General features: G+C 23.7%; 11 protein-coding genes across 13 annotated transcripts in view; 5 read left to right on the forward strand and 6 right to left on the reverse strand.

Annotated features, from left to right (window-relative positions):
• Positions 1 to 2,167, reverse strand: part of LOC128960136 (sodium-dependent glucose transporter 1B-like) — a 2,356-nt gene extending 189 nt beyond the window's left edge. The window contains exons 1-5 of the mRNA XM_054306208.1: positions 2,047 to 2,167; positions 1,501 to 1,941; positions 994 to 1,419; positions 608 to 885; positions 30 to 46 (exon numbers count right to left, since the gene is read on the reverse strand). Coding sequence (XP_054162183.1) covers positions 30 to 46; positions 608 to 885; positions 994 to 1,419; positions 1,501 to 1,941; positions 2,047 to 2,167 — 1,283 coding nt within the window. The remainder of the gene's footprint in view (positions 1 to 29; positions 47 to 607; positions 886 to 993; positions 1,420 to 1,500; positions 1,942 to 2,046) is intronic.
• Positions 2,168 to 4,414: 2,247 nt separating this feature from the next.
• On the reverse strand, positions 4,415 to 8,306 carry LOC128959540 (uncharacterized). Its single transcript, XM_054305516.1, has 4 exons — positions 8,255 to 8,306; positions 8,030 to 8,153; positions 6,056 to 6,511; positions 4,415 to 5,388 (listed from the first exon to the last, which is right to left on the reverse strand). The coding sequence occupies exons 2-4, from the start codon at positions 8,148 to 8,150 to the stop codon at positions 4,433 to 4,435; spliced, it is 1,533 nt and encodes a 510-aa protein (XP_054161491.1). The 5' UTR covers positions 8,151 to 8,153; positions 8,255 to 8,306; the 3' UTR covers positions 4,415 to 4,432.
• Positions 8,307 to 12,174: 3,868 nt separating this feature from the next.
• On the forward strand, positions 12,175 to 19,898 carry LOC128959538 (uncharacterized). The gene is made up of 16 exons (XM_054305514.1): positions 12,175 to 12,434; positions 12,509 to 12,711; positions 12,872 to 13,118; positions 13,190 to 13,774; positions 14,023 to 14,585; positions 14,649 to 14,800; positions 14,863 to 15,392; positions 15,460 to 15,974; positions 16,036 to 16,157; positions 16,237 to 16,931; positions 16,996 to 17,201; positions 17,304 to 17,609; positions 17,668 to 17,801; positions 17,869 to 18,209; positions 18,271 to 18,537; positions 18,785 to 19,898. Exons 1-16 carry the CDS (start codon positions 12,311 to 12,313, stop codon positions 19,843 to 19,845), a joined length of 6,051 nt encoding a protein of 2,016 aa, XP_054161489.1. The 5' UTR covers positions 12,175 to 12,310; the 3' UTR covers positions 19,846 to 19,898.
• A 2,866-nt stretch (positions 19,899 to 22,764) lies between these two features.
• LOC128960137 (uncharacterized) lies at positions 22,765 to 26,735 on the forward strand. The gene is made up of 8 exons (XM_054306209.1): positions 22,765 to 23,024; positions 23,086 to 23,651; positions 23,712 to 23,842; positions 23,903 to 24,438; positions 24,500 to 25,014; positions 25,087 to 25,208; positions 25,298 to 25,353; positions 26,635 to 26,735. The coding sequence occupies exons 1-8, from the start codon at positions 22,907 to 22,909 to the stop codon at positions 26,733 to 26,735; spliced, it is 2,145 nt and encodes a 714-aa protein (XP_054162184.1). The 5' UTR covers positions 22,765 to 22,906.
• Positions 26,736 to 36,592: 9,857 nt separating this feature from the next.
• Positions 36,593 to 39,371, forward strand: LOC128960138 (fibrillin-2-like). Its single transcript, XM_054306210.1, has 7 exons — positions 36,593 to 36,628; positions 36,685 to 36,744; positions 36,803 to 36,945; positions 37,042 to 37,391; positions 37,458 to 37,730; positions 38,096 to 39,012; positions 39,342 to 39,371. Exons 1-7 carry the CDS (start codon positions 36,593 to 36,595, stop codon positions 39,369 to 39,371), a joined length of 1,809 nt encoding a protein of 602 aa, XP_054162185.1.
• Positions 39,372 to 43,615: 4,244 nt separating this feature from the next.
• Positions 43,616 to 52,350, forward strand: LOC128959454 (uncharacterized). Of its 2 annotated transcripts, none has more exons than XM_054305409.1 (20): positions 43,616 to 43,980; positions 44,052 to 44,254; positions 44,389 to 44,635; positions 44,724 to 45,302; positions 45,360 to 45,919; positions 45,977 to 46,122; positions 46,186 to 46,718; positions 46,783 to 47,297; positions 47,368 to 47,489; positions 47,567 to 48,252; positions 48,322 to 48,530; positions 48,651 to 48,953; positions 49,032 to 49,165; positions 49,228 to 49,571; positions 49,635 to 49,907; positions 50,191 to 51,242; positions 51,316 to 51,496; positions 51,565 to 51,741; positions 51,847 to 52,045; positions 52,122 to 52,350. In XM_054305409.1, exons 1-20 carry the CDS (start codon positions 43,878 to 43,880, stop codon positions 52,192 to 52,194), a joined length of 6,639 nt encoding a protein of 2,212 aa, XP_054161384.1. In that variant the 5' UTR covers positions 43,616 to 43,877; the 3' UTR covers positions 52,195 to 52,350. The 2 variants fall into 2 exon arrangements, with proteins under 2 accessions (XP_054161384.1, XP_054161385.1); XM_054305410.1 differs by having other exon boundaries at positions 43,617 to 43,980; positions 52,151 to 52,350.
• Positions 52,351 to 72,680: 20,330 nt separating this feature from the next.
• LOC128960139 (corticotropin-releasing factor receptor 1-like) lies at positions 72,681 to 75,591 on the reverse strand. Its single transcript, XM_054306211.1, has 5 exons — positions 75,277 to 75,591; positions 73,597 to 74,183; positions 73,250 to 73,535; positions 72,902 to 73,162; positions 72,681 to 72,810 (listed from the first exon to the last, which is right to left on the reverse strand). Exons 1-5 carry the CDS (start codon positions 75,589 to 75,591, stop codon positions 72,718 to 72,720), a joined length of 1,542 nt encoding a protein of 513 aa, XP_054162186.1. The 3' UTR covers positions 72,681 to 72,717.
• Positions 75,592 to 84,217: 8,626 nt separating this feature from the next.
• On the reverse strand, positions 84,218 to 91,340 carry LOC128960140 (ATP-binding cassette sub-family C member 4-like). Its single transcript, XM_054306212.1, has 20 exons — positions 91,267 to 91,340; positions 91,079 to 91,192; positions 90,877 to 90,982; positions 90,157 to 90,375; positions 90,002 to 90,091; positions 89,732 to 89,898; positions 89,536 to 89,661; positions 89,203 to 89,452; positions 88,914 to 89,105; positions 88,735 to 88,824; positions 88,387 to 88,673; positions 88,236 to 88,322; positions 87,547 to 88,110; positions 87,256 to 87,464; positions 87,053 to 87,132; positions 86,815 to 86,968; positions 86,490 to 86,720; positions 86,357 to 86,395; positions 84,524 to 85,311; positions 84,218 to 84,427 (listed from the first exon to the last, which is right to left on the reverse strand). Exons 1-20 carry the CDS (start codon positions 91,338 to 91,340, stop codon positions 84,257 to 84,259), a joined length of 4,038 nt encoding a protein of 1,345 aa, XP_054162187.1. The 3' UTR covers positions 84,218 to 84,256.
• On the forward strand, positions 89,398 to 95,594 carry LOC128960633 (kynurenine aminotransferase-like). 2 transcript variants are annotated; one of them, XM_054306761.1, is made up of 8 exons: positions 89,398 to 89,464; positions 89,543 to 89,640; positions 89,749 to 89,820; positions 93,403 to 93,436; positions 93,494 to 93,647; positions 93,724 to 94,086; positions 94,684 to 94,804; positions 94,886 to 95,593. In XM_054306761.1, exons 5-8 carry the CDS (start codon positions 93,510 to 93,512, stop codon positions 95,530 to 95,532), a joined length of 1,269 nt encoding a protein of 422 aa, XP_054162736.1. In that variant the 5' UTR covers positions 89,398 to 89,464; positions 89,543 to 89,640; positions 89,749 to 89,820; positions 93,403 to 93,436; positions 93,494 to 93,509; the 3' UTR covers positions 95,533 to 95,593. The 2 variants fall into 2 exon arrangements, with proteins under 2 accessions (XP_054162736.1, XP_054162735.1); XM_054306760.1 differs by lacking the exons at positions 89,398 to 89,464; positions 89,543 to 89,640; positions 89,749 to 89,820 and having other exon boundaries at positions 93,332 to 93,436; positions 94,886 to 95,594.
• Positions 95,595 to 101,624: 6,030 nt separating this feature from the next.
• Positions 101,625 to 102,630, reverse strand: LOC128959529 (uncharacterized). Its single transcript, XM_054305504.1, has 2 exons — positions 102,288 to 102,630; positions 101,625 to 102,173 (listed from the first exon to the last, which is right to left on the reverse strand). Exons 1-2 carry the CDS (start codon positions 102,538 to 102,540, stop codon positions 101,683 to 101,685), a joined length of 744 nt encoding a protein of 247 aa, XP_054161479.1. The 5' UTR covers positions 102,541 to 102,630; the 3' UTR covers positions 101,625 to 101,682.
• An 8,095-nt stretch (positions 102,631 to 110,725) lies between these two features.
• On the reverse strand, positions 110,726 to 111,472 carry LOC128960141 (uncharacterized). The gene is made up of 2 exons (XM_054306213.1): positions 111,180 to 111,472; positions 110,726 to 111,097 (listed from the first exon to the last, which is right to left on the reverse strand). Exons 1-2 carry the CDS (start codon positions 111,423 to 111,425, stop codon positions 110,726 to 110,728), a joined length of 618 nt encoding a protein of 205 aa, XP_054162188.1. The 5' UTR covers positions 111,426 to 111,472.
• Between the last annotated feature and the right edge of the window lie 13,744 nt (positions 111,473 to 125,216).

The following is a 125,216-nucleotide window of genomic DNA, read 5'->3' on the forward strand; positions in this document are numbered from 1 at the left end:
TTTGTAATAATTTATAAAAATTAATATACTCAGTATCGTGTAATATCTGGCCATAAATATCCAGTTGTTTAGTAATGTTTAGTTCATATGTTATAATAGACATAGCATTTAAAATAAGTAAAACTAAAATTATAAAAATGTTTTTATACATAGTTTAGCTAATTTCTAGTTTATAAATATATAATTTTAATAAAATGCAAATTATATCATTTAGTAAATTAGTTGAAACATAAAACGTGTCACTTAAAAAACTTAAGTTTTTAACTTTTATTAATTATTTAAAAATACAATTATTTTTTTTAAAAATGTTTTACTCTAACGATGAGTTGCAATAATTATGATACTATTTATTTAATACAATTTCATATTACGGTATAATTATTGATATAAAAACATTGCTTATAACAAAATATTGTTTAAAATATTAATTGATTAAAAAAATATATTAAAATTAATTACTAAAAACATTTAAATTAAAAATTATATTAATTAATTGGTTTATGAAGTAATGTTAATAACCTAAAAAAACTAAATATTAATTAATAGTTAATTTTTCAGTAGAGTTTTGTTTCAATTTTTCAGTTCTCCATATAATTAGCAACAATACGGCAAATAAGGCAATACTAACTCCCAGTGCTATCGATTCAATTAGTATGAATATATCGGAAAACTGTTTGATGAACAGTCCGATTATATAGGGCGGTGCTATATTGAATGATGACATAAACACAATCAGTACTGTTCCCACCATATTTGTCATACGTATGTGTTGGCCAACAAATGCAAACACCGATTGTATTATAGCCGATATGCCGATACCGATAACAACATTGGCCACCCATAGCATAGTCATGTTTGTGCGACCAAATGCAAGACACACTATTCCTGATTGTTTAAAATATAAATATTATATTAAGTAATTTTAGATAAATGTGCTAGAAATGTAGGTCAATAGTTTATAACTAGAAAAATAGATAGATAAGGGAGAGTTACCTATGCAACAGATGACAAAATGCGAGGACAGCATAATTTTTGTGGACACTTTGATAGCGATGAATACACTGAGTCCACGAAACACAGTGTACGGTGTGGTAAACGCTGTGATAACTTCAGTAGCTTTTGAGGCCGATATGTCCAGTGGACTGTACTGGAAATATGTCGATGCAAACGTGTAATAGGAGGCCTCAAACAGATTAAAACTGCCGACCAAACTGGCCAACAATATTAGAGCTGGCCATCGATAACGAGGATAAATGTCAAACAGTTTGTCTAGACTTTCACTGTCATCTCTTTCTTTACTAGCAATAGATTTGTTAGACTTCGTGTCGTTGTTGTTGTCAACACTTTTATTGTCCACTTTATCATCGATGACGGGTTGATATCGCTTTACGAGAAACATAATGAACAGTAATACAGGAACTGTATGTAAGTTTTAATTATAAGACTCCAGTATTATAAACAAATATATAAATTAGTAATAAAATGTTCAAATATACTTACATATCATTTCAATGATACCGAGTATAAGGAACGGCACTTTTAGAAGTTCCCGTCGATGTTCCTCATAGTCTAGATTATAACCATAGGTTACGGGATCAACTGTAGACACTATTGGCACAATAGTTGTTGCGTTGTTACTATTGGGACCAGAATACGGGTCCCTAAGATATGGTTTCAACAGTAGAGGCGATATTACAGTTCCCAAACCAAACGTAAAGCCCGGTATCTGAAGTATGGCCGCACTCTTATTGCCCCACATTTCAATGATCCACACATTGACCACACAGTTGATGATACCGGTGCCCATTCCCAAAAATATAGCACATGTATAGAGGACATAAAGGTTGGGCGAGTGTGGTATAAATGCCGTTCCTAATGCCATTGCCACCAAAAATATGGCCAAAACTAGCTGACGGTTTAGGTATTTAATCAGAAAGCCGACTGTTATATAATAGGAAAGGTATACAAAAAATTATAATTATATTTACTGTTAGGTTTATTATACATATATAGATTACAAATTATATAGAAGTTTACAGCTCTTACATAACGATCCCAATAGAAAGCCTACGGATGTGAATGTAGTATACAATGTCATGTATTGGGTGGACGTCTGCAATATGTCGACCATTTCGGTCAACACCGAACCGATAGCTGTAAAACACATGGCCTGCAAATCAAAATTTTTTTAAATAGTAATTAATAGTAATTAATTTTTTTAAAAATTATATAAAATTATTAATTACAAATGACATATGATTGATGCACAATAAACCTGTGTACACATATTTATCCCAATTCATTAACATTGTAGATCACAAATTAATATAAATATTTGTATAATTATTATATAAGAAATTTATATTTAAGTTTTTTAAAATGTGTGTTTATTTTGAAATTAGTTTTTTTATATTTATTTACAATTGATATAATTATAACATTATAATTGATTAATAACAGTAATATGTAAAATTATTTTTACGTTGAGTTAAACAGTGTGAAAATACTTTAATAATTTGTAGTAATTATTGGTATACTTAATAAAAATAATTTATTAGCAATTATCAATGAATAAATTATAAATATAATTTACAATTAAATTACAATATATATAATAGTATTTTTAAGTTTTATTATAAACTTTGAAAAATAAATAAATTACTAAAATTAAATAATTATATTTGTATGTTACATAAATTTTAAGTAAGCTATTGATATATAATTTTTTTAAGTTCAACTTAAAAAACGTCATAGATACAATTGTCAATTTGGTAAATAGTAATATTAATCATAGTTAAATATTTTACAATACTAAAAGTAGTAATTAATTTTTTAAGTGTTTATCTATTAATTACATATATTTTAGCTACTATTGAAAAAAAGATAATATTAAATAACTGATTAAATAAGATTGAGGTAATCAATAAATAACAAATTATATAATCTAAGTAAACTATTATAGCTATAATTTATATTTAATTAGTTATTAACCTAAATTTAATTTAATTTATCTATAATATAAATCCAAATTAATTATAGTTGTAGAATGTCAATAATATTTGAATTGATAAATTGTAATTCATTAATAAATATAACTAAAATTATTATTTTAAATAATTACTATTTATTAAACTAATCATACTAAATGTTTATTATTATTATTATTATTATTATTATTATTATTATTATTATTATTATTATTATTATTATTATTATTATTATTATTATTATTATTATTATTATTATTATTATTTAGAAACAATTATTATTTATTACATATTATATTGTTTTTTATATAAGTTATGAGTATATTATGTTTATTAAATATAATAATTAATTGCTATCTTATTAATTTTAAATATATTTATATTTATATAATTTTATGAATTTAACAATCTATTTATACTGTTATTTAATTGATTACCTCAATTTTTTAGTTATTTAATATTATCTTTTTTCAATAGTAGCTAAAATATATGTATATACTGTATTATACTAGAAACTTTTATAAAAAATTAAATTGTTTAATATATGATATCTTATGTAGAGTATACATTGTATATTAGTCAACAAATATATATTACTCTATCAAGGTTAATTATTTAATTACAAATAAAATTTTCTATTTATTAATGCTTTTTAATGTTTTACATTAATTTTCACTATATATAATTTAAAAATACTATATATATATATATAATTATTTCAATGAACTATGATATTTAAATACAGTACTTAATTCAAGAAAACATGTACTTTAGCTTAAATATCATTAGTTAATGTACAGTACATTATAATCCCAATTATCATTAATAATCTTAATAATAATTATTATAAATAAAATTTCAATATAGCTAATTAAAAATTTTATTTATTTAATTTATAGTAATAAATTTATAATATAAATAATTATTTATAATTAAATTACATAAAACACGTATACGGTATATAGTTTTATGAATTTAAAAATCTATTTAATTAATGTTAGTTCGAAACGTTATGAAAATAATTGAAAAACATGATATTATTATTATAAAATTTAATTAAAATATATTTTATTTAATATTTATTCGCATATCACAGTATATATTTAAAATAAATATTTTTTTATGATTTACTGATTGATATAAATGTATGAGATTTTAATCCAACAAAATGACTTGTGATATATGAATGTTATTAAATTTTTTAAAAAATAGTATAAATTGTATTAATAAAAATTTTCTAAAACCTAATTATTTCTGTTATGAATATAAATGTTTAATAATAAATTTATAAATTAATAAAAACAAACATACTTAAACAACATAATTGATTACCTAATTAAAAATACTATTAAATATACTAAAAAATACCATAAAAATTAAAAAAATAATAAATTAATAAATTAAAAATAGAGAATTTGCCTAAAATCAACTCAATAGCACCGGTATTATAAAGTTGTCAAAAAATTTGTGGTCATTTGTCGCTTCCGTTTCTCTGTTTTAAAAACTATCAATAATATGATCACAAATACGCCACTACTTAACGCTATATTACTAAACATAATGTATGTAAAAATTTGTGGATATTTCTCGATGAACAGTCCCATAAGGAACGGTATAAACATATTTAATGTTTCGGCCGAAAACAATAGGACAGTACCGATACGATTCTTTACGTCCATATATTGAGCTAAATAACAATAGATACTGCATATGATAGGCGATAGACCGTAACTCATGATCATTGCACCCGTCCATAGCATCGTTAGACAAGACTGGCCAAAATGGACAACACCGAGACCCAATACGGTTATGGTTAAGTGTACTACAATGATTTGTTGGGGCCGTAACTTCATCGACACAAATATGTTGATACCGCGACCCACTGTAAAGGTTAGGGCCATCGATGACATCAATGTGGCCGATGTCTGAGCGCTTAATTTGAGTGGTATGTACTGGAAATATGTGGCCGAAAACTGCATGTATATAATCTCAGAGGACAACTGAAAGGCTAACAGTGCCGATACAAAGCCTATCAATAGTACTCGTTGTCTGTTTTGTGTATAATATGTGGTGATTGTTGTTTGTGGAGAAGTAGTTGACTTATACGGTGTACTGCCGTTATCTATACATGCGGTCATCGGTTTGATCTCCAAGTGATCGACAGTATTGTTGATCACCAGTTCCTCGTCGACCGGTTCTCGTTGTTCGTGATCGATGGCCGCTTCGCTCATCATAAGCACCGGTGTATACGGTGAGGCCGGTGTATTACACGGGTGGGTCTCCTTTTCAAACAACTTGCGTACGACTATCTCGTTACTGGCATTTGACTGATTTTCACTGATCATATGATTTCGGTTCTCGTATTTGCGGCAAATGTACATAAGTAACATCAGTATAGCACCTGTAGGTTACATATAAATTAAAATATTGATTAAGTAAATGCTTATAAGTGAATAAATTAATATTTTTGTGTAGATATAAAAATTTTGTTATTCTAAATAATTAATTATTATAAAAATTTGTAATGATAGATATTTTTCATGTATTTGTATTTTCATATGCAATTGTTATATTTGATTGTATGATATAATGAAATTCTAAATACTAAAAATTGAATATTTTTAAAAACTTTTGTACAGTATATTTAATATATAACAAAAAAAAATAACTGAAAAATTCTACTATCATTATAATAGTCACATTGATCTGGGAAATAATTTGGCATTTTGAAAAATATTTTTTTTTATCTAATTATTTGGAAACCATATGAAATTGTTTACTTTAATCAATTCATAGTTATTTATAGCTTTAATAATAATACTGACTCTGAAACTGTATAAACATAGAGAGTACTGGTCTAAACTGCTTTAATTTGCAAAACTAGTAATCACTAAATCGCTATAATGTTTATGCAATGTGTGAATAGATTTTTTTGAAATAATAAAAAAATATTATCATTATTTTCATTAAAATTTTTATAATATACATGTTATTTAGGTATAATTCGATAAACACGTGACAAAAATCACGTATTCTGTCTGCACTACTACTACTACTACTATACGTACCAACTATTTGCAGAATACCAATGATTAGGAAAGGTATCATCAACTTAGACTGTCTGTCGTCGCTGTCATTGCTATTGACATTGATTTCAGGGACACCGGCTAACTGAGCACCGGTAGTAGCAGTAGTTGTACTAGCTGTCGTGGCATTAGTATCCAGGTACCGGTGCGGTTCACCAGTAACAAATTGTTTATCAATTAAAGGTCCAATTATGGTACCGATGCCGTACAGAAACGAGCACAGGTGCATTACAGGTGCGTTGCGTTTTTGCCAAATCTCGATAAGCCATACAGTTTTTGCATTACTCCAGGCACCGGCGCTCGTGCCCACCAAAAATGCGCAAACATAGAGCACCCAAACGTTGCCGCTGTTTGGTATTGAGATACAGGCGCCTGACATACACGATACCAGTGCAATGATAACCAGTTGTCGATTGATGTACTTATAAAGTATGCCGACTATAATATAAAGTGTGTTGTGAAATAATACAAAAATTAGTGATCAATTTTTTTTTGATTTCTATTTTATTGATAATTGTTGTCAATTAAGATTGAAATTTGATAAATAACTTAATAAATATATATTAATTCTTTTTTTGTTTATTTTTTCAATAAACAAATTGCTTAAATTAGATAAATTATAGTTACTATACTATATATATCGCGGTATAATTGTGCTACAATTGGTAATTTTATCATGATTAAAAATTTTTAATAGTTACCAGGCACAAGTAGTATAACTGACCTAATTTAATATTGACAATTGATAAAAACAAAAAATTTTTACACACGAATTGTTATATCATTTGGAAACTTTTATTCAGTGAATTTAATAAGTAATCTCTAAATTAAGTATTTTAAGTATATATAAAGTACTGTAACTGTATATATATAATTATATATATATATTTAATAGATTTTTAATCAGAAATTGAAGAAAAAATGTTGTTTACTCTATTCCCTCAAACAACTGATATGAGCTGTCAATATATATGTAATTTTAGATAATAAAGTCACAGAATGGGTCTAATTTATAAAATATCTTTTTTATATAAATTACAAAAAATATAATGCATTACATGCTTTTTGATACTTCCGATTAATGTACTAATGATTTATGACTATTTGACAAATATTTTTTAAAAATTAAATAAAACAGTTTTCTATTTCAAATTATTTCAAATAATATGAACTTTATCTTTAGATTCTAAAGTATTTTGTAGATATTATATCTGGTTTTTAAATATAATTTTTCTAAAAAAACTGCACGCTTTAAAAATTTGCTATTAATAATTATAATAAATTTATATTTTAACATTTACTCTTATAGAATATAATAGTTTTTTATCATTGATATAATATTTATTATACTGTATATAAAAGTGCATTTATTACAATCACTGGAAATTATTAAAATAATATAACAAACAGTTGTTGTTATGCATATAAAGTGTGTGTGTGTGTATGTGTGTGTGTGTGTATGTATGTATGTATGTATGTGTGTGTGTGTATGTATGTGTGTGTATGATAGAGAGAGAAAGAAAGAAAGAGAGAGAGAGAGAGAGAGAGAGAGAGAGAGAGAGAGAATTAAACAATTTATTGTTTTGCACTAAAGTATTTGTATAGTTTTGAAAACAAAGTCTAAAAGCCTTTTTTATAGGGACAGCATATTTTATTTTTTTACTAGAGTGCACTGGCCTATCACTCACGTACTACCCTTTTATACAGTATTTGTTTAATTAAATCAACATTGCTAATTTTAATATTTTTATTTTCTAAAAAAATTATTTATTATATAATTAACTAAAAAAATGTTTTACTAATTTACTAATATTTTAAAAATCTTGTATAAATATAAAATATATATATAAAAAATTATCATTTAAAAAATTCAAATTTTTCTATAGCATTTATGTGAATGTTTTCATTAATATAATGAGTTTTTTGTATTATAAATAAAATGTTTATAACACTTACACAATGAGCCGATTAGATATCCAACGCTTAAGAAAAATGAAAACAACGATATCTTTTCCATAGATGTGTTTAATATGTATTTTAAGTCTACAAATGAGGGTCCAAATGATGATAAACCCATACCCTATAAAATAAAAATAAAAAGTATTTATTAAATAAATTTTTAAAAAATATAACCAAAAACTTATTGAACATTGAATAAACAAAAAATAATAAATAACATACAAATGTAATATTAATAAAGCATATGATGACTGTATAGATATATTTATCCCATCCATCCATTGTCTGTTTGGATACAGTATTAGCTTTGAAACAAAATTTAAATATCGATAACATTTGACTGTTTGTCAATTTGTGTTCAAAAATAAAAACTTTTTTAATTAAAATTATTTTATTATAAAAAGCTTTTAATTAATACATAACTATTTTACTAATATTTTAGTACAGTATATTAGTTTATGTAAAACGTTATGTTTTTCACGTAACTTTATTATTATTATTATTATTATTATTAATATTAGTGAAATCCAAAACTTACAAAAATGTTATTTAATGTACAGTAATTATAATAATAATTTACTGTAATATATACTGCAGAGTGTATATATTTTTACTAATATATCAAATTATTATTATTACAAATTATACAATAAACTTATACTAAGTTTAAAAATATATATAAATCTTTACTAAATTTATACTATTTTTCAACAACAAAAATCTTTAAATATTTAATTAATGCAAAAAATTAAACTTAAATATTAGCACAATGTTTGGCGTCAATTGAGAACATAAATTAATATATATTAACAAACATCCGATATGTTCACAACTTTTTTTTAAATAATAATTTAATTTTTATTTTTGATGAAAAAAGTTTGTGTGAGAGACAGTTATATATGAAAAAGTTAAAGCAATTTGTCTCCTCTTATAATATGTTACGTCACATACGCGCTATTATGATGTGTGAAAATCATACTTATTTGTTGTGTGACTAATCACGTGATTGGATTTTTTAAAAAGTAAAATAATTAAACATAATAAAAATATTTTAGAATTTTTTTTTGTTAATATTAAACAATATAATTAAAAGTTTTATATTTAACTAGTATTATGACTATTTATCTATAACAAAAATTTTTATTAAATTATTTAAATAAACTTTTTTTTAAAGTGTTAAATAATTTTTTATAATTTTTTTATATATAATGTATGTGTTCAACATACTAATTTATATAAACTGTATATTTATTATATTTACAGTAGATATAACATATATATTATATAATATTATTAAATAAAATTTAAAAGTTATATTTTTTGTTTTTTCAATTTAATATAAATTTATTTAACGTTTTTTAAAAAAATAATATTTATTAAGTATAGTGATTCATTCTGTATGTTGTCGTTATGTTTTTAACACTGTATATGTATTAACTAAATGTAAAGTTATAATCATTTAATTCAAAGTACAGTTTAGAGCTCATAACCGGAGACTATTTTAGAAACCAAACCGTTGTGACGTCATATTTAAAAAATTTGTTCATCTTTTTAATATACATATATAGTACACTATTAATACAACAAAATACTGATAATTTATCATTGATAAAATAATAATTAATTTAACTAATAGATAATAACAATAATAATAATTTATAATTATAATAATTATTACATATAAATTAATATCTATTCTTTAATAAAATATCATAAATAACAATCGTTAATATTATTTAGAAAAAATTGTTATATAGTTGGAAATGATTTTTTCAATAATCATATTAATTGGATAATAAAAAACTAAAGTACGTATTCTAGACATAAAATATAATTCTTAAATTAATCATTAATTGCTTAATTAGAATATCTATTATAAAGTAATATTAATACCAAAACATTTAAAACCCGAAACCGTTTTGATTCCGATTTCTAGTTCAATGTACTTAAACATAGTTGTTGTTGTTTTTAGGTACACAAAGTTTATTGTGAACCATAAATTATAAAATAACATCTATGATAATAATTATAAAGTAATTATTAATAATATACAGTATTTTGTTAATATAGATATTAAAAATATTAATTTCATTTGTTATCAAAATAAATTGATTTACAGAAATACATTATATGGATATTACTTTTAAATTATAAATATTATGTAATTGCAATAATTATGATTAACAATTTTTTTATTTTAGATAATATTTGTTAACAATTTTTATGTGGCATCAATTAAAATATTTATACTATAGTTTATCTATTTTAATTTCATAAAATAAATAGTATTATTTTTCATAATTATAAATTTCTAAATATGTTAGTAATAGTTGTTACAGTTTACAAGTACTGTAAAGTGCAACTACAGTATATATTTATAGTATACAATTATGTACTAGATAATTTCAAAATTAAAAATAATAAATAGTATTTTTTAAAAATATCAATATAAATTATCGATATAATATTAGATATATAAAGTTTTCAAAGTAATTTTATTAATATAAAGTAATAATAATTCTTTGCATTTTAATTATAAAAATGATATTTAGAAATATTAATATTAATTTTACCCAAAAAATACTTTTAAGTACAATATTATTATTACACATAAAAGTGTTAATATAAGATATAAAATTGCAATTTATTAAATGAAATATTATTTTGACTGCTATTAGAATTGATAAATATTGCTACACTTTAGTACACTAAAGTACATTTGTATTTAAAAATAAACAATTTAAATTTATAAAACTTTTAATTATTTAAAGATTTTGTTATATACTTTGTAAAATATTTATTTTTTATTATTTGAATTTAATATAAAATAACAAACAATATTTTTAAAAGATAAAAGTTATGAATATATTTATAAATAAAACATATATTTACAATACTACATGTTATTTCAGTTGAAAGTATAAATCCTATATATAATTATTTATTTATTTAATAACTATATTTAAATACATATAATATTTAATCATAATGAATTATATTTTAATCAAGTACATATGTTCATTAACTTCATTGATATTATATTTTAAATAATATTTCAAGCTTTTAAAATAACTAAATCTGATATTTTTTAAAATTATTATCATTAAAATGTTTTCAATTATGATAAATGTTTTTACATGCATTCGATTTAATAAATTATTGCATTTGTATATTTAAAAAAGTAAAAAATATTCAATAATTATTTTTTTGATATTTATTCATTAAAAATTAATCGATGATAATAATATTTAGAATTAATATAAATTAAAGTAATTTATTATTTTAATGATTACGTGATATTACTCATGCAATGTATATTATATTACCTGTTAATTATTAATATTTTTAAATATAAAAACTCATTATTTATAATAATAATAATATTTATAAAATTATAAATATTTTTATTTTTTAGTAGAACTGTTTAATCTATGTTAACTTTTAAGTATATTTTTATATTTTGTATGTTTAATATTATTAATATAATAAATAAAGTTTACAATTTAATTGTATAATTAATTTTAATATTTTTAATTAAAGAACTTAATAAGATTTTTTTAAGTAATATTAAAATCTAATTTATAGAAATAAATATAATTTTTATTTACAGTATATCAACAAAACAGTAATAATTAATTGTGTATCAAAATAACTTAATAAACATTTAATTATAAAATGTATTTTAAACAACTTTATTTCTCAATAATTTTTTCAAGATAAATGCAATACTTATCAATTTGTATAATGTTTAATAAAATATTAATTTTTTCTAAAGTGTTTTTATTTTTTTACATAAAATAATTATATAATATATTAAATTGATACAAACATAGATAATTTAAAATACTGTTTTAACTTATATTATAAAGTAATTGTTTAATGATATATTTAGTTGAACATTGATACTAATATAATCAATATGTTAAATATTACTTTATAATATAGTTATGATTAATCAATTCAAATATCGTTTATTTGTAGTCCAATAAGCAATTAATGAGATAATAGTTTAATAAAATAATCAATTAATAGAGTAATAACAGACTTTAATAGATCCATATATTATATTGTAATATCTTATTGTTATGTTTACTATTTATTTACTATATAAAAGTAAGCAGATTTATATTACTTTTAATTAGTTGTCTAGTTATATATAATTTACAGTAAATTAAATAGTTGTTACAAATAGACATAATATAAATAATTTTTTTTATAAATTTATTTTAAACAAACTAATTATTAGTTTATTTGAGATATTGTTTTCATTTTTAAAAAATGAAAATGACATTGCTTTTTAAAACTAATTTTATTAATAATTTATGTTTATTATTATTACTAATAATAAATATTACAAAGTTTGCATACAGTAATAATAATAAATATAATAATGATGACCAAGGTAATTATGAAAAATATAACTTTATGACTATTGTTATTATTTATAATATTTACACTGAACTAAATATAATGCAGAAAAAATAAAAGTGAAAAATTGGATTGTTGTGGATAAAGGATGGCCACTACAAGACAATTATGATAGATATATACGTCAAAGGAGTTGGCCATTCTACTTTATTGAACATGAAATCAAAAGTGGTACACAATGGAAAATAGGACAACAAATTATCGATGAATTCAAAAATAAAAATAATACAGTTTTTAGATTAAGTTTCAAGGTAATTTTTGTTTGTTTTATAATTTATAAAAAATTAATATGATTTTGATATATTTAGTATATATTTATAAATTTTATTAAAAGTTTTCAATATATAACTTAATAATATTAATTAGCATTTACTTAAATATTTAAACAATTTATATATTTTTAAAAAAAAGTATTGGGAGTACGGCATCGACTGGTGGCCACAAACAGTGGTCAATGCCGACGGTTACGGCACTAGCGATGAGATAACTAACTTATTTTTCATGTATCTAAAAAATTATCGCAAAAAAGATGATACAAGTGGTCTACAATACTGGATGCCAATCGAATACAGTATATCCTATCAACAGTTATCAAAATTTTCCATTGCATTCGAAACTTTGAAAAATAACAATATTGTTGCATTTAAAGATATTAAATGTAAGCTAGACAATTTTATTATTATTATTATTAATATAGAGTTTTTATTAAATTAATTAATAATTATTTAGTGGAATATTTGGATGAATCGGATAATTTTGAAGAAGATATTTATGATTCAAATTATGTCTATCAAGATCTAAAAATTGATAATAAAGATTATGATACAGTCTATGCAATGGATTCAACACATAAAGACACATACAATATGAATACCGATTATGTCTATCAAATTGAATACAATTATTTGGGTGAACCACGCGATATGGAAATCATATTTGAATATAGATTATCCAATGACCTAGATCGAATTAGAAATAGATTCTATTCATTTAGATTACAAAATATTGCTTTTAAAGATATAAATTTAAATCTTAATGAATTTTTGGCAATGACCGGGGCTAATTTCTATATATATGCAAAAATTCGATATTTTAAAGATCGCCGATCGCCACCTAAATCATCAATTGTGACAATTACTAAGTCAACTGAAACAACAAAAAAGACAACTAAATATCCTAAATATTTATTGCCAATGAAAGATGGGATCAATTGGAATAAATTGATTGATGGAGAACGTAATGTTTGGAAAGAAATACCACAAATCAAAGATAAACAGTATTTTACATTTGAATCCAATAATATTAAATTTAATGGTAAATATACACTATATATTAATTATTTGTTTAATATTATATAAAAAATAGTATTTTATTTTTTTTAAAATTTATGATTAATAATGTTAAGCAAAAACTTTATTAGTAATAGACACTATTATTATTAATAGTATATAATATCACTAATGTAGTATATCAACTAAGATAAATTATTTAATTAATATGTATTAAAAATAAATTTTAGTACAATATGTGATGAATATTTTTTTAATTATATTAATTAACAGCTGAAACAAACAACGAACAAATAGCAACTGCATCGTTGGTCAGTCAATGGATAGTATGGGACAAAAATTTGTTAACTGTGCATGGTCAATTTCAAATAACAGTAGATAATGCCGACGACTTTCACGGTTTCCGAGTTCGGCCCCAACTATGCGATTGGCTGTTCAGGTGTGGCGACGCTGTCATACAAAGCACTGTTGTTTCTGAGGACAACAAAACCCGAACATTTAAGTTCACATTTGCATTGATTAGCGATTCATCAAATTATGTAAAATTACATTTTCGTGTCGACTATTTTAGACCGTCATATATGGCTGAATACGGCAGTAATTCAACATATTTGACACAATTCTCATTAAAATTACTACATTTTGGTGACCCATGTTTTCCTGAACTACAGTCTAGTAAATGTGTCGGTCATTATGAGGAATGCCAATCAATTGACTATTCATCTAATAATTATCCAAATGATCCCCAATGTCAATGCAAAATTGATTATATCCAGGATAAATATTGTGACAAAATTAATTATTGTGAACACCAATATCAAGATGAAATAATAAAGGTTTGTAAAAACATATAATTTAATTTCTTAACTTTATATAAATAATTAATATAATTATTATAGCCATCAATAAGTGGACGAAAATATTGTAATACAAAGTTTATGCTAAAAAAATATAATTGTAAACCAATTAATAATGATTTTGAATGTTTATGCGGTACTACTAATAATTTACCAGATCCTACTGATCAACTAATTAATTGGAATGCAAAAGAGTAAATTAAATAAATTAAATTTTGCTTAATATTGTATGTAATTAACTATAATTTTTTAATAGACATAAATGCGAACCAATTGAAATTACTGGAAATTGGGAAAAAACTACTGATCCGAAAATATTTATTGCACCCGAAAAACAAACAAATAAACTTAAAGTTAATTTTATACCAGTTTTATCTGATTTAGACGTTTGTCTTGAAATTACTACAACAATACCAAACAAAATTGGAATAAACTTAGATATTCAATATGAAGAAAACAATTCTATATTACCAAGTTTATTTTTATCAAAAACAACAAGTCCACAAAACTTTCAATTATGTTTAAAAGATTACATACCTAATTTACCCGATAAATTTAGCGTACATTTTTTGGCACCAAATAATTTAGATAAAAATGATTTAAAAATAGAAATTAAAGCTTTTTTGCAAATTAAAAAAACGGCAACACCATTTATAACAAATTGGAACGCTATGACAATACCAGAAACAAAAGATCAAATTTGGACACAATTTCCTAACAATAAATTTGGCAAATTCGAGACAGATCCTATTACTCCAAAATTTAAAATGAATTATAATTTTATGGGTAATTCATATTTTATATTCATATTAATATATTTATTTCTAATATTTTTTTAATCAATTTAATGTAGTCAATGAGAAACTAATAAAAACTTCGCATTATTTAATTACTCCGTGGATTAGTTATAACGCGAATTTTAAAACTACACCAAATTATACATTTACTATTGAGTTTGAAGATAATAATGATAAAATTGGTCAAGATATTAATGTTTACTTATTATATCAAAATGGTAACAAAATTACAAGTGAAGTTTTATGGCGAGATAGTAGACATGGAACTGATATAATATGCAAATATATACCGGAATTTAGTTTGAATAATATTCAAGGAAATGACTTTAAAATTATCATTGAATTTCAATTTAACGATAAATATGATTTTTATAAAAAACATCAATATCCAATAACTGTTAGTGATATAAATATTGGTGATAGTTGTTTTGACAATGTTGGGCGACCTGTTTGCAATAATGATAAATGTTTACGTGTAAAACCTAATCAATTTCAATGTGTTTGCCCACAAGGCTTGAAAGGAATACTTTGTGATGAAATTGATAAATGTACATTGAAAAGTAAAATTGATGTAAGTTTTAATAAATATTGATAAAAGATAATTGTATATATTTAACATTTAATTTTTTTAGGGTTTTACAAATCAAGAGTATTGTAAATTTTTTGCCAATGCTGATTGTCAACATTTGTCAGCTGATAAATTTATGTGTAATTGTCAACAACCATATTATCAATGGAATCAAGATCAATTAATGTTAGTATTATTTTATTACATAAAGATTATTATTAAATTAAACAAAACAACTAATTTTATTTATATGAAAAATATTTAGATGTGAACAAAAAACTTTTGTAAAAACAAAATCAAAAACTTGTGATAAAGGAAAGTGTGTTATATTTGACAGCATTAATACAGTTATGAGATCTACTAATGAATTGATGCCAACTTTAAATAGAGATAATTATTTAAAATTATTGCCATTTTATCTGGGCTTTCAAAATGAAGGCACAATTGAGATACCGGTTCCAAAACAAAAATCTTCTGACCCTAAGCTCAATGTCGATACGTGTTTGAAACTGCAATACAAGTTATCAACAACTAAATCAAAACTAATGGTTGCTTATAATGACAATAAACCCATAGAATTGAATACAATTGAATATAAACCCGACGGAGAGCTAATTAATTGGCAAAATGAAATAGTGTGCGCCAATCAAATTAGTAAAAATGTGGATGAAAAGTCACCCATACAAACATTTATATTAAATCCATCAATTTATTCAAAAGATAGTGATATGGTTGCCGTCAAAATTGAACAAAAATTTGTTGATCGATCAGATGGTGTTCCGTATGAAAAATTAAGTCCAATACCATTTTTAACTGCATTTAGCGATAATGATAAAGATATAAATTTCACTGCAAGACATCAATGGGTTACACAATTTCCCTATAAAATACCAAATGATATTAATAAACCATACTGGTCGTTTACAAATAAATACAAAGTGTCAGTTATAACTTTTTCTCGTAAGTATAAATTATTATATTATAATATTTATTAATTTAATTTATATAATTAAATATATTTTAGCTCAAGTTCAAACAATTGATTCAAATTATGTGTCGACATTATATAGCAATTGGATTGATCCTGGTCAACAACCAAAGCAATTTATAATGAATTTTGTAATTAATAATGATTATAAAGACTTTGTAATAGAATTTTTATTATTTGATAAACATATGAATGAAATAACACACAATACAGTAATCGGTGATCCAATGATTTCATCAAAAGTAAGTCTGAAGTAATACTGAAGTATTATTAGTTCCACAGATATAAATAATTTTATTTTCATTTTAAAACTATTGTATATAAAAAATTTATTGATTGTTTAGGTAGATATTACTTATAAAAAAGGATCTAAAGTTTCCATTGATTTTGGAAAACAATTAAATATATTTAAAATAGGATTGAGAGCTACATATAGATTGCCAAAAGTATTGACACAATTAATACAAATTGAATCATTGACTGCTGGCGATCCCTGTTATGATAGAGATAATAGACATTTTTGTCACGGAAACGGTGTATGCATTAGTCGATATCCTTATACACCCAAAACAACAACATGTAATTGTTATAATGGATTTACACAGCTATCACATTGTAAAATACAAGATTTTTGTCTGTCCACTGTTGAGGTGATTATTTAATTAACAAAAATTTTATTACAAAAAAATAATAGATTTTTATTAACAGTTACCAAATGGTAATACAGGTTATGACTATTGTAGAATAAATTATCTTGGTCAATGTATATCTAATACGTATAATTCATATAAATGTGATTGTAATAACACAAACATACAATACTATGATAATCGTATCTTAACGTAAGCTTGAGTTAAATAAGACATTATAAAAGCATTAATTAGTTATTTAAAATTTATTAATATATAGGTGTGTGTCTCTACCAAAATGTTTGATTACCAGTTGTAGTGATCCATTAACACAACAGTGTGTAGAAACTAGAGACGGACCCAAATGTAAGTGTATATTCAATGAAAGGGTACAATATTATGATGAAAATGATGGAATTGGAGAACTAAAATGTGTGGCATTTGATTATTGTAATTCTAAACATCAGCTATTATTGCCCACAATATATCGTAATCCCGATCCGTGTGGGACAGCAAAAGATAACACTAAATGTCTATCATTTAATATGTTATATAAAAATAACAAATGGATTACTGATTACACCTGTGTCTGTAAACCGGGATACGAAACAATTAATGATGGTAAGTTAATTAAATTTTGATTATGTGCTTGTTTATTTTATTAACATTATATACTTTTTAGGAAATAAAGTTAAGTGTATATCACATTTGTGTGATTTGAGTGCAGCCAACAATTGTGCCCAAAAGTGTAGCAATGATGATAACAATTTCGATGGATATACATGTGATTGTGACTCAAAGTATACTAAAATTGATGATTACAATTGTCAAATGAAAAGTGGTTTATCGTGTGATTGTAGTCCACCCGCTTGGTGTGGATCTGATGGTAAGTGTCAGTGCAAACATGGATTCAAAGTTGACGATTCTGGTAAAAAATGTATACAATCGTGTATGTATTATAAATATATTTTTTAATTTATGTAATTATTATATATTGCCTTTACTAAATATAAAAATATTTTTTAGTATAAACAATTAACATAATTTTACAATTAAAGTATTTATTTAAATATTATAACAATATTTTTTAAAAATTTTATATACTGTATATATAAACTAGAAACTATTTTTTAGTTTAATATTTTATTTGATTGTTTAATAATTAATTAGGTTATATTTATATTTTATTTATATAGCAATACTAGTTGATAAATCTGTTTGTATAAATGGAAAAACTAAATTAAGAAACAATGAATTAGTATGCGATTGTCCACATAATTATACTTTATTAGGAAACGGTATGTGTAAACCCATTGATGTTTGTGCCGATGGACAGATAGGGCAACAAATTTGTGTCACCAAAAATGCTTCCTGTATTTTGAATGCCAAACAACCGGATCAATATGAATGCCATTGTTTATCCGGAAAATACAGAAATATCAAAGAAAATCAATACGAAAGCAACCGAACCGTATGTATTGACAATTGTCGGTACGAAAGACGTAACGATATCTGCGATTCAATTGATGCGGTTTGCGATCCGACAGTCCAACCGAAATCTGGCGAACAAATGACCGATTTTTGTCTCTGCAAACCGGGATACAAGTGGACAACTAATAGTAATTTTATGAGATGTGAAACGGTTGATAAAATTATCAAATTTACTGTTAATATAAAAAGTTTGAATACATTTTTGAGTCAATCGTATGTATCACCGATTGATGTACATTCAGATGCATATTCCGATGCTTACGATTATATCGATGTATTGAAAACAGAAATCATTAGAAATACATTAATTGAAAGATCAAAATCAGGCTTTTATTACAAAGAGTTAGTTAAATCAGATATATTGGCGTTCATGCGATTGGCCATCAATTCGACATCATTTAGACCCGACAACTACCGTGAAAATCCTGTTAATGTGGCCATCGATTCCTGTAATTACAACCAAACTACTGAATACTATAAATGTGTATTTGTATTATCACTGGACAAGTCTGTTGTGGACAACAAACCATTACAACTGATTGAAGAAATAAAAAAGTTGTGTTACACCGATGTAAACAATAAACTATGTTTTTTCCCGATTCGTATGCAACCATTGCCACCGCCATCACCACGGCCTATGCGGTCAATATCTGTACCAATTGTAGACAAATGGGTTAACTATGATATCGATGACGACATACAAAATTATTTTACTAAACAAGACATGACTTATATTATTGAATTGGACAGTATGTCTATTCTCTAAGATATTTCTATCTAACTATTATTATTCCTGAAATATAAATTAAATTAAATTAAATTTAATAATAATAATTATTAACAATTACAAAATTTTATTAATGATTATATCACATAATTAATAGATGTTTTTTAAAAATTAACTTTAAAAATGCAATAAACTAAAATCTTTTAAATCAGTAATGTAATTTTTTTTAAATAATAATTTTAATTAAGCAGTATGTCGATTCTCCAAGATATTACTATCTAACTGTAATATTGAAATAAAAACTATATAATATTTGATATTAAAAATTATTTGTTATAACAAATTACTTTAAAAATTTTATTTATGATTATATCAAATAATTAATATATATTGTTTTCAAAAATTACTTTTAAAATATAAGAATGAAAAATCATTTAACTTCATTAAAAAAATTTATCTATTAAATACAAAATATTTGTTGTTATAAATCGTCATTAATTAACTTATTATTGTACATACTATAATTAAAAAATGTTAAAAACATTATTTATAATATCATAATTTAATTCAAGCAATTTTATAACTATTTTAACTACTAATTTCATTGATTAATATTTTATTTAAGCATTTTACAACATTAAATAAGTTTACATTTTTAAAATTACAAACTAAATTTTATTGTTATAATACTCTAAATTATATGATTTAAACTTTCAAATATTACTATTCCATTACTTTAATTTTGATTAAATATTACAATCAATTTTTAATTTTTTAAAAATTTTTCAATTAAATTTTTAATGTATAGTATTTGATAATCTATTCTATTAATACTATATAATTTGTAAATGTTTGTGTATATTTCCTCAATTACTTTTAGTGTGTCGCGAGATTATTAATAATTACTAATTTATTAAATAATATATATATTATTAAAACAGTAATCTAACTAGTATTAATAAAATTAGGTAGTTAGCTTTAAGTTAAATTATTGAATGTTTTAAAAAACACTAATTTTAAATATATTTAATTATTCATTATATTTATAAATAAGCATTTTAAAATTATTAAATTGCAATGAAATTTTTATATGATTAGTTTGACAATTTTAATTAAATGAAATAAAATAATCTATTGATATAATGTGAAATAGTATTTTTTAATTAATTAATCATAATAAAAATGAAATTATTTATTTAGAATAACATTATACTGTAGATAAATGTAAAATATGCAATAATTATCAATTTATCAAGGAACTAATTAACTTTATGTTTACTTAATATTTAACTGTAGTATACATAATTTTTTCGTAATTAAATTAAAGATATATTTATTTATATAATATTGAAAGTAAAATATATCGGAATTTTTTCTGATATTTCAAAATTATATTATAATATAAAATATTAAAATTACCTATCTAAGATATTTTAATTAAAAGTGAAATAATGTTGAATGTAATGTGAAATATCTGATTGAACATTGCTCTTATACAATACTAGTAAATTTACTAAAAAACTTTAAAATTATAATTGCAATTATGATTAAATATGCAATTGTAGTCCAATAAGTATTTAATGAGTCAAATATGTTAATCAATTGCTAAATTACTGATAAATATTTGTTTGCTAATAAATAATAAGTTAATGCATATTATTTTATATCCTATTTTATGTTTACTATATATATATGGTGTCTAACTGTAAGAATATTTATAGTTTATTGTAATCTTCTTATAGTAAACACAATTGAATAGAAATTGAATTATTGTAACTTTTTTTCAATTAGTTTTTTGTTTAGTATTCTGAAATATTAAAATAACAATGAGTTCACAAAATTATTTTATAAATATAATATATTTATTAGTAATAATAAATTTCGGAGTATTGGTTAACAGTAATAATTGTAATGAAATTGGTAAATATCATTTATAATTTATGATATAGTATTTTTATATTTTTAAAACTAATAAATTTAATTTATTAACATTTAAATATATTATTTAAAAAAATAAAAATGAAATATTGTATTAAAGTTGATAAAGGATGGCCACGACAAGACAATTATGATAAATATATACGTCATAGGAGTTGGCCATTCTACTACACTAAACAAAATTTACCAAGTCAATTTCAATGGAATATAGGAAATAATATTATCGATGAATTCAAAAATAAAACTGATACAGTGTTCAGATTAAGTTTCAAGGTAATATTAAATTATTTAAGTTAAATGTTACTATATTACATTTATACAAATATTAACAAAGTACATATCATATAACATTTTATACAAATTTTATAAGTATTGGGAGTACAGTTCCGGCGACTTTTGGCCGCAGCCTAAAGTCATAGCCGATTGGTATGGAAATAGCGATGAGTTAACAAATTTACATATTATGTATCAAACAGAATATCGCAAACCCAATGATAATGGACTACAATACTGGATGCCAGTCGAGTATATTATATCATACAAACAACTGACAAACTTTTCAATTGCTTACAAAACAGTTTATAACAACAATCTGATGGCATTTAAAGATATCAATAGTAAATTATAAAAAATTATATATAATAAATATATTTAATAGTTATTATTAATTATAATTTTTTATTTTGTTTATTTAGTTGAATATTTAGATGAATCCGATAAATTTGAAAGCGATATTGAAGATTCAAATTATGGATATCAATATTTGAAATTTGATAATAATTATGACTTTGATACAGTAGTTATAACAAATGGGACAACAAAATTGCCATACAAAATGAATTACGATTATGTATATCAAATTAGATACTATAATACAGGCAATGAACGTGATATGGAAATTATATTTGAATATAGATTAGCTAATGATTCTGAAAATATTAGAAATAAATTTTATTCGTTTAGATTAGAAAATAAAATTACTGATAAAATTAATATAAACTTGAATGAATTTCTGGCATTTACCGGAACAAATTTCTATATTTATGCCAAAATTAAATATTTCAAAGATAGCCGATCACCACCTGATCCATCAATTGTGAACATATCTAAACCAATTTACAAACAAACAAATTTAAAAAATTATCCAAATTATTTATTACCGATGAAATATGGTATTAATTGGAACAATTGGAAAGAAGGTGATCGAAAAATTTGGAAAGAAATACCACAAGAAAAATATTTTGTAATTGATTACGAAAATAATATTGTAAAATTTCAAGGTTTGTTTTATGATTATTAAAAATTTAAAAAAAAACTACTAATAAATATTTCTATAAATAGGGTTAATTAATAATGAACAAATAACAACGTCATCATTGGTTAGTCAATGGATAAACTGGAATAAAACACTGTTATCAGTGCCACTAAAGTATGAGATAAGTGTTGATAATAGTGAAGATTTCGACGGTTTTCGTGTTCGGCCGCAACTATGCGATTGGCTGTTCCGGTGTCGCGACGGAACAATAGTCAGTACTGATAATGACGACAAAAAGAGAATCTTTTCGGTAACATTTGCACCGATAGACGACATAACAAGATATGTAAAACTGCACTTTCAAGTCGACTATTTTAGGCCGTCTTATGCCGTCAGAACTGAAACTCATATTGAAAATTCAACAAAAAATTATATATCAAAATTCAATCTAAAACTAATACATTTTGGTGATCCATGTTTTGGTGAACTGCAAAACATCAAATGTAAAGGTAATTATGATAAATGCATAACAAGTGAATATCCAGATAATAATAGACCAAACGATCCGCAATGTGAGTGCAAACCGGAATATATTCAGGATATTATGTGTAATAAAATTAATTATTGTTATCATATATATGATAAAATAAAGGTTAGTTTTTAATGTTTAAAATAATTTTAAAAATAATCTATTCCAATAAATTATACCTAGACTATAAATATGAGTGGACGTAAATATTGTCAAAAACAATTAAATATAAAAGGTTGTCATTCAGTTATTGATGATTTTAAATGTTATTGCGGTACTAATGATGTCGACAAAATCAATTGGAATTCAGAAAAGTAATGTTTTAATTAAAAAATATATATTTTACAAATTTACTATTGTTTTATACATCTCAGGCATATATGTGAACAAATATCATTTACTGGTAATTGGGATAAAACTACTGATCCAAACAAATATATTGCACCCGCAAATCAAACAAATAAACTTACATTTAATTTGACACCAGTTTTGTGGGAAACATCAGATATTTGCATTTACATTACATATACGATACCAATTAAATTTGGATTAAAATTAGATATTCTATACGAGGAAAACAATTTATTAATACCAAGTTTATTTTTACCAAAAACAATAAGTTCACAAAAGTTTCAATTGTGTTTAAACGATTACATACCTAATTTACCCGAAAAATTTAGCTTAAGTTTTGTTGCACCAAATAATTTAGATAAAAATGATTTAACACTTGATATTAGTGCTAATTTGCAAAATAAAAGTTTGATTTCTAATACATTTATAACAAATTGGAACGCAATGTTAAAATCGGAAAAAGACTCACAAATGTGGACACAATTACCAAAATCTGATTTCGGATTATTTGATAATATGGATGAATTAGTTAGAACTAAAATGACATATCATTTTACTGGTAATTAATTATTTAATTAAATGTATGTCAGTTTAAATTATTTTAATAATTTTAATTACAGTGTCTAAAGATCAACAAAAAACTTCACATCAACTAATATCTCCGTGGATTATATATGACGACAATTTTAAGCTTAAACCTACATATAGTTTTACAATAGAATTTGATGATAATAATGATAAAATAGGACAATCTATTAATGTTTATTTGTTATATCAAAGTGGAAACAAAACAATATTAGATCATCAGTGGACTGATTCGGGTAAAGGTAGAGATACACAAAAACTATATAAACCTGAGTTTACTTTAAATAATATTAAAGGAAGTGCTTTCAAATTGATAATTCAATTTGAATTTAATGATAATTTTGATTTTACAAAAAAATCTAGTTATCCGATAACAATCAGTGATATAAATATTGGTGACTATTGTTATAAAGATGATAAAACTACGAATTGCATCGGTGGCCAATGTATTCGTGATAAACCAAATTCATTTATATGTCAATGTTTATCGAAAATTAAAGGAAAGTTTTGCGATGAAATTGATGAATGTCTAGCAAAAAGTAAAATTGATGTAAGATTTTATTTAGATTTAAAATTGTAATTATTTTTAAATGACATTTTTTACAATAATCATTTTTTCTAGGGTCTAACAAATAATGATTATTGTAATTTATTTGCAAATGCCAAATGTCAGCATTTGTCAATTAAATCATTTGAGTGTTTATGTCCGCAACCATACTATCAATGGAATCAAAATCAATTAATGTTTGTTTTGTTTAATTTTGATAAATATTAATCTTAAATTAAATTTATAGAAAATTAATTATATTTTTTATATACAAAACAATTATTAGATGCGAACAAAAAACATTTGCAAAAAGAAAATCTAAAACATGTGATACCGGAGATTGTCTTATCTTTGATAATATTATTAGAGATACTATATTTACTAATGGATCGATTTTTTATTAATTAATTATTATTATGAAAACTTTGTTATTCAATTTTAATTATTTGTTTTTTGAAAAATAAACCTAAATATTATACAATAATTAATTTTTTTAAAAATAGCCATTAAATTAATTTTTATATATATAAAATCAAGCAAAAATTATAATAGTTTTTATAATTATAATAATAATCAAGTATAATTTAACTTTTAAATTTAATAAAAAATATATTAATCAGATGACTATTTGTTTTAAAATATTTTATAATAATATACAATGATTGCAAATTGTGTTCATATATTGTATTTTAATATCAGTAATTGATGTTTACAATATTAAATTGTCTAAATTACAACTTATATACTAATAAATTGTTATTTAAAATAAATATAAATATTTTAATATAATATAATTTCAAAATTATAAAGAAATAAATATTAAATAATTTAATACATTTTTTCTTGTTGTTATCATTTTTATAAATGATATCATTAACAGTAATATAATCAAAGATTGTGTAATTACTAAATACATATATTATAAATATTATAATATCATAAAAATAATATAAACATTAGAAAAATTAGTTAAATTTTTAAATATATAAAATAATATATAAATGAATATAGATGATTAATAGATTTATTATCTGAATCAAAGATAAAGTTTCAAACATTTAAAAACACTAGAAGTAAAACAAATGAAATTTATATCTAATAATTATTATTGTTAATATAAATAGTTGAAATTGTTTTCAATTAAAAATTAAATTAATATATTTAAATATCATTTATTAAAACTAATATCTTTGTAGTTTTAATATAAATGAAAAATTATTTTGTAATGACATTATTGAAATAAATAAATAAAGTACTTAACTTTCGAGATACTGTATTAACAAACATAACATTATTATATATATTGTAGTTTAAAATATTTTTATCTAAATTAGATAATATTAAAAACAGAAATAATTGTTTCATTAATCTTGTGTTGCAATAAGCATTCAATGAGCAAATTATATTTATCAATAAGTACAGTAGTAATAATATGATTTATTAAGTTAAATAATAAATATTGCTATTGATATTTTAGATCTTATTGTTATGTTTACTATATATTTGGTGTCTAAAAGAAAAAAAATTTATATTATACTATACAAATTAAATTATTAAGTTTTATGTTGTCTTCACAATTCATAATAATAAACTTTTTTATTTAAAACTTACAATTGAAGACAGTTTTCGGTGACAATCTGTCACACTTTGCGGAACACTCGAGTGTTTTCGGTCTCAATCTGAGACCATTATCAACGCCGAGTCAGACATCACTACTGTATTGACAGTAACAGTGATATCTATTTTTTGGTCACTTGAGTATCTCATGGGTGAGAGAGAGGCCTCATATAGTTATCATATATCTTATATTATTATATAATTTGTGTAAAACAATATTCAAAATAAAAAATATAGCAATAATTAAAATAAACAATTTAAAAAAAAAAATATTTATTACAATTTGAAACTAGATTTTGATTTAGTAAAAATAAATATATAAAAATTTTTAATTATATAAAATAAACATAATTTAGCTGCCATAGAATGTAGTGTAGTTATGTAGTTATGATAATGATAATGTAGTTATGATTATTTAAAAAGTAGAATAGTTATTATTCGTATGAATATTAATAAAATAGAAAAGAAAATTAATTATATTTATTATGATTTAAAATCGTTTTTACCTCAAAATCTAATAGAAATTCTTAATAAAAGAATTCTAAATAATTGTAATATTAAAAAATATATATTTAGAAAATACAAAAAAAATAAATTTGATAAATTAATAAATAATAATAGTTATATAGTGGATTCAAATAAATCCACATTAAAAAATAGTTGGGTAGTTAATCTATCATCCAGATCATTTAATGATTATGAAATGTCAATATTGCAATTAGATTCAAAATTTCAAATAACGCCTAAAAAAATACAAACTGAAACTTTTATTGCTTATATTGAAAATAAATTAAGTGATATTATTAGTGATAATTTAGAATTAAGTAATATAAGACATAAAATTGTAAATTTTGTAAAAAATCATAAATTACCTAGCTCAAATTTATGTCCCAAACAATATCAAGCATTAAAAACTTAAAAAATGATACAAATATTATAATTACTAATTCTGATAAAGGAAACAAAAATAATTACATAAATAAAGTTGAATCTATTTTGAATGATAAACATATTTATAAATTAATAAATAAAGACAATACTATATGTATTGCTAATAAATTAATAAATATTTTGAAATATTTTCACAAAAATAATTATATAAGTTATTCTCAATATTTGAAATTATATCCTGATATCTATAATATACCTGAAATTTATGCGCTAATAAAAATTCATAAAATTAATAATCCTTGTAGATTGATATGTCCTTATTATACTTATCCATTATCTAAAATATCAAAATTTTTAAGTAATTTTTTAACACCTATATTAAGCAATAGTATATATTCTATAAAAAATTCTAAAGAGTTTTGTGATGCTTTACACAAAACTAAAATAAGTGATAATGATATAATGATTTCTCTAGATGTAATTAATTTATTTACTAATATACCATTAGATTTAACAATTGATATTATAAAAGTCAAATTAGAAAATTACAATAATCTAAATAATTTAACAAATATTCCAATTAAAAATATTATAGATATTATAAAATTTTGTATGAATAATAATTCATTTAAATTTAATAATAAATTTTATCTTCAAATATCTGGAGCACCGATGGGCTGTAATCTCAGTCCTATATTAGCTGAAGTTTTAATTAGAGACATTTTTGAAAATATTGTTAATAACTATAATATTAAACCTGTCTTTTTAAAATTTTATGTAGATGACTCGTTTATTATTTTAAATAAATATTTATTTGATGAATTTATAATAAATATTAATAATTATTGTCAAAAATATAATACTATAAAATTTACAATTGAAAAAGAAAATGATCAAGGAATTATATCTTTTTTAGATGTTTTAATTAAAAGAGAAAATAACAAATTTTTAACTAGTGTATTTAGAAAACCGACCCAATCTCATAGATATCTAAATTTTATCTCACATCACTCATTAGAAAATAAAAAAGCCGTAATACATACTCAAATTAGTAGAGCATTTTCAATATGTAGCAATAATTGTTTATTAGAAAATGAATTAAAATTTATAACTGATATTTTAAAAGAAAATAATTATCCAATTCAATTAATTAAATCTATTATTAATTATTATAGTGATATATACAATAACCAAATAAACAAAAATAATAATGAAATTGATTTATCTAAAACAATTGTTATTCCTTATTATAAAGGATTAAGTCAGCAAGTAAAACAATTGCTTAAATTACATAATATTAATGTTGTGTATAAATCTAATAAAAATATTAAAAATATGCTTTATAAAAATAAACATAATTTAGCTGCCATAGAACCAGCTCAATGTGAGCTGATTCTATGGCTATAAAATATTAATTTAATTTTAATTATTTAAATAATGATAAATATTCACTAGGTAAATTTGTTGAAGCATTCAATCTATCATTCATTAGTGGTATTTTATTTATTTTATGATGTTCAATATTGCATTTTTCTAAAAATAACCTGGCTTTATAGTTATTTTCATTATAAATTATAGTGGGATGATTAAAATCTACATTATGATTAAAATTAATTGCATGATCAGCAACATTTGATTTAGCATTATAATTATTTAAAGCATATTTATGTTGTTTTATTCTATCAATTAATTTTTGTTTTGTTGTACCAACATAAATAAAATTACAATCACTACAATGTAAATTATAAACAACATTATGATTGTTGAAAAAATTTTTTGGTTCACGAAATTTAAGCATATTTTTAATATTTTTATTAGATTTATACACAACATTAATATTATGTAATTTAAGCAATTGTTTTACTTGCTGACTTAATCCTTTATAATAAGGAATAACAATTGTTTTAGATAAATCAATTTCATTATTATTTTTGTTTATTTGGTTATTGTATATATCACTATAATAATTAATAATAGATTTAATTAATTGAATTGGATAATTATTTTCTTTTAAAATATCAGTTATAAATTTTAATTCATTTTCTAATAAACAATTATTGCTACATATTGAAAATGCTCTACTAATTTGAGTATGTATTACGGCTTTTTTATTTTCTAATGAGTGATGTGAGATAAAATTTAGATATCTATGAGATTGGGTCGGTTTTCTAAATACACTAGTTAAAAATTTGTTATTTTCTCTTTTAATTAAAACATCTAAAAAAGATATAATTCCTTGATCATTTTCTTTTTCAATTGTAAATTTTATAGTATTATATTTTTGACAATAATTATTAATATTTATTATAAATTCATCAAATAAATATTTATTTAAAATAATAAACGAGTCATCTACATAAAATTTTAAAAAGACAGGTTTAATATTATAGTTATTAACAATATTTTCAAAAATGTCTCTAATTAAAACTTCAGCTAATATAGGACTGAGATTACAGCCCATCGGTGCTCCAGATATTTGAAGATAAAATTTATTATTAAATTTAAATGAATTATTATTCATACAAAATTTTATAATATCTATAATATTTTTAATTGGAATATTTGTTAAATTATTTAGATTATTGTAATTTTCTAATTTGACTTTTATAATATCAATTGTTAAATCTAATGGTATATTAGTAAATAAATTAATTACATCTAGAGAAATCATTATATCATTATCACTTATTTTAGTTTTGTGTAAAGCATCACAAAACTCTTTAGAATTTTTTATAGAATATATACTATTGCTTAATATAGGTGTTAAAAAATTACTTAAAAATTTTGATATTTTAGATAATGGATAAGTATAATAAGGACATATCAATCTACAAGGATTATTAATTTTATGAATTTTTATTAGCGCATAAATTTCAGGTATATTATAGATATCAGGATATAATTTCAAATATTGAGAATAACTTATATAATTATTTTTGTGAAAATATTTCAAAATATTTATTAATTTATTAGCAATACATATAGTATTGTCTTTATTTATTAATTTATAAATATGTTTATCATTCAAAATAGATTCAACTTTATTTATGTAATTATTTTTGTTTCCTTTATCAGAATTAGTAATTATAATATTTGTATCATTTTTTAAGTTTTTAATGCTTGATATTGTTTGGGACATAAATTTGAGCTAGGTAATTTATGATTTTTTACAAAATTTACAATTTTATGTCTTATATTACTTAATTCTAAATTATCACTAATAATATCACTTAATTTATTTTCAATATAAGCAATAAAAGTTTCAGTTTGTATTTTTTTAGGCGTTATTTGAAATTTTGAATCTAATTGCAATATTGACATTTCATAATCATTAAATGATCTGGATGATAGATTAACTACCCAACTATTTTTTAATGTGGATTTATTTGAATCCACTATATAACTATTATTATTTATTAATTTATCAAATTTATTTTTTTGTATTTTCTAAATATATATTTTTTAATATTACAATTATTTAGAATTCTTTTATTAAGAATTTCTATTAGATTTTGAGGTAAAAACGATTTTAAATCATAATAAATATAATTAATTTTCTTTTCTATTTTATTAATATTCATACGAATAATAACTATTCTACTTTTTAAATAATCATAACTACATTATCATTATCATAACTACATAACTACACTACATTCTATGGCAGCTAAATTATGTTTATTTTATATAATTAAAAATTTTTATATATTTATTTTTACTAAATCAAAATCTAGTTTCAAATTGTAATAAATATTTTTTTTTTTAAATTGTTTATTTTAATTATTGCTATATTTTTTATTTTGAATATTGTTTTACACAAATTATATAATAATATAAGATATATGATAACTATATGAGGCCTCTCTCTCACCCATGAGATACTCAAGTGACCAAAAAATAGATATCACTGTTACTGTCAATACAGTAGTGATGTCTGACTCGGCGTTGATAATGGTCTCAGATTGAGACCGAAAACACTCGAGTGTTCCGCAAAGTGTGACAGATTGTCACCGAAAACTGTCTTCAATTGTAAGTTTTAAATAAAAAAGTTTAATACTATACAAAGTTTATAGTTAGTACAATTAAATAAAAATTTAGTTATTGATAAAATATTTATTGATTTTTGTATTTGTATAAATTAATTTATACAATTAATTTTGTAAAAGATACTGTTTTCACTTAAAAAAATGAAAATAATATTAAATTTACAAAATTATTTTTTTAATATATTAGTTTTAATAATAATATTAAGTATCTGTAAATGGGCACACAGTAATAATGATGAAGATAACGGTAAATAATTTTAAATATACCTTAAATTTATGAATATAAAAATAATTTATTTTCATTAATAAATACTTTTTATTGTAGAAAAAATAAAAATAAAAAATTGGATTGTTGTTAACAAAGGATGGCCACTTCAAGATAACTATGATCGATATATACGTCAAAAGAGTTGGCCATTTTACTTTACTAAACAAAATATACCAAATGATTTTCAATGGAATATTTCAAATAATATTATCGATGAATTTAAAAATAAAACTGATACAGTGTTCAGATTAAGTTTCAAGGTAATATTAAATTATTTAAGTTAAACGTTAATACTGTATATTAATTTTATACAAAAATTAACAAAATACATATCACATAACATTTTATACATATATTTATAAGTGTTGGGAGTACAGTTCCGGCGATTTTTGGCCGCAGCCTAAAGTCATAGCTGATTGGTACGGAAATAGCGATGAGTTAACAAATTTACATATCATGTATCAAACAGAATATCGCAAACCTAATGATAATGGACTACAATACTGGATGCCAGTCGAGTATATTATATCATACAAACAACTGACAAACTTTTCAATTGTTTTCAGAACTGTTTTTAACTACAATCTGATGGCATTTAAAGATATCAATAGTAAATTATAAAAAATTATATATAATAAATATATTTAATAGTTATTATTAATTATAATTTTTTATTTTGTTTATTTAGTTGAATATTTAGATGAATCCGATAAATTTGAAAGCGATATTGAAGATTCAAATTATGGATATCAATATTTGAAATTTGATAATAATTATGACTTTGATACAGTAGTTATAACAAATGGAACAACAAAATTGCCATACAAAATGAATTACGATTATGTATATCAAATTAAATACGATTATACAGGCAATGAAGGTGATATAGAAATTATATTTGAATATAGATTAGCCAACGATAATCAAAATATAAGAAATAAGTTTTATTCATTTAAATTAGAAAATAAAATAACAAATAAAATTAACATTAATCTGAATGAATTTCTGGCATTAAGCGGTACAATAAACCTTTATATTTATGCTAAAATTAAATACTTCAAAGATAGCCGATCACCACCTGTTTCATCAATTGTAAACATATCTAAACCAATTTACAAACAAACAAATATAAAATATTATCCAAATTATTTATTACCGATGAAAGAGGATATTAAATGGAACGATTGGAAAGAAGGTGATCGAAAAATTTGGAAAGAAATACCACAAGAAAAATATTTTACAATTGATTACGAAAATAATATTTTAAAATTTCAAGGTTAGTTTTATAGTTATTAATAATTAAAAAAAACTACTAATAAATATTTCTATAAAAAGGTTCAATAAATAATGAACAAATAATAACAACATCATTAGTTAGTCAATGGATAAACTGGAATAAAACACTGTTATCAGTGCCACTAAAGTATGAGATAAGTGTTTATTATACAGAAGATTTCGATGGTTTTCGTGTTCGGCCGAAACTATGCGATTGGCTGTTCCGGTGTCGCGACGGAACAATTGTCAGCACTGATACTGACGACAAAAAGCGAATTTTTTCGGTAACATTTGCACCGATAGACGACATAACAAGATATGTAAAACTGCACTTTCAAGTCGACTATTTTAGACCGTCTTTTGCGGTCAGAACTGATACTTATATTGAAAATCCAACAAAAACTTATACATCAAAATTCAATCTAAAACTAATACATTTTGGTGATCCATGTTTTGGTGAACTGCAAAAATCCAAATGTAAAGGTAATTATGAAGAATGCATATCAAAAGTATTTCCAGACAACTATCCAAATGATCCACAATGTCTGTGCAAAATTGATTATATTCACGATAATATGTGCGATAAAATTAATTATTGTGAACATAAATACGACAAAATTAAGGTTTGAAAAACTAGAATATTATTTTTAAATAAAAATCTATATAATCATAAATTATATAACTTTTTAAAGTCTATTAATATGAATGGACGTGAATATTGTGCAAAATTATTAGAATTAAAAGGCTGTCAACCAATTAGTAATGATTTTAAATGTTTTTGCGGTACTAAAGATGTCGATAAAATTAATTGGAATTCAGAAAAGTAAACTTTTTAAATAAATAATAATTTTTAATAAATTTTAATATATTATTTGTATTTTAGACATATATGTGAACCAATTAAAATTACAGGAAATTGGGATACTATTGATTTAAACAAATATATTTCACCCGAAAATCAAGAAAATAAACTTACATTTAATTTCAAACCAGTTTTGTCAGAACTATCAGACATTTGTTTTGATATTACTTATATAACACCAAAAAGAGTGGGAATTAAATTAGATATACTATATGATGAAAATAACTCTATATTACCAAATTTGTTTTTACCAAAAACATCAAGTTCTAATTTTAAATTATGTTTAAACGATTACTTACAAAATTTACCTGATGATTTTAATATAAGTTTTGTAGCACCAAATGATTTAGATAAAAATGATTTGTCACTTGTAATAAATGTTAAGTTGGAAACTAAGAAATTGGTTTTAAATAAATTTATAACAAATTGGAACGCAATGTTAAAATCAGAGCAATTGTCACAAATGTGGACACAATTTCCTAAATCTGATTTCGGTTTATTTGATAATATGGATGATCTAATCAGATCCAAAATGACCTATCACTTTACAGGTAAATAATATACTATCAATATTAATAATTTAAATTATATGTATAATATGTTTAACTACAGTGACTAAAGATCAGCAAAAAACTTCACATCAACTAATATCTCCATGGATTTTATATGATGATAATTTTAAGCTAAAATCTAAATACACATTTACCATATCGTTTGATGATAATAATGATAAAGTAGGACAAGCTATTAATGTTTATTTGTTATATCAAAGTGACAACAAAACAATATTAGATCATCAGTGGACTGATTCGGGTAAAGGTAGAGATACACCAAAAATATATAAACCGGAGTTTACTTTAAATAATATTAAAGGAAGTGCTTTCAAATTAATAATTCAATTTGAATTTAATGACAATTTTGAGTTTACAAAAAAATCTAGTTATCCGATAACAATCATTGATATAAATATTGGTGACAATTGTTATAGAAATGATAAAACTACAATTTGCAATAGTGGTCTTTGTATTCGTGATAAACCAAATTCATTTCAATGCAATTGTCTCAATGGTTTTGCTGGAAAACTATGTGATGAAACTGATGAATGTAATAGTCTAAGTATAATTAAAGTATGTTTCATAAATATAAGTAAAAAATATTATATTTTTATACAAATAAATTTAACAAACTTTTTTTAGGGCTTAACAAATAGAGATTATTGTACATTGTTTGCAAATGCACCATGTTTACATATATCATCTGATAAATTTAAATGTTTATGCCCTGAACCATACTATCAATGGAATCAAAATCAATTAATGTTTGTATAATTAAAAAAAACTAAGATATAAACACTTATTATTATTTATTAATAGATGCGTACAAAAAACATTTGTAAAAACAAGTTCAAAAACATGTAATAACGGAGATTGTGGTATATTTGACAATATTAATACAGTTATGAGATCTACTAATGAATTGATGCCAACAATAAATCGTGAGAATTATAATACATTATTTCCATTTTATTTGGGATTTCAAAATAATGGCACAATTGAGATACCGGTTCCAAAACAAAAATCTTCTGACCCTAAGCTCAATGTCGATACGTGTTTGAAACTGCAATACAAGTTATCAACAACTAAATCAAAATTAATGATAGCATATAATGATAATAAACCCATAGAACTCAACACAATTGATGACAATTTAATTAATTGGCAAAATGAAATAGTGTGCGCACATCATATTAGCAAAAATTTTGATGAAATATCAGAGATACAAAAATTTACATTAAATCCATCAATTTATACAAAAGACATTGATATGGTTGCCGTCAAAATTGATGAAAAATTTGCTGATCGATCAGTTGGTGTTATGTATGAAAAAATTAGTGCCATACCATTTTTGACTGAATTTAGCGATAATGATAAATATAAGGATATAAATTTTACTGCAAGTCATCAATGGGTTACACAATTTCCCTATAAAATACATAAACCATACTGGTCATTTATACAAGATAGAATTTCAATTATTTCATTTTCACGTATGTTTATCAAATACTCTCTATGTTATTGTAATAATTAATTGTTAAGTAATTTTTTATTTTTAATTAATTTTAGCTCAAATACCAACAATAAAAGAAAATTATGTGTCAACATTATATAGTAATTGGATTGATCATGGTCAACAACCAAAACAATTTACATTATATTTTGTTATTAAACATGAATATAAAGACTTTGCAATTGAATTTTTATTATTTGATGAACATATGAATGAAATAAGACAATCAAATAAGTTAATTATTGGTGATCCTCTAATTATGCCAAATGTATGTTCAACTTTATATATATATAAACTATAAGTAGTATATTTAATGATAAATTAAATTATTAAATCATTTATTATATATTTATATATATACTAAATTAATTGAAATTATTTATGAATATAAACTATTATAGGTTGATATATCATATAAAAAAGGCTCACAAATAGTTAAAAGTTTTGAGAAACAACAAAATATATTTAGATTAGTTTTGAGAGTCACATATAAATTGATAAAACCAAAGCCATATTTAATACAAATTGAATCAATCAATTTTGGTGATCCCTGTTATGACACTGAAAATAACCATTTATGTCACGGAAACGGTCGGTGCAAAAGTGTCTATCCTTATACACCCGAAACTAAAACGTGTAAATGTAAGGTTGGTTTTACACAACAGTCATATTGTAAAATACAAGACTTTTGTCTTTCTCAAGTAGAGGTAAGTTATTACAATATATTTTAAGTTTATTGAGGCTATGATTGATAATTATTTAAAGTTATCACAGATTAATGATCACAGAAATGGTTATATGATGTGCAAAGATAGCGGTTCCGGTAATTGTGTGTCCAATTCGTATAACTCCTATCGATGCGATTGTTTTAATAATGTATCACTTTATTGGGATTATAGACAATTCAAGTAATATTTATAATAATTAACAATAATTAATTAAACAAATATTAATTTATATCTAATACTAACTAGTTTTAAATAAAATTATTTTTTTTATTACAGATGTGTGAAAAAACCAAATTGTTTGTCTATTAGCTGTAGTGACCCAATGACCCAATTGTGTGTTGAAGATACTAGAGATGGGCCCAAATGTAAGTGTATATTCAATGAAAGGGTACAATATTATGATGAAAATGAGGGTAAAGGCGAACCAAAGTGTGTGCCATTAGATTATTGTAATCCAAAACATCAGCTATTATTGCCCACAATATATCGTAATCCAGATCCGTGTGGGACAGGAAAAGATAACACTAAATGTTTGTCACGAAAATTACAATATGATTTGATTGGTTCTAAATGGATAATTGATTATATCTGTGTCTGTAAACCGGGATACCAGACAATCATGGATGGTATGTTTAGCTAAATAAAAAATATGTGCTTGATTATTTTTATAAATACTCTCTACTGTTTTTTAGACAATCATAAGACTACATGTAAATCACATTTGTGTGATTTGAGTGCAGCCAACAAATGTGACCAAAAGTGTATGAATGATGACAACAATGCCGATGGATATACCTGTGGATGTGATTTAATGTATGATAGAATTGATAATTACAAATGTCAACTAAAATCTACTGAAAAATGTGATTGTAATCAAACCGCTTGGTGTGGATCTGATGGTAAGTGTCAGTGCAAACGTGGATTCAAAATTGATGATAATACTGGAAAAACATGTATACTATTAAGTATGTATTTTATTAAATTTATTTTATTGTTATTATTGTTAATTAATAAATTTATCTAATTTGTAAATATTTTTATAATTGATGAAAAAAATGATAATTATACAGTATAATCTGTATTATATACTAAATATATGTACATATAAATAATAATAATAATTTATTAATTATATTTATTACTGTTTATGCTTTTTCTACTTTTTATAAATTAGTATATATTATATAGATTTATATCATATTAATATTATTTATATAATTTAAAACAAAAGCATTAAATATATATATATACTTATATTTTAAAGTATTATAATATTTTATTTAAAATTTTAACAATTAATTAGAAAGTTAAAATGTTTTTTTATATATAGCAATGCCTGTCGATAAATCTGTTTGTTTGAATGGAAAAACTAAACTAATGAACAATGAAATAGTATGCGACTGTCCGTCAAAAGGTTATACTGTGGTTAACGGTATGTGTAAACCGATTGATGTGTGCGCCGATGGCCAGGAAGGACAACAAGTTTGTGCCGCCAAAAATGCTACCTGTATTTTGAATGCACGACAACCGGATCAGTATGAATGTCAGTGTTTACCCGGAATGTACACTAAATTTTCTATCTATGAAAAAGACCGAACAGTTTGTGTAGATTATTGTCTGTATGAGAAGCGCAACGATATATGCAAAACAATTGATGCGATTTGCGATCCAACAGTCAAACCAAAATTAAATGAACAAATTATAGATTTTTGTGTTTGTAAACCGGGAAACAAGTGGGCATACGATAGCAATTTTATGCATTGCGAACCGGTAGACAAAACAGTTAACTTTACTGTCAATATTAGAGATGTGAATGTATTTTTGAATCAATCATATCCGTCACCGATAGATGGATATTCAGATGTTTACGACTATATCGATATATTGAACAAAGAAATGATTAGAAATACCGAAATCGAGAGATCAAAGTCTGGCTTTTATTACAAAGAGTTAGTTAAGTCCGATATATTGTCTTTCATGCGATTGGCCATCAATTCAACATCATTTAGACCCGACAACTACCGGCAAAATCCAGTTGATGTGACCATATATTCCTGTTACTACAACCGCTCTACTGATTACTACAAATGTGTATTTGTCTTATCACTGGATCGGTCTGTTATGGACAACAAGCCGTCACAATTGGTCGAAGAGATTAAGAAGTTGTGTTTTGTCGATCAAACTAATAAACTATGTTTTTTCCCGACCCTAATGGGACCACCATTGCCGCCGCCATCGCCAATAACTGTACCAAAAATAGATAATTCTGTCAACTTAGCCATAGATGATGACATAAAATCTAATTTTACTAAACAAGATATAACATATATTATTGAATTGGACAGTATGTCTACTCCCTAATACTGTATATGACTAATAATAAACTGCTAAAATAAAATATGTAACTTTATTAAAAATAAAAATTCAATTATTATTATAATTTGATTTGTTTTTGAAACTAATTTGTAATAAAAAAACTTTGAACTTTATAATTAATAAAATATTTTTAAAAATTTCTTTTAATTAATTATTTATTAATATAATTATGTGATATATTTAACATAATTTTGTATCAGATTCAGTTAGTACTTAATTACTGTGTCTGATCAGTGATCACTTTGACTGTTATATCACAAGTTGTTTGACCACCCTTTTAGGTAAATTAGAGTAGGTGTGTGCCGACCCCGGTATCATTTACTCATTTAAAGCCCTTGTATTTTATGTGTTTATTTCAACAATTTTTATATTAGTTCTAATAATTATTTTGTAATCATAGTAATCATTCGTTAAGTTTAAAACATAACTTACGTTAAAATATGTTTAAATTTATAAATTATTTTTTATGATAATTTAATCTGGTCAAATTTTCTATTTAATATTTGTAAAAACGCAATAAAAAGACATTGAAATACTAAATAATTTATTAGTATACATAATTTAAACAATAACAACAAAAGTTAAATATCACTAAAATTATTTGAGATAAGATTTTTTACTTAAATATCAATAATAAAATATATTAATTGGGTTAATTGTAACATTGTTTTGAGTTATTGAATTAATGAGCTAATAATATAAGTAGTTAAGTGGGTAAATAATTGAGACAATTATAAGCCATCTAACGATAAACTTAACAATCTATTACTATTTATATAATACTATAGTATATATAATATACAAATTAAATTTAATTTTAACCTCATTGTTATAATCTAATAATATCTATATTAATTAAATAAAAACTGTAAGTAGCGGTCAGTATGATATTTTTTAAACAAATGTTTTTAAATAGTTAATAGAAAGTTAACTTAGAACTAGAATATAGTTAATACTAATAATGTTTAAAAATCTAAATTCAAGCATTTTTTAAAATAGCAAAATATTTTTATTTCTATAATAAAATAAAATAAAAGTTATAGATTATTAATTTTATAAATAATAGATTAGAAAAAAATAATAAATAATATACAGTATTTAGATTTTCTGCTATTATTGTTATTTTAGTTATAAAACTGTATTATTGATACTTTACTTTAATTATTTACTTTACAAAATGAAGTATTTCTTTTGAATAACACATTTACTCGTTATATAAATTATAATTCATTTCAACGAGATTTCTATATTTAGTAGTAATACAATATAAGTCGTTATTTAGATAAGACGCCCATTTATAGGGAGGGGAGGGGTTATGAAAATAATAAATAAATAAATAAAACTTATATAAATGGGGGTAAAATGTTTATAGACATCCGTTTACATCAATAATACATTTCTATAAACTTTTGTTAAAGAATTTATTTTTGCAATTTTTAAATAAAACATTTATACATATTTATATTTAATATTCATTAGATTATATAATATTACAATAATTTATTTATTTAATTTTTTAATTATAATAATAATATTTGTAATAAAATGTAATTTTTTAAACTTATTTTGTGGAATTGGATATATGGACATTTTAATTAACTTGTTACATAAATTTAATTAATTGTAAACTTGATATGGGAGTGGTTAAGGGTGCAAACAATTAGTTAAATAATATGGATGTTTTATCTCAGCCATTTTTATAATAATTACTTAATAAATATTATCTCACATTTTTTAATCTATAATTATAGTGTCTATACATTTTATAAAATTAAAATGCTCACATAAACAAGTACAATTTAAGTAACTATGAGTTTATTTTACCCATTTTTATATTAGTATATTTGGAGTTTATAATTTTATTAAAATTTGTTATAATTTATATGTTAGACATTTATTAAAATGTTATAATGATAACACTTATTGACGATAACTGTTATATTCTCTCTAATACAATATAATGGATTAATACATATATCATTACATACTTGTATTACATAAAGTTATTTTACTTTTTATAATTGAAAGACTACTTATAATTATGTTATATGTTTTTTCTCTAGTAATTAGTTATTATTGATAACAACTATTTTTTATTTATTTCAAGGCATCTTTGTTTTAGTTTAAAATTTAAATAATGTATCAAAAATTATATATTTAATTCACCAAATATTCAAATTACATATACATTAAAGTAAATCAAACATTATAATATAGATATTATTTTTTATAATATTATTTAGTATAATTTTTAAAAACTAAAATTATATAAATATTTTTATATCTCTATTAAAACAACAATCACTACAAGATAATACATTATAATTAATTTTCAATTATATTATTTAATAGATTGAAATATCATTTTATAACAAAATTAACAATATTTAACCCAGTAGTCAGTTATGTTACAGTATAAACTAACTAAAAATATTATATATTATTATTATTGTTTAAATTATATTATTGCAAGTTTTATATGAAATAAAGTATTTACTTAATAATTAACAAAATAATCTTATTTTACAAAATGTCCTAAACATTAGAAATTTCATTATATGTTTGAAACAACAGCTTTAATTTTATTATTTAAAATAATTATATTAAAAAATATTTCACATACAAAGTGATATTTATTACAAAATATTTTATTTGTTTAAAAGACTTGAATTTTTTTGTTGAATTGCTATTAATTATTATTTCAAATGCTATTTTAGATAACATATTATAAGTACTTGACTTTTAAGATAACAAAAACTTTTTGGATTAAATGTCTAAATAAAATATATTATTAGTATATTGAAAAAGTAACCATTATATTTTTAAATAATGCTATTTCAAAAAATATTAATTATTTTAATTAAATATAATATAAAAAATTAATAGTGAAATTATTATAAAAATAACATAATAATTAAATAGAAACATTAAATATAATACTGTTACTAAAATATTATTTAATCATTTAATTAAATAAAATAATAAATATTATTTAATATAATTATATGACATTAGTGTACAAATATTAGTATTACATTTATTAAATAAACACATTAATAAATTGTTAGTTTTGTTAAATATAAATAATATAATTATATATTTACTTTTATTTTAATACATTTATATCTATTATTTATTTACTGAATATAATTTATTGTATTATCAAATGTTTGATTAATTAAATGTTTTTTATTTTAATTATATAAAACATATTTCTATATTTCATATTAATTTATATATTTTTAATCAATTACATTAATATTTTTCTTTTCTATTATCACTAAATATATATTTTATATTTTATATTTTATAATATTATCTATTAAACTTTATAACTTATTAATGATATCTTTATAAACAATTAATTAATTAAAATTAATTAGAAAAGTTCAAAAGTTTAAAAAATATTATTCATTAGTATCCTATGTATAATTAATTGTGAAAAATTAAAACATATTGATTACTAATAAAAAAATATTAATTCCGGGACATTTTTATCATAAAATTTTAATAATCAACTAAACATTATTGTTGTATTAAGTCATATAAAATTATTTCAAAAATTTTTTGTTTAAGAAATACATATATCTCTAGATTGTTGTATGAAATATATCGTAAAATATTTTTTGACTGTAATTTATTACCGGTTCAAACATAGATTTATATTGTATTTTATATATGTATTTATTATTTAATAAATTGAAATAATGGCAAACAAACAGAGAAAAAATGCAATAACTTATAGATAACTATTGATCTTTTGAAAAAAAACTAAAGCTCTCGACTATCATATGAAGTCATTGGTAACTAATCATTGATAGAGAAAATAACACTTGAATTACATTTTTTTGTATTAATGATTTATACATAAAGTGAATAAAAAAAATATGAGTCACATATAAATAACTTATTGATTGAAACTGGTTATACATATTATGTGTTATCTATAAAAATTAAAACTTAAAGATTAAACCATATATTAATATCTAAAAAAATTATTGTTTATTGAAAGTAATTGTTATATATATTAATACTATATATATAAGCAATTTATCCAACTATAACCAAGCTATCTGTAAATTTTGTTTGCAGTTAAAAAAACATTTAACTTTACAATTAAGCATGTTGATATTTATAATAAAATCAAACAATATATTAAATATTTTATAAGTATAATAGAAAGTATTTTCTAAAATATTTTCATTATCTATTTACTAAAATAATTATTATAAAACTGAACTTGGCACTTAATTTAAGCACAGGTGCCTATAAATGTATTACAAAGTATAGATATATAAATTATACGTTAATAATATATAATGTGTTAAACGCCCCTTTCATTACCATTTAATATAAAGATTGTGATTAAGAGACGTTAAATACCAATGTTGTGGTCCAATCATTAAGTTTGTTGATATGAATTAATACAATAACGGAATCATCAGATTTCATATAACTTTTGTAATTTTAACTTCAAATCATTAGTAATATATACTCTCGTTGTGTAGTTTTAAAGTTAATTATTTTGTTTTAATAATAGTTATTTTATTAGTTATAAATTGTGACTTATTTTCTATATAGTGTATTTAATAGTTTGTAGTAAAAATAAATTGTTTTGTGATAATTAAAAAAATATATGTTATAATGATAATTAATTGTGTTAATATAAAAAAATAACTCATTAAACAAATTAAATATTAATTTTTTAGTTTTTGTAATAATATCATTTTGTAAAAATGAAATCGATATTAATTAGACAAAATATATGTGTTTTGTATTTATTATTAATAATCTCTTTTGTAAAGTTGGCACATAGTACTGATAATGATCCAGATCAAGGTAAATAATTATTTATTAAAATATACTTTTTGCTAACTTAAAATTTATTAACAATATAAAATTTTTATTAGAAAAAATAAAAGTCAAAAATTGGATTATTGTTGACAAAGGATGGCCACTACAAGACAATTATGATCGATATATTCGTGAAAAAAGTTGGCCATTCTACTTTACTAAACAAGATATACCAAGTGAATTTAAGTGGAATATTCATAAAAATATAATCGATGAATTCAAAAATAAAACTGATAAAGTCTTTAAATTAAGTTTCAAGGTAAAGATATAAAATTATATTATATTTCAATAAAATGTAAAAATTAAAGCTATAGAAATAATTACTATATTGTTAGTAACTCAACTTAATAAAAACATAAAACAATGATCTTAATGTTTAAAAATTTTAATAAGTATTGGGAGTATGGTTCGAGCGATTTTTGGCCGCAGCCTAAAGTCATAGCCGATTGGTACGGAAGTAGCGATGAGTTAACAAATTTACATATTATGTATCAAAATAAATATCGCAAAGACGCTGACAATGGACTACAATACTGGATGCCAGTCGAGTATATTATATCATACAATCAATTGACAAAATTTGCAATTGATTTCAGAACTGTTTATAATAATAATCTTATGGCGTTTAAAGAAATCAAATGTAAAATTATGATATAATTTATAAATTATTATTTTTATAAATACTTTATCATATAAACTAACATAAATAAATATTTTTGTCTCTATAGTAGAATATTTAGAAGAATCTGATAAATTTCAAGAAGATAATGATATAAATTATGGTTACATAGATGTAAAAATTGATAGTAAAGATTACGACACAGTATATGTATTGGATAAAACACATAAAGATACATATACTAAGGAATCAGATTATATATATAAACTTAATTATAATTATTACGGCAACGCTCGTGATTTGGAAATCATATTTGAATATAGATTAGAAAATGATCCAAAAGAAATAAGAAATAAATTTTATTCGTTTAGATTAGAAAATAAAATTCTAACTGATATTACTATAAATCTTAATGAATTTTTAGCATTTACAGGGGCTAATTTCTATATTTATGCTAAAATTAAATATTTTAAAAATGACCAACCAAAACCTGAACCATCAATTGTGACAATTACTAAGTCAACTGAAATAACTAAAAAGACAACTAAATATCCTAAATATTTATTACCGATGAAAGATGGGGTTGAATGGAATAAATTAGAGGATGGAGAGAGAAGTGTTTGGAAAGAAATACCACAAGAAAAATATTTTACAATTAATTACGTAAATAATGATGTAAAATTTAAAGGTTAGTTTTATGATTATTAAAAATTAAAAAACTACTAAAAAATATTTTTATAAATAGGTTTAATTAATAATGAACAAATAACAACGACATCATTGGTTAGTCAATGGATAAACTGGAATAAAACACTGTTATCAGTGCCACTAAAGTATGAGATAAGTGTTGATAATAGAGAAGATTTCGATGGTTTTCGTGTTCGGCCGCAACTATGCGATTGGCTGTTCAGGTGTCGCGACGGAACAATTGTCAGCACTGATACTGACGACAAAAAGCGAATCTTTTCAGTAACCTTTGCACCGATAGACGACATAACAAAATTTGTAAAACTACACTTTCAAGTCGACTACTTTAGACCGTCTTATTTTGTCAGAGATAATATTGCTGAAGCATCCTATACATCAAAGTTCAATCTAAAACTAATACATTTTGGTGACCCATGTTTTGCTGAACTACAGTCTAGTAAATGTGTCGGTCATTATGAGGAATGCCAATCAATTGACTATTCATCTAATAATTATCCAAATGATCCACAATGTCATTGCTTATCTGATTATTATCCGGAAAAAGAATGCAATAAAATTAATTATTGTGAACATCTATACAAAGACAGCAAAATAACGGTTTGCAAAAATATTATATCAAATATTTATTAATAATATATATTATTATTTTTATAGACTCTCATTAGTGGAAATAAATATTGTAATACATTGGTTACAAACAAAAAAATTAAGTGTCGACCAATTCCTAATGATTTTGAATGTTTTTGCGGTACTAATAATAAATTGCCAGATAATGATCTTATTAATTGGAATGCAATAGAGTATAATACATTAATTTGTATATTACATCAAAATAAACAATAATAAAAATTTTATTTTTATAGACATAAATGCGAACAAATTGAAATTAGTGGCAATTGGGAAAAAACTACTGATCCGAAAATATTTATTGCACCCGAAAAGCAAGCAAATAAACTTACAGTTAATTTTATACCAGTTTTATCTGATTTAGACGTTTGTCTTGAAATTACTACAACAATACCTAACAAAGTTGGAATAAACTTAGATATTCAATATGAAGAAAACAATTCTATATTACCAAGTTTATTTTTATCAAAAACAACAAGTCCACAAATGTTTCAATTATGTTTAAAAGATTACATACCTAATTTACCAGATAAATTTAGCGTAAATTTTTTAGCACCAAATAATTTAGATAAAAATGATTTAAAACTCCAAATTAAAGCTATTTTGCAAATTAAAAAAGCGCCAACACAATATATAACAAATTGGAAGGCTATGACAATACAAGAAACAAAAGATCAATTATGGACCCAATTTCCTAACAATAAATTTGGTCAATTTGATCCTGAAGATCCTATCACTTCAAGATATAAAATGAGTTATAAATTTACAGGTAATTAATATTTTATATTTATAATAATATACTTCTATAAATTTTTTTTATAAATTTACTGTAGTTAATGAAAAACTAATAAAAACTTCACATTATTTAATAACTCCGTGGATTAATTATAACGAGAATTTTAAAACTACACCAAAATATACATTTACTATTGATTTTGAAGATAATAATGATAAATTTGGACAAGCTATTAATATTTATTTACTATATCAAAATGGTAATAAAATTACTAGAGAAGTTTTATGGCAAGACACTACACATGGAACTGATATAATAGGCAAATATAAACCGGAATTTAGTTTGAATAATATCAAAGAAAATGACTTTAAGATTATCATTGAATTTCAATTTAATAATCAATATGATTTTAAGAAAAAAGCTCAATATCCAATAACTGTTAGTGATATTAATATTGGCGATAGTTGTTTTGACGATATTGGGCAACCAGTTTGTGATAATAATGCATGTAATCGTGTTAAACCTAATAAATTTCAATGTGTTTGCCCACAAGGCTTGAAAGGAATACATTGTGAGGAAACTGATAAATGTACATTGAAAAGTAAAATTGATGTAAGTTTTAATAAAAATTAATAAATATTTTTTAAAAAATAATTGCATTATTTTAACATTAATTTTTTAGGGTTTAACGAATAATGAGTATTGTACTTTTTTTGCCAATGCTGATTGTCAACATTTGTCAGATGATAAATTTATGTGTAATTGTCCACAACCATATTATCAATGGAATCAAGATCAATTAATGTTAGTATTATTGTATTACATAAGATTTTTATAAATTAAACAAAGTAACTAATTTTATTTATATCAAAAATATTTAGTTGTGAACAAAAAACTTTTGTAAAGACAAATTCAAAAACTTGTGATAAAGGAGAGTGTGGTATATTTGATAGTATTAATACAGTTATGAGATCTACTAATGAATTAATGCCAACAATAAATAGTGCTAATTATAAAAAATTATTGCCATTTTATTTGGGATTTCAAAATGAAGGCACAATTGAGATACCGGTTCCAAAACAAAAATCTTCGGACCCTAAGATTAATATCGATACGTGTTTGAAACTGCAATACAAGTTATCAACGACTAAATCAAAACTAATGGTTGCTTATAATGACAATAAACCCATAGAATTGAATACAATTGAATATAAACCCGACGGAGAGCTAATTAATTGGCAAAATGAAATAGTGTGCGCCAATCAAATTAGTAAAAATGTGGATGAAAAGTCACCCATACAAACATTTATATTAAATCCATCAATTTATTCAAAAGATAGTGATATGGTTGCCGTCAAAATTGAACAAAAATTTGTTGATCGATCAGATGGTGTTCCGTATGAAAAATTAAGTCCAATACCATTTTTAACTGCATTTAGCGATAATGATAAAGAAAAGGATATAAATTTCACTTCAAGTCATCAATGGGTTACGCAATTTCCCTATAAAATACAAAAACCATACTGGTCATTTATTCCTGATAAGATTTCAGTTATTACATTTTCACGTATGTTTATCAATTATGTTATTGAAGTATTTAATTGTTAAACAATTTTTTATTTTTAAAAAATTATAGCTCAAATAAATACTAATAATGAAAATTATGTGTCAACATTATATAGTAATTGGATTGAACCTGGTCAATCAAGACAGTTTACATTGAATTTTGTAATTACTAGTGAATATAAAGACTTTGCAATTGAATTTTTATTATTTGATGAAACTATGAATGAAATAACGCAATTAAACAAATTAATTATTGGTGATCCTCTAATTTTGCCAAATGTAAGTTTAACTTTTTTTAAGTTAATTTTTTTAATTGTTATAAGTAACGAAATTTCTAAATAATAAAATTATTTGTATAATATATTAAATAAAATAATTTTATAATAATTAATATTATAGGTTGATATATCATATAAAAAAGACTCACAAATTGCTAAAAGTTTTGATAAACAAGAAAAAATATTTAGATTAGGATTAAGAGTTACTTATAAAATACAGTCAGCAAAACAATTAATTAAAATTGAATCAGTCAATTGTGGTGATCCCTGTTTTGACAGTGAAAACAATCATTTTTGTCACGGAAACGGTCGGTGCAAAAGTCTTAAACCTTATACACCTGAAACTAGATCTTGTGAATGTAAGGATGGTTTTACAAAACAATCACATTGTAAAATACAAGATTTTTGTCAATCAAGTGTTGAGGTATTATTAAATATATATATATATATATATATAATTTATATTTAGCTAAATTACCACTTTATATATTTTTATAAATAGCTACCAAATGCTAATACAGGCTATGAATATTGTAAAATACACTATTTAGGCAATTGTGTATCTAATACTTATAATTCATATAAATGTGATTGTAATAACACAAACACACAATACTATGATAATCGTAAATTAACGTAAGTTTCTAATAAATTTATTTATTTATTTTTAATAATAATTTATAATTTACTTAATATAGATGTGTGTCTCTACCAAAATGTTTGTCTACCAGTTGTAGCGATCCATTAACACAACAGTGTGTAGAATCAGATAAAGACGAACCCAAATGTAAGTGTATATTCAATGAAAGGGTACAATATGTCGATGAAAATGAAGGAAATGGTGATCTAAAGTGTGTGCCATTTGATTATTGTAATCAAAAACATCAGCTATTGTTGCCTAAAGAAAACCGCAATTCAGACCCGTGTGGGACAGGAATTAATAATACAATATGTCTATCATTTAAAATGACATATGAAAATTCAAAATGGGTTCCTCATTATAAATGTGCATGTAAACCTGGATTCAAGACAAACATAGAGGGTAATTAAATTAAAATAAAATAAATTTGCTAGTTTATTTTATTTACAATATATAATGTTTTAGGGAATAACAAAATTAGTTGTACATCACATCGTTGTGATATAAGTTCTTCTAACAAATGCGAACAAAAATGCAATAATGTTCATAACATTGTCGATGGATATACCTGTGAATGTGACTCTAAATATACTAAAGATGGAGAATATAATTGTTTAAAGAAATCTAGTGAAACATGTGATTGTATTAAACCCGGTTGGTGTGGATCTGATGGCAAGTGTCAGTGCAAAAATGGATTCAAAGTTGATGATAATACTGGAAAAACATGTATACCATCAAGTATGTATTATAAGACATTTATATTTATATATAATATATATATATTTTTAAATAAACTATTGCAGTTTTTTGTATAAATTTCTTTTAATTAATATATTATAGTACTTAAATATAAAATAATAATTAAATCTATAAATTTTTATAATTTAATAAAATTTAAGTATATAAATTTATATAAAACTAATTATATATTTATATATAAACAAAATGAGTTTATTTCTAATCTTAAATATAATTTTATTTGTATTATTAATAATAGTATTTTTATTTTTTTATTATATAGCAATTTCTGTAGATAAATCTGTTTGTTTGAATGGAAAAACTAAACTATTGAACAATGAAATAGTATGTGACTGTCCGTCAAAAGGTTATACACTTGAAGACGGTATGTGCAAACCGATTGATGTCTGTGCTAATGGTCAACCAGGACAACAGGATTGTGCAAACAAAAATGCAACATGTATTTCTAATGCCAAACAACCAGATCTGTATGAGTGTCGATGTTTGCCCGGAAAGTATAGATCTCTTAAATTAACATTTGAAACAAACCAAACCTATTGTATGGATTATTGTCTATACGATCGACGCCATGAAAAATGTGAGGCAATTAATGCCGACTGCAATCCAGTGATTGAGCCAAAAGCTAAAGAGGAGCTAAAAGATTTTTGTCGTTGTAAACCGGGATTTAGAATTACGGACAACAGTAATAAATGCGATTTAGCTATAAAATCGTTAAAATTAACAATTAATTTGCAAAACTTAAATACAATGCTTCAACCTGATACATTTTTAATTAACGATAAAATCGTACATGATGATGGATACACAGATTTATTTGAATATTATGATTTATTACACAAACAATCGTTACGTAATATGGATATTGAAAGACAAAAATCGTTTGATTACTATCGAGCCGTTGAACTCAACGATATATTGACATTCATTAAATTGAGTATCGGTTCGACAACATTTAGTCCGGATAACTATATTAAACCTGATTCTATACAACTGGCCATACAATCGTGTAATTACGATAAGACTAGCAAAAGCAATAAATGTACAATTGTGGTGGCATTGGATAAATCAGCTAGGGCAAATGATTTGACTACTTTGTCCGATGAATTCAAAAATTTATGTTACAATGATGGCAGTGGTAAATGTTTTTTCCCGGTCCATATGAAACCATTGCCGCCGCCAAAGCCTAAACCCAGTTCAACATTGAAACAATTAAAGTCAGACAACGACGACGACATACCTTCAAATTATTTTACTAAACAAGACATTACATTTGTTATCGAATCAAACAGTATGACAACTCCTGAAGTATTTAAGGTTAGATTTAAAAAATAAAATCAATATTAATATTTAATTCTTTTATTTATTTTATTTTTCTTTATTTTTCTAGCGTTGTAAAGATGAAGAAAGTGCTTCAATGTGCGGAACGTATGCCAATTGTGTTGAGGGAACCAATACTAGTCTATCACTGTTTAGCTGTTTATGTAATACAAAATTTTTCAATATTAACGGATCAGTTATTATTGAAACTGATGAACCCGAATATAGAGTTATCCGACAAATTTGTTCAAGTAAGTTTCACAAAATAATTACATAGTGCGACTAATTATTGACAACCAATTAATTGACTAATTTATAGTGAGACCGACAAAATCAATTTGCAACGATGTGTGCAAATCTTACGGTGCAAATAGCGTCTGCCAGGAAAACCTGGTCGCACCCATACATGAAGTTAATTCATGGACAGTACACACACAAAATCTGTGTCAATGCGCCCAATCGTTTAAGCTTAGTGCCACCAATGCAACCTGTATCGGTATGTATACATCAAATTGATCATGCTTAAAATGTCTATTTTAGCAATATCATTTTTTATATCAATAATAAAAATACATTTTATTTTTAATTATCTATTTTTTAGGCGCGTGTGAAGGCGTCAACTGTAATGACGGCAAATGTGTAACCACTGGACAAAACGGATACGCGTGTCTGTGTGACAGCAAATACACGGGTCAGCACTGCGACGAAAAACTGGGTGAAGGCGGTTGGATTGCAGGCATTGTTGTGTTGGCCGTATTGGTGGTCATAGTGTCGGGTGCGGCCATCTTTTTCTGTCGTCGGTAAGTCTATTCATTTGGCTTTTCCATTGCTTTTTTTGCTATTTTGTTGTATAAAAATCATTTTAATAAACGCCAGTAATGTTGTTGTTGTCAATAATAATAAAGGAGTCGAGGGAAGGGCGTACAGTCAACGACATCATTTGCAGTAAGAAATTAATATTCATGACTACCGAAGCCAACGAATATGATATCCAGAAAACGCCAGTCTATGTGTGATATATGTCATCAATAATAGTCAATATAATAATAATTATCATTATTTCTAAATACATTTAATACTATTTAATCTAACTATATATATATATATATATATATATATATATATATATATATATATATATATATATATATATATATATTATGTTATAATAAAGATTTTTTTAAAATTATATAATAATTGGATTTATAATTAAGTTAATTAAGAGCAGAAGCACAGAATATTTTTTACTATTATTATAATTATTATTGATTTTATGTGAAATATTTATAGATTTATTTATTTAAATATGAATTATTTTGTAAAAAAAACTTTAAATGAAATTATTTGTATTAATAAATTTTTAATAAATTTTGTTAATTTTTGCCATTTTTAAATATACATTTTATTTATTTGATTGGAATATTGCTTAAAATATTAAACATAAAACTAATGAGTTTTTTAGTCTCCAATTAAATATTTAGCCAAATATTAAATTGTTTTTAACAATCTGTTAATTAATAATAACATTAATTGATGAAAACATTTAGAGTGTGTATGATTTAATTATTTTTTTTGTTACTGAAATAAAAACATTTGCGCAATGTTTTCATATATGATGTGTAAATTTTTTTAGCAAAATGATAAATATATTTTTTTATTTATATATTAAAGTTTGAACAAAAATAAATTTTTATTTAATATTAAGTGAAGTTTATTTTAAGAAAATATTTAGACTTCATTTAAAAAAATAATCATGTTACATAAAATATTATTGGTAATTGCCCTGGTCAAAATTGTGACCGGCAATTATCCCAGTCATAATCATCAGGACAGCTATGGAGATGGCAGTGGAGGACATTGGACAAATAATCATGGTGGACATGGAAATGGTCATGATAGTCATGGAAGTCATAATAGTCATGATAGTCATGGAAGTCACAATAGTCATGATAGTCATGGAAGTTATGAAAATCATGGAAGTCATAACGACTATGGAAATCATGGAGGACATGGAGGTGGTCATAATGATTATCATGGAGGTCATGAAGATCATGGAAGCCATGGAGGTCATGGAGGACACGGACATGGAGATCACGCTTATCCTGAAGGCTATGATGCAGTTGCGTGGGAAATCATACCGCCACCACCGGGTCCGGGCGACATAGTGATACCGAGCATACAGGAGCTTGGCGAAACCAGAGATACTATAAACCGATGTCTGACTGATGACTCCCGAGGCGGTCTATGGGGTTACTATTTGATGCTCGTCGAAACAGTTGAGCGCCGACCATGCTATTTACTTCAAGCCCTATTCAATAATTGTTTGGGTGATCTCAACTACCGTACATGTGTTATACAACAGCTTACCGGTGCCCGATGTAATATATTTACGAGTACTGGTCCCGACTTTCTTCAATTTTATCTATCTATACATCAATTTCCATTCGGTGGCAACGCTACCGATATATTAAAGTTTATTAATCCGACGGCTGTCCGACAGTTGGTGGTCGCCGCTAATAATTATTGTCCTGGATCATAATTTTTATATTATTATCTTATAAATTATATGAACTATCCATTTATTTATTATTTTTGTTGTAATTGTAGCGTTTATTAATTTATTTTTTATTAAATAAAATATAATAATTTTTTTTTATATTATTTTAAGTACAACTAATTATATTTACGTTACACGGATTTTACAATAGTTTTAATTTAGTTAAATTAAATATAGTCATTAAAATATATTTAATTATCTAATAATTTACAAAATAATAATAAAATAAAACTACTAAAAAAATGATTACAGTAAGTTTACTATAAGAACATAGAGTAGATTCATTATATTAAAAATTTTAATAAACAAATATTACAATTAATTAATAAACAAATATTTTTTATTAAATTAATATTAAAGCAAATTAATTAATTGTTTTTTTTATCAATAAACTTAATTATGATGTATTAACCACTGGATTACAGTATTTGACTGCATTGAGATCTCTGGCCAATTGCAAATCGTTTGCTTGTAAAACTTGTACCTGTGCCCATTGATCACTGGACAGCTCATACCTCCACAATGTATTCAAGCGCCTACCGTTTTCGGTATCGTTATACCGCTGATAGAATGGCATTGGATTGCATTTACTGTTACACTGGACCGGTATGTTATCGGCAAATACGTTGGTAGTGAAATCGGTTTTACCGTTTGCAAACAATGGGAAATATCGGGTCAGTTGGTTAGCATTGACGGAACCTAATAAAAGTTGTGCGGCAACGGGAACCGGGAGTTTGTTGTTTTGCATGACTCGGTTGATCGGTTCAATGAGATTGTCGTACGTATAGCACATCAATCCATAGCCAAACTGATAGAACTCGATAAGTGTACGATTAAAATAGTGAATCTTGTCGTACAGGTTCACGACTTTGGGATTACCGGTACGCGGATCGATCAAAATGTTTGCTACTGAGTTAAAATCGCCAACCGGTACCAAATGGTCGCCCGACTGGAGTTGCCAGCGCAGAGTTACCTGATCTAAATAACTGAGCTGAAGTATGAATGCAAAACTATAGTCATATGGAGGGGACGGTATGAATAAAAAAAATAAATTATCAAAATTAACTAATTGTATTTATGTTTGAATAACTAACTCATTGGTTCCCCATGGTTGTGAGGCGTCACCATACCAACCACCGATAGACAGGGCTGCCGTCAACGTGTTGACCAGCCATGCGTTCAAATTGCCAGCCGATTGCAGTGCAGAGGTCAACGATTCGGGTGACAAATACGATGGTATTGTTCCGTCATCATTCCAACTACGTTTAACACATCGCGGTTGAAAATCAATGGTACTGTTCCTTAATATACTGCCGTCACGTATACAGAAGCCGTTACGGTAGATACCGCCCCAACCAAAGTCCTTCCAGATACACGACTTCCAGGGCTGTGCAAAATCAGTGGTAAAGTCCTAATCAAACACATAAACAAAGAAACAAATTATCTACCGTTCCCTTTTTAATTTAAATTCAACAATTGATTGCTAAGTAACTTAAGATAACACTTACCCAATACGGCAGACCAGACAACGATTGATCGACTTTCCAGAGCTCGCGTTCAATGGCCAAAAGGAAAGCCCTGTTAAACGGCACTAACTCTACTGTTTTATGGGTTGCGCCCCACCATCGGGTATACAATTCACTGTAGGCCTGGATTGTACCGCACTCGTAGAGCTTTCGTATGGCGGAAATGAAGCGGCGTTTCTCACCCTTTGACAGACACTTCCAGTTTTTGCGAATAATCAGAGACTTTTGATGACACGGTTTGCAAACCGGTTTGACCTGAGATTCGTAGTAGAAACGGGACAATACATACCGTTTGACATTACGCACCTCGTCCTCTGTCCAATTGGTACGAGTGTGACACTTGCAATAAATGGCACGATCGCAGTCGTTGGCCAACAACGGGTTCGGGTAGTTGTCTGACCAGTCTTCGGCAAACGGCGGTATCGGTATGTACGGATCGGGATGCCATTGACCTGCATTATGACTACCACCATTACCATGACCACCGTTATAGTTATGGCCACTATTTTGGTGAGGGTTGCCGTATTGATTTCCATTGTGGTCATCGTTACCGTGGTGATCCCCTTGATGGCCATTATTATGATTATTACCACCGCCATGGCCACCATGGTTAGGCTGTTTGGGACGTTTACCACGTTGATCATCATCATTTACTAAATTAGCATAATATTATGTTATTAATAATTATTAGTTATTTAAAGAAAATAGCAATAAAAATATGTTTATCAATATTTACCCGTAGAAACAGTAGCATCGGTAGCATTATCAACATCATTGTCAGCTACTGTTTGTTTCAAACAAATTATACAATTTATTATAAATAATAAAATAAACAACTTCATTTTTTTAAATACTGTATATATATTTTGTTATTGTTGTTTATTTTTTTAGATAATTGTAGTCTATCTATTTCAATAAATGCTAATTATATTATTTGTCCATAAAATGTTGTTAATGTAATATTTTTATAAAAAAAAATAATTTAAAATTATCTAATAAACAGAAAATTTAAAAAAAGATTAATATAAACTTGATATTAATATTTTATAATATAATTAATATCAATGTTTTTTTCTAAAATTATTAATGTATTGTTAGTTATTATTTTTAATTTAGGCATATGTTTTTCACGCACGATAAACAAGATATTAACCTCAGGGATAATTGTGAAAACTGTAATAAAAAAAACATATTTGTTGAAACATGTTATCTTGATTAAAAAAATAATTTTTAAAAATATTAACTATGAAATAACAGAAAAATTAATATACTTTTTTTGAAAAATATAATATATTTTTTAAGTCTTAGGTATTATATCGTTTAGATCTAAAAATGCTTATCAAAATAATCTACTTGTGCTGCACAATATTGATCTCGATATCCAGTTCCCAGAAAGCAGAAAACTTGACTGATATACAAAAATTCATTGATGACAATTGGCCTGAACTGCCGCAAGAGGTGACCGGTTATGCAAAAGGCGAGTACTGGCAGCCCGAACCTGAGAAACCGTATGTACAGACCTACATACCGGAGCCATATCCGTCGGTACCCTATCAGTCCGGGCCGGAGATTATTCCGGGCATTGCCGAGATTGAGCCCTATCCCGATCCGGCTATAATACCGTCACCTGAACATCATCCACACCGAGACTATCCAAAGTATCCATTGCCTAAATTTATTGATGAAAGCATGTTATGAATAATCATATTGTAAATCAAATCATAACTGTATTTATAGTTTCAATAAATTATTATTAAATCTTATATTTTATAAATTTTATATTTATTGTTCAAATAAACAAATATTAATTTTATTATATCTTCAAAAACAAAAAAAAGGTTTTTTTCATTAATATAAAACATTATTATTATATTTATTTTATTAAAAATATTAAATTTATATAAAAATTAATTTTATTAATTAAATTATAAAATAAATTATTTAAGTGTTAACAGTTGGACTACAATAACCAATTGAATTAAGGTCTCGGATAAGTTGCCAAAATTGTTGTTGATATTTTTGTAACATATGATTAAAATCAATTTGTAAATTATGTCTATACAATGTTATGGTACGTCTACCGTTTTCTGTTTCATTGTAGCGTTTAAAATATGGCATCGGTTTGCACGCCTGATTGCACCGGTCATCGACAAACTCAAATGTATTGGTAGTAAAATCTAGTTTACCCTGGGCAAACAATGGATAGTATTTTTCCAGCATCGACCTGGGTAATGTTTTTAATAGACGTTTTAAAATTGCCGATTGACGCGGTGGTTGGTTTTTCATTATACGATTTATCGGATCTATCATATAGTCAAATATAAAACACATATCACCGAAACCAAATTGATAAAATTCAATTGACGAACGATTAAAAAATGTCATTGGTAAATATATGTTGGACGGTACCCAACTACCTGTCCACGGATCGATACGCGGCAATCTTGGATCGGCATAACCTTTTACCGGTACTAGAGATTCATTGAATTGTAATTGAGAGTGATATGACAGGGCATCGCCAAAACTATGTGTCAAATAAAATGCAAAACTATAGGAATTTTGCACAAATAGAAAATAAAACTGTAAATTATATTTGTTTAATACAGTAATAATAATTTTATATCAATCAAAAACAAATTACTCGTTTGGTGCAAACGGTGCACTGATATCCCCGTCCCAACCGCCAATGTGTAGATGAATAAAAAAGTGATAGCTTAACAATGTGAATGCACCTTGGTACAATGTTGAACCTGATTGAAGAAAACTAGACTCCAGTTCACTTGAACCAAATGGTGTAATAGTATTATCTCTATTCAATTGACGCTTTAGACAACGTGAATGATAGTCAATATTAGTGCCATTATATAGTGATCCACTTCTAACACAATAGCCGTCCCGATATAGTCCACTCCAACCCAAGTCTTGCCAAACGCATGACTTCCATGGCTCAGCAAAATCGGTTCCGTAATTCTTATTTATTAATAGAAATATTATTTTTTAAATATTTAATTAATAGTTGTTTGATGTTATATATTGCGAATCTATACCCACCCAATATGGAAGACCAGATAGTGTTGGATCGACTTTCCATAGTTCCCGTTCAATGGCTAAGTTAAGTGCAAAATGAAATTCATTGAACTCAAATGTCTTATGCCATGCACTCCACCATCGGTTATGTAGTTCACTGTAGGCCTGAATCACACCGTTTTCATAGAGTTTGCGAATCGCACGGATAAACCTATTGCGCTCATCCGGTAACAAACATTTCCAGTCTTTCCTGATGTACAATGACTTACAGGGAGGTCTCAATGGTTTAACTTCCGACTCATAGTAGAACCTGTACTGTAGGTAACGCTTAACGTTATCCAACTCTTGTTGTGTCCATTGAGTCCTGTGATGACACTTACAGTATATCTCATAATCGCATTGATCTTTCAAAAGTGAGTTATGTTTTGCATAATATAAAGAATATGATAATAAATTTATTAATACAATAATATTAAAAACATTATATCCATACATTTTTTAGTAATAAAACAATTAATATATTTATAAAAAAAATAAATTAAGTTTTCAAAATATTTAATAACATTATGTTTAATTAATTTATAAACAGATTTATTTTTAGTATTTTCAGTATAGCTAAAATAAATTTTTGATTATTTTTATTAAAAAATGTTTTTAATTGAAAATTTTGTAATAATTATTTATTTTTTGAATTTAAAATTTAAATAACCAATTATATAATTATGTATAAACAGTGACAACATACGGTTTATTACTTTTAATATCAAATTCTTATTTTATGTATATATTTATGAATAAATTATTTTTTACTTTATACAGTATTTAGAATTTTAACTGTAAAACAAAAATAATAGTAATAATATTAATTTAATTTATTTATTTATGTATTAACAGTAGGACTACAATATTTAACTGAATTTAAATCTTTGATTAAATGCCAATATTGATCTTGGTACTTTTGAATCAAATCGTATTCATCAAGTTGTAGATTATATCTGTATAACATATTAGTACGTCTACCCGGAGCTGTTTCATTGTATCGGATTAAATATGGCATTGGTTTGCACTGTTGGTTACAATCAGGTTGATGTTCATCAAATAGATTGGTACTAAAATCTAGTTTACCCTGGGCAAATAGGGGATAGTATTTTTTCAACATAGACGGTGGCAACGATTTTATCAGACGCTGTGTAGTAAGCGATTGGACGGGCGGTTCGTTTTTCATAATCCTGTTGATCGGTTCAATCATACTGTCAAATATGTAGCACATGTCGCCAAAGCCCAATTGATAAAATTCAATCGACGATCGATTAATGAATTCAATGGGCAAATAAATACTAGATGGCAGCCAACCGCCTGTCTGTGTATTAATTCGTGGTACCTGTGCGTCGGCATAACCTTTTACCGGTACCAGTGTTTCCGGTGTTTGTAGTTGTGTGTGAAAGGTTAGTGCGTCGCCAAATGAATGGGTCAGAAAAAATATAAAACTGCAAACAATAATAAAATAAATACATAAATTTACAAAACACTAGTAGTAGTAGTTGTAATAGTAGTAGTAATAGTAGTAGTAATAGTAGTAGTAGTGTACTTACTCATTGGGTGCAAATGGTTGACTTTTATCGCCATGCCAGCCGGCAAATTGTAAATGTATGAAAAAATGAAAGCCCATGTATGCAAACAGTCCATCAAAAGCTGTGGATGCCGTTTGCATCATACTGGCCTCCATTTCCCCCGACGATACCGGGTTTATTGTATTGTCGCCATTCCATTCACGTTTGACACAACGGGGATGATAGTCATTGGGAAGGTTGTCACCAAAAACCGAACCGTTTCTAACACAGAAGCCGTCGCTATACTTTCCACCCCAACCCAAATCACGCCAAACACATGACTTCCAGGGCTCAGCAAAATCATTGGCGTAATTCTAAATTTAAATTCAAAAATTAAAAAAAAACATTTTTGTTATTATTAAAATATTATAGATAATGTTTGTCAGTAAATAAATAATGTTATACCCAATATGGTAGACCAGATAAGGTTGGATCTACTTTCCACAGTTCCCGTTCAATGGCTAAGTTATAAGCAAAATGAAATTCATTGAACTCTAATGTTTTATGCCATTCACTCCACCACCGGTTATGTAGTTCCCCGTATGCTTGCATTACACCGTTTTCATAGAGTTTACGAATCGCATGGATAAACCGTTTGCGTTCATCCGGTAACAAACATTTCCAGTCTTTCCTGATGTACAATGACTTACAGGGAGGTCTCAATGGTTTAGTACCCGATTCATAGTATATCCTGTACTGTAGATAACGTAAAACATTATCCAACTCTTGTTGTGTCCATTGAGTCCTTTGATTACACTTACAATAGATATCATAATCGCATTGATTTTTCAATAAAGGATTATATTCTGCATTATTTGCATTACATAACATAAATAATATTGAAAATAAAATAAACAAAATATTAAGTTTAAAATACATTTTTTAAAATTAAATTTATTTTCTTAAATGATAAATAATAAAAATATTTTTCTAATGTCTTTATTAATAAAAAGTTATTTTATCAACAGATTTATTTTTATTATTCAAAAATATGGTAAAAATAATATTTTATAAATTGCACAATAATAATTAGTAATATAAAAAAAACTTAATTACTTTGTTATATTTCTTTATTAATTATTTGAAAAAAATATATTTATTAAAACCAGTAAAACTAAGCATAATAGATTTTTAAATAAAACTATTACCTAGATTATATTATACTTATAGTATAGAATATTATTTAATAATACACAACTAATCTATAAGTTTGACTCTTTTTGTTTAAAATATTTTTGTTTAATAAATTATAATTTTCAATATTATATAAACTTTTATTTATTTAGTTTCCAAAAAAATATTAATATACTATTTATTTTAAATAATATTTTTGTTTAAGTATTTACAGATGGACTACAATAGCCTACAGTATTTAGATCTCTAGTCAATTGCCAAAATATTTTTTGATTATTTTGTATAATATCATTTTCATCAATTTTTCTATTGTAACGGTACAGTGTATTAGTGCGCCTGCCGTTTGCCGTGTCATTATAGCGTCTAAAATAGGGCGACGGTTTACACGGGTCACGGTTACAATTATCGGGCAACATATCGAATATATTTGTTGTAAAATCAAACTTTCCCTGAGCAAATTGGGGATAATATTGTTTTAACATTGGCCTTGGCAATTTTTCCAGTAAACGTTTTATAGCTATTGGTTGAATGGGCGGCTGCTTTCGCATTATACGATTGATTGGGTCTATCATACTGTCATATATGTAACACATGTCGCCAAAACCCATTTGAAACAATTCAATTGCTGAACGATTAAAATATGTGACGGGTCTGTATAGGTCTGACGGCTCCCAATTACCCGTTTCCGGGTTAATACGTGGCAAACGTGAATCGTTGTAACTTTTTACTGGCACTAGAGCTTCGGGTGCCTGTAGTTGTATGCGATAGAATAGTTGATCCGGATAACTGTGTGTTAGCATAAATGAAAAGCTAGAAACCAAAAAACAAAACAATAGAAAAATATTTTAAACAAAACTATAATAAATGTATTTATAATTAAATTAATAATTTTAACAATAATACAAAAAAAAATAATAGTAGCATACTCATTTGGGGCAAACGGTAAACTTTTATCTCCATGCCAACCAGCAATACTTAAGTGTATGAAAAAGTGATAACCCATTAGTGCAAAAAATCCCTGATAAACACCGGGATTAGATTGCATCATACTTGTTTCAATTTCACTGGATGCAAATGGGGGTACAGTATTATCAATATTCCATTCACGTTTAACACAACGAGGCTCAAAGTTTATACTAGAATTGCGATAAACGGTTCCCGATCTAATACAGTAGCCATTGCTATATTTTCCACCCCAACCCAAATCGCACCAAATGCGTGACTTCCAGGGCTCAGCAAAATCGTTGGGATAATTCTAGGAAATTAAGTATTCAAAATTATAAAAATAAATATTTTTATTTAAAACTAAATTACTACTGTATTGGTACCCAATATGGTAGACCAGATAAGGTCGGATCTATTTTCCACAGTTCCCTTTCAATGCCTAAATTAAATGAACGATGAAACTCATTGAACTCAAATGTCTTATGCCATGCACTCCACCATCGGTTATGTAGTTCACTGTAGGCCTGAATCACACCGTTTTTATAGAGTTTGCGAATCGCACGGACAAACCTTTTGCGTTCATCCGGTAATAAACATTTCCAGTCTTTCCTGATATACAATGACTTACAGGGAGGTCTCAATGGTTTAACACCCGACTCATAGTAGAACCTGTACTGTAGGTAACGCTTAACGTTATCCAACTCTTGTTGTGTCCATTGAGTCTTGTGATGACAATTACAGTATATTTCAAAATCGCATTTATCTTTATGTAATGTTTTGTTTTGAGTTAAACATATCAAATATACAAATATTATTAATATATTGCAAATTGAATTATAAGTTTTCATCATTTATTTTAATGAATATTTAACTAAAATATACTGTATTTACTAATCTATTAATTTATTATATTATAAAATGTATTTTTTAAACTTAACAAAAATATTTTCAAAAACATCTGATTCATTAAAATTTTTAATTTAATACTATACACAAAATAACATTTTATTTGTTTTATATTTATATAAAGTTTCTTATAATTATTTAATTTTAGTTTATTTTAAATAACATATAAAATATTTTTATTTCTTAACAACATATTTAATTTTAATTTGGTTTATTTAGCATAAAATAATAATTTATAATTATAAATAATATGAAACATTTATCAATAAATTTTAATTACAATTTAACTAATCTTACAATAATAACTGAAGTTTTTATTTCTAATAATATATGATTTTAATCTTTAATTTTTAATTACAATTAAATGCTATTTTTACAAAATTAGTTAATATATTTATAATTACTGAAAATTAATAATTACTATTTAATAGTTTAAAGTTTTACAATACTAAGATAATTAATTTTAATATTTAACTTTTTTTTAATCATTGTATTTCAAATACTTTATATAATTCTTAGAAATTTTATATTTTTATTATTACAAAACTTTATAAAAATATTTATTTATAAGTAAAACATTATACTCAAAATTCTGCAATTATTGTTTTAATATTGATATTTCAAATAGTAATAATATTATATAAGTAATATTAATTAATTTTTAATTTTAATAATATTGACTGGAAAATAACTATTTATTTAATAATTAGCTAAATCATTATTCTTATGAATTAAACAAAAATTAAATTATAAGGCAGTAAATAATTATCAAGCAAAATTTATTGTTTAAAATTAAGTTATAAATTGGAGCAAACATTTTATAATTTTCATTAAATTCATTAAATATGGTTCGATCGATATTATTGATTGCTATTATTTTCTATCTTTGCTGTAAGTATGATAATACTTGTTTTTTTTTGTTAACATTGATTTTAAAAACATTATTTTTATTATTATTCAAATAATATTATTATTATATATTTCTAAACTTTCTAAAATAAAATTTGCAAAAAAAATTAATTAAATAAATTTAAATATAACTAAAATACTATTATTTACACTATTTTGTCTATATTTATTACAGCTTACTGTGTCACTACTAGCCCGTGTACATGTACTGGCAGTTATGGCTATTATTGTGGCAATCGTGTCAATCTACCGAAACCACCGGGTGGACAGTTTTTAAAAGGTCATTGTGACGCTCAGGTAGTTTATTATTGCAAATCGGTGAATGGAGAAGCAGTGGTTAACACTAACTGTGGCCATAAATGTGTTTCGGACGAAAATAATGATACATGCTAAATTTTGATCAGTTAATATTTTATAATTACAATAATAATACTAAAATATTTTATTTATATTACTATTAATAGATGATGTATTTTTTAAAATATTTTATTATTATAGATATTTGAATGAATTAATGTTAAGTTTATATTAATATTGATAATTAGTATGTCAAATATTGATTATTTAATCAATAAAATTTTTAATATTTAAAAACACAAAAATATCTAGTTTTTGTTTAAATTCTTATTTTAGGTTCAATTAATCAATATTTTTACAAAAACAGACATTCAAACACAGACACAGACAAACAGATAAATAATCTGTTAAATAGAAAAACATATGAATAAACAGAAATAGACAACATATGAGTGAGTGAGTGTGTGTGTGTGTGTGTGAGAGAGAGAGAGAGAGAGTTTAGTTAACTTTTTTAACAATTAAAACAGATGCATTGCCAAAAAAATAATTTACATCAATATTGATGTTTAAATAAACTCTATTTAGATTTCAATTAAAAGTATAGTTGTTTTGAGAATTGTTAAAATAGGCTCCGGTAGGTATTGATCCGGCGGTTATATTTATTTTATTGAAAACATTAGCTCGTGAAATAATTTTTTTTGTATATTATTAATTTAATAATCTAATTTAATACCTCTACTTAACATATTCATGTACAGTATTACACACAATAAATTGAATTAATTTATTAATCAATAATTTTTTTAGTGATATCTGAACTAGGCTATTTAACAATTTTATTGAATTGCATATAACTAACTTAATTGCATAAACATGCTTTTAAATATAATATACATTACTATTTATTGAAACATATTAAAGCAAATATTATTTATTAAATTTTAATATATAAGTAAACATTATTTAATTATTTTTACATTTTTTTGTGTAAACTCAACTAAATTAAATATTATTTATAACTTATTTTATTTATAGAAATAAAATTTACAGTAGCAGTATAAAAATAAATACACAGTTTTTTATTAATAATTACAGTAAAGTTAAAAAGTACATTAGATTATTAGATTATTAGTTTATTAGATATTAATAAAATTTAAATTTAAAATTAATAATATTTTTTGGGAAATTATCTAAATACTTTATTTATAAAACTTGTGTACATTTTGATAAATACCATAATTAATTTGATAAAACTAAATAAAATATTTTTTGAGTTTTTTATATTGAATATATTATTTGCTATTTATATATTAAGACAATTAATTATTTAGAAAAAACATTTAAAATAATTAAAAATATATGTAATTTTTTATCATACAACTTTATTGATAATAATGATTAAAATTATGATAATTTTTATCTTTAATTTTTTATTTAAAAATATTAATTATAATCTAACTAAATCATTTGAAATAATTGAAAATGTATTCTATAAAAACTATTACATTATTTATAATAATTTGGATGACTATTATCATAATAAATCGTTATCTTTGATAAGATTATTGATACTGTTATTAATTAGAGTAATATTTGTCATACATATTATCTATTGTTTTATATTAACCGTAACCGACAATCAATTGATAACAATTTATTTGTGTGATCCGACAATAATTATGGGAAATGGCTTTTTGTTTACTCTATCGACACTTGTATTAGGTTTTGGGGCGTTTGTAAATTTATTGCATATAACTTATATGGAGTTAACTAAAACATTGTATGTTGGTCATATTAGCTATATGCTCAAATATGACCTGCTCAAATTTCCATTGAATAGCAAAAATAATCAAAAATTCAAATTGATTTGCTATTTTATGAGCCGATACATTGCTAAGTATGGTATACTAATTATTACAATTTATATGACATTTTGTTATCTGGCATTTATTATAACTACCTATACTATATACAAGGTACAATTTCCCCTGGTCAACATGATAATTTTTACTATAATAACTACTGTTGCTTGGCAACAAAATGCAGCAGCTAATTGTTTCGGTTCAATTGTATGGTTTACAATGACAACATTGATTAAATTGAAATTTATCGAGGTCAATCGTAAATTACGATTGGCCACTATATTTCCCAACAACAATAGATTGATGACCGCAATCACCGAACATTGTTATATCGAAGATTTGACCCGAAAACTGAACAAATGTTTCCGAATAATTTTGTTTATTGTTTACTATCTCTATGTTCCCAATATGCAGCTTCAACTGTACATGGCACAAAAAGCGGATACCACATTTGGATCCAGGTGCATGGCTCTGGTAACGTCAAGTTTTATGTTTACTATATTTCTAATACTTTATATGTTGAGCACCGGTATCACTAAACATGCTCACGCATCACGAGCACTAATCAACTCATATTTGGCAAAATACCGGTGCATTTCAATTGATAAAAAACTGAAGTTGATGACATTTATTGAAAATTTAGCATGCACAAATATTGGATTCTATTGTTTAGATTTATTTCCAATTAATTCATATGAATTATATCAATTTATTGCTATAATTGTGTCAAATTACATATTAATTATGACAACATTTTAAATATTAATTTTTTAATTTTTTACATTTCATTATTTTACTAACATTAAATATTTACTATTGTAATTATTAATGAAATAATATATTATATATGAAATCATAGAAAATTATTACTATTATTATTTTATTTGTAAATACAATAAACTTATGAAATCAATACTTTTTCTAATTTTTAATTTCAAATTAATATACAGTACTATTGGTAAATACAATAACATTTTATAATTATTCATAAATAAAAATAAAAATTATTGTTTTAAAACATAATAATACTGATTTATGTATTAACATTGCACGATTGTACAGTAAAATTATGTATTAACATTTGGACTACAATATTTAGCCTGGTTCAATTGGCGAATAAATTCCCAAAATTGTGGTTGAAATGAATTAATTGGAAAGTCATAATTTGCAGCATAACGATAGTCATGTAAAACACGTCTACCATTTTCAGTTTCATTGTAACGTTGAAAGTATGGGTGCGGTTTACACGACACGGTATTACAGTTATCGGTCAGATCATCAAATGTATGGGTAAAGAAATCATATTTGCCGGAAGCTATATATGGAAAGTATGTCTGCAATAATGGTTTTGGTAATTGTTTTTGTAATTGTTTTATTTGAATCGGTACACGTGGCGGCTCATTGCGCATCAAACGGTTTATCGGATCAATCATACTGTCGTAAACATAGCAAACATCTCCGAAACCAATTTGAAATAATTCTGCATTTGTACGGTTATAGTATTCAAGTTTATGAAATATGTTGGACGGTATGGATTTCCCAGTTTGATGATCAATATCAGTACCGGAAACTGCATAATCGGCCGCTGGCACCAAATGATGGGGAGACTGTAGTTGCCATCTGTAACCAATACTGTCACCGGCGATATGTATTAACATAAATAGATAGCTAAACAATTTTATTAACAAAAAAAACGCATTTCATTATTATATTAGTGTACTGTATATTGTGTATCATTAATAGATTATTAGTAGTAGCTATAGATATGGTGATCACGGGTCGCATCCAAAACCAAAATATCCAAACATATAATATCAAAAATCATTTGATAAAATTTATTTGATTTAAATTAAATAATTTAAATAAAAATAACTAAAATTTATCTAATTGCAATTTTAATTATTATTATAAATATTTATTGAAACAAGATAATTTGATTTTTTGGATATTTTGATTTATATAAAATAATTTTAGATATTTTTATTTTAATTATTTAAGTTAAATTAAATTCAAATGAATTGCACTAAATGTTTTTAGATATAATATATTTGGATATTTTGAATTAGATATTATGATTTCGATATTATAAGTTTGGATATTTTTATTTTGTTAATGTTGAATTTCTATAGAAATTTATTCATGAGAAACTTTCTAGTAATTTTTTTAGGGAAATTTATTAGAAAATTTCTATTTGCTATTCTCTAAGTAAAAATAAAATAAATACAATATATAAATATATATATATATACTGTACTTATTTTTTTTATAAAACTAAATAATTACTATATTAATTATATTACTAGAATAGTAGAAAGTTAATATTTTAAAGATAATACTTTTAAAAAAATAATATTAAACAATTAATACATACTCATTGGGTGCAAATGGATGTGAATTATCACCGGCCCAACCACCGAAGCTTAAGTGAGTAAAAAAGTGTTGTCCACCAAGTTTTTGAAGTAAATCAAGATATGTTGGACTATTTTGTATCCAATAGCTCTCTATTTCTGATGAATATATGGGTGGAACTGTATTATCCCGATTCCACTCGCGTTTCAAACAACGTGTTTGATAATCAATCGATAAGTTTTGATATACTTCTCCATTTCGCACACAATATCCGTTACCGTATTGACCGCCGTAACCAAAGTCTTTCAATACACACGATTTCCACGGCTGTGCAAAATCGTTGCCGACATTCCAATAGGGAACACCTGATAAAGTGGGGTCTATTTTCCAAAGTTCCCGTTCCAGAGATATTTCGAACGCCCGGTGCCACATAAAAAAATCAACTGTCTTATGATATGACGCCCACCAACGGTTATGGAGCTCTCCTAACGCTTGAAGGCCTCCTTTTTCGTATAGTATACGAATCGCGCGGACAAACCGTTTGCGTTCATCCGGTAACAAACATTTCCAGTCTTTCCTGATGTACAATGACTTACAGGGAGGTCTCAATGGTTTAACACCCGACTCATAGTAGAACCTGTACTGTAGGTAACGCTTAACGTTATCCAACTCTTGTTGTGTCCATTGAGTCCTGAGATGACACTTACAATATATATCGTAATCGCATTTGTCTTTTAATAGGGGATTATTGTGTGATTCATATTTGTGTTCTCCTTTATTATAAAAAATTATTACAAAATTATTATTATATATTAAAAAGTAATTATATAAATAACAATTTATATTATTTGTACCTGAACAGCTAACTATCGATAGAAAAATAAATGCATATAAAAGTATGCATAAAATTAATAATATATTATTTTTATACATACTAAACAAAATAAAAGTTGTTTTATTAATAAAAATTTTTTTTTAACTTGACAGGTTTTAAATATATATTTATTTAATAAAATTAAAACATATTTTTTTATTTGTGGTTTAATAATATACTATTTTCTATATAAAATATTAATTTTTAACATTATAGTAATAAAAAAAATAATGTACATTACATTTTTGTTAATTTATTAATAACATGTTTATTACTACAGTATAATACCTGTATTACGAAGTCATCAAACGTTATAAACTTGTGTATGATTTGTTTATAAAGTTAATTAAATACAAATTATTATAACTTATATTAATTAGTAAAAATAAGCGATTAATAATTGATAATGGTTATTTTAACTATTACAAAAATTAACAACTTTTTTATTTAAATGATTTTTATTATACATTTTATAAAGAATACAAATATGCAATATTATTTTTATTCATATTAAATATAATATAGCAAATACAATATAACAGTTAAATTAATTTTGAAAATTAATTTAATTAATGAAAAATAATATTGTTTTTTTATTATATATACTGTACATATAATGTTTATTATTATTATATTGTATATTTGTTATAATAATAAAAATGTTACTTGATTTGTTATTATCAATTTATATATTATATATTTTTAATTAATATTATAGAATTAAACTATAATATATTGATAATATTGTACAGTAAAATTATGTATTTACATTTGGACTACAATATTTAGCCTGGTTCATTTGGCGAATAAATTCCCAAAATTGTGGTTGAAATGAATTAATTGGAAAGTCATAATTTGCAGCATAACGATAGTCATGTAAAACACGTCTACCATTTTCAGTTTCATTGTAACGTTGAAAGTATGGGTGCGGTTTACACGACACGGTATTACAGTTATCGGTCAGATCATCAAATGTATGGGTAAAGAAATCATATTTGCCGGAAGCTATATATGGAAAGTATGTCTGCAATAATGGTTTTGGTAATTGTTTTTGTAATTGTTTTATTTGAATCGGTACACGTGGCGGCTCATTGCGCATCAAACGGTTTATCGGATCAATCATACTGTCGTAAACATAGCAAACATCTCCGAAACCAATTTGAAATAATTCTGCATTTGTACGGTTATAGTATTCAATTTTATGAAATATGTTGGACGGTTGGGCTTTTCCAGTTTCATGGTCAACATTAACACTGGGCGGCTCAGTATAACCGGCCACCGGGACCAGATGATCGGGCGCTTGTAGTTGCCATTTGTATCCGATACCGTCACCGGCGATATGTATTAACATAAATAGATAGCTAAACAATGTTTGTCGACAAATCAATGTAATATTAGTTAATTATATAATCAATACGTAGATTACTAGATATAGTGTATTTTTTATAAATTTACTGATTTAATTACATTATAGTATGAATTATGAATACTATAATTATTGTTTTAAATAATCATTATTAAAAATAATTAAATGTTTTTTATGGTAATTATCTAATCAATTTTACTTATTAAAAAGTGTATTATTTTTATATTAAAATTTTTAACAGCATCAAAGATGATTGCATTTGCTGTTAAGACTATACGTAAAGTTTTAGTTACTATACTTTTTATACATGCTTTAGTTTTTAGATAAGCATACCATACACTGTATAAAGTACTGCTAATACAGTATTACTACAATGTTTATAAGATATAAAACTTAATACATACTCATTAGGTGCAAATGTATGTGAATTATCACCGGCCCAACCACCGAAGCTTAAGTGAGTAAAAAAGTGTTGTCCACTCAATTTGGTTATAAACGATAGATATGTTGGACTCGTTTGAAGCCAATAGGTCTCTAATTCTGATGAATATATGGGTGAAACGGTATTATCCCGATTCCACTCACGTTTCAAACAACGTGTTTGATAATCAATCGATAAGTTTTGATATACTTCTCCATTTCGCACACAATATCCGTTACCGTATTGCCCGCCGTAACCAAAGTCTTTCAATACACACGATTTCCACGGCTGTGCAAAATCGTTGCCAACATTCCAATAGGGAACACCTGATAAAGTGGGGTCTATTTTCCAAAGTTCCCGTTCCAGAGATATTTCGAACGCCCGGTGCCATATAAAAAAATCAGGTGATTTATGATATGCCGCCCACCAACGGTTATGGAGCTCTCCTAACGCTTGAAGGCCTCCTTTTTCGTATAGTATACGAATCGCGAGGACAAACCGTTTGCGTTCATCCGGTAATAAACATTTCCAGTCTTTCCTGATGTACAATGACTTACAGGGAGGTCTCAATGGTTTAACACCCGACTCATAGTAGAACCTGTACTGTAGGTAACGCTTAACGTTATCCAACTCTTGTTGTGTCCATTGAGTCTTGTGATGACACTTACAATATATATCGTAATCGCATTTGTCTTTTAATAATGGATTATTGTGGATATGATTATGGATCCATATTTGTGTTTTTCATCTTTATTATAAAAAGTAAAATCAATATTATCGTATACCATATAATATAATTGTAATGAAATTACATAATATTAAAAATTATAATACTTTATATTTCTAATACCTAAACTGCTAACAATCGAAAACAAACTATAAGCAAATATAATTATGCAAAAATTTATTATAATAGTATTTTTGTACATATTAAAGGCAGCATTTAGTTTTTATGTTATCAAAAAAATTGTAAGTTAAAGAAATTTAAAAAATTATTTAATAAAATATTACAACATATTTTTCTATTTCTGATGTAATCATTATTATCATTATTATTTATTGCCATTATAAAACTTATAAACATTTGTTTTTTTATATTTAATAACATAATTATTACTATTAATTTATTAGTACTATATATATATATATATATTGAAAGGTCATCAAACGTTGTTGTTGTGCCAAATGTTTATACTAATGCCAAATATTAAATCCTGGTAATTTACAGATAAACTTTATATTTTATAGCAATTATATTGTCTATTTTTATGTTTAACAAATGTTTTTTATATAATAATTTATCAAACATATAATATTATTCATAATAACTATAAAATGAAATTTTTTTTGTATTCCAAAATTTTGTACATTTTATCGAAATTTACATAATTTAATTGAAAAACTATTAAACAAAATGCTTCTGAACATATTTATACTGTTATAAAATAAATTACAGTTATTAATTAAATTAAAACTTCAAGATAACAACAAAATATATTATTAGTTTTTCAAAAAAAATAAAATATTATGTTTTATATTCTGTCAATTGTAATAACGGTTTAGTTAATTTTTTATTGTTTGTCTCATTTAATTTCATCATCTGTATAACCTGTTTTTTAAAAATAAAATTTAAATAAATAAACTATCAAGTATAGTTTAATAAGATTAAATAAATAAATATAGTTTATTTTAAGTCGATTTTTCGATGTCTTGTTGTTCAGTAACCATAACACTACCCCTCGGTATTATTTTACGTACCGTACGCTTGATATGTGAGTGAACCTACAATTGTTGTGTTCAAACATTTAGTTAATCTTTAATTAAAAACTAATTCATAAATAATTATAACAATTATAATTTTTTTTTTAATTACTTCTCCGTTAAGAAAACAAAATATTGTCGTAACGATAGTGCCCTGAAGTGCCTCAATGATTGTCTGAATGTATTTGGCCACAAACATACCGGTGCTGCACGTATTGAACGGGTCGACATCTACCACATAGAACGTATACTGTATGCCAAACACCGGTAACAATATGAGCGACGCCCGCAGTCCGGCCCGAAAATGGTCGGGCGATGACCGAAGTTTCATAATTAGTACGCGTATCACATTTAACAATAATACGGCATTTAACTAAATCGATGTATATATATATATAATAACAGAATATTATAAATTGTAATTAATTTCTCTAATTTAAAATTTAAAATGTTTACTTACAAATATACAACATAGAGGCAAAATGTCCCAGATCAATTCAGGATAGAGCATCGGCTGAGTCCAACAGTCTTTATCGTACGATTCCAGTGAGTGTACTATTACATAGGGTATCATCACAAGTAACGGTGCGACCCAACCAAACAGATAATAAAATACTGGTCGACGCTCGTCGGCAAACGTTACGACAATCATACGGTGCAGATATGCGCCCTCATTCAACATCCAACAATAGTTTGTCAATCGGGAAAACTTCATCAGTATTGTCAGTGCTCGACACCATTTAGTACTGTCAAACATAAGTTTTAATTAATGTTATAATTTATAATTAAAATTTAATGTAAACATACTTTTCGTTGACATTGAATCGTAAATCGTAAAAACTTTCGCGTATCAAATAATTAAACAATAAGGTAAATGTGCATGTTAAAATTATTGAACAAAAAAAGTTCAAATGAATTTGCACGCGCAACACGTGATACTGTTTGTAGACAATAAATATGATTATACCAATCAAACTGGTGATCAACGATAAAAACAATATGCCGTTTGACACTTGATTTATTTGCTGTCTTTTAGTGGTTTCCGGTCGACTGCATCTGTTATAAATAGTGTCCTCGTCTTCATAGTAACCAGACTTCGGGTCGTTTTCATTGTTGAGCAACCATTTGACAGCCCACGTGCCGTTTGACAGACAATGTTTTACTGCCTTTTCTTTGCTACAATCGGTGGGCGTATAGCCCAACACTGCGTGAGACATTCCTGGACACGTTTGTCGCTGGACAGTGTCCGGCGCAGCCGAGTCCCAGCACATCCAACCGTCCCATTTGGCCGGACATCGCTTAAGGTGTGGTCGAGTAACGGCTTCGCGGGCGGCGATTGCCAATTGTTTTCTGCAACAGATCCGAGCGTCAGAACAACAGTCGAGAAATAAGTTCTGTATTTTTAATTTGTATTAATAATAACAAAAATAACTGTTAATAAAAATAAATTATAACTTTTAATAATTTATAAAAATAATTTGTTTTATTAGCACATCTATAATAGATTAATAGTCTTTAAATTACAATATAGTTTATCAATTAAAAAAATAGTGATAAAAGTATAAGTAATAAATAATAATAAAGAGATTCTTGTTTAAAAAGATAATGTTTTGCTTTTATATTTAATAAAATAAAATAGATTTTTAATTACATTAATTATTTAAAAAGACAAACCATATAAAATTTAGATTGAAATTGTTGTAAAAAATAATCATCATCATAATTATCAATGTCCAATTCATTATAATCAATTAGTACACAATTTGAATGACTCATATAATCATCATAATAGCATATTTTAACTGGGTCATAAATTACATATATTTGGGGCGTAACCCAGCTATCATTTTTCCAGGCGGTACTAATTTTAGACATATCCCAATAGCAATGGGCACACATGGCATTAGTATAGTTGTCCAATGTTTTGAAATCACATTGCTCATTTGTTTTCTTATCGTATATATTGTGTTTACAATAAAACTCACCAAACGTTGATTTTATCAAATTAATCAAAATTAAACTAGCTACAAATTTTATAAACATTTTATATTTATAACATTTATTTATTTGTTATTTAGATTGTTTATGACATACAATGCATAAAAAATCTAAACATATATTTCTAACTAAACTCAGTAATATTAATAACTTAATTAAATAATTATTTACATTTATTACATGTCTTTCAATAGATATGTATATTAATATACAGTATATTAAGTTTGAGATAATGTGGTATTAAATGATAAATGTTGAGTGTTTAATAATAATAATATAATGTTTTAAATTACAAAATAATGATTATTTAATAATAAGATCAAACAACATAACTAAATTAATTATAAGTAATTGATAAGCAATATGTTAGCGACCCTTATTAACTAAAACTTAATATTAGAAAATAGTTAGAAAAACAAAAAATGGCAACAAACAAACAAACAAACAAACAAACAAACAAATAAACAAATAAATAAAATCAAAACATACCATGTAAAATTTTGAACGAAATTGTCGCAAAAATATATTTGTATCAATATTATGATCTAGGTCATTGACAATTTTTGTATAATTAAATTCATAATCGCAATTTGCATGACGCTTCTCTATGTTAACAAAACACATTCTAACTGTATTTGGCCACCAAATGGGTCTCATTTCCAAATTAACAATTGTATCGTTACGCCAAGCATCGGGAACACCGGCCATATACCAATAGCACCGGGCACACATGGCATCGGTAAAATTGTCCAATGATTTAAAATTAATATCCTCATTGGTATGCAAATCGACAACATTGCTCATACAGTGAAATGTTTGTACATTACAAACAAAATATACTAAAACTGTTAATATATAAATAATAAATACATAATTAGAAAACATATTATTATGATTTAATTAGTTTTTTTAGTGAAATTATTTATTAAATAATTGTATTATATTTTTGATTTTTTAAAATCAATATAATCGTGGATTTCCTTAACCACTGTAATAAACAAAAATATTTTATCATTATTGTTGTATTAATTACTAGTATTATTGTTTATTAATAATATTACTGTAGTAATAAAGCTATTATTGTATTAAAAACTATGATTAAATTATTTCCCACAGGGAGCTTCAATAATTTTTTATTAATTATCAATTAATAGTTTAACAATATAATTACATTTGTATTTAAGATATTACATTGGTGATTACTTTTTTGCTTAATCTAATCATTAGAAATGTTTTTAAGCAAAAATATATGAATTGATTATAAATTAGTGTTTTGTGAACAGTATTTTTTTAAACTATTGTAGTCAGGCTGTGTTATTATTATTATTATTATTACCTTGGTAATTGGTTTATTTATTTTATGATACATTTAAAATTCATTAAAAATCAGAAATAACTATCAAAATTAATATTAAATCTTTTCATTTTTTTTATTTATTTAAATGAAAAATGAAAATTATGTAAAATATTTATTGTTAACAAAGCAAACATTTCAAAAAGTCTCTAATAATCAAATATTATTTTATTATACTGGTATATCATTTTCAAACTTTAAAAATTTTGATAACTATAACTAATTATCTGTCACTTTTTTAAAAGCTATTTCTTTAAAAATTTTATAAATTATTAAACATTATTGACATTAAAAACATTTTATATTTACACTCTAACATATGCATATTATTTGATACACTTATATAAAATATAAAGTATATAAATATATAAAATTGCAAAAAAATAAGTTATTCTATAGTTATAACTTTTACACTAATATTGATATCGATTATTTAAAAAAATGTATAACTTTATGATTTTAACAATAATTTTTCTATCATCTATTTTACAATATCATTGCAAACAATACTATCACTCTATAACTGATCCAGTTATACAACAAAAAGTTTGCGATCCAAATATAATTAGCTCGGACAAATTAATACAAATTCAAAAATGTTTTAAAGATAATGAAAATAAATTCATGGACAGTTATAATAAGGTATGTTATAAAAAACTTGATTTTAATTTTAATATTAAATATCTTTAACTAGAAAAAAATATTTGAGTATAAATTTTAATACAAATTTTTTTTTGTTTGAAGATATCTACAAATATTCAATTATCATGTATTACAAAACTAAATAATTTAATTGGAAAATATAAGAAAATTAGTAATAATAATGAAAAATATCAAATGTTATTTGTATGTAATAGAGATCAGACTTATCAATGTTATAGTGAGGGTATGTCCGATAGCCGAGTGCGCGAAAGTTTGATCACTTTATATACAAACTATTTAAATCAAGTAAATTAATTATTTTAATTATTTATGTATAAAATATATGACAAATCTAATTGAAAATTATAATATAATAATTTATTTATTCATTTATTTACAGGATAACTGTTACAAACAAATTTTAAATATAGTCTAAAAATAAAATGTTTATTCAAAAAATATATATAATTTCTTATTAATTATTATTTTTTAAATTTATATATAATATACTAATCCTATCTAAAATATTATATTAAATAAATAAAAAATATTTAACAGTTTAAGGAGATATTGATTTAATTTAATCTATATAATAAAAAATCAATTATAAATTGAAATTTAATAATAATAAACTTTTAATGTAATAATATTATTGCTAGATGGCATACTGTAGTTAACAGTTTTAATACTAATTTATTATATGTATTGTCTTATACAGTATATTATTATGTTATATAATAAATACTTTAATAATATTGCATCATGATAATGTAATAATATTTATCCTAATGTATATATCCATTATATCATCAATTATTATTAAAATAAATCTAAATATTATTATAATTATATTAAAATAATGCTTTTGACCCGAAAAATTAATAAATAATTTACATTGAAATTTAAACAATAAATTTTCTAAAATAATAAGTAGTTGTCTACTTATTTGAACATATATAGCAAATAATAGATAAACATATAAATTGTTAAATGCAAACTGTTTTGTTTAAAGTAATGTAAAATGTTTGATATATAAGCAATGGTTGATATGATATAACTTGTGGTACATCATTGCTCACCAACTCGTTATTAGCGAGTTTAGCAAATCTAATGTTTGAAATGTTCACAAACCTAACGGTGAGCACTGTAATGGTGTATCACTTTTTTTTAGGGGGGGGGGGACCTAATACTGTATGATTATTTTTTAAAAAAATGTTAGTTTATTGTCATAATTTTTGCAAATATTTAATAAATTATTGTATTTTCGTTTAATTGAAACTTTTTAATTGTTTAAGTATTTCAATATATTATTTATTAATAATGTATTCCAAAAATATATAAATTATTTTTCTATTAAATTAAATAACAATTATATAGACTTTTTTAACTAACTTTATTTATTCATAGAATAATTATTATAAACAAAGTTTAAATGTAGTCTAAAAAGCAAACTGTTTGTTCAAAAAAGTATACAATTCCTTATGAATTATTATTATTATTAATTTATAATCTTTTTTTAAATACTTGTCATGAAATACATTAAAAATTGGTAAAAATATTAATTTTAAATTACAAAAGTACTATCTATAATATTAGTTTTAAACAAATAAAAAGTATTTATCAATTTAAGGAAATGATGATCTAATTTAATGTCAAAATAAAAAAAACTAAATTTATTATTTAATTATAATAAACTTTTTTTTATTATTAATAATGTTACTGATAGATGGCATACTGTAATAAACATTGACAAAAATAAGTATTATTAATAATATTTAATACTTAAATAAATTGCATCATGATAATGCAATAATATTTATCCTAATGTTCAGTATATATCTATTGTCTCAGCAGTAATTGCTAAAGTATATTTTTGTAATAACTAATATAATAATAATCTAAATTATAATATTATTTAAATAGAGTTTTTAACAAAAAAATTAAGAAAATAATTTACATTAAAATCTTAACAATAAATTTTCTAAAATAGTAAGTAGTTGTCTACTTATTTGAATATGTATAGCAAATAATAGAAAAACATACAAATTGTTAAATGAAAACTGTTTTGTTTAAATTGATGTAAAATGTTTGATATATAAGCAATGGTTGATATGATATAACTTGTGGTACATCATTGCTCACCAACTCGTTATTAGCGAGTTTAGCAAATCTAATGTTTGAATAGTTACACAAACCTAAAGGTGAGCACTTTAATGGTGTATCACTTTTTTTGGAGACATAATATGATTATTTAAAAAATACTTAAATACTTTTTTTGAAAAAAATAATTGTATTTATTTTCATTTTAAACTTTTTTTTGTTTAAATATATCACTAATTTATTTAATAACTGATTGTATGCTCTTATTAAAAAACTTTATAAAAACTATTCAGATATTTATTTAGATTTATTGTTTTTTAAATCATTTAATAATTTTTGTCAAATTATTTCACCAATATTATTGAAATTTCATTTATTTACGGTACAACAATATATTGTAAAGTTTTAAAATAATTATTGAATTACATATTATTTAAATATTAATTTAAACTAACAAACTAAAACTTATAGCTATATTAAATATATTTTATTTTTCAATATAAATTCACTGTAGGGGTTATTAAATTATCTCAAATTAATAATTTATTATTATTAATGTTTTCAATGTAACTTTACACTTAACTTAGTATTTGGTGATATTTTTTAAGTGCAAATAAATATACTATTTATGAATATAAAAGTATTTTATTGTTAGTTTTTGTATTTTTAATGCATTGTATTTGTATTTAGTAGACAAAATTGTACAGGTACATTAATTATGATAATAATTATAATTTATCAAGTTAACTTTGAGTGTATAATTAGAACAAATCGTATATATGTTACATATTTAAGTTATAAAAATTAAATAAAGGTTTTTATTTGATATTAAAATAAGAATTATAAAATAAAATTATATAAAAATATCATTACTTAATTGATTAACTAAATACTTAGTAATATAATGTTAAAACTGTCAATAATTCCTATTTTATTTGTAACATATTTTAGCATTTGTAATGCTAGAACTGTTAAGCTTAATATAATCAAAAACAATGATGACCTGTATCAATTTGATTGTCAATGGAAAGCTAATAGTGTGGATACCGTGACTAATGTGACAATTGTACGTCAATTTAATCCAATGATGATGAAAATATTCTACTTTATTGATAACAATACTAAATCATGTATGTTGTTAACTATAATATTGTTTGTCAATTGATAAAATATTTATTTAGTTAGTTTTAAAAATTAATAACATTATTATTATTATAATTTAAGCTAATGGTAAATTTATAAGCGATTCAATACCCGATGTTATAACTGATATTAAAATAACTGGTCCAGCTCAATTCACTGTACTCAAAACTGGTTCCTATTTCTATGGTCCGTATTGGTGTCAGGTAGAATTTAATGGAAACCAGCGTGATAAAATTGCCAGTGCATATTATATCAAAAATTAAATAATTGATATTTAATAAGTAATTATTTAACATTTGTATTAATCAATTAAAATAAATTTTTAATTTTATTACAAAAATTAATATTTATTTATATAAAGTTTCCTCTTTATAATTCAATAAAAAAAACTATTGTTTTAAACAAATTTGCAAAAAATATAATTTATTTTATTTTTTAATCATACTGTCTAATTTTTTTTAAATATTAAAAAGTATTAAATAAATGTAAACTTACTTTTTCTACGAATAATCTAAATATATTTACTAATTGATAAATATTGTAATTTGTAAAACAAACATTTGTTAATAACTTTATTTTGTATATCTAAGTAATAAAAATAAACTAATAATAAACTAGTAATAAAAAAGTAATAGTTCATACAAAATCAAATATTGAAATTAATTAAATGTGTATTTTTATAATAAAATATTTTTAAATTCTCAATCATAATTTTTAAAATTATAAAAAACATTATGCATTATGTAAAGTATAATTTTATTATTATATAATAAGTCAATAATGTAATAATTTAATAATTGATATAAATAATTCAATAATTAAGAATTAAATATATTATTAACTTAATATATACTACTCATTTTTAAAAATTTACTAAATGCCAATTTTAATTAAATAACTATATAAATGTAATTATTTTCATGAAATTAAACTATTTATCATAAAAAATAATATACACTACTTTATAACTAATGATAGAACATTATAAAATAACTACTTTAAGGACATTATTATATTATCAATTAATATTGATAACAAATTTTTTATTTTTGTATTTTATCGTTAATTGTATTAACAGTATCTCAACAAATAATTATATTTTATGTATTAATACAAAATAATTATTATTAAATTTCAATTTCAATGTTATATTTCAAGTTAATCATATAATAATTAAATATTCAAATAAATAAACATTTTTATATTTCTATAATTAACTATTTATTAAAATGCTATAAATTAAAATTATTATAGAGCATAAAATATATTTAATATAAAAACTATATGTTTATTATTTATTATTATCAAAACGAGCTATTTATCAATATTTTAATTAAACAATACAACGAATACATAAGTTTATTATTATTATATTTTACAGTTAAGTTCATTGCTTATCATTATAATTGTTCTCAATAATAATAAACTAATAATCAATTATTGATTAAAAAAATCTTTATCAATAAATATGTAATGATTATCAATGATAAAGTACACAAAAATTGTATATAAATAAGTCGTAAAAATTTAATTAATTAATTGTATCAAAATACTAATAATAAAAAATAATTAAAAAAATATTTTTTTTAAATAATTGATAAATATTTTTTAAATATTGCTAAAAGATGAAATATTTAATTTTATTTGCTGTATTTATTATTGGTAATAATAATAATAATTTTTTAGTATATTTTTTAATTACAACTTTTTATATGACATTTTATAATAGGTGCCAACTGTATGTCCATTGGTGTGAATAATGACAATGATTTTGACGATAAAAAGCCGATCGATAAACAAGAATTGTTAGACACTATTCATACTAAAAGTCAACGATACGGATATATGGCTGTTATGTATCGTATGGACGGTTGGCCAGAATATGCAGACATTTGCAGTCAGTGTCAAAAACAAGTGGATGAACTGTATGAACGCACCGAAAAAGCTACCGAACCTAAAGAGTTGAAACAATTGGCCAAAAGTTATAAAAATTTGGTGAAAAAGACTGACAAACAGTGCCGCTAATCAAATGATAAAAACTAACATTTAATATAAATAAATGATTATAATTAGAAATTTACAGTATATTTAAAATTATGAATTATGTTGATTTACAAAAGTTAACTATAGAGTAATAAACTAATGTATTTTTAAATTTTAAATCAATAAAATAAATATACAGCTGTTTAATTGTAAAAATTATTTTAGTTTGTATTTGTTTATAATGTCCTACAAATATATACAATCATATAATATTAATACATACAAAAAATAAAGTTTATAATAATGATTTAACTTAAAAATTATAATGAATTATTACCAATAAAAAAATTACAAAACATTATAGTGTAACTGTATTATATCATTATATTGATAATGTAATTATACATTGCTTTACAGATTTTATTAGAAGTAAATAATATATAAAATAATTAAGTTAATTTCAATAATTTCTTATTAGTTTCAATTGTTTATTAAATAAAAATTAATAATATAATTTTTATTTTAATCTACATGTTGGCAATTAAAAATTATTTTTAATATAAAATTAATTATATGTGTTTAGTAATATTCAATCATCAATCCTGTTTGTAAAAATAAATGTTTCATAAATTTATCTAAAAATAAGTATTACGTATATTATTAAATATGTTGCATAATATAAATGTAATACATGTGATTAATACATGTACAGTATTTTATGATAATACAATATTTTTATACATCAACATAAACACTGTATTACTATATTTACTTTATTATTGTTATTAGTTATTATAGCACAACTAAATTCAAGTAAAATATCATTTTATATACACATTTTGTTTTTAATTTAATTAAGTGTCAATTGTTTAAAGTAACAAAATGAATACTAATAATAGTGATGCAGGTGGTTTAAATAATAATAATAATAATGACCTAGCAACAAATAAACAGTCACTGTTGGACAAAATAAAAGTTAAAAGTGACAGATACTCATATCAAGCGGTTATGTTTCGATTGGATGCATGGCCTGAATATTCAACAATATGTAGTCAATGTAAACAAAAAGTATTGGCTTATTGGGAACCTACTGAAAAAGCTACCAGTCCCATACAATTAAAACAATTGGAAACAAGTTTCAATAATTTGGTTAAAGAACTTGACAAACAGTGTCGATAATAATTAAACAGATTATTATCATTATTTATTTAATGTTTCTAAATTTATCTATAATAATTTTGTCTTAAATATATATATAATTATTCATAATTTATTCTAAATGATTATTATATGGTATACAGTATATATTTAAATTTTATAATTATACATTAAATTTTAATAATTAATATAACTAATTGATTTAAATAAAATATATTAATAAATCTGCACAATGTTAATAAATTATTTAAAAATTAAATATTTGTAGAAAATTAACTTAATATTTAGAATTATACAATTATATTTTTACTTTTTAATACAGCAAAATATAGTATAATGCTGATAGCAAATACAATTTATATTTGCAAAAGTAACAAAATTTAATATTTCATACAAAATTGTAATACATTATAATATACAGTACAATCTATATTACTTAATGATATAGGAATTTGCAATTATTATTATTTATTGTTACCTACTGTACTGTACAGGTAATCTATGATAACATTGTATTGTTTTATTATTATTATTTATAGCAAAAACTAAATTGATCAATTAAATAAAAAGATTTCATAAAATGCATATAATATTTAATTGCAACATGCTTAATTAGTGGAATTTGTGTTATATATAAACATGGTCAATTATACAAAAATTAGTACATTATAATAGAGAATGTTACTTATTTTCTAAATAAATAGTTTTTATAAAATATTTTACTAACCAATAAAAAATATGTTTATGTATTAAATATAAAAATATATAACAGTATTTAGAAAGTAATTATTTTTCATTTTATTAAATTTAAATAAACTATACCGCAATTTTATCTTGAAAATACAATATTTGTTGTACGTAATTTTAATTTTAATATATTAATATAATAAAACATAATATAATTTATAAATAAAATATATATAAATAATACATATTTATAAAAATAATTATTTTACAATATAATGATTAGAAATTTAAATTATTATTAACATATTTAGTACATTGATGTTGACTTAAACTTGTTTAATGATTATTAATTAAAACAATTTTAATAAATAAATAATAAATAAATTATAAAATTTATCACAACTATAATGTTGACGTCCTATTCACGCGCTTCATATAAGCTTCACGAGCCATACCTTGTAAATAGTTATACATATCGATACCTGTTTTCTGGCACATGTCATAAAACTGGCCGCACTTTCCCAGTAAAACATACGGCTCGTCAAACTCAAGTAGTCGGCCGGCATCTAATACCTGTCCAATAAATATATATAACATTATAATATGATAATAAATATATATATTTTTTAATACTATTTAAAAAAAAGTTTCTTATATTTTAATATTTACCATAACTCTATCGCAATCAATAATTGTGTTCAATCTATGAGCTATTGTTAGTACAGTACAATCGGCAAAATTATTACGTATTGTTTGCTGAATAAGTGCATCGGTTTGATGGTCAACATTAGCTGTGGCCTCGTCGAGCACTAGAATCTTATTGCGTCTGAGTATAGCCCGGGCCAGACATACCAATTGCCGTTGACCTACGCTAAAGTTGGCGCCGCCTTCGCTGAGCTGTCCATCCAAGCGACCGGGCATTTCTTGTACGACATGTCTGAGCTGAACTTCGTCCAGTGCCGCCCATATCTGATTGTCGGAAAATTCCTGGAATGGATCGAGATTTCGGCGCATTGTTCCCGAAAACACTACCGGATCTTGAGGTATGATAGCTATTACACGGCGCAAGTCGTGCAAACCTATCTGTTTTGTATCGACACCGTCGATGATGATCTGACCGGTGGGCTCAACCATACGAAACAGTGCCGATATGACTGAACTCTTGCCGGCACCGGTACGGCCAACAATGCCTACCTTTTCGCCACCGCGTATTTCACACGATATGTTTTTCAGTACAGGTTTGTCGGGTGCGTTGTCATAGTAGACGTGCATTTTGTCGAGTACTAAACGTCCCGAATCTGGCCACTCCTGACCGGGTCGCCGATCTTCGCTAGACTCGAGTGCCGACTCTTGCGGTAATTGTGTGTATTCAATGATACGCTCCACTGATGTCATCTGTGACTCTAATTCGGCCGATTGTCGGACACCGAACTGTGTCTGACCCGTTAACATCAGGGCTGAACAAAATCAATAAAAAATTTATGTTTAAATTGTTTGAATATTTTTTTACAATTATAATTAAGTCTAACTTTTCTATTATTTTGTTTCAATAGTGTAATCAATTAAATATATAATACATTTGAATTAAGATAATGTTTGAAACTAACATATCATATATTTTTTTATTCAATAGGATTTCTATGAATTTAAATTTAATTAAAAATATTTAAAGTATTTAATAAATAAATATTATGTTGCTTATTATGGATAAAAGTATTTATTTGGTACATACAGTACACCCCCTCCCCTACCCTACCAACAACAAAAAAGTGATACCTGTTCTAACGGTTCTACTTTGTGGACATCCGTCAGTGCGAACACTGGTGAGGAATGCCTACTGATTTGTCTGAAACATTTGATGGGATGCTTAACTCGCTTAATAAAAACGAGACAAGTGAACCAACAATAGTATCACAATTCAAAGTTTAATGCAATTTACTTATATTTCACACAAAATGTATCAATTGTTTTGTAACAGTCTATACTATACTAAAACACAGTATACATGTAATAGATTTTGAATGTATCCACTAAATGACTATGATCATTTTTGTTCAACATAATTTCTATTAAATATTTATCTATATATATCAATAGATAAATAACTTTATAATCTATATTATTATTAGAAACTAAACAAACAATTATAAATAAATATATGCTATAATAATCTTATCAGTGATGCAATGTGTATACTGTGTGCAACTGTGTATATATTTTTGACTAACAAGTCTATAACTATCAATGTTTGCAGAATTGTACCTTTTTAATATATAACATCTGGCATCTATTAGTTATATATTTTTATTATATAGAAAGGTTACATAATTGAAAAAAACCTAATAAATTAAATTGAACTACAAATACTAATTTTCAATTATTGTATATATTATTTGTTGACATTTATTTATTATGTATTGTAGTAATAGACAAACTGTAAATTTTAATTAAATTTTTAAATACTGTTTTTTAATTAAATTAAAATAAAGCCATCAAACATACCGCAAGCAAATGCAAGTCCAGCACTACCACTATTGACATCTATAAGTAAATTAAATTGATTATACATTAAACTATTTATCAATATTTAAAAATATAAAAAATAGTGAACTATTAATTGTATGGTATAAATTACCATGATGAATGACCATGATGACTGCAGCTACGGCTGCCAAATACAGTACACACAGCCAATCGGCAATCAGACCCAACGTACGGGAGGCGCCTACAAAAATGAACCAGGTGGCACTGTGATCATCCTGGTAAGTGTAGAATTGATTTTCGAATGCCTGCTGAGCCCCGTATGACCTAATACTGGCCAAACCGCTCAGTGTTGTGCTTACGTGCGAATAGACAGGACTACGGGCTATAATATGCAAACAAATTAGCGAATTAGCCATCAATTTGTTTAATTGTTATTCAATTTAATCTATTTTTTTGTTTGTTTGAACTATACTTACTTAGACCTTCCATACGTTTGATATCTCTGGCCGTTTTAATATAGATACCCCGGGCAAATATTGTCAATGCAAACATAATAACACCCGGTATGATTAGGTATGGATTGACGGCAATGGCCACTACTATTAGTATACCGATAGCCTGGGTAACAGTCTGGGAGGGGTGGGTGGGGGTAAAATTAGAATTATAAGATAATTATTTTATGGTAAATTATCAAGTTTTATTTTTAATATTTACCAGGTTCAGATCGAACGAAGTAGCAGGCAACATTTCATCTATGATGCCCAGATCCTTGGTGAATCTATTTAGAATTCTACCTGTATAATTTAATTAATTACAAAAATAACAAATATTTCTAACATTGTGTAACACATTTTGAAATTATTCCTAATTTTTTTTATTAAAAAAAATATATTTATTTTAATATAAAATTCAAATACCAATTGGATTGCTGTCAAACACAGTCATCGGTGCCCTCAATAGCCGTATGAATATTGTGTTATGCAATCGCTTGGATGCTATCATACAAATGGCAAACCATGTCATCGACCGGATCATTGTCGTCACGAATAGGCCAGCTATCAGTGCCGAGTATATGATAAGCTCTAAATCGCTGTCGTTTTTCGATTCTTTGGCGTTATTATTAGACCTACCGGTGCCCATACAAACAAAATACACGGTATTTTAGTAATTAGTTATTATATTTAAATTAGTTATGTATTAATGCCTACCATTTCATGAGCCAGAGATCCGATGCGTGAAATAAGGCTTGAGATACAAGTGTTGAAAGTATGGTAATAAAGCCCAGTATAGGACCTGAACCGGCCTTAATGTATGCCCAGTAGACGCCGGCACCGATGGACCCCTGTATTCGTTGTTCGTCCTGAACCTGTGGCGCCTCCTCTTCTTCATCGTTGTCTACAATTTCTCTCTGACTGTCCCGTCGCTCACGTTTTGTACTACGTTTGGCTTTCAAACGCACCGAACCGGCTCTCGCAGTAACTGCTGATCCGTCCGACCCGTTATCAGATGGCTGTTCCTGTCGTACAGTATTATCAATGCATTTTTCGGCACTTAGTTGACTACTCTTATCGCCGGCATTATTGTCTTTTGCTTCTTCTTGTTTTTCTAGAAGTGACATAAAGTCCAGACCCATAGCCAGAAGCTCGTCGAACGTACCGAAGCCCAGACACTTGCCGTCATCGAGTACAAGAATTTTGGTGGCTTTCCGTACAAATTGAATTTGATGGGTAACCAGTACTCGGATTTTATTGGACAGGTAGTTGACTATACATCTGTTTATATATTATTTGCCACAAAAAATTATTATTTTAAAAACACATGAATTATAAATTATAGTTTTTGATATTTTGTTATAGAGACTGGTTACTGGTAAGCACCGGTAGTTAGTATCGCTTACTTTTCGAATATATGTTCGGCGACCGCTGCGTCCACTGCCGATAACGGGTCGTCCATAAGGCATATGTCGGTGTTTCGATACAACGATCTGTACGATGAAAACAAACATATTAATAACTACATAAGCTTATTGTTATACTGGTTGTCCATACCTGGCCAGTGTTATACGTGCTTTTTGGCCGCCCGATAGTGAAACACCTTTTTCTCCGACTAAAGTTCTGTCGCCAAACGAAAATAGTTTGAAGTCCCGTTCGAGTGCACAATAATGTACCACATCTTTATACCTGCGCTCATCATAGGGACAACCAAACAGTATGTTATTTCTGACACTGTTGTTAAAACTCCACGGCTCCTGACACGAATAAGATACCGTTCCATTGATACTAATGGAACCCGATTGCAGTTTAAGCTCCTGTAGTAATGCCATTAGGAATGAGCTCTGTGTTAGAAAATAATGAATTAATAATTAGTAAACAAAGTTTAGTTTAATTATCTAATACCTTTCCAGAGCCAACCGGTCCGATAACAGCCAATAGATCGCCCTGTTTTAAGTTGACCGATATATTATCCAGTGATGGCTTTTTTATATCCTAGTTTAAAATTTTTTAAATATAAATATAAAAATTAATTTTAAAAATTAATGATAACTTAAAAATTTTATTCAATTTTTTTTAATTACTTGATTCCATTTGGCCGATATGTTTCGAACAATAAGTTGACTAGTACCATTACCGTTAATATTTGTATAGAAATTATTATTGGGTGCACTAAAGCTACTTGACAAATTAATTTTGTTAACCAATTTTTTGCTATTATTAGTATCATTATTGACCAGTGGCTTAACACCCTGTTCCTCTAATTCGAGAAAATTCTAAAATTATTTCAATAAATATCATAAATATATTATTATTATATTTCAAAATTTTACTAATTAGAAATATTTTTTTAAAATTAAAATTATTGTGTACCTGTATTCGTCTACAGGTGACCAACAGTTCGGCTCCCTGTGCTATGGACTGTGGGAATATCCAGGTCAACGTAATGCGCAACATATTGAACAGTGCCATCGTTACGAACACTTCCTTGGGTGACAACTTGTGGCCCAACAGTACATATGTTAGGAAACAACCAAAGAGTATGATTTTGGCGGCAATGAAAAACAGCGACAAATTTATTGCTTTCAGATAACAAACTTTGCGTATATCGTTGACTTCCAATCTATTAGTTTAGGTATGTTTTAGTTTTAAAAAATTAGTTTTTTTTATTTTGCTTTAATTTATTAATAATTTTCTATTAATTACTTTCTAGCTTTGGTCACTAAATCGCAAAACGATTGTTCCCAGGTATACATTTTTATGACACGCATACCGGCTATTATCTCATTCATGAGTCTCAATCGGGAATCGGTTAGTTTAGCAGTTTGTTGTCTACAATTTTATGACAGTATTGAATGATTAATAAAAAAAATTATTGTCTGGTATATTTCAATTAATCTACCTGGCCCTTGAAAACAGTTTACCCATCAGCAATTGAAACGGGATGTACAGTATGAGTAGACCCAGACCTACCATACTTGATACTCCAAGGTATGTGCATATTATTATTATTATTACTATTACTGTCTGTATGGGCCCTACAAACATACAGGTCATTGTCACCGAAAACTATATATAGAAACAATAAAATCGATAGAATAGGAGAAATTTGACTAAATTTTTAATTGTTATATCAATCATTCAATAAAATACAATAGTATTTATACTATACCTCATCAAATCTATTGACATCATTGGACATTATATTAATGATCTGACCCACTGTTGTTTTAGCCAAAGATGCTTGACTTAACTTTAGTGACTGTCATAACAAAAATATATTAGTAACCTAGGCTACAGGTACAGATGAGCACAGGGATGCAATACCTTTTTATACATCAATGTAGTGCATGCGGTACGTAATCGCATACCGATGGTCATGTTGCGCATTAGACACGGGTGGTGTAAACTTACGTATAGTGCCGAACAAAATACGATACCCCCGGACGCCAGACACGCCTCCTGATAGCTGATGTCGTGGACGTGACTGAAGTAATCGATGACAAACCCTAATAGCAAGGGCTGTGCTATTCGTACCAAACATTCCTGTATTACAAATAATTTAATATTAAAATGAGTTTTTATTTAATAATATTTTTTTAATAATAATTTTATTTAATTCAGTTAGTACTGGTCTGTAACTAAAGATTTAATTTTGTAATTAAATTAAAATAGATTTTTTTTGAATTTTTATTGTTTATTTAAGAGTTTAAAATTATAAAAACATGGTTACGATCTAGATAATATAAACTAACCTTGCTTAACAGTAGCTGTAGTTATATGTATACTTTTAGTTTGTTATTATTATTATCAAAATGTACTATAATATTATAAAACATTTTTTATTTTATTTAGTCTTATAGTCAATGTACTCGATCACTTAAAGTCATGCTATTTAATGTACTTAAAATTGATTTTTATATAACATTTATTACCTAATATATATATATATATATATATATATTTGTTTACAGCTAACTATAGGGTAGTTAATTTGTAACAGTAATTTTTTTATTATTATGATATAACATTATATGATTTACATACCCCGATACCAAATATTATTGTTGGAAATGCAAACTTCAAACCATATGTTTTGATTAAAGCCCACCAAAATTTCGGTTTCTTTTTCTTGCATTCAATTTTCCAAATTCTAGATTTTAATAGATTATGAATTTAATTTAAAAAAATAATAATATTTATACATTTTTATTGTTTGTTGAAAATAAAATAATGATTTAAATCATACTTTTCTAATACTGTCGACACTGGGAGTGCTTTATCTTTATCTGAACACCGAAACAGATCTGTATACTCCAGACTCTCTTTATACCAACCGGTATAAAATGTTGGATATACCCAACTGGTTATTATTTTTTTATAAAAAATGTTAATATATTTTTTAAAAAATTAGTATAAAAATATTTTTAAACTTACGTGAGGAAAATTTTTTCCAAAAAATTCAATTTGTCCCATTTGCTTGGTGCTTGAATTTTTGAATCAACTTCCATTATTTATTATTATTTTTAAAAATAATTATTGTTATTAACTTTTATAATTTTAATATGAATTTAACTTAAGTAAGTTAAAATATAAATTGCAGTAATTATTTATACTTTTTATATATATACATTTTATTTTATTTATATGATGAATAACAAATAAATAAAAATGCTATAAAATTTCATATATCTATATACTTAGATGATTCACTAAATGTATTTAATTCAATTAAAACAATACACTATTAATTAAACAAATACAATATAAAGTAAAGTTTAGCAAAAGTTTGCTTATATTGTTGTGTTTAGTCGACTGAAAAATATATATTGCTTGTTCACTTAAATTAATAAAATTACAATTATTTCACTATTATTTTTTTATAGTAAATATTATAAATTAAGTAAATAGTATTTTTTGATATTTAAGTATCTAGTATAATAAAGTTTAAAAAAAACTAAGTTCCGTTTAGTATACAAGTTTATATATTATATATATGTGTAAAAATTATCGCAAACTAAGTAAATAATTGTTGCAATTTTGTTTACTTTGAGAGCCAATCATAATTAATTGATTAATTAAATATTTTTAACTAGTAAATACTATTGTTAGATCAAAAGTTATGTAACATTTATATTATATATGTTATGTGCCAATTGAGATAAATAATTATTAGTATTTTTTTTATAGTATTTTAGTTATTGCATTTATGATCTTAATTTACACTTTGGATTATTATTGGCACATATTATTGTTATTATTATTATTTCTAATAACCTAACTTAATTGATTTAACTGATAATTTTAGTGAAATTGATAGTTTTAAATTATTGTCGTATATATTTATTATTAAATTTTATTCTAGCTACAATATCATTTTTAGAAAAATAGAATTTAGATATCAATATTATTTTAATAAATTAATTAATTTATATTGTACTTTGTCCTTATATATATATATATATATATCTATAATAATTTATATTAATTAATCTTTGGAATAATACTTTTAAAAATGAGTGAGATCGATCATATGATCAAGATCACATTTTAGAAATTATTCAAAATTGTAGAAATTTATTAAAACATTTAAAAATATAATTTCAGTTATTAAATTTACTAAAATCTTAGACTAAAATTACAGAAATTAAACTTTATTTAATTATAAAAGTGATTGGATTTATATAATTAATAAAATATTTTATTTTATTTTTTGTCGAATCTAAAATATTAATAGTAGAGTAATATGTAAATCACTTATTATTAAAAAAAAATATGTTTTACTATTATTAAAACATTGATTACATTTACTGACTTATGATAAATGTAAATATAATTTTTACGAAATAAAAATGTTATTATTAATAATAGATTAATATTATATATATTGTCGCCGTCTTTATATTATATTTAAAGGTTAATTAAATATTAAGTAAGATTTTGAAATTTCATAAATAAAACTAATTATATAGATGTTCAAATTGATAACTAATGTTTCTATAGAAAATGAAATTGTAGCATGTTTATTTAGATACAATTTCTATTGCATTGTTTACAATGTTAATTTTATAAATTGAAATAATGAAACTTTTTATCTTATTGTTTACGGATACGATAATTGTTTACACAATCCAATTAATAAATAAAAATTATGCTTGCTCATATTATTATAATATTATGATTTGAAATTTATACAACACGTTTTTAAAATGTTATTTAACCTATAGGATGCAACATAAGTTTATTATTGTGTAATTGATAATGTTTCTAATTTCAATGTCAAATATTTTTATATATAAATAGACCAGGTTTGTGCAATTACTTTCACAAATCAAATTTAAGAAAAAAAAGTAAAATTAAAATATTGTTTTTTTTGCTAAATATTTTTTTTACAATATTATAGTTCATTGAGTAACAACTTTTTTTTAACTTTAATAAATACTGTATATTGATAATATTATTATTTTATATACTTTATGAAAATTTTTATATATAAATAGCATCTAGTACAATTAATTTTTATTGAAGAAAATCTTGAATATTATTATATTATGTCTCAAATTGTCAAAATAGCCGATCGTTTTAATGATTTGGATCCTCGATTTTGGTAAATAAATAATTTTATTATTTTTGTTATAAGATTTTAATATAAATTATTTTTTAGGTCTGAAATAGCTCGTATGGTTGAAATCAATAAGCCTATCAATTTGGGAATGGGTTGTCCCGATTTTGATGCCTGGCCACAATCAATTATGGAGGCCATGGCCGACATTGTCCAAAACGGGTCCTGTTTGTTACATCAATACACAAAAAGCCCCGTAAGTTACTTAAAATTTATAATGTACAATATTGATTATTTATCAAAAAAATTATAAATTGAATTTATAAATAAAGGGACATCCTAGGTTGGTCAAAGTGTTGGGACAGTTATATTCACATCTATTGGGCCGAACAGTCAACGGTGACGATAATATTCTGATAACTATCGGTGCATATGAGGCCCTACATTGTACTATCTATGGACTGGTCAACACTGGCGATCAGGTGATCATTATTGATCCGGCATACGATGCATACGATATGATTACCAAAGCTGCCGGTGGTATACCTGTGCACGTGGCACTTAAGCGAATGGACAACCGGGTAAATGGTGAAAACCATAGCGGATGGACATTGGATTTTGAGGAACTGGAGTCAAAATTTAATGCCCGAACCAGATTTATCATTGTTAACACACCTAACAATCCACTGGGAAAGGTAGATGTCATTTATAATAATCCTTTATCGATGCAATTGATTGATTTATACTGAAATATTCTGTAGTAATATTGAAACAATTAATTTCTACAATGAAGTGAAATGCATAAGCATTTCTCATAACTGTAGTATTATTATCTTAATTACTATGTTTTGTGCAAATTGTTTACTCTATTTTACTTTATAATATTATTTGTATTATCAATTGATTAGTAGTAATAGTAGATTATGAATAGTTTAATTATAGCATTTGTTTAATCATATTTATTATTTAACATTTATTGCACAATATATTATCTTTAATTTCTATATAACAAACATAGTATAATAATAATAATAATACATTGTAATTACTACTACTGTATTATAGTATACTAGACTTTGTATAGAATAATGATAAAATTATTTTCTAGATTTTAAAAATTGATATCTAAGTGTTTGAAACAAAATTAGGGTTCAAATTATTTATTTTAAAAAATAAAAATTGATATTTATTAGTAAATTAGTATATTAAATCATTTAAAAAATCATTTGTTTATAAATCTTATTTATACAGTTTTTAGTAAATACTTTATAATATTTTTTTATGTCTATCAGGTGTACACCAAAGAGGAGTTAACTAAAATAGCAGATCTGTGCCACAAATATAATATAATCGCTATAATGGATGAGGTATACGAGTGGCTAACTTATGGATCCAATGAACACTTTCGTTTAGGTAGTTAAAAAGCTTGACTTTTTTTATATTATAATTATATTTATAAAACATATGTATTTTTATAATCTTATTTGACTATAGCATCGCTTCCGGGTATGTTCGAGAAAAGCATAACTATTGGCAGTTTAGGTAAGGCGTTCAATGTTACCGGTTGGCGGTGCGGTTGGGCTGTCACTGGAAATACAAAAATACGCGAAGCTATGACATTGGCTCACATGAGCAGTGTGTACGTGTGTCCCACACCGATACAGGAGGCGGCCGCCCGTACCTTTGAACTGGAACTCCAGAAATTGCGTGACAACCAGATTGACGACATGTATTGGACTCAGTTGACCAGTTTGTTGACCAAAAAGCGAGATATGTTGTTCAATATGCTATCGGAATTGGGTTTCAATCCAATGGTTCCCGAAGGCGGCTATTATTTGGTTGCCGATTGTCGCCGATTAATCGATAGACTAAATCTAAACGACTATTTTGACAAACGGGGAAAAACATTTTCGTTGGTCAGATGGCTGTCCAAACACGGCGTACAAGGCGTACCATTGACTGTCTTCTACAGACAAGAGAATCAACATCTGGCCGAAGGTTTGGTACGTTTTTGTTTTATTAAAAGCGATGAAACATTGTTGAAGGCCAGGGATGCGTTGATAAGGATGACTCAATTGGTTGATAATTGCGATATTGATGAACAACAGCATCACAATAATAGTTATATTATTGAAGTCTAAAAAAATTGTGTTCAATGATATTTGAAAATATTTATGGATTGTATTGTGATTTTGCAAAAATATTTATTGTTTTGATTTTATATATTGTATTATTTATATATAAATATTTATTTAAGAATAATCATATTTATTATATATTTTTTATGTTTATCATTTATTAATAATATTTAATATAATTAGTTTACTTTATTTACTTTATTATTTTTAAAAAAATATATCAATATTTCTTATTTATAATTATGTTTCTTAAAATTTATAATATAATAATTAATTAAATAATTATTTAAATGTAATTTTATTAATATAATGTGATACATTTGTTAATATTTTTCTTATACTCAATAAACAATTTCTTTATTACCGGTAATAGCATTTTTGAAATGATAATTTAATACTTATAAAAATATATAATATGATTAGATTTTTATGTAAAAAAATATTAAAATAAAATTGCATATAATTTTATATATGATAAAAAGTTCAATATAATCAGTACATTATATATAAGTACTCAGAATTTATTTCAACATGGTTATTTTTAGTAATAAATATCCATGTATAAATACTTTTATTTAATACAGCTGTGATTATACACAGTGATATACAGTGAATTTATTATCATTTTTACTAATGGTATCATTTTATATACTCATAATGTATTTTAAGTTTAGGATTAAAATTAAATATGTCAACAATAATTATAAATAAATTTTAATAAAAGTTATTTAGAAGACTAATATTATAATTATTTAAATATTCTAATTATTAGATTTTATTAGAAATATTAGAATCTAATATAATTATTAAAGTATATATACATAGATATTAAATTTTAATTAATTTATATTATTAAGTAAGCATCTAGAGGCTAAATCATAATATTTAGTAATATATTATAAATTTTCATTTTAATTCTTATAACATTTTAATAAAAACAAACAAATTGAGTATTTAAACAATTATTGCATTACAATTGCTTGAAATTATATATTATAAGATATTTTTGTTAAGTATTTAATTTTATAAATTTTTATAATAACAATACTAGTACATAATATTATTATTAATTATTAATATAATTAATATTGGTTTAAATAATAATTATTTGTTATATATCATAATTTATTGTATTGTATTGATAGGATAAGTAAATCATCAGATTTCTAAACTTATGATATTATAAAGATTTAGTTTATAAAATATTAAATAGTTTAGTTTTCAATAGCATTTTTAAAATAATAAATTTATTTATTTCATCATTATATAAAAATATATTAAATAAAATTGACGAATAAAAGTTTATAATTATCAGTATATTTTCTATAAATACTAAGAATTTATTTCAATTAAGTTATTTTTAGTAATAAATATAAATATATAAATAATGATATTTAATTTATTATCAAGTTTACTCTTTTTATCATTTTTATACTCATAAATGTAATGGATATTTGAAAATTAGAGGTTATTTTTAGTATGAATGAGTCAAATGCTATTCAAAGAGATTATTCAATATTCAAATAGCAATCAATATTCATATTTCAGTTAAAATTAAGAGATTATAATATATTTTATATGATTTATAAGTTTAATATTTCAATATTCAGTTATAATTAGTACTCAATATTCAGAGAATCAACTATTCATATGATATAAGTTTAATATCGAGTAATTCAATGAAAAAGTTATGATAATTAGTATTATTTAAAATATTTTATATATTGAATCAGATTTCTAATATTTATTGTAAATTTCCTAATCTAATGATTAATGCAATTATGAATTTATGTCTATATAAGCACTTGATTATTGTAATGTAAAGTCAGTCCTAGAGTTAGTCCTAAGAGAGAAGTCATAAAAGATAGTCTAAGAGAGTGAGGACTCAGAGAAGGCGGCCTAAGGAGGTCCGACGTAAGAGAGAGAGGGGGACAGAGAGCCCATATATATACAGAAAACATCATTATCTATATTTATATTCATTTTGTATACTTTTATAAATTTAATTTATTATAAATAAAGTGGTTTATTGTTAATGAAATGTGATGTGATTTAGATATTGATTGTGAATAGAGTTAAGATATAGAACGCCTATCAAGTGATAGTGTGATTACGAGTAGTGCTACAGAAGAGATCGGAATCGTGAGGACGCGTGACTTATATTTGAAGTGATTATTCGACGGCGATATTGCGAGACCAGAGATACTGTCTGAATTAGATCTAAGAGTACCTGAGCTTTGAGCTATATTTCCTTGTCTATGGTCGGCGTAAAATACCGTCCATTACATAAATATTATGAACCTATATGTAGGTATTAAGATTAAATATGTTAACAATATATTTATCAATAAATTTAAATAAAAAACATTTTTAATTTTAAATATAGTTTATTACAAAATTAACAATGAAATTGTGGTTTACATTTAAAAATATTTAAATTTTTTAACAGTTGAAATAACATTTTTTAAAAATTATTAATCTCAAATATTAGTTATTGATATACAAATTAATAATTTCAAAAATTTAGTACATAATTTTAGAATATTATTTAAAAATAAGATTATTAATATTTAGATAAAAATTTATTACTTAAATCAGCATATTTTTAAGACTATTATATTTATTAAATTTTAATTATCTTAGTTTTATAGCATAAAATAATTATTTCTATAAGTATATTGATAAATAAATTAATCAATATTTTATTGAATATATTTTTTAATTAAATATATGCTGATTTATATGACTATGAAGTGTGTTGTTTATTTATAAAATAAATTAAATAGTTAAATTTTAATAAATTAATTTTAATCAATAGACACTTTTAGTTTTTATCTAATTCTATATAACAATAATTAATACACAGTTTTATTTTTTATACATATAACTGTATGTAATTGTAATTTAATAAATTAGCTATTTTTAGCTGATTTGTTAAATATATAAATATATATATATTTGTGAAATTATGAACCATTATATTAAAAAAAATAAAATGTTAATAGAAACTGTTAAAACTTATTTATAATAAAATCTTAAAATTTGCAAACAATATTAACAAATAATAAATAAATACATATACTGTATAACTAAATGCATTTTAAAAATACTTATAAACAATAACAAAATGTTAAATACAGTATTACTATGAAAAGATTATTACTCATTTAAAAATTTAAAGAAATAATAGTTAATATTTATAGCAACTTACAAATATAAGAAATTATTTTATTATTTAGCAAATAATAACAGTAAAAAGTATTAAACAAAATTGAAAAATTTTAATGTAATATCAAATTAATAATATTAATAATATATTTGTTAAACTGAAATAAACTTTATTTAATATTTTTTTCAATAAAAATAAGACAAATATTTTATTGATTATGAAATTAATAATAAATAATTATTATTTTATCTGTTATTTTTTTTATATTCGATAATCAATTTATTTTAATAAGAGATTTATATCTGTATTAAATATTAAATCTTTAAAAAATTATGTGTAGATTTTAGTTATGAAAAATATATATTAGATAGATATGAACATAAATAAATCAATGATATTATTTTTATAAGTTTTACTAATTATTATACAGATATACTGTAGTATAAATCAATGGAAAATTAAATAAAAAAAATTGATTAATGTAATAAATTGATAAAAATTATTTATTGAATACAATAATTATATTATACTGTTTATTGTTTATGTTAATTATTTATTATTATTTATAAAAAATAATTAGCTAAGTTATACTTATGAAAAATGTATATCTAAGTAATGTATCTACAGTATAATTATAATGTTTTTACAACTAAGCTTAAATTACTCATAAAATAATATAATATTATTTGATATACTATTTAATTAATTAAATAGAAATAGCATCATGGTAAATTGGGAAAAATTTTTCTATTCAATTACAATTATTCCAGAAAATAGTGTTCATGTTTGTCCGGGTACTAATGCAACTGATGATCTCATTTTGTTATATTTGCCATTTACTAGTGTATAACAATTATTTTGCTAACTGACTAAATAACATTTAAAAAAATTAACAATATATAATAACTATTTTTTAAAACAGAGAAACAATCATCCACATTTTGTATATTTTGGATGGGATGCTGCATTTTTTAAATATGCTCAATGTAGTTTATCACTGCGTGTACTATCACAGAGGCTTAGATTTGGTGACGACAATATGGTAGATAATTTAACCTAGATAGATTTCTATTATTACTATTATAATTAGAGACTTGAAAATTTAATAATTATTGATTAATTTAAATAACTATTTATAGCTAAGTAAAGCCGTTTCATTGCAACCGTTTGAAATGTATAACTGGTTGACCCGTATTATTGATTTTATGCCTAAACAACTAACATATACATACACTATATTAACTGCAATTAGAGTATCGGAAGATCGGCATTATTTTAAATTTGTTCCCATTTTTACAGTCGAGGCAATAGAAACCAAATATAACTAATAAAATTAAACTAAAAATTTTTCTGATATTTTTTATAGGTTTGGGCTTTAATATTAATTTCCTGGTTATCCGTATCGTTAATTTGGTCAATCTATCAAATAAATAAAATGGATAAAATTTTGGCAATACTTGATATAATGTCGTCATTGGTCGAGCAAAACATCTATCGTGTCAATAGACTAAACCAAATACTAAACAAATCTAACCGTCCTCTACTAAATTACAGTCTATTAGTATTGTTTACCCTATGGTTTCTAATGAGCCTATTGTTGAGTAATACGTTTTCCGAGAAAATAACTACCGGTATGTTTATTGTTGACGTGCGACCAGTGGTCAACTCGTTGGAAGATATGGTGACTAATAAAAAAATTGTTATACATAGTGACGGCAATAATTTTGATGATTTAGCTATAATTAAACCAAAAGAAACAAAATTATTAAAACAACGTTTTCCTAAAGATAGACAATATTTTGATAAATTAAAAACCAAATATAAAGACAATCGATTGCCCGATGAAGTCATAGCTAAGGGTATAAGTGAGGGCCGGTATGTTTTTATTGGGTTTGAAGGCTTTACGCAAAATATGCGCCACACGTTTGCCGGAAAATATCCTAATTTATATATATCTGACTATAAATATCGATACAGTCCTCAAGCATGGAGTTTGGGTAAACTTCACCCAAAATATCGACTAATATTACGTGCGTAAGTATTTATAACAATATATAGTAAATATATTAATTTTTAACTATTTAATTGCAAACATTTTTTAAAAAATTATTCAATTAAAAATAAAACACAATATACAAAATATTTTTATTTTATATAAAAATTAATTAATTAATTATTTTAGTTTTCGTAAATCACTGGAGTGTGGTTTAGGTAAACACCAAACGTTTCAAACGGACAAAATATTTTTGGGAACATTCGATACAGCGCTTGAAAATCGGAAATTTTCTGACGAAAAAACTGATAAAACATATTTATTAAGCGAACTATTAAAAGGTCCAATTTTATTGCTTGGTGGTTTGTACCTTGTTGCAATCATTGCATTTCTATATGAACTATTTTATGAATTTGGTGACCCTCGTAAATATCGTAAAAATAATGTAAATAATTTAAATAATACATACAAGTATGATAAAACTAAAAAGCGAAACATGGCTAAACAAATTAATTTGATAAAAAATGTTAGAAAAATTTATAATGGTAAAACAAAATTTGATGCTGATTACAATTTATATTTATCTCAACAATATAAGTATTTTAGTTATAATTAGAATTTTTTTTTATTTTTCTTTTATAATTATTTTAAAAATAATTAAGTTATTAAATAAATAATTCTTGTTAGTATAATAAATTAATTCTGCATATTATTCAATAAATATATTTTCATAATATTGTTAAAAAATAATCATATTAATAAATAAAATAATTAATATTAAACCGGTTCTATCACAAACTAAACAAAAATATTTTCATCTAATATGACAATACTATAACAATATTAATATATTATTAAAATAATTAGATCTTTATTATAAAAAATAAAATAGATTATATTATATTTAAATTACATTTTATTATTTTGTTTACATTTATAAAAGCAAAGTTAGATCAGTTAAACATAGATCAGGGAAAAAATAAAATAAAATTTAAGGACAGAAAGTAATTTCATATCCAGTCTGAGGATTTCCCTTACAATGGGATAGACTGTTGGTATCATCGTAAGCATAGGAGTAGGCATCAGGACAGGCACCCTTAAACATGGACGGGTAGTTCGTAGGCCAGTCTGAGCTTTTGCATGTCGGGGCTGTGTTGTGTGATCCACGACAACAATACTCGTCTGTATTGAATTTAGTACAGGCACTCATACAAGCTATAGTCGCACCGCCACTGTTTTTCACAGCCAACTCTCCCGGGCACTGGGCGTTCAGATCTGATGTACAACCGGCAACATTGCAGTCATATTTGCCGCCATCTGTCTTACTATAGGTACCATCAATCGGACTGATTCTTAGGGGAAGATTATAACCGTCTACAAGACTGACGTCATAAAAGTCTTGACCTCCATTGCCGTTCAATGTGAACTCAGCCAATGTAGCGGGAGGTACGCCTCCAGCGCCTTGACATTGGATTTTGTTACCTAAAAAACATCAATCAATATTTATTTATTTATTTAATGTTATTTTTTGTTGTTGTATCATAAGTTGTACTATTGTTTAAAATATCTAAAGTTATGTAATGATTGATATCTTACCGCAATCACCAGTTTCACAATGTCCGTCACCATTACAGTTGGTACGACCCCATACTCTACCGGCCCAATCATTAGCTGTCTGGTAAGTGTGTGTCTGACCCTGGTCCAATGCAAACCCGCCTCCCTCAGGATTACCTTTGCCTGGGTTTCCCAAAATACCGGGCCATACGGTAAATGGACAGTTGTTATGTAGCCGCCACTCGTTGGTAAAGACACCGACAATTAAGGTCAAAAATACTAATACAAACTTCATTATTATTATTATTATTTCTAATATAAATAATAATATTTAAATATTGATTTTTTGAATATTTATAATTACTATTTAGTAAAACTTGTAATATTTGTTTGAAGCCTTTTTTGAACCAATTATATACTTTTAGTTCTAATTTTTGTTTTTGTTTTGTTTAGTTGTAATATTTTTTTTGTATAATTTATTAAGAATTGACTAAATAAACATTATCATTGTTATCCATAAAATACAATTATATTGATTATTAAATAATCAAAAACAATCAGTTTAGTTATACTTAAAAGTAATAATATTTACAATAATAATAATTTTGAAATTTATTTAAAATTATGATTTTGCAGAACATTTAAAAATCATTTATTAAAAAATTATGATATTGTTTTTAAGTTAATTCAAAAGCAAAATTAAAGCAAAATATTACTTGCATTTTGTGCTTATTTTTTAGCTTTAATTTTATGATAAAAATTTTAAATCTATAATTAATACAAAAGTAACAGCAAGTAATAATTATTATGTAATAATTAAAAACATTAATTATTTTACTTATAAATCTATATCTTTAATGTCGGTAACAGTGTTAAAGTAACACTATTCAAAATTATTTATTTTATTAAATTTTACTGCATTTAATTATAATATTTTTTACATGTAAATATATATATTAAACATTTTGAGAAATAAAATATTATGCAAATAAAATCAATGTTTATTAAATATTTATGATAATATATCAAATAAATATTTATATAAACAAGAAAAAATTAATTAATTTTTTTATTTTACTTATAATAAATATACTATAGTATATATATATATATATATAATAACAATAGCATTCTAATAATATTATAGTTGACATTTAAGTTTATATTTTTAGTTAAATTTACATTTACGAAAAAACATTTTTAATTAATAATTTAATACTTATGCAGCTTTAATATATAGAGATTGTAAACTGCAAATTATTGTACTAAATATGTTAAATTGGATACAATTTTTCTATTCAATTACATTAGTACCAGAAAATAGTGTCCACATATGTCCGGATACTAATTCAACGGGTGATTTACAATTATTATATATACCATTTACAAGTGTATGTTTAGATAAATTTATTTTGTATTTAAAAAAATTATATTTATTTATTAGTTTAATAATTTAAAAACTAATTGGTAATTATTTTTTATTTAGATAAACTATACACCATATTTTATATACTTTGGATGGGACAGTGCATTTTTCAATTATGCTAAATGTACATTATTATTGAGGGTACTATCTAAGAGTCTAAGTTTTAATGATTATAAAATGGTATAATCTAAATATATATATAAATAAACAATAAATTAATTAGTATTTTAAATTTAATATTAGTTATTAATATTTTTTTAAATAACCAAATTAGTTAAGTCAAGCCGTATCATTGCAACCGTTTGAAATGTATTATTGGTTGAACCCTATAATTGATTTTATACCTAAACAGCTAACACATTCATACACTATATTGACAGCTATTAGAGTCTCATATAATAAACAATATTTTCCATTTGTACATATGTTTAACGTTGAGGTAATAAATAAAGTCAATAATATATTACAATCTATTTTTGTTATAATTAAAATATATAAAACCAAACATAACTTATAAAAAATTACTAATTAAAAATACTACATTAGGTATGGGCTTTAATTTTATTATGTTGGTTATCTATATCAATGTTTTGGTCAGTTTGTTATAATAAAAACAAATTGGATAAGTTGTTGGCTGTATTTGACATAATGTTACCATTAGTAGAAAAACCCATAAATAAATTGAATCATAAATTATGCAAACATACCCGTCCACTGCTAAATCATTGTTTCGTTGTTTTGTTTATTATATGGTTTTTAATGTGCAAACTGTTAACCATAACATTTTCATGTAGTGTCACTACCGGTACATTTATTGTTGACGTGCGGCCGGTTGTCAACTCATTAGAAGATATGGTAAACAATGAAAACATTATTTTATATACTATTGATAATAATAATAAAAGTTTTAACAATTTGGCCAAAATTAAGCCCAAAGAAACTGAATTATTAGTGAAACGTTTGTCAAAAGATAGAAAATATTTTGACAATTTATTAGCTGAAAATAAATTCAATGTACAGTACAATGATGTAGTTGCCCGGGGTATTAGTGAGGGCCGATATGTTTTCATTGGATTTGAAGGCCATACACAAAATATGCGCCACAAGTTTGCCGGAAGATATCCTAATTTGTATATATCGGACAATAAATATCGATACAGTCCTCAAGCATGGAGTTTAGGTAAACGTCACAAAAAATATAAATTAATATGTCGTGCGTAAGTATAAATCTAATTTTTATATAAAAATTAATTGCAATATATATATAAATTTATATTATAACTATTATACTTAAGTAATCAATTTACATATTTTGAGTGCTAGTTTAATATATAATTTATATATAATAAAATTACCATGTTTATTTGCTTATATATTTTTTTAGTTTCAGAACAGCCATAGAGTGTGGATTATATATTCACCAAAAGTTACAAACGGATCAAATATTTTTGCAAACATTTGATACATCAGTAGAAAATAAGAAAATAACTAATGAAATGAATGATAAAACATATATATTGATTGAACTATTAAAAGGACCCGTTTTGTTGTTAATTGGTTTGTGTCTGATTGATATAAATGTATTTCTAAGTGAACTATTGTATGAATTTGTCTACTCTAGCAAAACACAGTTAAATATCTATAAAATTTAATTATTTTATTGAAAACTAATTGTATTATTATACTAAAAAAATATTGATAGCAATTACGATTTATACTGTATTTATTCTGATAACATAACTATTTTATTTACAATAAAAAATAAGTTTTATTTAATTAGTAATAATTTTAATTTTTTTATATTAAATTAAAAATCCATAAAATATTGAATTAATTTTAAATTTACTTTATATTTCTTGAATCTGAATTTTGTATATAAATTTGTTTTTTAATAAAATATTTAAAACAATTATTGTCCAAGAGCAATTTTTTGAAAACTAGGCAACAAAATAAAGCAAATAAAATAGTAATGTTTTTCATATACACTTTTAGTACATATTTACTTCATTTAGTTATAATAAACAATCAATACTGTAATATTTACATTTTATTTTAATTAAATTTTTAGATTTGTATTTAACTAAAACATATACAGTAAATACAGTACTTGTATTAATAAATTTAACTTTTTTCATATAATATTATAATTCATATTGAAATCCATTGAAAATTAATTTAATATGTTGTCTATTTAATTATAGTATTATTAGTAATAATTTATTACATTTTTCCTGACATACTGTATATAATATTAAATGCTTAAATAATATAAATGTATAGCATTGCTGTACAAAATCAATTAAATATAAATAACAAACAAAATATTATTAATATAATATATCAGTTGGATTATTATCATTTATTTTAAGTAAATAATCCTGTATTTGTGTTAAAAATAATGATTAATATAAACTTTTATTAATAAACTTCATTTTAAATAATATTAATTAAAATCATAAACATAAATTATTTTTTATGTTAATATACCGTATATAAAAACATACTAATAATTAAAATATAATAATAATATGGCATTAGATAAAATTAAATTGTATCATAGAGTCACTGGTATCACTTATTATAATTATGATCCAAATAACAATCGTAAAATATTAATTAAAATTATAATGCTTATTTTAACAATTTTATTGATAACAATTTTGATGGCACTATTTACAAAGTATATGATTAATGATTTTTCGTTTGATTATAAAGCTTTATTATTATTAAGCTTGTTTATTTTAAAAATTCACAAAAATCAACAATACTATCCATAATAATGATGCTTGGTGAAATTAGTTATATTAGCAGCGCTATAATTGCCTGGATTACTCTATTAATAAATGGCAAATCAATATTGACATTACTTAAGCAAAATAATTATACTAATAATTATTTACTAATTGATGTAAAAATCGAGAATTCAATTGTATGGAAAATTATTATGGTACATTTATTATTATCACTATTGACAAATGTACCTGGTAATGTAGTTTGTTCATATAATAATGGACCAAACATATCTATATTGTTATATTCAATTGTATCCAGTATATTTACAGTCAATATAAAACTATGTGTTGTCAGTCTAATAGCTTATTATTCAATGTGTGTATCGCATAGTTTTGAAAATATCGCAATTAAATATATTGGGAAAACACAATTAAATTTAACAAACATATATCAATATGTTTTGAAGATTACAATTATAACAAAACAATTGGATAGTTATATATCTATATATTTGTTTGCTGAGCTAACATTTTGTATTATCTATACTATACCCAGTATTTGTGTGCTATGTATTCAACCGGATAAGGCATTGGAGTTAGTTTTAGCACAATTACCTCATTCATTGCCTCAAATGTTAATCGTTTGTTTTGTTTGCGATATAATACCCAAAAATTACAAACAATTGTTGTCTAAAATAGAAATTCATGAATCAAATATAAATAGTATTGATTATGAAACTAATAAAAATTATAATCAGTTTGTTGGACAATTGTATTGTTTATCCGATGAATTAAGTTTTACGGCATTTAATTTGTATAAAATTAATACAAAATCTATTTTATCACTAATATCTTTAACACTTAGTTATGCCGTTATTCTCATACAGACAACATAAATATTATTAATAAAATTGATATTTATATTTATTTAAATGTAATAAATAAATTAAATTATTAATAATTTATTACTACATCATAAGTATGTTGTTTAATTGTATTAATTAATTGTTTCTAAAAACAAACTAATTTAACATTAAAAAAACACTTTTAAAAAAGTATATTATTGTAAATGAAAAATATATTTATAAATTAAATTATAAGTTAGTAAAATTATCAGTTTTATAAAATTAGTAAATTGCTTATGTATAATTTATTGTAAAAATAAACTGACCCTATCTTTTAAATATTGAGTTAAAAGTAACCCGGTTTTGGTAACACTAATTATATTTATAATAAATTTAATTTATTAAATTAGATTATTTCTTTAAAAAACTATAATTAATCTAATGATCGATAAAAAATAATTTTATTATTAATGTATAATAAAGATAATTTTCAAAATATTTATTTTATTATAATCTTATAAATATAAAACTATTAATAATTAAAAAATACACCTAAAAACAAATAAATCTATTTAACATTTTACTTACAGTATATAATAAATGATATTATTAAAACAAATAATTAATATTGCATTTTTATTTATTATGTTGTCTTTAATATATATCTATTTTTTTGTATACTATAAATATTTATATGAATATAGACATTTCATAATAATCAAACATTATATTTGAATTTATATATAATATAAAAATTAATAATTTAATGAAATAAACTTACTTATAATTAGGGTTAGATTAGATTCCCTCCCTCGTCTTATTTTCCATAAGTTCCTTATACTCCCTGTTCCCTGGGAATTCCCTGGGAAGACATTTCCTTGTGGTACCACCTATCGTACCCTAACTCACATTACATAATGTTTTATTAAAAACACGTTTGTATAGTAAATGTCTACAAAAGGTATTTAATGTTTTTACTAAATGTTTAATATTATTTGAATCACATTTTGATTGAGTTATTACTAACATACTGGTCCCAATTTAAACACATAGTCATTGAGATTATGTACTTTTTAATGTATGACAAATTATATTTTCCCTTTCTAACGATCAAGGGAGGGAATATAATATATTTTCGATATTTTCCCGGAAAATTGGAGGGATTTTATTTGGGAACTTCCCTCCCTGGGAATCTCAATCTAACCCTACTTATAATAGACTCTATAGAATAGAGTAATAACATTTTATAATACAAACATTTTATTTTCTAATGACTACTACTAAAATATAAATAAACTATTATTTGCTTTTATATAAGTTTAATATTTTCTATAGTATTTATTAATTTTAAGTTCATAGCAACAAACTAATAAATATTTATAAAAAAACACAATTTTAGGCTAAAATCTATTGATTATATTTTATACACAATAAAAATATTATAGATTATATGTCATTAATGTAAAGTAAATAAAATTGCAAAGAAAAAAATATATTTATAGATTTGCTATTATAATTATAACTTTTATTAAATCACTGTTATATTAATATAATACAAAAGTTTACTATTAAAGTTAAATGTTTACAGTATTAAACAATTAAAATAACATTACTACTACTGCTAATAATAATTAAATTATTTATTATGGATCAAAATAAACTGGGATTAGAAAAATTAATTATGTATCATAGATGTACCGGGATCACTTATTTTAATTATGGTGTTAAAAATATATTTTTCAAAATTATATTATTGTTTATAACGTTATCTATGTCCATAATATACATTGGTTTTTTGGTAAATTATTTTTACGTAATGACATTCAATAAAACAAAACAATTTTATTTCAACAATTCACCACGGTCTGTTTTGTTGGCCATAATTATGTATGTAAGCGAATCGGTTAACGTGTGCACTATTGTGATAGCATGTTTGACCATGGTAGTCTATGGTAAACCAATTATTAGCTTGATCAAACAAACGCATCAATATTTGTTGATTGATGAAAAATATGAACAATCAATTGTTTGGAAAATTATTATTGGTCAAATTGTACTAGCTCTATTTATATCATTAAATGGTAATATATATTATTTATTAAAATATAGTCAATGGCAATATGGTGTACTAATGTCTATAGCAACAAGCATAATTTGTATTAATACAAACCTATGTGTTATCAGTCTAATTGGTTATCACTCGTTATGTGTTTCACACAGTTTTAACACTATTTGCAAAACAATGATTACAAACACACAAATAGATTTCAATCAAATTTTGCTACATGTGCTCAAAACTAGTATTATAACTAAACAATTAGACCGATATGTATCGCTATATTTGTTTTCAGTCCTAACATTTACTACAATTTATAATATCATAAGTTTATGTGTGATTTGTCTGACACCAGAAAAATCATTGGACTTTATTATGGCTCAAATGATGCATTCAATACCACTGCTGTTAATCGTATGTTTCGTTTGCAATATTATACCCAAATGTTTTGCTAAACTACTCAATCAATTACAACAACAAGAATCAGAATATTCTCGTATTATTGCAAATGATTGTAATTATCATCAATTTATTCAACGCTTATATCACATGAAACATGAATTATGTTTTACAGCATTTAATTTGTATAAAATCGATACGAAAACCATTTTATCACTTATGGCTCTTACACTTAGTTATTCAGTTATACTCATTCAGACAACTTAAATAAATATTATATATTGTTATGTTTACACTATATCTTAATTATACTAATTATTTAATTACTGTATATAAAAAATAACTTTATGTTACTAAAATTATTTTAATTAAATTTATTTTAATGTTTAAAATTTTGTTATTAATTTTTAAATATTAACTATTATACAGTATTCCAGTAAAATATTAAATATAGATTTTAAATAAAAAATAGTACTACCAATAAAAATATACTAAATAACTTTTTACAAAACAATATAATATCTTATAAATATTAAATATAGTAATATAATTAAGTATTTAAAAACTTCATATATTTATCATTTTTACTAAATTTTATTAGAGTTTATGTAATCAGTGATATTTTTATTTAAAAAATATATAGTAATTTTTGTTTTTCAATGTTTTATTTATTCATATATTATTTACATAAATCTATTATAAAATAATACTATATTATATATTTCAATACTGATTGGCAATAAGTAAATATTAAAAAATTTTTGATTAAATTATATTATTTTTTGAACTCATGTTTTAATTATAAATACTTAAACACCTGTACTAAAAATAGTAAACGTATCATTAGTACAGTATGTAAATATAATTATTATATTAAAATAATATTATATGTAATTAAAGCAAATAAAGTTTTCAAACATTATATTAAATAATTAGTTTAAAATAACATTTTTATTCTTCATACAACTTTTAACAAAATTAATCAATTAATTGCCTAAAATTATAGACATTTAGTTTAAACTTTAACCTGCTTTCCATCCCTTCAAGCCTTCATTGCTATACTGTGGAGGATATGCCGGGTGTTCAATGATTGTTACATTATTACCAACAGTGCCGGTCAACGAAGTCATCGGGAATTTAGTGGCCATTTCTATTTGATTACAGTCGCGGGCATAGGAAAATGCCAACAATGTAATCCCCAAATTGACAAATAGTGAGCCGACGTATTGAGGACTTTTGATGGCCGACACCAAACTGCCAACAGTACCCAAACAGTACAGTATAGAGTAGGTCATACACATGCCGTAGTGTTGTTTGACAGCACCGATCATACCAATCAATTGAAAGGCTATACCGATTATGCCAAAAGCCAATACAATTGGTATAATATAGTTCTCATTAAATATAAATAAATAAATAAAATTAACAAAATTTACATTAGGTTTGATTAAAAAAAAATTTTTTTTAAATGATTACCTTGGTAGGTAAAACTTTCTCATTTTTATCAATGAAATCGTTAATAGAGCTAACAGTACTGGTCAGGTGCCAGTCATTGAACTGGTGGTTCCGTGATTCTAGTTTATCACCCATTTGGTCCACAGCAAATGATAAAGTTATGAACATTATACAGCCCACTACCATACCAATTGCGGTCAATAAGCTTAAAGTGAACAGGGTCCATTTTTTACATTTAAAACTACTACTATGTTCAAGTTGATTCATTGTTAAATGCTTATAATTAATATCAAACTTTAATAACTTGATTAATAAGTTTAATGATTTAATAATATTGTAGTCTAAATAATAACTGTGCGATTTGAGGGGTGTATAGTTTAATTTAAACAAATTTTTATTGTTTAAACTATATTGTCAACTGTACAATCAAAATAAAAAATTTTATATTGTAAATCACAAATGCAATTTATTTATTTAATAAAATGTGTATGTGCTTTTATTTAAATAATTAAATAATAAAAAATTATTTTAATTAAACAGTTAATTGAATAAAACCTTAATTAAAAATTACTAAACTTTAATAGATTACATCATATTTATGCATAAAAATATATAAATTGAATTATATTATTGTGTATTTATTATATACTTTATGTATTAAAAATATATATTTCAGTATTATTTGTAAAATATGTGTATCTTATTTAAATATTTTATAATATATATGTTATACAAAAATAATTATTTTAAAATTTTAATTGTATAACTATTTTATAAATTTTTAAAGAATTAATTTTGTAATACTGCATTATTTGTTAATTCATAATTGTTAAAAATAACAAACAATATTCACATTAATAAATCATACATTGCATAAAAATTAATAATAAAATAATATATATAAAATGCACAACAACAACACCAACAACAACAAAAATAAAACTATAATAAAATATTTAAACATTGTTATAATCTATGACATCCTTAGACTTATGTAGATTTGGGTAGACCGGTACTGGTTGACTATTAAAATCTTGAACCTGTGGCACAATACCATTTTGACCACCATTGACCATTTGGCCGTTAGTATAGCCGTTAGGCACTAAACCATTACCACCATTTTGGTAGCCTACTTGTGTTGGATCTAACTGTTTCATGACAATAGACGGACCCGGAATCGGTATGCGTCGTTGGCGTTTCGTCTCATTTATCCGGTTTACGTCTAATGTGAACGAATAGGCCAATCCAGTAATAATCAGATTCATTATTAATGTAGTCATATAATAGATATTTGAGATAATCCAGTAGACGTTAACAAATACGGCCAGGGTCATCAATATGGCAAACGTAATGGCAGTACCAAAGTGTTGTTTCAGTGTCGCCACAATACCAATGGTAGGTATTATACTACATATTAGACTGAATATGACTATCACTGCAATCAGTGGTCCCTAACAAACATTTTAAAGAAGAAAAAAACATTTTATAAATCAGTTGTAAACAATAATTATAATTTAATATAGTCTTTACAATACAGTATTAATATATATATAAATACAATAATACAGTATTTAATAATTTAATAAATATATATATATTAAGTAAAAAATTATCAAGTTACTTTTGACCAGCCAACTTTAGCTTTCTCATCGGAATGATTGTGCACTTCTACACTATCGGGTAAAATGGCTAATGCAGCAAGGCCAATTACCAGTATAAGTATAACATAAATATAGCCTATTAAACATAAAGTGAACAGGGTCCAACGTTTGCACTTGTACCAACTGCTGATCTCATGTTCCATTGTTTAGAAAGAGAAGAAAAAACAGCTAGCTAATTTAATAAAATAAAATAAATTTCTTTAATTAAAAATTACAGTTAAAGTTTTTAAACAAATTTTACTATTATTTACTATTATGTCTACTAATCTATCTTATTATTCCAAAATGTCAAAGTTAGATTTTTTTAGAGGTCAAGTATGTTTTCAAAAAAAACTAGATTTATCTATTCATCAATATACTGTATATAAGAAAACACTATGGTAACATAATACTGTACGATATATGTATATAATAGAAATAAACAAAATGTACCTGTTTGTGTCTAATATTTTGTTAAACACTTGTTTTCTATTTTCTATTGTTATGTTAGAAAAATCCAATTAATATACAGTACTTTTATAATATATCAATATTTATTAAATGCTTGTTATATTAATATTAAGGAAAAGTTAGAAAGCGATCGATATATGTGTTAAACATTTCAAGATACTTAAAAAAAATCTAATGATTCAGAAAATATAAAAAATTTATTATATTAAAAATTTATTTAGCAAAATATTTTATATTAAATATAATATTTATAGTTTAATAAATAAAAATATTTAATAATTTTTATATTACATATTATTTTTTTTATTATGAACTGAGATATATTTTATAATATATACAGTATATTATTTTTAAAAATGATAACATTATACTATATATAATATAAAATACTAATTACAAAATTTAAAAAATAACAAAAAATATCACCAAAGAGTTGATGAGCATATTTATAAATAATTAAGTATACCTTATAATCAATATCATAATAATATGAGATTAGTATGCATTGATACTAATAAAATACAATATTTACTGTATATAATTTATGTTATTTATATTATTTAAGTGTGCGTATAAACGGCTAAAATTATATTGTATTTTAAAAAAACAATTTCATTATATGTTTCATATCATTACATTATAACTAGTCTTTTTAAAAAAAAAATAAAATCTAAATAACACGAAATCCCGGAGCCGATGATAGTGGTGGTGCTGTTGGTCCAACATTGTTGACTATGTTATTATTATTTAGTTGAATTGTGGGAAACAATTGCGTGAATCCCGTTTGAATGGGTTTTTCCAGTACGTCGCTATCGGGCGGTACGACCAACTGCAGTGTCATCGGTTGTAATTGTATGGACTCTTGTTGTTGTAGTTGTGATGAAATGTTTGTAGATATCTCTGGATCGGTAATTATTGAATCCATTGCATGCATTAGCCTAAACATACGTATCCGATGACAATCCAGTGCATAGACATAGGCCACTACTGTCAATACTATGGTAAATATGAGTGACGGTGCGTACGATACCGATCGGAAAACACTGGGTAGAGCTCCTATAGTTGTCATTGTCATCAATACGCTGAAGGCTATGGCCAGACCAAAGTGCTCTTTAACAGCGGCTATCAGTCCAATACCAGGTATGACCAAACATATGAGGCCCACAATAATGATTAATACAATGAATATTGCCTAATAATTCAATTATATAGGTTCAATATTATTTTTGGTTTTAAAAATATAATAATATTTAAAAAAAATAGTTTTGTTTATTATAATATTGCTATGAAACAATTAAGTTTAATTTTTGTATCATTATAAACTAATATTACAGTTTTATAAAATATAATAAAATCTGATATAAAAGTTTAGTAATTATTAAATATATAATCTATTAATATGTATATATTTAGACGATTCATGGATACCTTATTAGCCAAATTAGCTTTGCTTACAAACACAATACCCATAATAGTCATAACAATTGCCAAAATACAGCAAACAATACACATTGCAAACAATGTCCAACGTTTACATTGAAACGATTGACTGTGTCTTAAGTCAATAATCATTTTAAAGGTATTTACAGTTAGTCTAAATTATTTTATTATATTTAAAATAATTGCTAAATATTTAAGTAAGTACAGTATTATTTGTACATTTATTTTGGACAAAATTTCTTTATTAATATTAATGTTCAATAAGTTATTTTTAATTATTTATGAATAAATAAAAATGATAAAATTTATTTTACATTTATTAAAGTTTTAGAAATAAATAATAAAATATTAGCATACAGTAGCTTAGAATAAAACGTTTAATTTATTAATAATTTAATTTATTTTCAATTTCAATGTTATAACTTGTTTATGTATACCTAAATATCTATATTGATTGATATGTTTTTTTATAAACATAAATCTCAATAAAAACTATGGTAACATTATTTTAAGGTTAATATTATATGGTAATGAAAATATTGTATATTTACTAGTACAATATTACAAATTGTAATTTACAATACAATAGTACAATAGTAGTATTTACAGTATATAAATAAAATATATTTAATATATAAATATAAAAGATTTTATATTTTTGTAAATTATTGTAATTATTGTATAAATAAATTAATAAGACAAAAAGTAAAACATAATTTACAAATAAAATAATAAAGAAATATATTTTAATTACTATTTAGACAGTTTTTAAAAAATTAATATAACATGCAATTTTATGATATTACTAAACAATTTTATTTTTTATTAAACTGTAATTTTAACAACATCATCAAGTACAGTATAATTTATTTCTAAATAATATTGAATATAATTGACTATTTTTTTCCCTAATATACTAAGTTTGTATATTATTATAAGAATATATTTATATAACTATTTATTTAAAAAGTTTATTTATATATTTGTTATAATTAATATTATTTATTTATTAATTTATAAAAAAATATCTACCAAAACAACATTATATTTGTAATAGCTGAGTTTTATCAGAAAAATATCTATTTGCCATGACCATTATGACCATTATGATGATGATGATGATGATGACCATGGTGACTGTTTCCTAATATTTTAAATATATATTTATAAAAATATTTATATTATTATATTACATTAGATATTTACTTTTAATTAAGCGTCTATGATCATGACCATGGTGATGATGATGATGGTGATGGTGATGATGTCCAAAAACTACCGAAGCCGTAATAGATAGCATCAAAACTATAGAAAATATAATAATAATTCCAGTAATTTTCATGATTTTTTTATTATTGTTTTATTATTATTATTAAAACAATATTTTATTTTTTCGCTTATTGTATTAAATAATTTTTGTTGTATAAGAGGTACATGTATTTATATAAAATTTTATAGGCAATGACCTAATCAATAACTTATATTGTGTTTAATAACAATTAGTAAGTAATGATTATAATTTATTTTAATATAATTTATGTTTATATACGTTTAATCTTATAAATAGTAATTATATAATTTTTAACCTACAGTATACACTATAAAAAAATCTGAGTCATATCATTTGTAAAATTGTTTTATTTAGTTATTTCAAAAGTATTACAAAACTATTATGAAAAAATTTTTTCCAAAATTATTGCAGATATCTGACTATAAAAACATTTTTATTACAGATTCAATAGGAAAACTTAATTAAATCAATCAAATTTTATTGTTATTATTAATTTTTATATACTGTATATATTATATAATATTATAAAGCAAAACGTTTTTTTTAATTAATATTTATTTATTGTTGTAAATAATGTCTGATATAAAAATCAGTATCTAAAATTATTTATTTAAATGAACAAATTATATATTTATCAATTAATTTCATAAAAATAGATAATTAATATATAAAATTTATCTATAATAAAGCTAGAGTAAATACTATTAATTAATAATAATTATCAATCTTTAATCAAATTAATAAATCATTTATCATCATCGTGATGAGTATGATGGTGGTGGTGATGGTGATGATGATGACACCAAAATAAACATAAATGTATGTGTCCTAAAATATAAAGTTAATATACAAATTGATAAAAGCAGTATTTATAAAAAAAATATTCAATTAAATAACTACATTACTTTTAAATAAACGTTGAAATATCTGACCATGGTGATGGTGATGGTGATGGTGATGGTGATGGTGATGGTGATGGTGATGGTTATGTTCATTATCATAATCATAGTCAATGTGATGATGATAATCATGATTGTGATCGTAGTCATAGTCATAGTCTTGATGGCCGTAGACTACCGGTTCCATAATTGATAGCATTAACACAATTACAAATATAGCTATAATAAAACTGGAGTTCATAATTGATGTTTCTTTGTTAATGAGTTTAAAAAAAAGTTTATATTATACTATAAAAGTAAAATATTAATAATAGTTAATATACTTAAAAATTATTTATTATAATAAAATTTCAAAATAAAACTACAATTTTAATTTTATTTATATTAAAAATGTATCTGGATATCATTTTTATATTAATATTATATGCTCTTTTTTACCAAATATTTTAAATATGTTTAATAAGCAAATTATTTATTTATTAGTTAAAGAAAATTACTACTTATACATAAATACATATTTGAAGTTTTTAAATAATATTATATAATAAAAGTATATTTATTATATTAATTATTACAATTATATTAATTTAAATAATAAAAAATATTAAAATACTGTTTACAAAATAATTATATAATAAAAATATAAATTATATACTTAATTAGACTTAACGTAAACTTAATATATAAAATAATAGTATATAACATTTAGCAATAAAATAACATTAAAATTTGTAAATCATTTATGATGACCATGGTGATCATGATGATGATGGTGATGATGATGATGACAAAAAAACAAACAAAAACGATAGCTTCCTAAAATTATATTATTTTCATAGAAAAAATGTATTAATAAATAATAAGAAATTAATTATAAAAATATTTTTTTCTGTTTATATTAGTTTAAGATATATTTAACTACTTTTAAATAGTCGCTTAATTAGATGACCATGGTGGTGACCATGATGGTCATCGTGATGATGATGATGACCGTAGACTACCGGTACTATAACGGACACTAATAACACAATAGCAAACATAGCAATAATAATAATACTACCAGTTCTCATAGTTGTAGTTTGTGTTTGTCTAATATTTACTAATACTTATAGAAATAATTATTAGAAGTTTAAAATATAAAAAGTTATATAATAATTTTAATAAACAATATACAATATATAGAGTATATATTAAATTAGTTTTAGATTACATTAGAGTATTAATTAATACATAGATTTTTAATATAGAGTCTAAATATTTATAGAAAATTATATTTTTTGTTTGCATGTATAAAAAGTTGTCATTAATAAGCAGATTATTTTATAACATACGATAAGTATCATATAAAAAATGTATGAATATTTATAATTGTCATTTGATTTCAATTTTATGTTGTAAAAGAATATTTAAAATTTGAATAATAATAATAATTTTTACTTTACATACAAGGTTTATAACAAAAAGCTAATCATTAAATAGCTAATCATAGAAATATTTTATTATTATTATGTTTAACTATTTTATTTACAATAATTTATCGTAAAAACATTTACATTAATAATTTGCAGATTAATGATAATAAAATTATTTTATTGACATGATATACATAAATGATTTGAATAAAAATTTAGTAAAGTTTTTCACATTAAATTTGAAAAGTTTTATAGTAAACGACTATATTGTTGCTTAAATAATATGAAATTTATGATTTTTATTTATTTATTTATTTATGATATTTAAAGTTATTAAACTTTTTTATGTATTACAAAAGTGAAATCTAGATTTATTTTACTAAATTAAATTGTTTCTACATTCAATAATATTATTAATAGTATAATCACATTTTAGCATAAAAGCTAATTTAGATTAAATTATTTTTTAAAAATTATTAAAATGTAAACACTCAATCATCTAAACATTATACTAACATACAGTATATTCTATGTTATTTAGATTAATTTTAAAATTTGTCGAAATGTACATGTTAATTTTTACTAAATTACTTAAACAAAAAAATAAATAGTAAAATAGACTTATTGATAGTTTAGTTTTGTAGTTTTAGTAAATATTTAAAAAATTATTTAAACACAATATGATTATTTAATTAGTACTATTATTATTATAACAATAACTATTTGTAATAGTCTATTACAAAGACAATACTTTTAATTAAATATTATTTCAACAAATATGTCAAATGTTTGTTTTGAAAGTTTCTAAAAATATGCTCCAGCTCATAGTGGAAAATTATATACCTGTATATATATAAAACAAGTATTAATTTTTCTATTAATTCAATTTAATATTAAATTACATGACGTAGAAGTGTACATGTTGATATTATTAACTTTATAACAACAAAAACTTATAAATTTATGAATTATTATTATTATGTTTATAATAATAATAATAAAAATAAATACTTATAAAAACAATTCATTTAATTAAAAAGTATTAATTTTTATACTAATTAAGATTTCTTTTTTTTAAAAAAACTTTGATATTGTATATTAATATACAATTATTATTATTACTCTTAAACACAATAAGAAATATATATCAATAAATAATAAATTTGTAAAAATGTTTTTTAATCAATTAATTAAGAAAATACATAATTTTAATGATATCATAATATTAAATTAACGTAAAATGATATTATTAATTATTTTTTGTCCCAATCCTCATAATTTTCATGTTGTCGGTGATGACGATGATGTGATCGATGGCCAGCAAACCCATGTCTACCACTGTTTTGTTGGACATATCCATCACGATATCCATCGCTGATATGGATTTTTTTGTGTTCGCTATAATGTTGTTCTCGTATACCATCAGACATCCCAAGTCTATCCTCGTAATGACCTGAATAGACAATTCATATAAATGTAATTATATGTATATATTTTGCACATTTCATAGACTGCAATATGTTTAAAATAAAAATATATTTACAAACAAAATTCAACATAACATACCTCCATAGCCTAAAAATGAGTCACCAAAACCAAGTCTATGTCCATTACAACCTATAATAACAATTTCAAGACATTTATTTAATTACAAAAAAATGTATTAATATTTAAAGATAAACATAATGATTTTTTTAATTGCTTTACAATTATAATATACATACCAAATTTATTAAATATGTTAGCGCAATATACAATAAACAAAATAGTAATTAATATATACACTTTTGAATTCATGTTTAGATTTAAGGTATTATATTTTTTTTAAAAATTAAAAAATTAATTTATAATGTTGATTAAAATGACTACACTTGATAATAATTTTATGTATAAACTGATGATATTTATATTTAAGTATAACATTTACATGATATACTATATGATGTATTTATATGATATACTAATATTAATATATATATATACAATAATGTATATATCTGAGAAAATATATGAAAATATATGAAAATATATGAAAATATAAGACATAATATTTTGACCAATGATTCTTTAGGTTTAATAATTATTTAAATATAAGATTAAATTTTCCAAATTATTAACACAAATATTTGCAATCATACAGAATTGTTATTATTATTATTATTATTATTATTATTATTATCATTATTAGTTGTTTTAGTATTATTAGCAGTGATTTTATTTTTATCAGTAATTTCATTATCAGTTTTATTTCTCCGTTGTTTAATCCATTTAATAAATTTGACAACATGAAAACTAACACTAAAAATATATAGTTTTAAAATAAATATTTAATTAATACTTAAAAAACTATTGATTTAATTTATTTTAAAAACAATTTTATATTATTATGATATTAATATATATATTAATATAACTGTAAATATATATATAAAAATAAAAATTACCTTGAAACTAAAAGCACCAAGCCAACTCCTAAAAATGATATAACTATTGCATAACCCATTTTAAAAAATAAACAAACAATTTAGGATAATATTTTTATTAATAATATTAATTATAGAGTTTATTCAAAAGTTAATATAGTTTAATATTTTTTATTACAGAAAAAATACATTAATTATCTGTAATAGAGATACTTTATTATAATTAATGTTTAATTAAGTACACTATTCCTTGGAAAATAACTAAAACTAATTTTAAATAATTCAAATGTATTATTACAACTACTAAATATAGCAATTTCATTGTGTTTTCAATTTGTAAATAAAAATTATATTGAATTTTTACATACAAAAAAACATAAAAGTAATTATATGAGATGATTTATTTAACTTATTAATTAAAATATTAATAAATATTATAATAGTTTAACAATCTTGTTAATTAAATATAAAATATAATATAAATATACTGGTATTATATGATATTAAATAAAATCTAATTGCAATTTAAAAATATTATTACTAATTTTAACTAAAAAGCAATATTTAATTTGTGATGGTCTATACATCACTTAAGCGGTTCCAGTGTCACCAAAACAATACAAAGTTACTTTGAAGTTATAACTATACTAAACTGTATATATTTAAGCTTCTCTATATATATTTCTCTATTATATGTTAAAGTATATTTTAACAAAACATAGTTATTTAATTATATCTAATTATAATTCATATTATTACTAATTTTGTATTTACTTATTATTACTTAATATTATCTTTATTTGTTTAAATTGATTTATGCTTTATTATTAATTATGTAAATAAGTTAAATTAATTATTATTATGTTTAAAATACTGTAATTAAGAAATACATGTATTTCAATGACTATCTCATTATATTTATCAATAAATCGGAGCTTAGGCTAGCAATAGCTAGTCTAAGTGGGGCTTCCAGGCTCTCATAACAGTTGATTCATTTATTAAGCGCACAGTTTGAATAGTAAGTGCAAGCCTTAGGTGTAACGAAGTTTGGCTATAATTCCGGCTTTCCCGGATAGGTCATCCCGAGTTCTGATATAAGGACTTCCGATACTAAATACCGATATATAGCGCAGTTACCAATGACCAGAGCCCCGAATGGGCTATTCATACATACTGTGGCATAATAGATAAGCTATTCAAATATACTGTAACTCTTAAATAGTCTTCTAATAGCAATCCGTACAGTAATTACGTCACAGTTCCCTATCAAACATACCCCGCATTGCTTATTGCTTCGTAAAGTTCTACTTTACGGGTTATTGACGGGTAAACACTCATATATGCCCGTCACAAATTTAATAATATAAAAAATGATGTTTCATAGTAAATGATTAACTTATTTTTTGTTATTATAAAATAACTGTATATAAAAATTTGTATTTTATTAAAAAACTAATTTTAATATATAATATTTAATTTAAAAAATAATAATTAGAAAGACGTTGATTTGAGTAAACTTAAAAATTTTAATAAAAGATTAACAAGGTTAATATTTAAGGAATAAAATTTATTCATAGACACAAAAATTAAAAATATTAATACAATTAATAGAACTATTATGAATTATATTAAATTACAAAATGTATTACTAGTGTAAATAGTTACTATAAATAACACAAATAATATATGAATATATATATAAATTTAAATAATTGTATATTTTTATATAATTAAATGTTTATATTTAAGTATTTCATACATTGAATACGGTTTCAAATATAATTACAATATTTTATACTCATTTAATTAAATATTTAATGGAACAAAAAATATGTTTAAATAAATTATTAAAAAAACTTAATTTTAAATTTAAAACTTTAATTTAGTATAGATAAAATCAAAATTAAAAACTTGATATCTATATTGTTTTAGGCAAAATTTCCAAAATTTAATTTGATTAATTATTTTATTTTTAACTAACATTTTTGACCAAATTATTACAAGCAATGATAGTGAATAAGTAATATTTATGGAAAAAATTACTACAATTAGTGAACTGGATAAATAATTATCATGTAAATAAAGTAGATAAATAAAATAGATTTCAATAATACTGGAACTCAATACAATTGCCGGTATTGGATAAATAAAATATAGCCAAACATTTTGCATACCACCATTATCTTTTAGAAAATTATTTAGCACACAGGTCAATTCAAATGTATGTACTGTTGATGGCATTCTATGTATATGAAGCATACGTGTATACATTGCATCTAGTACATTGGAATATTTGTAGAATAATTCGAAATAAAGATATTGTATACAGGTAGTCCATCCAAATAGATAGAATAGTGATAGGGCAGCGTGATGTCGAAATAGTAAATTGAACGTGGTGATTTCGAAAAACTTATCGATTACAGTGTCATAGAAAACACAAATACAACCAAATAGATAGCACAGTAGGTGTACACCAATTTGTATTGACGCCAATTTTGATCCGTTTGGTATACCGTAGATGAAATAGAATTGATTCAATTCGGCATTAATTTCTAACCATATTTTCGACATACGATTGACCAGTATATAGGATATGAGACACGATATACACAATATTAGAAACAGACATTTGATTAATATTGAGACCCAAGTATCGCACGACTCGAATGACAGCAATAGTATTAAACAGAAGCACATGAATGTCATAATTACCAGACCTGAGGCAATGTGTTTGACTATACGGTTGTGTAGTAAACTCTGATGAGTTCCACTATCATCGGTAACTACGGCAGCTGTTTGATGTGTCGGTGCTATGCCGTACGCTAACAGTATATATTGAAACATGATTTTTTATATATATTTTTAAAATAAAAAAGTATAAAATACTTTTGATGTTATGTAATATTTGTCTATTACTTAAAAACACAACTTAACAATAAATTGTCTATTAGTCAATTATAATAGATTACATTATGCAATATATATAATAGTTATGATAAACAATGTTTTAAAAAACAACTACTGAACCGATGTTATGTAAAACTAGACAAAAAATAACATATAATTTATTTGATATAAAATAAAAGCAAAACAAATTGCATTCTTACTGTTTATCATATATGATATGTGTGTAAGACATGAACTCTAGATTATAGTGCAGTTAGATTTTGTTTGGGTGAAACCCTATTTGTTAATGTTATATAAGTAATTTAATAAACAGGGATTAACGCAATGGATTAGTCGACATTGAACTTCAATCTCTCTCTCTCTCTCTCTCTCTCTCTCTCTCTCTCTCTCTCTTCCTTAATATTTACTGTAATATTATACAATAATGTTTATTTACTGGTTTACTACTGTACATTGGTCTATAGAAAATTTTATTATTAATAATATACTGCATACAAAATAAATACTGTATATTTATTATGCAATATTACATTACAATTCAACATAATACAATACTTTACATATATATACGAACTTAATATATCCAATTATATATTTTCATTAGAAAATTAATTAAATTGTGTGATCATTGATTAACTAACTTAAAATAAATATTATTAAATCATCATTGACTGTAATTTATATAAATCTCTGTTGTGTTTAATCCATGGTTACTCTACTAATAACTAAATATTAAGGAGTAATGCAAAATATATTAGTAAACTTAATCCCTGTCCCCGTCGGGCACATCTACTTTTCTACAGTATATGTTTCCTTCAATTTTACAAATTTATATACAGTATAACAGTATAATGTAAATGTAAAAGTATATATAATATAAAGTAACTATAAATTTATATCTATATAAAGTCTTATTATTATTTTTAAAGAAAATTAAATACATTTAATTAGTAAACAAAAATTATTAACATTATTTAAAAAAAACATTATATTTTAATTAATTACTAAAATATACAAACAATAATAATATTTTATTAATAAAAATTGAATTAATTATACTACGTATAATAAGTTTTTAATAACATTTACTTATAATATAAAAATTATTTTTTATTTTGATTTATTTTTTCATATTGTTTATTTGTTTTTTATTTATTAAGTTATGCTATAATTACTATGAATTATTATTAATTATAATTTAGTTTATTCAAACTAAAACCCATTAATATTTTATGTAATTAGTATAATAAAACAAATACTCACACAAAGGCAATTATAAATATCAAATTGAAGTATTTTTATTGATTAAATACAGTATATATAACCCAATGAAATATTTTGCTTATTGTAATTTAAAACATCTAATTCATGATTAAAGATATTATTCTTATTAAAAACAAATAATAATAATAATAATTAATATTCTAAGAATCAAACTAAAATTAATTAATAACCTAATTAATATTTTTTTTGAATCAGTTATTGTCATATTGTACTCATGATTATATTTTTATAAATATTATTACATAAGTATTACTTTACTCTATCCATATGATTATATATATTTTTTTGTTT

This window comes from Oppia nitens, unplaced genomic scaffold (genome assembly GCF_028296485.1).
Source record: "Oppia nitens isolate AA-2021 unplaced genomic scaffold, nextdenovo-longstitch-racon4-pilon3 scaffold4_pilon_pilon_pilon, whole genome shotgun sequence".
In the NCBI taxonomy this organism is placed as follows: domain Eukaryota; kingdom Metazoa; phylum Arthropoda; class Arachnida; order Sarcoptiformes; family Oppiidae; genus Oppia; species Oppia nitens.

What these genes read in the sequence shown, in the direction of transcription:
- LOC128959540 (XM_054305516.1), bottom strand. Translation starts at nt 8,150, where the DNA reads ATGGGTTTATCATCATTTGGACCCTCATTTGTAGACTTAAAATACATA. An exon ending in ATATCTAATCGGCTCATTGT is followed by an intron (nt 6,512 to 8,029) that starts GTAAGTGTTATA and finishes TTTATATTATAG; the next exon opens with TCGGCATACTTTATAAGTAC. An exon ending in TGGTATTCTGCAAATAGTTG is followed by an intron (nt 5,389 to 6,055) that starts GTACGTATAGTA and finishes TGTAACCTACAG; the next exon opens with GTGCTATACTGATGTTACTT.
- LOC128959538 (XM_054305514.1), top strand. Translation starts at nt 12,311, where the DNA reads ATGAAAATGACATTGCTTTTTAAAACTAATTTTATTAATAATTTATGT. An exon ending in TTTTTAGATTAAGTTTCAAG is followed by an intron (nt 12,712 to 12,871) that starts GTAATTTTTGTT and finishes TTTAAAAAAAAG; the next exon opens with TATTGGGAGTACGGCATCGA. An exon ending in TAAAAAATGTATACAATCGT is followed by an intron (nt 18,538 to 18,784) that starts GTATGTATTATA and finishes TTATTTATATAG; the next exon opens with CAATACTAGTTGATAAATCT.
- LOC128960137 (XM_054306209.1), top strand. Translation starts at nt 22,907, where the DNA reads ATGAAATATGGTATTAATTGGAACAATTGGAAAGAAGGTGATCGAAAA. An exon ending in ATATATATGATAAAATAAAG is followed by an intron (nt 23,652 to 23,711) that starts GTTAGTTTTTAA and finishes AATTATACCTAG; the next exon opens with ACTATAAATATGAGTGGACG. An exon ending in AATGACATATCATTTTACTG is followed by an intron (nt 24,439 to 24,499) that starts GTAATTAATTAT and finishes TTTTAATTACAG; the next exon opens with TGTCTAAAGATCAACAAAAA.
- LOC128960138 (XM_054306210.1), top strand. Translation starts at nt 36,593, where the DNA reads ATGACACTGAAAATAACCATTTATGTCACGGAAACG. An exon ending in CCATTTATGTCACGGAAACG is followed by an intron (nt 36,629 to 36,684) that starts GTCGGTGCAAAA and finishes TGTAAATGTAAG; the next exon opens with GTTGGTTTTACACAACAGTC. An exon ending in CGCCGCCATCGCCAATAACT is followed by an intron (nt 39,013 to 39,341) that starts GTACCAAAAATA and finishes ATTTTGTATCAG; the next exon opens with ATTCAGTTAGTACTTAATTA.
- LOC128959454 (XM_054305409.1), top strand. Translation starts at nt 43,878, where the DNA reads ATGAAATCGATATTAATTAGACAAAATATATGTGTTTTGTATTTATTA. An exon ending in ATTAATTGGAATGCAATAGA is followed by an intron (nt 46,123 to 46,185) that starts GTATAATACATT and finishes TTATTTTTATAG; the next exon opens with ACATAAATGCGAACAAATTG. An exon ending in GCCATCTTTTTCTGTCGTCG is followed by an intron (nt 52,046 to 52,121) that starts GTAAGTCTATTC and finishes AATAAACGCCAG; the next exon opens with TAATGTTGTTGTTGTCAATA.
- LOC128960139 (XM_054306211.1), bottom strand. Translation starts at nt 75,591, where the DNA reads ATGAGCAATGTTGTCGATTTGCATACCAATGAGGATATTAATTTTAAA. An exon ending in TGCCTCTATGTTGTATATTT is followed by an intron (nt 73,163 to 73,249) that starts GTAAGTAAACAT and finishes ACATCGATTTAG; the next exon opens with TTAAATGCCGTATTATTGTT. An exon ending in TTTGTTTTCTTAACGGAGAA is followed by an intron (nt 72,811 to 72,901) that starts GTAATTAAAAAA and finishes CAACAATTGTAG; the next exon opens with GTTCACTCACATATCAAGCG.
- LOC128960140 (XM_054306212.1), bottom strand. Translation starts at nt 91,340, where the DNA reads ATGGAAGTTGATTCAAAAATTCAAGCACCAAGCAAATGGGACAAATTG. An exon ending in TTGGAAAAAATTTTCCTCAC is followed by an intron (nt 91,193 to 91,266) that starts GTAAGTTTAAAA and finishes AATAATAACCAG; the next exon opens with TTGGGTATATCCAACATTTT. An exon ending in ATGTCAATAGATTTGATGAG is followed by an intron (nt 89,899 to 90,001) that starts GTATAGTATAAA and finishes TTCTATATATAG; the next exon opens with TTTTCGGTGACAATGACCTG.
- LOC128960633 (XM_054306760.1), top strand. Translation starts at nt 93,381, where the DNA reads ATGTCTCAAATTGTCAAAATAGCCGATCGTTTTAATGATTTGGATCCT. An exon ending in GATTTGGATCCTCGATTTTG is followed by an intron (nt 93,437 to 93,493) that starts GTAAATAAATAA and finishes ATTATTTTTTAG; the next exon opens with GTCTGAAATAGCTCGTATGG. An exon ending in ATCAATACACAAAAAGCCCC is followed by an intron (nt 93,648 to 93,723) that starts GTAAGTTACTTA and finishes TTATAAATAAAG; the next exon opens with GGACATCCTAGGTTGGTCAA.
- LOC128959529 (XM_054305504.1), bottom strand. Translation starts at nt 102,540, where the DNA reads ATGAAGTTTGTATTAGTATTTTTGACCTTAATTGTCGGTGTCTTTACC. An exon ending in TTGTGAAACTGGTGATTGCG is followed by an intron (nt 102,174 to 102,287) that starts GTAAGATATCAA and finishes GATGTTTTTTAG; the next exon opens with GTAACAAAATCCAATGTCAA.
- LOC128960141 (XM_054306213.1), bottom strand. Translation starts at nt 111,425, where the DNA reads ATGAATCAACTTGAACATAGTAGTAGTTTTAAATGTAAAAAATGGACC. An exon ending in AGAAAGTTTTACCTACCAAG is followed by an intron (nt 111,098 to 111,179) that starts GTAATCATTTAA and finishes ATATTTAATGAG; the next exon opens with AACTATATTATACCAATTGT.